The sequence below is a fragment of the Chionomys nivalis genome, chromosome 13 (genome assembly GCF_950005125.1).
Source record: "Chionomys nivalis chromosome 13, mChiNiv1.1, whole genome shotgun sequence".
In the NCBI taxonomy this organism is placed as follows: Eukaryota; Metazoa; Chordata; class Mammalia; order Rodentia; family Cricetidae; genus Chionomys; species Chionomys nivalis.
In genome coordinates, this window is record NC_080098.1 from 29,761,729 (window position 1) to 29,905,907 (window position 144,179).

The 144,179-nt window shown below is 44.3% G+C and overlaps 2 protein-coding genes across 3 annotated transcripts; one reads left to right on the forward strand and one right to left on the reverse strand.

Moving 5' to 3' along the window:
- Nucleotides 1-3,132: 3,132 nt before the first annotated feature.
- Pitrm1 (pitrilysin metallopeptidase 1) lies at nt 3,133-35,957 on the forward strand. Its single transcript, XM_057787916.1, has 27 exons — nt 3,133-3,211; nt 6,790-6,889; nt 8,513-8,619; nt 9,077-9,228; nt 10,198-10,312; nt 10,396-10,492; nt 11,396-11,556; nt 12,665-12,791; nt 13,041-13,129; nt 14,611-14,739; nt 15,320-15,433; nt 15,853-15,949; nt 17,103-17,237; nt 18,513-18,651; nt 19,641-19,757; nt 22,235-22,367; nt 24,025-24,145; nt 24,244-24,320; nt 24,542-24,707; nt 25,998-26,098; nt 28,420-28,540; nt 30,143-30,214; nt 30,849-30,961; nt 33,306-33,431; nt 34,394-34,539; nt 35,347-35,449; nt 35,570-35,957. Exons 1-27 carry the CDS (start codon nt 3,156-3,158, stop codon nt 35,661-35,663), a joined length of 3,108 nt encoding a protein of 1,035 aa, XP_057643899.1. The 5' UTR covers nt 3,133-3,155; the 3' UTR covers nt 35,664-35,957.
- Nucleotides 35,958-37,577: 1,620 nt separating this feature from the next.
- On the reverse strand, nt 37,578-104,104 carry Pfkp (phosphofructokinase, platelet). 2 transcript variants are annotated; one of them, XM_057786946.1, is made up of 23 exons: nt 103,885-104,104; nt 89,477-89,550; nt 77,259-77,336; nt 74,072-74,261; nt 71,838-72,003; nt 70,465-70,509; nt 70,125-70,233; nt 65,891-65,986; nt 64,584-64,676; nt 63,931-64,056; nt 62,337-62,401; nt 60,629-60,698; nt 60,251-60,397; nt 59,392-59,462; nt 57,000-57,087; nt 56,093-56,245; nt 50,769-50,921; nt 45,995-46,159; nt 44,364-44,425; nt 43,855-43,966; nt 41,567-41,666; nt 38,670-38,772; nt 37,578-38,032 (listed from the first exon to the last, which is right to left on the reverse strand). In XM_057786946.1, exons 1-23 carry the CDS (start codon nt 103,997-103,999, stop codon nt 37,876-37,878), a joined length of 2,538 nt encoding a protein of 845 aa, XP_057642929.1. In that variant the 5' UTR covers nt 104,000-104,104; the 3' UTR covers nt 37,578-37,875. The 2 variants fall into 2 exon arrangements, with proteins under 2 accessions (XP_057642929.1, XP_057642928.1); XM_057786945.1 differs by lacking the exon at nt 50,769-50,921 and having other exon boundaries at nt 103,885-104,101.
- Between the last annotated feature and the right edge of the window lie 40,075 nt (nt 104,105-144,179).

Genomic DNA, 144,179 nt, shown 5'->3' on the forward strand with positions numbered 1-144,179 from the left:
ATTTGTTAAACTTTTATCCACTTAAAAGACTGAGGCTCAGCTGGATGGTGGTGGCACATGCCTTTAATCCCAGCACTCAGGAGGCTGAGGCAGGTCTCTGTAAGTTCAAGGCCAGCCTAGTCTAGAGTGAGTTCCAGGAAAGCCAAGGCTACACAGAGGAAACTCTTGTCTCAAAAGAAAAAAAGAAAGAAAGAAGAGAAATAAGAGAAACTGGGTCGTACTAAAATAGGTGTTTATTCAGAAATATGTTGGCTTTTATTTAACCTTTACTTAAATGTTACCCCGAAACGTTAAACTAAAAATCCATTACTCCTCTGTTAAATTCGTTTCTGAGTGTTCACCAATAAAACCTTACAGGCCAAATCCAAAAAAGATGAGAGAGCTAAAACTAAAGTCAATATTTTGGCATTTACTCTCCAAGTTCAGGCCAGACCCAAGGAGTGATGAGACCCCCTCTCCAATGGCCCTCCATCTCCAGTAAGCCACTTGTCCCCTTGACCAGAGAGGCTATGGATACTCCGGATGATGATCTTTAACTACCAAATGCTAAATACCAAAAGATGGGTCTCAGGTCAAAGTGTCTGCAGTTGGTCACTTCTGAGGCTATGCCAGAACTCTTGGGCCTGTGTTAGCTTCTTGTGGCTGGCTGGAAATTCTTGACATTCCTGGCTTATAGAAGCATCATTCTAACTGTCATATTTATCTTCACATTATTTTTCTTTTGAATGTCTGCCTGTGTGTGTGTGTGTGTGTGTGTGTGTGTGTGTGTGTGTGTGTGCAAAACACAGAGACATAACATAAAGGAGTAGATCCTACCCCTAATGCCTCCTTTTGGGGATCGATTGCCTGTCAAAAGCCTTTTCTCCCTGTATTTGGGGTCAGGATTCCCATACCTTCTGGTGGCATCACAAGCAAACCTCTAGAACCCCAATACTCACTTGATTATCCCCCTTGGTTACAATCAATAATGCTAAAAATAACTTACCTGCTAACCTTACTAAAATAATGATTTGCACTGTGATACAGAACCTGTGTTTTATAATATTGAAAATTATAGTTCATGGTTTTCATTTCTACACGGCAATTGTTTTTATTAATAATAATTTAGCTTACACACATCTTAATATTAGGTCAAATGCTACTCGGGATAAGTATTTGTAAATTCTGACTGTGTGTGCATCTAGGTTATCCTCGGTGAGGCTGTGTCCTGTGGGAACAGACTAGCAAGTGGTAATTACTGGATTTATATAGTATCTATTCCATAGAGAGAGGGAAACACTATAATACCCCAGAGCCTCTGATTCCCGAGCCTTCACAACAGGGTTAATAACACCCAGCTGTCTCCCTGGAGATCACAGAGTCGATGTGATGCCTCATTAAGATGCATCACTCCACTCCTCCTTAGAAGAAAGGAATACAGTGTGTTTGTAGGCACCCGAAGCTTCCTAGTCTCACCTTTTGTCAAGGTTCATTTAGGTTCATCAGCAAGAAGTACTTTAGCTGTAGTCTATGGCTGTAGAGCACAGTATATCACCTTCCATGTTTAAGCTGGAGCCTTTACATGTTTAAATAGAGTCTACACATCTGTTAGCAGTTGTCTTTAGATGAGTAGCTTAAGGGAAGGGTCTTCGTGAATGGGCCAAGGGGCACGAAGAAGAGTGAAGGCAAGAATGAAAGCTTAAGAAACTGGTCGAGACCAGCCTGGTCTACAAGAGCTAGTTCCAGGATAGGCTCCAAAACCACAGAGAAACCCTGTCTCGAAAAACCAAAAAAAAAAAAAAAAAAAAAAGAAACTGGTCTGGAAGTCGGGTGGTGGTGGCGCAAGCCTTTAATCCAGGCACTTGGGAGGCGGAGGCAGGCAGATCTCAATGAATTCGAGGCTAGCCTGGTCTACAAAGCGAGTTCCAGGACAGCCAGGTCTTACACAAAGAAATCTTGTCTCGAAAAACTATATATATATATATATATATATATATATATAGAGAGAGAGAGAGAGAGAGAGAGAGAAACTGAGTCATTTTCCTAGTCCCACCCAAAGACTCATAAGTATAGTGAATCCCAAATATCCCTTCCAATTCACAGGACAGCACCTGGCCCACTTAGGTTCAGTTTCTTGGTTCTGAGAAGGGCCTGTGAGGACTTTGTACACCGTAAGGCACACCAGTGTCTTCTTTCTAAACTCAGAAAAGAGCAGAGAAATGAGAAGAGACGCAGTGGACCACGTTCCCCTGCTGGAGCTTTGAGCTGTCTAAGGGTTTACTGAAGAATATCTGAGAGGAGACCATTCCTAATGGTAACATCATGAAGTTAGGGACCTGGCTAAAGTCCTGTGTAGCATCCTTGAAGCCACCACCCCAAGAGGCTGATATACTGTATAAGTACAAATCTGGATCTTTTTTCACCAGTCACTCTAGTACTACCGGTGGGCGAAGCGACATCACAGTTTCATTTGAGTGGGCAAAAAAAGAATTTCAGGGTTCACACCACCTAGCTCCAGACAGTCCGGCACCATGCTCCGCCCCCTCATGTGTTAAATGGCAGTGCTTCGCCCTGACTGCTCACCAGCAAATGACCCACCCCTTATCTGCACCTACTTGGTCCGTAAACTGCAAAATCTAGGTCCTTCATTTGTGACATCCCAACTCTCACCTGCACCTGACCCGCCCCTTATCTTTCTAGGACTTGTTCCTCATTACCAAAATTCCACCCCCTCATCTGCACGTTTTCCCCCCCAGTACCTCCTCTAGCCAGGCGCAAACTTGCCCAAGTACCATTCGCCAGCACACGCTCCACCCCTACTTGCCTACACTGCGTTCCAAACCCACCGAACGCCCTTCATTAGCTAAGGCCCGGCTTTTATTTCTCGGGACTGGTCTTTGCAGCAAAGCTCCCCATCACTTGCCATTCCACGTCCCTTCCCAGCTCTGCTTCCTCCTCGCCCTCCTCCCACCGGTCCTCCTCTGCGGCCCGCCCATCACCCGCCCCTCACCTCGCTCCGAACCACATCAGGAGGAACCGCCTTCCTCCCCTCCAGCCTATTACAGACGGCATTTCCATTCCGCTTGTCCAATGAGAGCCTCGAGGTCGCTCCCCGCCCCGCGCCGTGCGTCAGGTTAAAGGCAGTCCCCACACTGGACCCACGCTGGTCACATGCCATGTGGCGCTTCAGCGGTCGTCGGGGATTGTGCGCGGTACAGCGACTGAGCTGCGGGTGAGACACGGCGGGTGGCAACAACGGATAGGGAGGGGCGGGACCGGTACAAGAGGTTTCTGGGTCTCTGCCATCTCTGGGCACGGGTGACAACCCTCTCTGGAGCTCCTGCATCGCAAAATTTCTTGCAGGTGTCTCAGGTACCCAAAAACCCGCTTCTGAACTCCCCAAACCATGCATCCCTACTTCCTACGTCCATCAGAGCCTCTAAAGTAGTCCTGCCCTTCGGCGCGTGGCGGAGCATAGTCTCCCTAAGAAGCTGCTGTCCTAGCTTGAGTTGGGGTGACACCAGTACTCCAAAGGGGAACCAGGTCCAGGGCACTGTCTTGACCCACTTTCCCTTTTGGACCTTTGGTGTTCCGAGAGCGAGTGGGTGGTCCTGAGTGTAGTTACCAAGGCTGTTTGAAGTAAAGACAGGCTTTGATGTGGATTTTAACTGTGTAATTAATAACAGAGGCAGTTTATGGCTGTCATTAATAGATTTGCACCCATCTCATTTTGGTTACGAGGCAGAGTCCTTTAGGGCTCCACGACAAGCTGCAGTGTTCATAAAGTTGTGCCTCCTGGAGTCAAACATTTTGTAGCGACTCAATTTATAGAAAAGTAAAGATGTATTTAAAAACTGCTTGACTTTTATTCTGATCCTAACCCTTTTTTTTTTTTTTTTTTTTTTTTTGGTTTTTCGAGACACGGTTTCTCTGTAGCTTTGGAGCCTGTCCTGGAACTAGCTCTTGTAGACCAGGCTGGTCTCGAACTCACAGAGATCCGCCTGCCTCTGCCTCCCGAGTGCTGGGATTAAAGGCGTGCGCCACCACTGCCCGGCTGAAACCCTTATTTTATAGTGCTGCCAAACCCCTGTTAGTCTAGATGAGGAAACATAGGGGTGTGGGTTTCTGTGAGGGTGTGGGCGTTAGGAGTGTTTGAACTTGATAGCAGCAGTTTTACTTGTGAATGCAGTTACCAGAATGTAAAAAGAGGGAGCCATCCTACCTAGCCTTGTTGGACTCCAGGGTCCAAACACCGAGGAGGAGTCACCCCCAGAGACCACTTCATACACCACAGCCGATGCAAAAGTATGAGGATTTTATTAATTCTGTCATGACAGGGTCCCCCAGCATTCGGGAAGCTGAGGGACCCCGAATAGATGGCACAGGCTACTTTTAAAGGGGCCACAGAAGCAAGGGGGGGTTGTTCTTTGACTATTTTGATTGGCTTATTCGATAGGGCTATTACCAATAATTGACTGGAGAGCTGTTGCCGGATCAGGTGAGGTAAGAGGTCATTTTGACCCCATTTCCCAGGGGACTGAATCAAAACATACGTATATGGGTAACTGTTCAGGAACTGAGTACGTGCATGTGTAGCTGTTAGGCCCTTGGTTCCCAGGGGAGGAGGGGAAGCACTATGGCACGGAGGCTGAGAGGATTCAGAATTGTCAAAAATGGCTTCAGGATTGTCTTAAAGTCTTACAGCCTTTTGTCTCTCAGTGTTATCTGGCAGATCCTGTTCTGATGACCAACTGTTTCTTAAACTTTCTACCCACAATCTAGAATTTGCTGTCAGATAGGAAAAGCAGTTGATTTTAGCGTGTCTTCCTGATTCTGCCAATGACGGAGTTGGAGGGTTTTTTTTTTTTGTTGTTGTTGTTGTCTTTTCTTTCTGTAATATAACCTTTAAACGGGGATATTTCTGAGATTTTAATACTAAAAACTTAATAAAACGTACAGTTTGATAGAAAAACTATTTTATAATCTTTTTTAAATTTATTTATTTATTTATTTATTTATTTATTTTATTTTTTTTTTTTTTTGGTTTTTCTCCCCGCCACCGCCTCCCATTTCGTTCCCCCTTCCCCTCCCCCAATCAAGTCCCCCTCCCTCGTCAGCCCTAAGAGCAATCAGGGTTCCCTGCCCTGTGGGAAGTCCAAGGACCACCCACCTCCATCCAGGTCTAGTAAGGTGAGCATCCAAACTGCCTAGGCTCCCACAAAGCCAGTACGTGCAGTAGGATCAAAAACCCATTGCCATTGTCCTTGAGTTCTCAGTAGTCCTCATTGTCCGCTATGTTCAGCAAGTCCGGTTTTATCCCATGCTTTTTCAGACCCAGGCCATCTGGCCTAGGTGAGTTCCCGAAAGAACATCCCATTGTCTCAGTGTGTGGGTGCACCCCTCCCGGTCCTGAGTTCCTTGCTCGTGCTCTCTCTCCTTCTGCTCCTGATTTGGACCTTGAGATTTCAGTCCGGTGCTCTAGTGTGGGTCTCTGTCCCTGTCTCCTTTCATCGCCTGATGAAGGTTAATATTCAGGAGGATGCCTATATGTTTTTCTTTGGGTTCACCTTCTTATTTAGCTTCTCTAGTATCACGAATTATAGGCTCAATGTCCTTTATTTATGGCTAGAAACCAAATATGAGTGAGTACATCCCCTGTTCCTCTTTTTGGGTCTGGCTTACCTCACTCAGGATAGTGTTTTCTATTTCTGTCCATATGCATGCAAAATTCAAGAAGTCATTGTTTTTTACTGCTGACCATAAAAGGCTAATCAACCCAATTATAAAATGGGGCACTGAGCTGAACAGAGAATTCTCAACAGAAGAAGTTCAAATAGCCAAAAGACACTTAAGGTCATGCTCAACTTCCTTAGCGATCAGGGAAATGCAAATCAAGACAACTTTAAAATACCATCTTACACCTGTCAGAATGGCTAAAATAAAAAAAAACACCAATGATAGCCTTTGCTGGAGAGGTTGTGGAGAAAGGGGTATACTCATCCATTGCTGGTGGAAATGCAAACTTGTGCAACCACTTTGGAAAGCAGTGTGGCGTTTTCTCAGGAAATTCGGGATCAACCTACCCCTGGACCCAGCAATACCACTCTTGGGAATATACCCAAGAGATGCCCTATCATACAACAAAAGTATATGCTCAGCTATATTCATAGCAGCATTGTTTGTAATAGCCAGAACCTGGAAACAACCTAGATGCCTTTCAATGAAAGAATGGATAAAGAAAAACTATTTTAAATGATGTTATCATTAGTTGTCAAGATTGCCCTGACAGCCGGGCAGTGGTGGCACACGCCTTTAATCCCTGCACAACTGGGCGGTGGAGGCAGAAGCAGGTGGATCTCTGTGAGTTCGAGGCCAGCCTGGTCTACAAGAACTAGTTCCAGGACAGGCATCAAAAGCTACGGAGAAACCCTGTCTCGGGAAAAAAAAAAAAGATTGACAAGACTATAACTCTTGATCTATCTATTTTTGGGTAGTCATTTCTCCCAGACTTAAAATTTATTTGCTTTTTTTCTTTTTATTATCCTTATCCATTCCTACACTAAATGTACCTGCTCACATGATAGCTGTGTACTCTTTTCCAAAGTCCTTGTGCTTGGTTAAAACAGATGGAGCATAGCTAGAAACTAGTCTTTTAGAAATGTCCAAGATCTTGGAAAATTCAGGGTACAAGTTCCCTTTACTTAGTTATCTTTATCCTGAGGGGTTATTTACATATGTCACTGCGGTACTTAACCAAACATCTTTCCAGGACGTTCACTAACTCTGAGACCCTTCCTTTAAACTCTGCAGGGCGCACCACAAAGTGTGGAGGGGGAGGAGTGATCAAGCCTGCAAACGAGCTCTGCAGTATAAAGTGGGGGAAAAGATCCACGGCTTCACCGTCAAGCAGGTACCCACCCACCCGTCCACCTTGCCACATTCTTTATGAATCGAGGTTGGTATGCATTCTGCCGGCCGATGAGAGCTTGCAGAGAAGAGACTGCGGTTTCTGTCCTTGCCTCGCCAGGACCTGGCAAGCTTCCTGACTCATGGCAGGTGCTCCAGGTGACTTCCACATGAAATGATGGCCAGACCTTAATTGTACCCTTTAAAGCCTCAGTCATTTCACATATTAGAAAATGACCCCCACCCCAACTACCAAAGGAGGGCCTTTGTAGTCAGACACACTGACATTTCTGCAGCCAAGCCTGGTCATTCCCTGTGATGACTACAGATGCTGCTTGCCGTTCTCTTCATCTCCTCCTTCACACTCTGCCATCAAGTATACTTGCCTCTAGACTTGCATGGAACCCTTTCTAGCTGTTTTGCCTTGAAGAGATGGTATACCAGTATATACTTGATTTACATTAAAAATCGGTTTCACTGGTTCTTTTTCTTGTCTTTATTTTTTACTTTTAGGTTCAAACCTTCGTATTACTTTTTTATTTATTGTAATTATTGAAAAATTTGGGCTGGGCATGTCGCTTAGTTGGTAGAATGCTTGTCAAGGATCCAGTAAGCCATGGGTTTGATCCCTAACACCATGTGAAAACCTGTTTGGTGGTATATGCCTATAAATGAATGACAGAGGCAGGAGGATGATGAATTCAGGGTCATTTTTTAGATATTTAGCAAGTTCACAGCAAGCCTGGAATACCCTGTCTTGTATATATCCTGTCTTAAACACACACACACATACGAAAGAAAATTCCACATGTCAAGTTTTTGGTCCCAGGCTTTGTACTGTGCTTGTATTTAACAAATACAAGAAGGCAAAACCTTTACACTAGAAAGCCGCTTGTGGCTGCAGCAAAAACTAGAAGAAGAAGTAAGCAAGGCCAGTGAAACTGGCGCACTAGTTCCGGGATAGGTCTTGGCGGATGAGTCACACGTATGGGATAAGAGCATTGTGAGTTCCCTGAAAGGCCACAAGAGGAATCTGGTTTTGTAATATAATATGTTGCTGGTAATGAAGACCTGGTTCAGAAGGCTGTGATCTTTTCCTTAACATTTCAAACAAAAGAGAAGCGTGGAAGAAATGGTAATTCTTATTTGAAAATAGTTCCCCTGAGCTGTGGTTGGGCAGACATCACAGTATCTCCTGGTTTTAAGTACACTGATCATCTATTTGAGTAAATTCAGAAACCTGAAATCAGCTGGAATTACACAAGTATCAAGAGCCGAATTTATTCATGTCATCTGTGTATCTGGGCCCCAAAGTTTGCATTAGGAGACTTGGTTCTAACTATAGTTCTGCCAGGAACTTCCTGTAGAGAAGTGGACAGGTTACCGTCTGAGAAAAGAGGAGGATAATGGTATAGCTATCATAGTATGGATGGATTGTGACTGAATGAAAGAGGACCAGCTGATGTGAGTGTGTGACAGGATGCTGTATGTGTGCATGCACGCTTGTGCGTGTGCATGCGTGTGTGTGTGTGCACTCATGTGCGTGGGCCACACACGAGAACAGAAGCTGGCTCTCCTGACGTGTTGAAGGCAGCTGTGCTTGCTCACACTGCCCTTCTCTCCTCAGGTCACTCCTGTCCCTGAACTGTTCCTGACAGCGGTAAAGCTCAGCCATGACAACACGGGAGCCAGATACCTGCACCTGGCGAGGGAGGACAGAAACAACTTATTCAGGTGTGTGCTCCTTTGAAGAGCGTGTTCTTGAATGTCTCTGTCTAACACATCTGCCATCCATCCTGAAATGTTAGGGAACAGTGTCCCTTTCTGGGCATAGTGGCTCGGCAGTAAACCTAGTACTAGGGAGACAGAAGCAGGAGGATTGCTGTAAGTTCTAGATGGGGCTAAGCTACATAGTGAGTTCCAAGCCAGGTTAGACTGTAGAGCAAGAATTTGTTTCTACCTCTTCCCAAAAAGAAAGAGTATATGAATTCATCTAAAGATTCTGTCATCTAGATACAGTGCAATTTTACAATATGACTCAGTGATTCATACATTATACTCTTTATCAAAAAAATTGAGATAGGAGAATGATTTTTTTTTTAAAGATGCAGGGTGGCCACAGGTTCCGGATTCTGTTAGAGAACCTTAGGCTAACCCCTCATCACCTGTTTGTCGTCTTTCCTTGCCTCAGTGTCCAGTTCCGGACGACCCCGATGGACAGCACTGGAGTCCCCCATGTTCTTGAGCATACAGTCCTCTGTGGTTCTCAGAAGTATCCATGCAGAGATCCTTTCTTCAAAATGCTCAACAGGTCACTGTCCACGTTTATGAATGCCTTCACAGGTAAGACTGATGTCCTGAATCAAATCATGTTTGCTCTATCAGATTTTAGTAGGCGAATTACTTTATTTTCCAAGAGAAAAAGAGGCCTTAATGTAGTAGAGTAATTTTTGTTACTCCCTGGACTAGGTGAACGGTGCTAGAAGCTCATATATTTTAGGAAAGCTACATCTTGGTTTAATTATAAAAATGGGAGTACTAGCTTCTGGGGAGATGGCTCCGTTGATAAAGTGCTTGCCATAAAGCATGAGGACAAGGACCCAAGTTCAAAACTCCAGCACCCACGTGAAAGCCAAGTGCAGTGGTGTGTACCCATAATCCTGTTGTAGGAGAGGTGGAGGCAGGAGGAGCTTTTATCTTTTCTAGTCAGTCAATCTAGCTGAATTGGTGAGTTCAATATTAAGACCCTTTGTTACAATGTAAGGTGCAGAGTGATTGGCAAAAGTACCAGCCTTAACCTCTGGCCTCCTTAGTCAAACAAGCACATGTGTACATATACCTAAGAACACAATAACATACATACACATGTATGTACACACACAATTAACAAGTAAGTAAATGAAAACTGGAGTTTTAGAACAACAGTATTGGAGTTTTTTTGTTTGTTTTTTTTCTTATAAAGTTCAAAACAAATTTGGAGATAGCCCTATAGCATCTGCAAGGCTGTGTAGTTAAATCAGTCACTCAGTCTTATCAATTAACCTATGGAGCATCCCAAGTCAAGCAATCAAATCAAAGCAAAAGGAAGGTCACTGAAGAATTGGTGCTAGTGTCTGTTCAGAGAAGTCATTGGGGTTTGGGAAAGGTTAAGGCTCCAGGTGATGAGCTGGGTAGAAATGCCAAGTGCAGGGTTTTCCTTTCTGTTTCCACGGGAGTTAAATACTGAAGGGTGTTAGGAAATGACACTTCACAGTCATGCATTTCCAGAGGCATTTCATATGTTTTAAAATCTGTCTCTTCTTTTCTCCCCAGCTAGCGATTATACGATGTATCCATTCTCCACACAAAATCCCAAAGATTTTCAGAACCTCCTCTCGGTGTATCTGGATGCAACTTTCTTCCCATGCTTGAGGGAACTGGACTTCTGGTATGCAGGGATTATTGTTTGACTTAGGCTTTAATAGTCTGGTCACCGCCGTTTTTTATTGATGCACTTACTGTTTAATTTAGGCAGGAAGGATGGCGTCTAGAGCATGAGAATCCAAGTGACCCCCAGTCTCCCTTGATCTTTAAAGGAGTCGTCTTTAATGAAATGAAGGGGGCGTTTGTAAGTGTTCTTCCTCACTTCTCCTGTATTATAATTACCTCTGTAAAACAAGGATGGATTTGTATGTAGCATGTTCGTGTGTGAGTTCAGGCTCTAACGTACCACAGTGCGTGTGCAGGGCAGAGGGCAGCATAAGGTGTTGGTGCTCACCTTCCACCTTGTTTAAGGTGGGCTCTCTTGTTTTTCACACCAGGCAGTCTGGCCCATGAACATCTGCTAGTTTCCTTTTTCCACATCCCGTCTTGCAATGGGAGTTCTACGTTTACAGAGGCTTGCTAACACATCCAGCTTTATGTGTGTTCTGGGGATTTGAATTCAAGTCGTCATACTTTTGCACCAAGTTGTTTAACCACTGAACACCCCCCCCCACCCCACCGCCAGCCCACTTTTCTAAAATTTTGAAATGTATACGCACATGAAATATGAGAGACCTGTGTTTATTTAATATTCTCCTAACACCTTCAGTTGTGTGGCATCAGTACTGGGAGCAGAACCCTTTGGTGGTGGGAGGGTCGGGTCTCATTACATGCGACCTGGAATGTGAAGGCCTGCCCTGGCCAGCTTACTCTTTCGGAAGCACATGGGATGTTTGTATAACCAGGACCATCTCTGATTCTTGTGGCCTCTGTATAGCAAATTTGTTTTTATATTCCAGTTGCTATCATTTTGTTCATGATATCCATGGTAGTAACATCCTTGTGTCTGTATAGTTCGTGCACCAACGAGTTCTTGCACATCTATCAGTTGCTCACCATTCCCTTCTCTCTGACTTCACACTGCGCTTCTAAGAGAGCCACAGTTTATGAAGAACTTGGATGCTAAATTAAACTGCACCCCTGCGGATTGTAGGTGTCGTTTTATTTACATTACATTTTCATTAACTTACTTCTTTTCAATTTCAAGACAGACAATGAGAGGATATTCTCCCAGCACCTCCAGAACAAGCTTCTTCCTGACCATACGTATTCTGTGGTCTCGGGCGGGGACCCACTGTGCATCCCAGAGCTCACGTGGGAGCAGCTGAAAGAGTTCCACGCGACTCACTATCACCCAAGCAATGCCAGGTAGTGGAGGGTAGAGATTGGATGGTGGACCAATAGTTGACTTGCTTGCCTTCCTACGGTTCTTGGATTAAGTAATGTGGCTTCTCATTGAAGGAAAATGTGTTCGCTGAACAGATTCATAGCTCTGGGTAAGATCGTGTTGCTTTAGTTCTCCTATGGACCCTACTGGGACATCACTGTCAACATCTACAGCCGTAACTGTCAGTTGGCAGCATTTAGTGGTTACAAACCACCTTTAGAGTCACCTTTGCTGGAGTCCCAACTCCAAGCCCTGGTCCGTGTCACAGTCTTACTACATATAGATTGTGAGTCGTGGTGTCCACTCTGGGACTAATGTTCGCCATACTCAAGAAGCCTTCTGTCTGTTGTCTTTGGCAGACTAAAGTGCTCTGTATGGTGAATAAATGATATAATTAAACTTTATTTTTGTTGTTCTCTTGCTCATTTGGTTAGTTATGTATATATTTGTGCATATTGATTGTTTGGTTTGGTTTGCCTTTTGAGACAGGGTCTCACTGTGTAGCTCTGGCTGGCCTGAGATTTGCTATGTAGATCAGGTAGCCTCAGACTCACGGAGATCCACCTGCTTCTGCCTACTAAGTGCTAGGATTAAAGGCTTGTGCCACCATAACAGGCTAATAATTGAACTTTAAATGGCAGCTTTTAATAGAAAAGAAAGATTGCCACTATCGTTTGTAGCCTTTTCTCATGATGATTATGTAAGTGCATTATATTAAAAACATGCAGTCTGGTAATTGTAGCCTAACGCTGAATTTTATGAATTTCCTATTTTGGACTGCCCGTCTTAGATACATTCTAATACACATTGCATGCCATAGCAGCTTATTTGGTTTTTGCAATGCCTTTATAGCAGGTTCAAAATAAAATTAATTATTGTTGCATTTAACCAAGTCCTCCTTTGTGCTGTGTGGTTAGGCTATCTCAAAGCGAAAATTAATCCCTCTATGTAGTTCCCATTCATGGGGAGATTACCTGTTATTATTACAAGGTATATATACCTTGCATCCTCTGTCTCATGCAAAATCCTTTCATGTTGATTCCTGTTCATTTCAAGCAAATAAGGTGCTATGCTCCCTGGAATTCCCAGGTTCTTCACCTACGGCAACTTTCCGCTGGAACAGCACCTGAAGCAAATTCATGAAGAGGCCCTGAGTAAATTTCAGGAAATGGAGCCGAGTACAGCCGTGCCAGCCCAGCAGCACTGGGACAAGCCTGTGAGTGCCCCATCCACTCTTTGTCAGTGTTCTTATCTTGCCTGTTAAATGTACTGAAACAAAGATGTAGATGATGTCATGCTCATATATTGAGAGTTGTCTTGGGATCTGCTGTGTTTCTAACCTTTCCAAGGCTGAGATTGTGGTTATTTGTTAGAAGCTAACTTGCTGCCAAGGGTTTGACCTGTCCAGATAACCTGTGGCTGGTCCATGCTCAGTGCCTGCCTAAAGCATCATGTCATCTTACAGAGAGAATTCCATATAACATGCGGCCCAGACTCGTTAGCTACGGATGCCTCTAAGCAAACAACTGTCAGCGTTAGCTTCCTCTTACCAGAGTAAGTATGGGTCGTAAAATGTATGCTGGCAGACAGCAAGAATATAGGCAGAGTAGAAGGCTAGATAGTTCACCACTCAGGAGGGATTAATTGGACAGGTAGGAGGATCTGTGAATCCAGCACGTTTTAGCAATAGAGAATAAATGCCAAGTTTTTAATAATATCAGAAATGGGGTTGGGACAATCAATTCTGGCAGTCAATCAAGGGAAAATTATTTTCTTATTGTATATACATACATACACATGTTCACACAGGGTCTCTACAGTTCAGTCTGGTTGGGAACTGGCTATGTAGCTAAGGATGACCTTGAACTTCAGCTCTTCCTGCTTACAATAAGTATGTGTCACCACCACTGGTTTTTAATGTGGTGCAGGGAAATGCATCCAGGGTTTCGGGCGTGCTAGGCAAGTACTCTGCTGACCCACCTTCTCTACTTAGTATATATTAATGTGAATTGATTCATTAAAATTAAATGCTTCCACAAAAGGGACTGCTTTTAGTTGTTTAACTTTTGGGGGTTCACTGGTCGGCTCCAGGGGTAAGTGCCCCTTGAATGTTATCCTCGGGAGAATGTGCCACAAACAAGACTTTGTAACTAGAGATTTGCTGAAGAGCAACATCAGATTCATGCCCTGCAGAGCTCTTCAGAAAGGAAGAAGGGAGCTCTTCTACCCCACTCGAGCTCTGGCCGCTGCTTGTAGCTCCTGTCTCTGACGGTGCTGATATGGTCCTGTTGCCAAACCTGCAGTATGTTGAAATTATATGACACCAAATTAATTTTATAGTTCTGAGCTCCCCCACCTCATATAATTATTAAAGTAAAAATTCAGGAATCTTCAGTAGAAATTATGCAGGTGCTAATTTAAGAGTGGTTTCGGATGACTTTAAAAGCTCTTAGGGCTATAGAGATGGCTCCATCACGAAAATGCTTGCTATGTAGGCATGGGGACCTAAGTTCAGTCCCAGAACTTTAAAACTGGGTGTGGTGACACAAACTTGTAATCTGAGTGCTTGGGGCAGGGAGTGAAGATGGACAGATCCTCAGGTCGCTGTCCAGCCAGCCTAGCAGAAACAGAAATTCCTGGTAAAAATAAAAGAGCCTGTCTGCGAAAGCAAGCTGGATGACACCCAAAGATTGACTCGTGTATACGTGAGCAGCTACAAACACGTGTAAATATGTTTACACACACATCTTAAAAAAGAAAATGTGGGTCAGGTGCTGGTGGTTCATGCCTTTAATTCCAACACTCAGTAAGCAGAGGCTGTTGTTGCATCTCTATGAGTTCAAGGCCACCTTGGTTCATGGAGCAAGTTCCAAGACAGATTCCAAAGCTATAAAAAGAAACCCTGTCTTGAAAAATTAAAAAAAAAAAAGAAAGAAAGAAAGAAAAATAAAGAAAAGAATATGTGTGTAGCCACTAGCAATTTCCTCTTGTGTTCACTTCTTACCCACCTTCACTTATTCTTCCCCCTTATGAAGCATCACTGACACCTTTGAAGCCTTCACGTTGAACCTTCTGTCTTCCCTCCTGATTTCTGGGCCTAATTCCCCCTTTTACAAAGCTTTGATTGAATCTGGACTCGGCACAGACTTTTCTCCTGATGTTGGGTAAGTTGCATTTCTTCGGTTGGATTTGATTGACTTGATTGGGTCATTGGTTTGATTTTTTGTTATGGATAGGATTTGATGTTGTTGAGGGGTGGGTGATTTGGTTGGTTTGGTGGAAATTGACATGATTGATACAGTTAATTTGATTGATTGACCTGATAGTTTGATTGATTGACTGATTTGCCCAGGTTGGCCTTGCATTTTTAGTCCTCCTGCCTCAGTCTCTGGGGTAGCTGGCATTACAGGCTTGTCTGTGTTCCAAGGCCTGGATTTATTGGCATTTTACCCCAATACCTATTACTTTGTGTCTTAAATTCATTATCATTAAGTATTCCTTAAAATTCTAAGTTATTGTAAAACTCAGCAGTTCACTGTTTCTAGGATTATTTTAGCATAACGCAACAGGCTATGGTTGTGCATTTGACTAGCTACCAGAAGTGTCTGAGAGCATTGCTTTGGTACTTTGCTTTAATGCATTCTTCAGTGGGATCCTGAGTCAGATGTCTTTAGGTGATATGTCAGGAAGGTACATCACAAACGAAAGTACTTGACTGATGCATTGTTTGCTTTTGTGTTCTAGATATAATGGCTACACGAGGGAGGCTTACTTCAATGTTGGTCTCCAAGGGATTGCTGAGAAAGATGTCAAGACTGTCAGAGAGATCATAGACAGGACAATCGAAGAAGTTATTGAGTACGTGCGAGGGTCCTGGTGACCTGCTTCTGTCCTTTCTTCATGCATGTCCTGCAGGAAGGAGACTGAGCCATCCCCACTGCAGGCACTGCCAACCTCCTTTCGATATAACGTGTGACATGTTTAGTTATTTGCTAACTAAACATTTGCTTCAGTTTAGTTATTTGTATATTTGATTTTTATTCTGGATATTTTTAGCATACAAAGTAATGGATGGTGTGACGTTTTCATGTGTGTGTATGTGTGCTTATGACTTGTTCTTGCTGTCCCCCATCTTTATGTCCCACCTCTTGCTCCTTCCTTCCCTATTTAGTCTGCCCTTATATGTCACTTGCTTGGTTCGGTATTACTGCTGCCACTGTGTGCTTCTGAGACCCCTTTCTTCACAGCATCTCACTTGTTAATTTGGGTGTTTTTAGGAAAGGATTTGAAGATGATCGGATTGAAGCTTTACTTCATAAAATCGAAATCCAAATGAAGCATCAGTCTACCAGCTTTGGCCTGGCGCTGACATCAGTATGTGATCTTTTTGCTATTGCTACTTTCCCTTTTTGTTTTGATTTTGGTTTTATAACTAATAATTCTTTCTGAGTTTTTTTTTTTTAATTGATGTATTTTATTTTTATTTGAAACAAGTCATGCCATGTACCCCAAGCTCAGTTCTGTTTCAGCATCCTGGATGCCAGGGTTATGGGTGTGCACCATGATGTTCCCCAGAACTGTACTTCTTCACCGTACTGAATATATTGACGAGCATTGATAATTAATTTTTTATTTGAGCTTTGAAACGTCTACTATCCTGAATCAAATGGAAATATGTTTATGATTTAGTTTCAAATCATTTATAAATATACTTATAATTTAGCTTTTCTTTTTTTTTAAAGATGTTTTTAAATGTACGTGTAGAGGTGAATGCCTATGAGAATTTATGTGCACTGTGTGCGTGCAGGAGCCATTGGAGGCCAGGGAGGGCACTGGATCCCCTGGGAACTGAACGTGTGTCTTCTGCAAGAGCAGTAGTTGTCTTTACCACTGAGCTGCCTTGCGGTTCTTTTCATTATTCTTGAATTAGCTTGTTTAATTGGCTGTTAGTCTTGTTCTCTTTTGTTGTGTGTGTGTATGTAAGTGTGCAAGTGTATGTGTGTACGAAGGTGTGTGTATGTGAGTCTAGATGTCTATGTGGGAACCTGGGGGGCAATATCAGATGTTGCTCCTCAGCTACTGTCTACCATTTCTTTCTTAAGACAGGGTCTCTCTCTGGCCTCTCACCAAAGAGGTGAGGTGACTTGGCAACGAGACGTAGGGACCCACCTGTCTCCGCCTTCCCAACATGTAGCACCATGCTTGGCTTCTGTCTTTTTCATATGGGTCCTGGAGCTCAAGTACTTGCACAGCAAGTACTTCGTCATCTATTTCCCCGGCCCCTTGATTGGCTGTTGAATATTGTGTTCTTACATGAAATAGATTTAGGATACTAGGGATTGAACCCAGGGCCTTGAACATACCAGACAAGTACTGCACAAACTGAACGATGTCCCCACTCCTCACCATGGTGTGTCTAAGTAGACACTGGTATCATAATAGACTGTCAACCTTTGGTGCTTACTGGGGTCGCCTAGTTTTTCTGAGGTGCTAACACTGCCTGGATATTTAAATTTCTTTGTTGTAGTATATAGCCTCTTGCTGGAATCATGACGGGGACCCCGTGGAGCTCCTGCAGATGGGAAATCAGTTGACGAAATTTAGGCAGTGCCTTAAGGAAAATCCAAAATTTTTACAAGAAAAAGTAGAGCAGTATTTTAAGGTAAGAAAACTGGAGAAACTTTCGTTTATAACTTGGTAGAGTATAAGATACTGAAAAATATGAAGTTATTGAAAAATATGAAATTAAGATCACAATTTATGTAAGTTTCTGTTGATAAATTATATGTGTATGTATGCATATGTAATAAGAAATAGATGTGATTACATGCCTTAAATTCTGCTTTCTAGATAATAGTGCATGTTCAGCACTTAGTTTGTTACAGTAATATTTAAGTATAGAGTGAATTATCAATGCCTGATTCCTACTTTCTAACAAGTTGTACTTGGCTATGTATTTTCTGTTGTACTCTACTTAATTACTGAGAGTCACACTGTTACCTGTTTTGAAGGATAGCTTTCTCATAAGAATTGCCATTGTTTGGGACAAGGATTGTGATCATTTGACCTATGATTTCTGTGTCCTGTATATACCCCTCATAAACACTTAAAGTCTTGGCATACACACCCAGGCTAGTTTCTCGGCCTCTCTGTCTCTTCCTCCTGAGTGTTGGGATAACAGGCAAGTCCACCGCATCCGACTCTTGGGAGTTCTTACTGTATGCTAATCCACAGGCCTCCCTTTGCTGAACATCATGTACGGATGCTCACTGGTGAGGTAAATAATAGAAGCATGCTAAGAACATCTGCTATTTTTCCTGTATATTTGGTCATCATCTGGTTTGTTCACTTACTTTATAAACTGATGAATTGTTAAGTATTGTGTCAGAGGTGAACATGGTAGCACATGCCTGTCATCCCAGCACTGGGAAACAGAGGCAAGAGGATCAGGAGTCCAGGGTCATCCCTGGCTACTTAAAAAGTTTGAGGCCGGCCCGGGCTACCTGAGACCCTGTCTCAAGGCAAACAAAAGATTATAGCTCTAACCCTTCAGAAATTCATAGTACTAGATAAAAATTAAATTTGAGTTCTCTTATCTCTAAAATACTTCATAATATTAGAAATATTAGAAAGTGCAGGTTTTCTTTACAACCAAGATGTACATTTTGGGAAAGACAGTGGTTACAGTTGACCCAATGGTAGTAATAGCACCCATGGCTCCTGTGCTGACCGTATAGCAGATATGGTTGCAAGTGTTTTAGATGGCCTCTGTGCTCATAGCTGCCCGGCAGCCCCAGTGAAATTCTCGTTATCTGAGAGGTGTATAAACAGAACTGTAGACCCAGGTGCACGCTGCTCTTGGATGTTCTAATTCATTTGGATTTAATTTCACTCAATTGTGTTTTAATCTGGGTTGTTGTTGCCATGGTGCCGGCAGAACAATCAGCACAAGATGACTTTATCCATGAAACCGGATGACAAATATTATGAGAAACAAACGCAAATGGAGACGGAAAAGCTAGCGCAAAAGGTGAATTCTCTCTCCCAGGCGGACAAGCAGCAGATCTATCAGAAAGGTCAGCGGGGTTGGGGTGATGGGGCTTACTTGATTTGATGTGATGCATCTGATTCTCATGATTGGCCCGATATTTCTGGAGCATGAACTCAGGGCGCTGTGTGAGCTGGGCAATGCATTCCCACTAAGCTCTGTCTCTAACCTCTTCACTGTTTATTTTGAGATAAAAACGCAACACTGCCTCTGGGTAGCTGGGATTATAGGCTTGTGCCTGTAGGCCTGGGAATGTGGTTAATTACATCAGTAGTTCTCAAATGAAAGCCACTGTGCCTGTCTTCTCTACACCCCCACCCCCAAAAGGAACCCAGTACTTGACAACAGGACAGTTTTGCTTGTTTTAAGTGCCATACATCTGTCTTAATGCTTGCACATTCTCCACCCTCCATACAACCTAGTTAATTTCCTCCTAATAGTTAGAGGCAAGGTATTTTTAGGACACCTATGGACTTACAGATATGTCGTGATGGGTTCTAACCATGACATTTGGCCATATCAGAAAATTCACATTATGGTTCATTCGTTTTAGTTCCCAGTTCCAGGTAATAGGCTATCCGTCACAGGGAAGTTCAGGGGGCAGGAACGTGAGCAGCTATCACAGCACATCCCAGAGTCCAGATCGGAGTGCAGAGAATATGTGCATGCCCGCTTGCCTATTTGCTTGTGCGCAGCTAGCTTTCTTCATTATTGTGCAAGTCAGAGCCCAGCTCATGAAGTGGTCCCACCTACATTCAGGGCAGGTCTTCCTACCTCCTCAAGGGCAGTTGGGGTGCCGGGGTAGTTGGAGACTGTTGCAGTGACATCAGGTGGCCTAGACACCGTGTGGCAGGCACGTTGTGTGCTTTAATGATCAGATCCTATCTTCCTGTGGCCTTGGTGGCTCACTTTGGATCTTATAGAATGAAGAATAATAGACCAAGAGCATAAAACCCTAAAACTTTTTCAGTCAGTGTTGTTTGGTTTTCATTTTCACTTTTTTTTCTTTTTCTTTAGGTTTAGAATTACGAACGCAACAAAGTAAACCTCAGGACGCCTCCTGTCTCCCAGCACTGAAAGTCTCTGACATTGAACCCATCATGCCTTTCACCAAGTTTGACATCGCCCTCGCAGGTCACCATCAAGTCCTTCTCATGGGTGCCTGGGTTCTTTCACTGCATTAAGAAGCAGTTTGCAAACAGGCTGGGTCACATTTTAGATGTTTTCCAGAAAACATCAGAGTGAACAACTTGTTTATATAGCCCTGCTGTACTACCTTGCAAATTATTATTGCTTGGTTTGTGCGTGCATGTGTGTGTGTGTGTGTGTGTGTATGTGTGCATGTGCCCATGTGCATGGTCGCCCATGTGCATATATGTGCGCGTGTGTACACGTGTGTGCAGGCTTGTGCATGCGTGCGTGTGTGTGTGTGCACACGCACGTGCACAGGGGCCAAAGTTTAATCTTGTGTCTGCTCAGGTACAATCTACCTGTTTTTCAAGACGCTGTCACCACAGTATTGCTCACTCGGACTTGGGATTTAGCAGTTCAGCTAGTCTGGTGAGCTTGATGACCTGTCTCCATCTCCCACCCTGGGGTTCGCCAGTGTGCACCTCCACTCCTGGCTCCTTTTTTTAAAAAAGTGGATTGCGAGGATCAAACTCAGGCCCTTGTTTTCACCAACTGAGCTTTTCTCTAGTCCTTGCAAATTATTTTGACTTGAATGATGATAGAGTTCTCCATTCAGTAAGAAGCTTTGTTTCTTTCTTGAAGTAGAATCAATGGTGTTGAGGAAATTCACTGCTGCTGAAATTGGGAGAGGATATGTGTAGCCCCGAGGTTGAATTTGGATGGGCTTTTGAAGACTGTAGGAATCCTCTGGGCCCTTCCCTCTTTAGCTTGGCTGTCACCCACCGTGGGAGAGGATATGTAGGGAAAAATAAAGTTAGGTACTGAGGAGTTACAGAGAAAGGACAGGGTCTGGGAGTGCTGTTGGCCTCCTGTCTCACTGCTGTGAGATCTCAGAGTTGCTGTTTTCCTCTGCTTGTGGTTGGTAGCATGAAAGACAATTGTCTCTGGAATAGCATTTCCCTGGAAGGTGTTGCCACGTGACTTTGTGAGTGGCCAGGGTAGTTTCTTATTGATTGAGAGGTTGGGTTTTTTTGTGCACTGTGGCTGATGGAATGTGTTTCGTCTGTTTTGATTTTGGAACCGGGAACCTCCATATGCTGGGCAAGCACTGCCTGCCAACCCTGGGGTAAAAGCGCTGTTCCCCGTGAGGCATCTCTGACTTGCCTTGCATATTTTAACAGTGATTATCTCACTTGCCATGTCTGATTTATTGGCTTAGGTTTGTGGAGGGAGAGATTGAGTACTTCTAGAAATCATTTTCATGTGTGGGTATGGGTGTGTGTGTGTGTAAGAGACTCTGGATGTACATGTATGTGGTTGAGTGAACATGTGGGGAGCATGTGGAGCTTGACATTGGAAATCATTCTCCATATACTTTGTAACTTATTTATTGAGGCGGGGTCTCTTAATCAACCCCAGAGCTGACCGATATGACTAGTCTTACTAGACAGCCCCTTCCATGGAGTCCCATCTCTGACTTTCAAAGCTAAAATTATGGGTGGGCTGCCATGCCTGTATGACATTTTACATGGATGTCTGGAGACACACACTTTGGTCCTGACGCCTGGGAGGTAGCCTTTTTAACTGCTAAGTAATCCCTTCAGTCCCTCTTGCATTTTTATTTAGAAGTGAATCTCAAGAAGTAGAGACAATAAATCAATCATCCACAAAAGTTTTTATTCCTCATCAGTGTTATGCACTCTTCTCAGAGAGGGGGGATATAAAACAGAATCCAGAAAACCTACCCCAAGAGATGGGGAGACGCCCTAAGGTCACAGTGTCCTGTAACATAATGAGGGCTTATAGAGGACAGGGCATTGTGCACTGTTCCTGAAGGGTGGGAGGTCTCACTGGGAAGGGGGACCAGCAGCATTTACAGATGCAGCCATGGAGTCAGGTGCTGTGTGAACAACCATCAGCATGGACGTAAGCATGCTGATTAAACAAAGCTCTCTTTATAGGGCTCAGATGCAGGTGAAGCTGACACAGATGCTGCTAAAATCAGCTGTGAATCAGAAAAGCATGATTCTTTTCCATCCCAGTGCTTCAGCAAGCAGGGGCTCCCTTGCTCTGCAGTCTTTCCGTTCCATACTGTAAGGAAGGTGCAGGAAGGAAGCGCGGATCAGCTGTAGGAAACGAACAGTCTGTGTCTGTTCTCTTACAAGCTCTAAGCCTTCATCCTGGAATAGCAGCGGCATGGTTTCTTACAGAATGGTGAGGGGCTGGAGATGTAGCTTGGTTGGTAGGGAGCTCACCTAGCATGCACAGAGTTCTGGGTTCCATCCCAACATTGCTTAAACCAGACGTAAAAGCCCCCTACCTCTAATCCCAGCAGGAGAAATCAAGAACTCCAGGCCATCCTTCTGTAAACATCTAGTTCGAGGACAGCTTTATCTACATGAGACCTTACTTCAACAACAATAGCAAACCCATTCAAGTTTTATTAATTAAACCAAAAGGATTGCTTTTCTCTTTTCCAGCTGGAGACGTCCCTGTGCAGTACTGCCCCCAGCCCACCAATGGCATGGTGTATTTCCGAGCCTTTTCCAGCTTAAACACCCTTCCAGAGGAGTTGAGGCCCTATGTACCTCTCTTCTGCAGTGTGCTGACCAAGTGAGTTTTGGCTCATAATAGATGCACATCCATGTTGTTCAGCATATTTTTTTTTTTTGGTTTTTCAAGACAGGGTTTCTCTGTGGCTTTGGAGCCTGTCCTGGAAATAGCTCTGTAGACCAGGCTGGCCTCGAACTCACAGAGATCCGCCTGCCTCTGCCTCCCGAGTGCTGGGATTAAAGGCGTGCGCCACCATCGCCCGGCCTGTTCAGCATGTTTTGATGATGTTTATCTCTGGGCGTGCGCATGCGTGCACATGTGTGAGTGTCCTTTGAGTATTTGTGTTATTTTCATGCCCTGATGGTGTCACCTCCCAGGGAATTATCTTGTTTTTAAGACTTAGTGTTGTCACAGCACGTACAATGCTATTTGCTCTCTTATGGGCATACTCTCTTATTATAAATATATTGCAATAATTTACAAATCCAGAACACTTAGGTAACACTTAGGAAGGCATCTGTCCAGGTGGATCACCGAAACTCTTCAAGACAGGGCAATGCACTTAGTCAGGAAATAAGAACAGTTCAGTGTAAGGAATCGTATAGCATGAGGGCCGTCTGTTCAGGTGGCCCAGCCTCCTCCTCGTCTCTGTTTCCTTCTGAGCTAACTCTGCAGTGGCTGTTTTCCCCCCACAGACCAGTGTGTGGATAGATTAGGAATGGCACATGGAATTTTTCTTGACAGCTACAGGAAGAGAGTAACAACTGCAGACTTCCTCTCCTGTTATGGGAAAGTAAGGCTGGAGAGATGGCCCAGCAGCACTTGCTGCTCTTCCAGAGGCCCCGGTTCTATTCCCAGCACCCACATGGTGACTCACGGCTATCTGTAAATTCAGTTTCAGGGATTCTGACATCTTCCTCTGGTCTCTCTACACACCAGGACACATATAGTACACAGACATCCATGCAGGCAAATACTTAAACATATAAAGCAATAGGATATCAGAAAAAGTGTAGAAATCCTAGACCACAGGCACAGTGGGTGGTCCTGCTCCTTAGTCCAGTGTGTACTCCATGGAGTTAAATTTGCTTGTGTGTTCCAAATGCTGCCTGACTTTGGAGCCTGTATGCTGGCTGAGGACTGGATTGCATGGAAAATGCATCTTTGACTTTTAGGAAGTTCTGTCCCAATTCTCAACCATGTTAACAGCTCCCAGTGTTTGTCCTTTTAAAGCGGTTTTCAGGAGCACCTCACAGTAGTGCTCTGGGGTCAGACTGGTAGTGTTTCTTCTGAATACATCAGCACACAAAGAATGTCTGCAGATATTTCTCAGCTCCCTCCCACTCCATCACCAAATATTTGAGCAAATGAAGTGTGTTTGAAAATATTTAGGGGGAAGAGAGCACTCATGAAAGCCGTCCAAGCTAAAGGCTGTGAAAGCATATTCATCCTGTTACCTTTAGCAGCGGGCACTAACTGCTGAAGGACCTAGTGTTCTGGATGCTGGGCCTGAGTTTCCAAATGGAGAAGTGGATTTGTACCTCACTGAGTGGGCACATGAGCTGTGTAAAGGTCTATGCTAACACGCATTCAGGAACTGCCGTGTACGGGAGATATATAAAGTTGTGCTTATGGATTAGTACACATAACCTGTATGGTCTTTGAAAATGATGGGTACGGGCATCTCTGGTAACTCAGCTACTTCTTGGCTCATCAGGCTGGGTTGTGGCATCCTTGACTACAGAGAGCAAGCCCAGCAGATTGAGCTGAAGACAGGAGGCATGACGGTTTCACCCCACGTGCTCCCTGATGACTCCCAGCTGGACACCTACGAGCAGGTAGCCTTTCACTCCCCGTCACGGCTATAGTCAAAGGCCCTTGTGTTTGTTGGCACCATAATTAATGTCATCCTTTGCGTTTCTCCTTGCTGACGTAGGGTGTGCTGTTTTCATCTCTCTGCCTCGAGCGGAACCTGCCAGACATGATGCATCTGTGGAGTGAAATATTTAACAAGTAACTTTACTTTGGCCGTGTATTAATACGTGGGAGATTGGCATACCTGATTCTGAAATGCTTTCCCAAGGGATTTTCTTCATTTATCAGATTCTAGTCTGATTTTACTTGTAATTAATTCCCAAGCACGCAGAAAATTTTGAAAGGTTTTCTGAGTTACCCTATAATTGGTATCAAAGTGGAGCTGGGTCGGTCTCCAAGACTTCACTGTGTTTTTGTAGCCCGTGCTTTGAAGAAGAAGAGCACTTCAAAGTGTTGGTGAAGATGACAGCTCAGGAGCTCTCCAATGGCATTCCCGACTCGGGGCATCTCTATGCATCCCTCAGAGCGAGCAAGACACTCACGCCTTCAGGGGACTTAAAGGAGACCTTCGGTGGGATGGATCAGGTGAGCTCTGGCAAGGACAGGTGTGTGTTCTCGATGAGCAAGGCTTCCAGGAATTGGTAGTGTTCTGTGGTAATGAATGACTTTATCTCAGAAAGCTAACTTTCTAAAAGCCGGGTTTGATGGCTTCTGCTTGTCATACCAGTGCCAAAAATCCAGAGGCAGGTGGATCCCTGAGGACTGCTGGCCAGCCAGCCTAGCCTACTTCAGGAATCCCAGGCCAGTGAGAGACCGTGTTTCATAAAAATGGTGGGTGGACCCTAAGGAATGATAGCTGAAGTTGGCCTCTGACCTCCACATAAACATGTTTGCATGCATGGCCATGAAGATACATAGGCGTACACACACGCTGAAACCAGAAGGCTAGCTTTCTAACTTAATTCTGGTTTGTTTTGTTTTTTTTTTTTTGTTTCTGGCTTTGGATACACAAACAGGGTTTCTCTGTGTATCCCTGACTGGCTTGGAAATTAAAGATTTACCTGCCTCTGCCTCTGGAGTGCTGGGATTAAAGACGTTCGCCACCACTGCCTGGCTTAATTCTCATTTCTGATTCCCAGACTTCATGGATGAAAGTGTCTGTTTGAACTCCCTTCCTCTGTATGCCACACACTCCCTCAGCACCACCCAAGTGATGCTGGTAGTGAACACACATGTGCACACAAAACCAGAACACATCCAGTGGTCAGGCAGGACCAGTATTAGGGCTGTTTGCACTTCAGACCTGTCCGGAGAACAAAGAGACAGCTCAAAACTAAAACATTACTACTGACATAGTAATGACAAGGTGCCAAGAAGGTCGCCGTGCTCTGCAACATGCCTTTCTAGGACTCACAGTTCAAGAGAATCACAAATAGTTTTGTGATAGGTATTTTCCAGCTACTGTAATGAAGTACCATAGCCAAAGGCTATTTAAGGAAGAAGAGATCCGTTTTAGCTTGTGGTTCCACAGGGCTAGAGCCATTGATGGTGGGAAAGGCATGCAAACAGGACGCAGAAGCAAAGGCCACATTCTCCTGCACACTCAGGAAGCAGAGAGAACAGGAAGTGGGTGAGGCTATAAACCCTCAAAGCCCACCTCCAGGAACTTACCCCCTCCAGCAAGGCTGTACTTCAAGGGGTTCTATAATCTCCCCAAACAACACCACCATCAGGGCACCAAGCGTTCAAATGCCTGAGTTTACAAAGGACTTTTCTCATCCTAACCACCATGACTGTCACCTAAAATTTGTTTGAATTGTGCAGTGTATTAACTGTCAGTGTGGTCTGACTCAGTGTCTGCCTCCTTTGGGTCAGGTGAGACTGATGAAAAGAATTGCAGAAATGACAGACATCAAGCCCATCCTGAGAAAGCTCCCCCGGATCAAGAAATACCTACTGAACTGTGATAACATGAGGTGGGTGCCCCAGTTGTTCCCAAACAGATCTTAGGATTCACACCATTTCAGGCCGTGTCATTTTTCAATATTTTTTACTTGATGATGTAATTACCTGAATTTTTCTTCAAACCAGAAAGTTTACTGGTGTGGGTGTTAAGTTACAGAATTGCTTCAGACATCAAAATAATGTTTTGTGGAAATCAAAGAATAGCATTTTTAATTTAATAAAAGTTGGGTGAAGCCGGGCGATGGTGGCGCACGCCTTTAATCCCAGCACTTGGGAGGCAGAGGCAGGTGGATCTCTGTGAGTTCGAGACCAGCCTGGTCTACAGAGCTAGTTCCAGGACAGGTTCCAAAGCCACAGAGAAACCCTGTCTCGAAAAACCAAAAAAAAAAAAAAAAAAAAAAAAAAAGTTGGGTGAAGTGGAGAAGAAAGCAACTAATTTAAGTCTAGAACTACAGAGTTGACTTAGGGCATCAACTTAAAAGTTTTTTTCTTCTAAAAGTAAATATTTCATAAGCAAGGAATCGATGAGACCTAGAGAAGGTTATCTTGCCCAAGACTGGTGTCCTGATAGGGTTTCTGTTGCTGTGATGAAACACCATGACCAAAAGCAACTTGGAGAAGAAAGGGTTTATTTGTCTTATATATCCAGAGTCACAGTCCACTGAAGGAAGTCAAGTCAGGAACTCAAGAAGGGCAGGAACCTGGAAGGAGGAGCTGATGTAGAAGCCATGGAGGGGGGCTCCTTACTGGCTTGCTCCTCATAGCTTTCTCAGCCAGCTTTCTTGTAGAACACAGGACCACCTGCCCAGGGATGGCACCACCCACCATGGACTGGACCCTCCCCATAATCACTAAGAAAATGCCTTACAGCTGGATCTCATGGGGGCCTTTTTCTCAACTGAGGTTTTCTCATTTTGGTTGACTCTAGCTTGTGTCAAGTTGACGTAAACTAGCCAGGTCAAGCAGTGTCTTCTGTCAGTTTGTGCACATTAAATTAGCTTTATGCACTCAGGCTTGAGCGTGAATAAAACTAAAGTATCCGTAAATTATGTACAACGTCTATTGCCACCACTAGTGTTGATTTAGTAGTCACTGATGAGTAACAAGAAAACGCATTATTAAAGCTACTGTTTTGCAGAGATTCCTGGTTCCTGTCTTTTTCTCCTCTCCCCGCTCCTGGTACCTTCTCTAATTAAGTTCTTGAAAATCATTAACGGATGCCACAGGGCAGACTACCTGGCAGGAGCGGGTCTCATGTTATCACTGCTCCTCCTGCCTTGATTGGGTGTCTCGTGGGCCAGCTTGCATTTCCTTTCCTTCCACCCCAGGCTTTATTCACCATGATGCCCCAGGCCAGCCTGGCCCAGCATTCACTCTTCCATCCCAGGCTAACCCTCCCCAGGATTCATCTCACCTGTTCCCTAGGCTGGCTCCTCCTCTGTTCACCCTCACACCCTAGGCTAATTTAGTCAGCACTCACTAGAATACCCAAGACCAGCCTGGGGAGCTTAGAATGTCTGCGTCCTTCTCTATAAAACTGTCTTTGCAAATTTCTTCCATGCAATAAAATCAGTACTATATACAGGCAGTGAGTATAGTGCCCATACACAGTGTTTATTCAATAGTGACTGCTGGGAATTTAACACCGGAAGGAGGAAACCTGCATAATCTCTGTGAGTCTCTCAAGTCTGGAGGAGTTTCAACAGGGTGTTTTAAAATGTCTTTGGCATCTTAAATTTCCGACTTATAGAGCCAGAGAGATGACTCAGCAGTTAAGAGCATTTGCTGCTCTTGCAGGGGACTGGAGTTCAGTTCCCAGCACCCACACTGCGCAGATTTAAGTCCAGCTCCAGAGAATCCAACATCTTCTGGCCTCCGTGGGCACCTGCACACGTGTGCCTATACATAGTACATGTAGGGCATGCATACATAAGTTTTGTTTTTAATTCTCTCCTTTCGACAAGTTTGTGGTTTCAAATTGTGGATAGTCACGTTCTTGAAGTTTTCTGCTCTTTGTTATAAACCTGAAGGCATTGGTCGAAGCTGATAGTGTTCCTTCTCTTCACTTTGCTCTTCAGAAACTGTGTTAACAGCCATGAGGCGTGACACGCACGTCACATCGACCATGCTAATACTAAAGCCATCTATAGAATGAGACATGATTTCTACATCTGGATATTGTTTCCTTTGAACATTTGTTTAGTATTTTTATAACAAAAAGAAAGTTAATTCACATTTCTGTGTCATTTATACAAAATGTGATAAGTTAGTAAAATAAAGGTTTTGGGTTTTTTTTGGTGAGATTTTTTTTTACATGTACAATTCTCCGCAGATGCTCAGTCAATGCCACCCCTCAGCAGATGCCTCAGGCAGAGAAAGAGGTGGAAAACTTCCTTAGAAATGTTGGCCGCAGCAAAAAGGAACGGAAGCCTGTTCGCCCACATATTGTCGAGGTAACAGAACCATGTCACTGTTCTCAATAGCATGACATATGTAGGAATTAATATCCTTATGGTTATATTTGGAGAGACAAGTACGTGGGAGGATTAAGTGACTTAATCAGCCTAGCTAACTGAATTCACACCCCATCCCATGTATCTTTGTTCATCCTTGTAGGTAAGCTTTCTCCTGATAGGGAAGAGCAGACTTTGGCCTAGGATGTCATAACATAAAAAAGAGTCCAAAACCTTGATCTGATTAAAGTGTCCCCTGCATTTTGTCAGGCTTGGAATCAGACACAAGTTGGTCAGAGCCTTTCCCCTGTGGCTCATTATTTCACAGATTTTATCCTTGGGCACAATACTTGTCAGTGATAATCTTCAGTGCAATTGGTTTGCAAAGGTTTGTGTTGTTTTTAAGTCTGAGTCCCTAGAAGCCTCACCTGCCACTGCAGAAGGCTGACCCTTTGCAGGTCTTGTAGGAATTATTTTAGTGTCTTCTCTGCTCTGGTTCACATGTTCCTTCTTCCATTTGTTATTTGGTTTCCCTGTCTGTTTGACATCTTCACCACCCTGTAAAGAGAGACTACACGGAAGTGACTCACTGCTCCTTTGGCCCTCTGTCTGTAGCCTGTGATAACCCACCACTCCTTTGGCCCTCTGTCTGTAGCCTGTGATAACCCACCACTTCTTTGGCCCTCTGTCTGTCTGTAGCCTGTGATAGCCCACTGCTCCTTTGGCCCTCTGTTTGTAGCCTGTGATAGCCCACTGCTCCTTTGGCCCTCTGTTTGTAGCCTGTGATTGCCCACTGCTCCTTTGGCCCTCTGTCTATAGCCTGTGATAGCCCACTGCTCCTTTGGCCCTCTGTCTGTCTGTAGCCTGTGATAGCCCACTGCCCCTTTGGCCCCTCTGTTTGTAGCCTGTGATTGCCCACTGCTCCTTAGGCCCTCTGTCTGTAGCCTGTGATAGCCCACTGCTCCTTTGGCCCTCTGTCTATAGCCTGTGATAGCCCACTGCTCCTTTGGCCCTCTGTTTGTAGCCTGTGATAGCCCACTGCTCCTTTGGCCCTCTGTCTATAGCCTGTGATTGCCCACTGCTCCTTTGGCCCTCTGTCTATAGCCTGTGATTGCCCACTGCTCCTTTGGCCCTCTGTCTATAGCCTGTGATAGCCCACTGCTCCTTTGGCCCCGTGTCTCTAGCCTATTCGTGTCACCCTCGTGCTTTTGAAGATACTTAGATACAAGGATATTTTGCTCATTGTTTTTGTTGTTGCTGCTGTTACATTTATTTCTGTGTGTGCATGTGTACATGTGTGGGCATGGGTGTGCCACAGTGTGCATGTGAAGGTCACAGACAACTTGTAAGAATCTGTGGTTTCTTTCCACCTTGCAGGTCCAGGCCCATTGAGTCATCTCACTGGCTCTGAAAGACAGTCTTATGATTAGAAAGTAGCTGTTTTCATTGTCTGTTTAAAATTTCACTGCTTTACATCATGAATTCTGTCTTCCTTAACTAACCCGTGAACCCATGGAAGGAACTCTGAGGGCTTTATAACGGCCATATCTTCATAACTATTTCAAGAAAGTTTCTTTTTACTCTTGGACACTTTCTTTTCAGAAACCTACACACAGTGGCTCCCGTGGCAGTGCGCATGTCAGCGGCTCCCAGATCATCAGAAAGCTGATAACAGTGAGTGACCACGGGCTGTCGGGCTCCTTGCTGCGTGCTTGAGCACACTCTGATTGTCAGCATTCTTCTAGTGGGGCCTTTCCAGGACTGAGCTGCAGCCACAGACTCGGGGAGTCACTGTCTCTTGCCATTGTCACCCTGAGCCTTTTCTGTTGGGACAGCGCAGAATGGATATCGTATTTCTTAGTAAAGCCTCTACTTACTCTACCAAATAGTCTCATCACTCTACGTCTACCCACATCTTAATGTAGTGTATGCTGCTTAAGCTCAGCAGCTGCCTCCAGTTAGGCAGTGGCATCAATCCCTGTGTAATCCCTTTGTACTCATTGCTTTCCGTAATGATGTCACTTGGTCTGGGTCTTTGTAGAGTACGGCGGTTTAATGTATTCCTGGAAAATCAGCCACAGTCTGGAATGCTTTTAATTGAATAATAACTACATTTTAATGCATCTCACCAAATGTGGGGTGTTTCTTGTTAGTCCGTAAGTAAATTGCCATTGTGCCGGCCTTAGCAGAGCCTGTCTCGTGACTCCCTTGGAGATGGAGATGCTGGGGAGGTGCCGACTGGGTTTACTACCTGTGGGCCACATTTGGTTTTGCAGCCCAGTCTGAACCATAGGTCTCTGCCCCTCAGGACCCCACCTTCAAACCCTGCCAGATGAAGACGCATTTCGTGCTGCCCTTCCCTGTGAACTATGTTGGCGAGTGTGTCAGAACCGTCCCCTATGCTGATCCGGATCATGCCAGGTAGGAGGAGGGGTACCAATGCATCCCCTCTCACATCTGGACTTCAATGAAAGTGTTTGGGAGCATGATAGAAGGGAGGGAGGGGACCGGCTGGGGAGATGGCTTTGTTGTTAGAGTGTGAAGAGCTGAGTTGAGATTCCCTGTACCCATGGAAAAACCAGATGTGGTGCCATCAATACCCCAGTGCCACAGAGGCAGAGACAGGCCAACTTCCAAAGCCCATTGACCAATCAGTCTGGCCAGATCAGTGGACTCTAGATTCAGTGAGATATACTGTCTCCAGAAATAAAAACATTCTGTCAGAAGAATGGCCATGATAGCTGAACATTCAGCTACAAATGAATTAGTTTACTAAATAGCACATAGCAACAATAAGTAAAAGAACAAATAGCAAACAAGCAAGCAGTTGGTATCAGAATGTCAAATCCAGCAGAAGTGACTGGATGAGCACCGCCCGAGCTGCCAGCCAGCATCCAGATTCAAAGTCTGGGCAGTGTTGTCCCCTTGGGAGGCTTCCAGCTTCTGGAACTGCTTTGCTTTCTAGCTGTTCTTAGGGTACAATGTTCCTAAAGCCCTCTGGACTGTTCTCTGTTCTCCTTGTCACCAGTCAAGGGCGGCCAGCCTGCCCCAGGACACTAGGTCTTGGAGGACACTTGAGATAAACACTCAAGTCTGAGACGAGGGACCTACTCTGTACCCAGAGTCAGCACTCAGCTAACACAGGCAACACATAACCGTTAAGTGATGTGATTTATAATACAGAGACTGAGTGAAGAAAATACCATTCCGTCCCCCACACATACAGGCATGCACGCATGCGTGCCCACACACGGGTGTACACACACACACACACACACACACACACTCGAGGTCCACATGTGAGTGCAGTAGGAGTGAGGGATGCTTTGTGCTCACAAAGTTTCTGCACTAGCTTCACACTCTGGACCCTGTGTTACATTGTACCTGTCTATCACCTACATGTTCCGACTATACCAGCCAGAACAACACACCCCTGCAAGTAGTCAATAAACTGCAGCTTTATGGATAAAATGCCCAGTCTTGTGTGCATTGTTATTCTTGTGAACTAAGCAGTCCTGTATACAGCAACATACTTATTCCCCTAAATGCAAATGATTGCCTTAATCTCCTATGTATTTAACCACTATTAAGTCTTAAAACTGTCTGATAAATGTAGAATGAACACATGTGCTTACATTTGAGACACACACACTCTCTCTTGCACGTGTGCGCGCACACGCACACACACATACATACACACATACAGACATTCCCATCCACCAGTCAAGAATATTGAAAAGGGCATAAAGCCACCAGGAAGAAGAAGCAAGGTAGTGTATTAGTCACTGCAGAAGGGAGGGTTTATTATGGTTCACGGTTGGAAGCTACATTCTATCAGGATGGGCAAGCCATAGCAGTAGGACCCTGAGACAGCTCGTACTGTGCCCACAGCCGGGAAGCAGAGAGCAGTGGATGCAGGTGCTCAGTTCACACTCTCCTTTTTACACAGTCTGGGACCTCAGCCCAGGGATGATGCCACCCACATTCAGGCCCAGTCTTCTCACTTCAGTAAACTCAGTCTAGAAACTCCTTCACATATGTGCCCCCCTCAAATTTACAGTCAATATCAGCCATTCTGATGGCCTGGTGTGCAGCATGGGAGAGTTACAAGGACATTTTGAAAGTGGCAGATAGAGGTTCATGGATAGTGTACCCTAGGAGTCCTGCAGAGGGACAGATCCACAGGGAGAAAGACAGGCTGGCCTCTGAAGAGCAGCTCCAGATTCCTCTAAGGAATGGTTAGTCTCTGTGCTCTGCCATACCTCAGAAGATCAGAAAGGCGCTCTCTGATAGATGTTGGAGGAGAGAGCCACAAATAATCACACAGAAACCATATTATTTAAATCACTGCTTGGCCCAATAGCTCTAGCTTCTTATTGGCTAACTCCTACATTTTAATTTAACCCATCTCCATTAATCTGTGCATCATCACGAGGTCGTGGCCTACTGACAAAGTTTCAGCATGTCTGACTCTGGTGGTGGCTCCATGGTTTCTCTCTGACTCCGTTTTTCTCCTCCCATGCCATAGACCAAGCCAGTTCTTTATTTATTAACCAGTAAAAGCAACACATAGACAGAAGGACCTCCCACACCAGATAGAGAAAGAAATCAGAGTGCCTTGGAAGAAGGACCGCTGCCTGTGACCTTACAGCCTAACCAGACTTTATTTTCTTTTTCAGTTTCCACCCCGTTTCTTGGCATTGGTTCTAATGTTATACTTTCTGTGAATCATGCTCTAACTTGTTTTTCGCTCCCTTGTTTTCAGTCTTAAGATCCTTGCCCGTTTAATGACGGCGAAATTTCTGCATACAGAAATACGAGAAAAGGGGGGTGCCTATGGTGGAGGTGCTAAACTCAGCCACAGCGGGATTTTCACACTTTACTCTTATAGGTGAGTCCCTGAGTTGTCCTGTTTCATGTGAAAGCACCCACATTCCAGCCACTGGCTCTGTTCACTCAGAGTGTTGCCATTCCATGTGAACATTGATGCAATGAAGGTTACATCTGTTCGTTTGGTCCCCGTCTTGAGCAACTAACCACCAAACTGTGACTTTCTTGCAGCAGGGATGAGACACAGTGGTATAAGGGTTGTGTTGTTGCATCGTTTACATTAGACAAAATTCTCGCTTCCTAATCAGAATGTTTTGTAGAATGCAATCAGTGGCTTCTGAACTTACTTCTGTTGTAGAAACCTAATCAAGATATGACTCTGTTGGGTTTGCACAGATGGGAGACTGTTGTGAGACTAAGATTTTCTGTAAATGATAGTGTCTCAGGCACCGTTTCCGGAAGCCTTGTATGCCAACGTGCTAAAAACAAGGCCTTGCCACTGATGGATGTCATTGTCCTTGTCGACTCGACCCCAGAACTGCAGGCAGGGAGAGTTTCAGTGACAAGTCTTCAGGTCCTTGGTGGTGAGCTTAAAGAGCTAAGAGGAGATTTAGACACAAGAAGGTACTCCAGAAATCCCCCAACTCTCACTCATTTCTGGGCGATTCTGGGTTTGTCCTGGGGAAGCAGGGACTGGTTGAATGTGTACCTTTTCCATGGCTCTTCTATAAAGTCTCGGTATTCCTGACACGCAACCATCCATGTGCCTTCCTCTCTAGATGAAGTCACAGTCGAGCAGTGAGGTAAGCAGGTGGCTGTGGTATTAAGTAAGGTGTGTGCTGTGAGGTGTTATTATATCAGATTTAAATTCCCCAGAGACATTGCTCTGTCAGTGGGCTATGTAGAGTGTAGACTATCAGATTTAAAAAGTAAACTAAAGCTGTTAAGTCCACATGATTATCATAGATCCCCAACCCCCACCCCCAACATAATACTTCAGTATTGGCTCTTTTGGGTTTCCAGGGATCCAAACTCCATAGAAACACTCCAGTCTTTTGGGAAGGCTGTAGACTGGGCTAAGTCTGGAAAGTTCACCCAGCAGGACATTGATGAAGCCAAGCTTTCTGTTTTCTCTGCTGTGGATTCTCCTGTTGCCCCATCAGATAAAGGTATTTCAAGGGCCAGTAACCTGGGTGCATGGTTTCCTGGGGCAGAATTCCAGGCAGTTTTCTTAGTCATGCATCTGACTCACATGAATGAAACACAGTAGCAGCTATGTTCTTTCAGAGTCTCCCATCTCTGTCCTTTGATCTCCTGAACACTGACCTTAAAAACACCTCCACCAGTAAAGTACTTGTTAAGCGGGAGTTCAGACCTGAGTTAAATCCATGTAAAAATTCAGGCATGGTGGTAGGTACTTCTTAATCCCAACACAGGGAAGTTGGGGACAGGTAGATCCTTGAGGCTCGCTGGTCAGACAGCCAGCAAACCCTACTTGGTGAGCTCCAGGCTAGTGAGGGTGACCCTGTCCCAAAAACTAAGGTGGGTGGAGCTGTCTAGATGGCTCAGCAATTAAATGTGGTTGTTGCTCTTGCAGAAGATCTGGGTTTGGGTCTTAGCATCTGACTCTAACAGTTCACACCCGCTTGTAACTTAGCTCCCTGGGGATCTGATAGCTAGTTTGAGTAAAAGAAGGCGTTTTGACACAGCACAAGACTGGCCACATTGTTATTCACTGCTGCTTTTCTTTGTAGTATTGTTACCCCTGTGACCTATACTGACTCTTCATTTGTACTCTGAGAAAGGGAGTCTATAATGGGCTCGGTACCATTTTATAGAGGTGGATGTCAGGTTGAATCTCTCTTGCACCTGTAACCTTTTTGATTGAAGCGACATTAGTGTCCCCACTATATTTTTAGCACAAAGGCCCCTGTGCAAGCAATTTCCCCAGCCATACTTGTGGTTTTAATTTTTAGGAATGGACCACTTTTTGTATGGCCTCTCGGATGAAATGAAGCAGGCATACCGGGAACAGCTCTTTGCTGTCAGCCATGACAAACTGACCTCTGTGAGCCATAAGTGAGTATGTGTGCCCTGGCTTCCTGTGTTAGCTGGGGGAAGGGAAACTCAGAAAGGTGAAGGCTTCCTGTTGACCACTAAAAAACTAGAAAACGGTCCAATGTGCCATCTTCCTTGCAGGTACCTTGGCATCGGGAAGAGCACGCACAGCCTGGCTATACTCGGACCAGAGAACCCAAAAATTGCCAAAGACCCATCATGGATCGTAAGATAATGAGTTTCGCATATTTCCGAGTCTCTTTTAAGAAACCAGAGGCTCATAAAAACTAAGCCTCTGAACCACAAGGGTTGCTGGTTTATTTTTTTGTTGTTCTAAAAATCATAGATATATTAAAAATCGACCAAAGATGTCTATCAACTTACAAGTTGGGCAAAAACTCTTCAGAAAATACTGTGACGAAGAAATTCGTTGACATTATCATGCATTACATGGCAAAAGTGAACAAATTAAAGTTCTGAAATGTTACTAAGCCTAGAACATTTATTTTGAGAATAAAAGTCACCTCTGACCTAACTGGGCTTTAGTCATTACTTTAAACATTTTACTTCTTTAAAATTAGTTTTTGGGCCTTCATTCTTTTACAAAAAGAACGAACGAATGAATATTCATTTGGAGAAATAGCTCAGCAACTAAGAGCACTTGCTGCTCTTTCAGGGGACCAGAGTTAGGTTCCCAGAACCCATGGAGTATCTCATACCATCTGTAACTTGTTTCTGGGCATCTGATGTCCCACTGCATGAATTTGGTGCATGGACATACATTCAGCCAAAGCATTCGTACACATAGAATAAACCATTATTCACAAATGGTTTGACTAGATGAACAAATGTAGAGGCCCGCATGGTGCCTGTACAATCATGCCATAGACCAGAAGCAAAGTACAGATTGGAGTCCCACAGGGCTGTCCAGTGAGCATCCACCTCCAGAACTAGTTACGCTGTTAACTCAAGCTTTTGCCCTGTCTTTACTGAGACAGGAAGAAAGTTTGTTTTATCGTTTTATCCTCAAACACAATTGACTTTTAATCACCCCTTTCCTCTGTACAATTTTCCTCATTGCTGCTGTGTTGATATCTAGAGGATGTCTTTAGGTAGGAGAGGGAACAGCTAGACTAGGGACAAGCAGCAGGGCGCTTTGCCCTGCAGACAGCTCATCCCTTTAGAGCTTGCTGGGGTGGAGTGGAGGAGCGATGGCTTAGGGCCCCGCCATTAACCCTTAACAGTGAGTAGCCTCTTCCAGAGAGTGAGAGCCGGACTTCCACTCAGCCCTACTGCTTTGGAAGAAGCTGGTTATCATATTGCCCTTCTAAACCCCCTTGGTGGCTACAGTGTACAATTATGGCTAAAACTGAGAATGTAAGATATCTTACTCTTAATTGCAGGTACATACTTGTCATTTTAAAACTCTGCACTTGACCTCATTTTAAAAGAACATCTGAGAGTAGTGATGTACATGTAAATAACTAAAATCATAAACCCGGAGTTAAGCATGTTCTCCACCTGTATGACCATCGGTGTCAAAGTCCCAGGCCAATACTGTGTGTGTGTGTGTGGGGGGGGTAATAAAGAGCATGACAGAGAGTGAGAGGGAGGGAGGGGAGGCGAGAGAAGATAATCTGCGCACATATGCATGTGGAGGTCAAGAGAAGACTTCCTGTGGTTTCCTTCACCGAGCATCATCTACCATGTTTTGTTTTGTATTTTGAGACAGGGTCTCTCACTGGCCTGGAGCTCACTAAGCAGGCTAGGACTAGCCAGCACACCAGTCTGTCTCTGCTAGTACATGCTATTACACCTAGTTTTTTTAATTATTATTAATTAAATAATTAAACTCCTGCTCTGATCCATCCCTTTCAGTACAGCCCACAGGAGTGCCCAATGTTCGCTTAATGGCACACAGCTGGTGTCGATCACAGCGTCTTCTTTCCCCTCCTTTCAGGACTCTGTTTGCTTGGTCCCTATCTGTACCTGCCCCGTGGTATCTAAGGAGACTTTTCTAACCTCTGTCCATAAAACTGCTGAGGAAACCCTTGGCCAGGAAAAAGCATCCTGAGGTTTCAGGCTCCTACTTAGAACAATGAACTACTGAAAACAATAAATAAACAAGAAACAATAAAGGACCATGGGAGTTGTAGCCAAATGTTTAATTCCACAAGACACACACATGGTAAAGCACAAGACAGTACCCCGTACAGTAGAAAATAGACACTGGATCAAGCACATGGGGCTGGGTTTCCTTTCGCGCGGGCTCTGATGGGTCGGTGATTATGGCAAGTGGTGCTCTCTGATTATTACTGCTGACAATACCCGGTCAACAATACTTGCATAAAGTGCTGATAAATAACTATGTTACAAAAAGCATGGTCCCTGGGGAACATTACAGGCTTCTCTAGACAAGTGTGTAGGTCAGGTGATAACATGCTTGATCAGATGGCTGCCGGTTCTCCATGGGAGGTGGCGTGGTGGTGTCCCAAGGACTCCAGCTTGCCTGCATCAGACACATCATAGCTCGCCTTGTACTTGGCCAAGATCTTCATGAGAGGCCGCAGTTTCAGCCACCACTGCTCCTTGGGGATCCGGTGTCTGGCAGGAAGACAGGTCAGCCATCAAGCATTACATTTTGTACTGAAGACAACTCCCAACTGCTACAGGCTGCTGGGAGCTTTTTGAAAAGCCTCCCCAAAAAAGATGAGCCTGGCTTTGTAGTACAGTAATCTGAATAAATTTGGGGTGATATGGCAACTGTTTTTAATTTCAAAACAAGGTCCTACTTACTTAAGGGCGGCCTTAAAAAAAGATGAAAAGTATTGCACCATACCCAGTATATGTGTGTTTGTGTGTGTGAGTAGACATTCATGTCTATGTCTTTGCGTGTGTGTCTGTATATGTGTGTGTGTGTGTGTGTGAGTGTATATTACTGGAGATTGAACGTAGTGCCCTACACAGCTAGGTACAATTGCTCTTTATATGTTTAGTGTTTCGAAGTAAGGTCTCACCATGTTGTCTGATCTGACCTTGAATTTAGGATTCCCCTAAAACAGCCTTGCAGTCCTGGGATTGTAGGCCTGTTCTACCACACCAGAAAAGCTCATAGGTGACCTAAAGCAGGTCAGTAAGTGAGCTGCAGACAGCAGCCAGGGTGGCACTGGTGATCTGCCCTCACAGCTCCTAGTTCTCCTTCCTTCTCATGAGATTCAGGGAAGGCACATTTTTGACTTACTCAAAATCAGTTTCTTTCTTCAGTTCCGCCACTGGTTGAAACAGAAGGTCTCTTTTGCTTATTCCCAGGACACAAATGGAGTCATCGCTAACAAATTTTTTCCCTGTGGAAAGATAAAATAAGAAATCTAAGAGATACTCAGCATACTGGGTAAGCATATCTCATAGCCTAGGAGAGACAAGACAGCAAAGGGAGAGAGACCATATCTGGGTATCAAGGAGAGAAGTGCAGCTCTTCAGAGGCTTTCTCAGGAGTGCTCACTCAGTGCCAAGCCAGGGAGAGTGTGGAGTACTCCTAAGAAACAGCTGTCTAGTCTCTCAAGGGGACCTAAATGACCAGGGTCCTTCCCAAACTGCCAACACAGCTCTGGTCTTTGAGCTCTGTCTCCTTAGGTCCCTTCAAGGTTCCTCCGGGATCGGGTACAAAGAGGCCTAGATTGTGCTGGGGTCTTCTTTATGGCACACACCCAAAGAGGAGCCCTTTACCTGTCTCCCACCTACATACAGCACACCTACCAGATACGGGCTACTGGTCAGAGAGATTCCTGGAAAGGAACATTTTATAGAATGCTTGTCTAGTATTCACTAAATAGTGTAATAAGAAAATATGCTCAAATTGCAAGAAGAGGGCTGGAGAGATGGCTCAGAGGTTAAGAGCATTGCCTGCTCTTCCAAAGGTCATGAGTTCAACTCCCAGCAACCACATGGTGGCTCAAATTGCAAGAAGATTTCACTTTAATAATAAATGCTCAAGGACAAACTGGGAAAGGAAATCTAGGTAGAAAGAAAGAATACAAGAGTATGAAGTGATGTAGAAAAATTATCAGGAGAAAAAAAGCCAGAGTCAGGAATTCGAAAATACTACAAGTCGGTTGGATCTATATATATCCATTTTGTAGAGTGCCACTTTTGTAACCCACATGCTTGTCACTGTCTCGGTCTGTTCTGATGAGGACACACGTAGGTGAATGATAGAGAAGCCTGAGGGGAGAGGGTGCCAAAACCCTGGCGCAAACAGCCATTCTGAAAAGGGAATGGGATCTAGGAATGCAGGCCTCAAAAGGGAATGGTGCAAAAAGTTTCATGCAAAGTTTTGATAACGTAAATGATTTTAAACTGTCCTAGAAAATGTAAGTCACAAAAGTTATCAAAGAAAGTGTGTTGTTCCATTGAGCGTGAATGAAATCCATGTCGCACTCAAATCTTCCCACAAAGGAAACTGGAGGTTTTGACAGATGGTCTCACAGGAAGGGTCTACCAAACATCCTGCAAGCTAAACTCCCATGTCACAGACTGTAAAGGAAACCCTCCCCCCCGCCCCTCTTCATTTTTAAACATGACCCCATGGAAAATACCAGTGGGGAAACAGCTGGCAGATGGTTTCTATCACCAAAACAAGTGTCCTAGACCAAAGCATTGCCACATCTGAGAAGTCTGGGTGTCAGTCATGGGCCGGGTGGACGCAAAGGAAAGCAGGGTGCCCATGAGTGAGCAAAGGACTGCTGAGACTTGCTGGCAGCCTGCGCTGAGCATGCATCTGGGGTGGGTGTGGGGGAGGGACAGACCCCCAGACACTACAACATATTGAGTCAAGCGATTTGGAGACACCTGAAGCGTTAGTTGGTCTGAGCAGTTCAGTTCCATTGTGTGTGTTCTATCATTATGTGAACAAGACCATCCCAGAAGTAGAGAAAGAAGCACACCCTTCCTTCATACAACCTAGAAAGCCGAGCCAGATTACACCGTGAAGGTATATTCACTTCATAGTGGCATTCTAGAATTCTTGAAGAAATCATAGGAATTATCTTACAAAATCCCAAGGTTGCCTCTTTAGGAGAAAATAAGATATTGAAGAAAGACAATATTTAGGACCCGCAGCCAGACATTAGGTGGAGAGAGAGCCCAAGTCAGAAATCTCCATCAGGTCCTTCCCCTTAGAGCTCAGGGAACCCTGAAGAAGAGGGGGAGGAAAAATTGTAGGAACCAAAGGGACAGAGGACACCATGAGAATATGGCCCACAGAATCAACTAAGCGGGGCTCATGAGGACTCACAGAGAACTGAAGCAGCAGTTTCTGAGCCTGTGTGAGTCTGCGCTAGGTCCTCTGCATATACGTTATGGTTGTTAGCTTGGCTTTTGTGGGACTCCTAACAGTGGCAGTGGGAGCGTCTCTGACTCTTGCCTACTCTTGAGACTCTTACTGGGCTCCTCACCTAGCCTTGATACGAGGGTTTATGCCTAGTTTGCTGTATCGTGTTATGCCACGTTCAGTTGATATCCCTGGGAGGCCTGCTCTTTTCTGAAGGGAAATGGAAGACGAGTGGATCTGAAGGAGAGGGGAGCCTGAGAGAAGTGGAGGGAGAAGTCATCAGGAAGTACTGTGTGACAGAATAAAAACATCAAAAACTAATATTTAGGGTTTTAAGAAGGAAAATAGGACAGTCTTCCCAGTCAGTGGCTCATATTCCCCACCCCATTACAGTTGCCTGTGAATCAAATCAATGAACAACTGTTAGATAACCTAAGTAAAAAGATCCTGAACGTGCTTCATGACGCCACAGAAATAAATAAAAGTTACATTTTACAGTCTTGCTAATGGTGAGCAGTGTGTGCCCGGCAATCTTTTGAATAACAAGAATGCTACCAAACTACTTGTCACCCATTGCTAACAACAGAAATAAAACATTGATTTTTATTAATTATATTTCACTATAACCTAGGGAAGTTATAAATGGTATTCAGTACGCACACGCAAGGAAAGGTAAGACAGTATGCTGGGCATCTCGATGGCAGACTTAAAGGCGAAGGAAAGACACCATAGCTTCGATAACACAGGGTTCCCAGTGAGGAAGCCGAGGCACCTCACGCTGTGCATCCATTCTCCCGACAGACTCCTACCTGTGCCCTGGGACCCCTTCAGTTTGTCTGTGATCCACTCCATAGCTCTCGCAGAGATTTTGGTTCCAAAGTTTCTATCGAATGGAGAAGGTGATCCCCCCTGTGGTGGGCAAGTTATGTGAAATATAAATCATACAGCAATTTCTCTAGATTTTTAAAAAAATAAATAATACCATAACTTAACAAGATCCATGTGCTGCTCAGAACTACAAATCTGCAAGTGTGGCTTGGGTTTACATATAGAGGACAAGAAGCAAACAGGACTGCAGGTCCTGGAGCCTCACCTCAGCCTGCCATACAGCCTTGCGGTGTTCTCAACTAAATAAGTAAGCTGTCATTCTACCTGCCTCTCTCTCTCTCTGACTGGTACAGGCATGTGCGAATGCAGCTGTGCTCATCTGTATGTCAACATGCAGTAGGCAGACAAGGCACCAGGTGGCTACCTCTGGCTTTCCGACAATTGGCTTGACAGGGTCTCTCACACAATGAGACGCTCCCCATTTAGGCAAGGCTGCCTCGCCGGCTAGTTTTCTCCGTCCATCTACCTCACATCCCAGTGTTGGGGTTACAGGCACGTGCAGCCATGCCTGGCTTATTATGCGGGTGCTGGAGGTTCAAATCCCGGTTCTCATTCTTGCAGAGTCATCTTCCCAGCCCAGTAAGAGCTGGGATGAGTGGAAACTTTCTTTACTGATAAAAATTGGTGGACTCACAGAAATGAGAGGGCACATATTCCTACTCATCTTAACTGCAGGAGTTCACCTTTTGAAGGAAGTTAGTGGCTCCTAGCTTCAAAGTTCCCTCAAGTGGCTCTCTTCACTGACTAGCAAATAGCAATTATCAGTGATCTCTGAATTTGATTGAGACTTCCTGAATGAATAATGTGGAAGAGCCATGATGGCTGACTCCTACTGTCAACCTTAGGCCTCCTCATACAATAGACAAACATGTACACACATACCAGAAAAAGGGAAAGGGTGCGTGTCTTTGTCAATGTTCTACTGCTGTGAAGAGACACCATGACCACAGAAACTCTTATAAATGAAAACATTTAATTGTGGGCTAGCTAACCGTTCAGAGGTTTAGTCCATTATCATCATGGAAAGTAGCATGCAGGCAGATATGGTACGGGAGAAAGGGCTGGGCTGAGAGTTCTACATCTTAATTCATAGGCAACAGGAAGTGAACTGTCTCACTCACTGGGTGTGGCTAGAGCATATATAAGAACTCAAAGGCCACCTTCACAGTGACTCACTTCCTTCATTCAGGCCACACCTCCCAATAGTGCTACTCTATTGAATGACAGGCCAGTCATTCAAACTTCAGTCTGTGGGGGTCATACCCAAACCACCACAGTACATATACATACATGAGTAACACACGCACACATGAATGATGATAAAAAGTTCCCTATATTGCACACAGGTCAGCAAATAAGGAACAATGGGACTACTGAATCCCAGGCTGACCTCCAGTCTTGTCACCTAGGCACACTCATTTTTCATATCGAGAGTATTTTTTAAAAAGACAAAGAAAAAAATTGCGATTATGCTGGAGGTAGAGAAGTACTTCTGTATTACCAAATGATCTTGATTTGGCCAAAGTGTCACGGTCTCATATCCCACCTTATGAAATGCTGATATTTACTTCAACAAAGTAATCAGAGTATTTCTTGTCTACACAGAAGCTGATTGTTTTTCCCTTAAAACTCCTGCTGTGGTTTGAGTATGGAATCTCCCTCAAAGGCTCATGCCTTAGAACATTTGGCCCCCTACTGGGGGTGGAGCTTGAGATAGACTAACTGGAGGAAGTCTGTCACTGAGGAAGCTCAGCCCCACTTCCTGCTTGCTCTCTGCCTCCAGACTGTAGATTCAAAGTGAGCAGCTGCCTCACACTCCTCCCTCCATGCCCTTCCCACAGTGATTGCTCCAGCCCCTTTAACTGTTGGCCCGCATAAATCCTTCCTCCATTAAGCTGCTTTTTCTCAGCTTTTTAATCAGGACCATGAGAGGAGCAACTGAGCATTTCCCATAAACCCCGGATATCACAGAAGACAGAGAATCCTAAAGATGATGGCATTTGATATGACTTAAGATTTTGAGTTTGAGGCCAGCCTGGTCTACAAGAGCTAATTCCAGGACAGACTCCAAACCTACAGAGAAACCCTGTCTTGAAAAATGAATATATATAGTACAATAATCAACAATTTCAGAATTTACTCATGCTCACTTCTCACAGAACAGCACCATCTAAAGGGGAGCCCTGGAGGCGCAGGGATCACAGCCTACCTGCTGCATGTGGCCCAGCACGTTTTTCCTGCAGTCAAACACCCCTTTGCCTTCCTCTGAGTAGAGCTGGTAAATGAAGTCAGTGGTGTAATTTACACTGCAGCTTTCATTTCTGAAATGAAGGTGAAAGATTCAAGTTCACTCCGGGCCGGAGAGAGAGTCTGAGGGCTTTCCGGAGAACAGCTCCAGCCAGCCAGACGACTCAAGGCTCAGGGTGCGCAGTCACGTCCCACACCAGGCCTCTGCATCTCTGCCCCTTCTCTGACTCGGTATATATTTCCCCTTCTTCCTAAAGGCCAGGAGGGCTGAAGTAAATGAATGGTGGTGTCTTGAAAACAACAATTTGTAGATTATAGAGAAAAAACAAACTATAAATAATTGTGCCCGTGTTCCTTCAATATTCATAGAATCAGCAGCAAAGGAAAGCTACTGCTGGGGTTTAGATCACATGACAGCTTCTGCCCAAGAACCCTCACCTAAAACGGAAGAACACAAATCCTTCCCGTTACCTGAGTACCAGGCCCCTCTGGATGGTGGTCTTCATTTTCTCTGTCAAGTGCTCCACATTGGACTAGAAAAGAATGTCATGTTAGTCCATCAGACAGTATGCTTACTGGGCACCTGCTGTAATACCATTTGTGCTAGAATGTAACATCAGTATGAACACGTCAGCTGCTTCTATGGCTTTAATATTTGGGGGGTATTACAGTACACAGAGTATAGTGGGTAGTGGGAAAAAAGATGGTATTGATAGTAAACCAGATAAGCTTGGAATGTGTAAGAGGTGGGGCTATGCTATTGGGTATATTTATTAGGGAATGAATACAGCCCCCATCCCCAGCTAAGTTTCCCTCTTAAAATACTTATTCTATACATTTGCCTAGCACATGCATTTCCTTCTTAATGTTCATGAGTTCGATGGTAAGTTTTCACGGTCAACGTGTCACAATCCACACCCACCTAAGAGTCTCTGGACTATCAGGCTGGGTCTGTGGGTGTGGGTGTGAAGGATTAGCTTGATTATGTCAACAGAGGAGGAAAGACACACTCATTGTGGGTGGCACCACTCCCTAGGAAGGGGATTCTGAACTATGTACAAGAGATGGCTAGCGGACAGCTAACACACAGGCATTTGCTCTCTGTGCTCTTGACTGAGCATGTGACTAGCAGTCTCGAGTTCCAGCTGCTTTGGCCTCCCTGAAATGATAGACCATACCCTGGAACTAGGAGCAAAATAAACCCTTTTTCCCTAAGTTGCTTTGCCCGGGTATTCTATCATAAGAATGGGAAACGAAGCTAAGACAGTGACAAAGTTTCAATAGGCCTAACAGATGTAATTTAAAATACCAGGTCCCATTTAAGCAAGTGATTTATACTAAACATTGGGGAAAGCATTTCATCTTTCTCAAAAGAATGACCATTTAAAAATACACACACAGCCGGGCGATGGTGGTGCACGCCTTTAATCCCAGCACTCGGGAGGCAGAGGCAGGCGGATCTCTGTGAGTTCGAGACCAACCTGGTCTACAGAGCTAGTTCCAGGACAGGCTCCAAAGCCACAGAGAAACCCTGTCTCAAAAAACCAAAAAAAAAAAAAAAAAAATACATACACATACATAAACAGAGAGAGAGAGAGAGAGAGAGAGAGAGAGAGAGAGAGAGAGGAGGTTAAGACCCTTTAAGAGCACTTTCAGGTCTTGAGAGGACCCAGCCTTTGTTCTCAGCTTCAGTGAAGCATATTGTGGCTCACAATCATCCTTAACTCCAGTTCTAGGGGATCCAGCACCCTCTTCTGGCCCATGAGGTGTTCACATACATACATACTGGCTATATATATATATATATATATATATATATATATATATATATGTATATATATGTATATATATATATACACATGCATATACATATATATATAAAATATCAATACACACAATAAGGACCCTCAACCTTTCGTATTTCGTAGTCTTGGCCACCCATCCAAAGAGCTCAAGTCCAAGCTTTGGGATTTGGAGATGACAACAGAAAAGCAAACAGCGTGCCATGTTTTCCAACACTGTCTCCAGCTTTAGGAAATAAGGTCTCTTTACTCGGCACTGTTAAACGAGGTGGTCTCGGAGTCAAGCATGGATTGACGTACCTGTAAATCTCTGATGTCAAATGGCTCTTCAAAGATGTAGGCAGCGTCGGCTCCCGCTGCGAGTCCCCCCATGTTGGCCAGGTAGCCACAGTATCCGCCCATGGTCTCAATGATGAACACCCGGCGCTTGGTCCCACTGGCCGACTGTTTGATTCGGTCACACGTCTGGCCACAGAGAAGGAGATCCGTCATTTGAATCCAGGATCTTGGCTAGTGCCACGTGTGCACTAGCCCAGGGCCTGCTCTCCCCACAAGCTGCATGACCCTCCACCAAACCTGAGCGTGCAGTAGCAAGCATTGGGTACAGAGAGGAGCGGTAGAAAACAGTGCTTAGGTGCAGCCTGGGAGTCAGAATCTCTGTGATCACCTGCGGTGGGAGCCTGGCTGGGCCATTACCCTGGAGACCCAAGTCAGCTTGCTTGCTTTTCTGTCTGAATATGTCCTCGCTGAAAGGATTTTTGCAAGTCAATACTTAGCTGGTAGAATTTATATTCCCAAAGAAATGTTGATTACCTGGTTTCCTGGATGCCATCTTCGCTTTTCTGATCTTGTTTTGTTGTGAAAAGCTCTTTGTGATATTAGGTTTGTTTACCTTAGGTATATGCTTGGGTGTTTTATAAGGGTACCTCTGTCCACAGAGAACAGCTTCTTGGACAAAGGCATCCAGAGACATCCTCCAGGTACTGGCATCAGGTTTCACACTAAAACACGACCCACCCACCGCCTTACACATGCAACACCAGTGTAGATGCTACTCATTTCTGCTCCGTATCTGTTCTGTACCTACAAAACTGACATCCATATATGCAATCCAACCAGAATGTATTCTTGCCCTCTTCAAAACCCTGCAGCACTGAACTTTTTTAAGTATGCATTAAAGCCTTTCTTTCTTTCTTTCTTTCTTTCTTTCTTTCTTTCTTTCTTTCTTTCTTTCTTTCTTTCTTTCTTTCTTTCTTTCTTTTGTGAAACAGGGTTTCTCTGTAGCTTTGGAGCCTGTCCTGGAACTAGCTCTTGTAGACCAGGCTGGTCTCGAACTCACAGAGATCCGCCTGCCTCTGCCTCCCAAGTGCTGGGATTAAAGGCGTGCGCCACCACCGCCTGGCTTGCATTAAAGCCTTTCTATGGAACGCACAGCCCTGCCAATTCCCATCACCATGTCCAACTCCCAGCTCTGGCTGCTGTCCTAACTCAGGCATATGCTGCTCTCTGAACCTCCATGGGACTGTCATACACAGGAACAGTGAAGAACTGTACATAGAAGCTCCCAAAGGTGTTCCATTCAAATGCCCCGGAATGCCTTCTCTTATGCAAGTAAGCAAACAATCTTGAGATGGGATTATTCCAGATTATCTAAGAGAGCCTTGAGTGTCATTGTAAAGTGAGCAAAGGAAGCCAGGATGTGGAAACCGGCTACTAGACAAAGGAGCGAGAAACTTCATGCTGGCTCAGAGGACGCAAGAGAAGTCGGGATTATGGCCTGCCAAGGATGCAGGTCAGAAAATTAGAAGACATAGCAACAGCCTCTCTGTCCTGGAGCTCGCACCTTGACTTCTCTGACCTCTGCCCCAGACAGCCATGAGCAAATGCTACTCTGGCCACACAACACGTGTGCAGCCATTTATTACGACCATAGGAAGCTCACTCAGACTGCATCCTGCTCTTAGCTGTGACCTGTGACCCAGTTAAAAAGTCGTTTCCTCAGGAAGACACTGAGTGACCTCCAGGACTGGACAGTCCCTATGTAGGGATCCTCGTGATTCTCTGTCCTCATTCTTTTCACCCAGTATTCTTCCTGCAATGTATGCATATTAGATTTGGGTATTTCCTCCTCTCTGGATACCATTCCTTTAAGGACAGGAACCCTAGGATGGGATAATGCCACTCCACAGCTGGCTGTGCCTGCAACACAGCAGATGCTCAACACTGAATAAAAGTGCATGAGATACTTGCCCTGCCTGTTAGTAGTCCAGAGCTAAGAGGACAGTGACAGCATGATGGGAGAAGGGACACTGGGACTGTAACAGCCACAGATCTACAGGGGAGCAGAAAGTGAGTCTTCGCACCAAAGTCCAATAACTGTCTGGTCATTTTTACATGATCACTTTGAGTTACATTTAAGAGACCATGCTTAAGAACAAACACGGGTTTTATGAAAAGCATTCGAATCTGCAATTTCTCTTGTAGATCCCCCTGCCCAAGAGTATTTACTATATGCTTTGGTGGGTGGGAAGCTCTCAATTCCCAGGCAACAGAGATGTAACCAAGGAAGAAGGATCAATGTTGTACTGAACCTCTCTCTAGGACATTCAAATACTGAAAGAGCCACTGTGTGGTCTTTGTTACAGAGCCATCCTGCAGGGTGAAGGAAAGCTGCAGATCTGCATGGCTGAGCTAAGGCAGGTGGCCAGTCAGGGAGCAAAGCCACATGGGCTACTTTTTTAATTTTTCCCAATATGTCTATTCTGTTGCCCACTAATCCACAAAACTAGTCACTTGATGTTACAAGACTATTACTAAGAAAGATGCCTTTGGACACAAGGCCCATTTATACAAATGTCTTAGTTCTGATCCAAATGGATTGTTGGCGAAACAAAAAGAAACTGATTGGACTATATCTGACATGGAAGAAAAGTCTAGGCTTTCTGTGTGCCACTGGCTGGAAGAACAAGGAGATGTGTTTGGGATGGTCTGCTCTTCCTATATGCTCTCATTACCCAAATTGCATCTGAGAACTTCAATTACCTTCTTCTAAAAATAGGAAGACATCGTAGCCATGTCTCATCCAATTATTAAAAGTAGTACTGACATGGAAAGGGCCAGCCTTTGTCATCTGCCATGTGTTAAAGGGCCTCCCTGACTTCTGGCTGAGAGCAGGAACCATTTGTGGTTCTCATCTCTTATGCTAGAACAAATGCCTCATAGCCAAGTTCATGGAGTTCCAAGGGCACAGAGTAGCATATTCTCTGGATGAGCCTCTGGGAGTGGTCCTGCTGGAAGAAGGTCAAGTTGCAGTTCAAACATAGTGACCACTCTGCTACACATACTGTCCTTCCAAAATGTAAATAAAAGGTAAGACAGTAAGGCTGTTCATCACAAAGCTCTTTTTTTTTTTTTAAGAAAATCAATAGACTTTCATGTGGGAAGAATCATGTCTTACATGTTAAGAGGTTCCCTCTCCACTTGGCCCTGACCTAAGAGAAGACATTTCTTCTAAATACTCACCGAAGAACTTAGGTAGCCAGATAGGGAAGGAGCTAGGCAATGGGTCAGGGGAAATCCTGTCCTGCTGTGTGCCAGCAGAGAAATGACTGATCCTCATTTCACTGTCAGTGAAGCCAGTGTCCAAGGCAGAAGGTTAATGTATGTTGGATCATCTAGGACTTCTACCTGTGATATCATCTGTCCATGGAGGTGTTTAGAAGGGAAAGTGCAGGGTTGTGCCTGGGCCTAAGGCATTCAATGACTGGGGTTCAATTTATAGGCTTGTTTGTGAGTCTGTTTAACACACAAAGAAATTAAACTCCAAAGAAGTCTGAATACAGGCCAGGGGAGCTTCTCACTGGTCTCAAAAGAAAAGTTTCAAGGGAGATCCTTAGAGTATGGCAATCTGTTAAGTCCCATGCTAAGATCTTAGTGGAGAATTCAGATGCTTGACCCAACTAGGCATCTCCCTCTTTTCCTGCAATTTAACTTAGAAGAAAGAACTTGGGATCTTAGAAATCTCTCCAGCAGCTGTAATTCTCTGCAAACTCTAGAGCAGGGCTTCTCAACCTTCCTTATGCTGCAGCCCTTTAATACAGGTCCTCATGTTGTGGTGATCCTCCCAAGCATAAAACTATTTCCGTTGCTACTTTATAACTGTAATTTTGCTAGTTATGAATCATAATGTAAATGTCTGATATGCAGGATATCTGATATGTGATTCCTGAGAACCACTGCTCTAGCGCCAGCTTGGATGTGAACGTCTTTAGTCAGAGGTCTGCTTGCCACTCTGAAGAGGAGCTGAGCACAATGAGACACTAACTCCACATGCCTGACTACCATCCCTTCTGCTGCTGTATAACCACTACCTGTGGCAAAGGACTTGGGAGCAAGCAGACATCCTCTTGTCTCAACAGCACCTAGTGTGTTCAGTTCTTTACCTGTGTTACAATGCGGACACTAGCACCAGCTGGTCCATCTCCCCACACAGTGTGTGGCAAGTAAAGCCACTTTCCTCTCAGAGAGTGACTTTGTCTCCTGGCGTGCCTCTCCCATCACACCAGGAAGTCTTTCCAAGCTCCTTTGTTTGAGCAGTTATATTGACCAAGCTTAATCTGAGCGCTCTTATACTTACTTGCAGGACATCTAGATCCAGTCTACTGTGCTCTCTCCTGTGACTTGTTCTCTCACCCTCCTCCAACATCTCAACCCTAACAATGGGACTTTGGACAGAAGCAGTTGACCTTACCAGCAGTGATGTCCACAGCTCTCCTATTCAGATGGTACATAAACACTATGGAGAGGCCCGTATAGAGCATTTTATCTTGAGTTAATGAAGAAAAGGCACTCACCATGAAAAACAAGGAAACACTATCGTGTTATCAAAAATGTGGCCAAAAGGTAAACATACATTTTGGTTTATTCCTTCTGAAAAAGTTTCCAATTAAGGTCAGACAGGGAAATGTTAAAGACCTTAAGTTGAAAATTGGAGCTGACAGGCAGGCTTAGGGCAGAAGAAAAACTCATTAAGGCAAAAGAAGCAAAATGTAAGTAGAAGCAGAAGGTCTCTTACCTCGATAATCACATTCAGGCTACTATCAGAACCGATAGATAAATCTGTGCCCGGGACATTGTTACTAATAGTGGCAGGCAAAACGCATATCGGGATGCAAAACTCCTCGTAGCTGTTTCGACCATCAGCCAGCATGATCGCAGCTTGGAAAGCCTGAAGCAGCAGGGCCATGGCAGTTAGAGGGGTGCCAGTAGATCATGTGCCAAGGCACTGGGCAAAAGGCAGTGACTTCAGGGATATGACAGGGAGGAAGGAACCAAGTAACCAGCAGAAAATTGGTCCGCTTGGGTCAGCAGAGCCCACGAGAGGCCTGGATTGACGTCTGAGCAGGTGGAGCGCATGCCACAACTATTCACGGGCTACTAGGTGTATCCCCCCCCCCCCCCGCGCCTTGTCCTTCTTGTCCCGCAGGAAGAAGACACAAGTGGCAGAGTCAAGGTGGTGCAAAGCAGGCAGCAAAGCAGGCATCAGGCCGAGGGGACAGGGGTGCATCGTGGGTTAGTCATTAGATGGAACAGCTGCTCCTTTCTCGGCATTACAGTGGAGGTGGAGAAAGAAAACAAAGTGGGGGGGGGGGGTGGCGCGTCTAAGCACAAAGCCAGTCCCAACACTTCTTTAGGTGAGGGTGTAGTGTGAGGAGCATATGGCTGCAAGGACGACATCAAATGACTGCCATCACCAATGCAGAGCTGGGTCACTGCACCACTGCCAACCGCTGACAGGAAAAGAGACATGCATTTTACATTACCTGCAGGTCCATCACTGAACCCACACTGGCTTCTGTGTGTCCCTCTGCTCCCCACTGGAAATACCTGTTTCCCTCCTAGAGGGGGGCAACCTTTCTGAGCCTTAGACAGTGCTTACATGAAGCGAGCTAGCTCATTTGGAACCTCAGCCACTGCTTCGGAAGGATAACTAGAAGTCTCGGAGTCGGTTGTAAAGAAGTCTCCTAGCTGCTGTACAGAGGTTTCAAATGCCTACCTCAGGTAGTCAAGCCAGGTTAGTGGGAGGATTCAGGTCTACTCACCCACAGTTCCTAAATCCAGGCAGCCCCCAGAGTAAGGCAGAGTATTTTTAGACCACTGTGGGCGGCAAGTCTGACCTGACCCATCAATCTTATTTATCCTTCTTAGTATAATCATCATCACAGGTTGCTGCATAATTATTGCTAGCCTCTAGCATGGGACTCTGTCTCCCCACAAGGCAGCTGTAACGAGTGCTGTATGTTCTTTCTGCAACCAAATCATCCTCAGATTAAAAACCTGTATGCTCCAAGGATTCTGAACAGTGGGTCAAGGACCTGGGGTAAATTAGTCCATAGAGTGTTCAGCTAAAGGTCAGACAGGGTCGCCAGCACAGGCCAGGGACAGGCTTTCCCTTATCCCCAACACAACCAACCCTCCACCTCCACCCCTAGTTGGCTCGGAGTCTCTTCACTGCTCTCCAAGTGCTCAGCCGTTTCTTGCTAAGGCTGTAGTTTTTTGAATGTGGTTTTGCATTCAAAATCATACCTTATGTCAAAGCAATCTGGGTTAGCCTGCTGGTCCGTGCCCCGACACATTTGCTAGACTCCTCAGAATTTTCTAAGAAATAGTTGTCATTTGCTTAGAACTATCTTAGCTAGATATTTATTAGGAGTACATTATACAGAAAGAAGCTGTGTCATTGAAAAGCCTCCCACCGGAAATCAGAGCACCTGGCAGGCCAGTCTTCCCTGTGGGTGGGTTAGGGCCAGGGATATATGAGGAGGGCAGGTGCCAATGGAGAGCGTTAGTGCTTAATTCCATTCTGACATAGTGATAGTTTTATTGCTGCAAGAGCTTTCTTCCCAGCATTCTGTTTCTGTTCCTCTCTAATCAACTGAAAGGAAAATGCCAGGAGGCCAGCCCTACCCAGGAAAAGAGGCAAACTGAGGAAACCATCCAAACATTCTTGCTTCTAGATCCTGCAGGGAGCAACAGCAATTTTTAAAACACCAATAAAGCCGCAGTCGACATTTTGACTGTACACACTTCAAAAGAAGATGATGCTACACAGTTATAAGGACCTAGGGTCAATTTTCTATATCCCAGCGTTCACTATTGGGGATAGGGGCTATCCTCAGGGCTGTGTCATGTCACCTTCGCGCCATTTGGTGGCAGCTCACACTTAACTTGCTTTGGTTGTATTTTTTGACTAGAACAAAGCTTTGGTGTCAATGGTAAGGAATAAAAACAAGTCCCGTTGTAAAGTCTGCAACACCAGACTTCTTTTTTTTTTTTTTTTTTTTCTCGAGACAGGGTTTCTCTGTGGCTTTGGAGCCTGTCCTGGAACTAGCTCTTGTAGACCAGGCTGGTCTCGAACTCACAGAGATTCACCTGCCTCTGCCTCCCAAGCGACTAAAGGCGTGCGCCACCACTGCCCGGCAACACCAAACGAAGTGCCTGCTTTGAGATGTAACCCAGAGGACTTATCTATTACCTTGCAGATACTGAAACCCATTCAAGGGATGCTCCTATACCTGAGTATCATTGCTCGGATATCATTCAAGGGATGCTCCTATACCTGAGTATCATTGCTGGCAAGGGGGGGAGCGATTAGCCAAGGCAAGGATCAGTTCTCAATGGCAATGATGTTGTTTAATCCAACTGGAGAGGCTCGGGTTTGCTCACCTCAAGAAGACAGACATTTTGAGACTGATTTGTCCCTGTGGTGGGGACTGTCCCCAAGGCCGTAAAGCGGTGAACAGCATTCCTGATCTCCACTCACTACATGTTAGGGATTCCTCTCTCCTACCTTTGATGACACAAAATGTCCTTCATCATTGCAGCTGTCTACTAGATATATAATCACCCAAAGCTGAGAAGTGCCTGACTTCCCAAACCTAAAGAAACGGTTCTGAGAGACAGCTATGGATGGTAAGCTCAGATGTTCTCCAGGGCTCCGGAAGAGGCTATTATCCTCTAGAAACAGGCGAGTGTAGAGAAACAGGTAACTTAGTGCATACTTGTTCTTTAGACACCTGCTTTAAGCTACCCAGTGAGGTTAGGCAACTACTCTCAGCTCCCTGCCCGTTCTATACAGGGGCTTCCTAGATGCAGCAGCAGAAGGCATGGGCGCTTTGGGTAGAGTCTCCTCACCTTCTTTTCCTAGACACAGTGTCAACCTCCCCTCATTTTTGCGGTCAGCCTAGCCTAATTCAGGTCTAACTTCCAACTATTAGAATGAACCTTCATTTGCCTTCACACCTCTTCACATTCTAGTCCTTTACCTTTGGGATACACGAACGCACTCTGGCTGGTTTCCTCGTCCTCACTCGGCTGTCAGCTCTCCAGAGAGACGGCAACATTCACTAAGGTTATCTTTCCTGGCCCAGCTTCAGTCACCCACCTTGAGATCACAGAACCAAGATGACCCGGCTCCCTGGAACCTCAGAAGCAATGAGCAACAGAGACCACACATCCACACCCACGCACCACACACCACCAAGCCTGTAGACCTCGGGAATGGCTACTGACCCACAACTCAGTGTTCGTTCTCACGCACTACCACTAGCTTTGAGAAACTCAAATGAATAAAAAAAGAAAGAAAGAAATTAAAGAAAAAAAATCACAAAATCTCTTTTAGGCAAGTAAAAGGAAGAGGGAGCAGATAACTTTTTCCCCCTTCTTCCTGGTTTGAGTTTCAAATTTTCAACAATATGTGTATATTAAATATTCAAGTCTGGGACAAAACAATTAACAGCACAGGAGCTAAGAATCGTAAGTTATAATTATGGGGAAACTATAATAAAAAGAGAGAATCTTTCCTTCATGCCTGACAGTGCACACGGGATATCCACAAGGAGAGAAATACCCACCTTGGATAGCATCTGCAGAGGCTCCCACTAACTGTGACTGACAGTATGCAGGAGGGTCCAACCTTCCACCGTCTTGGCAGGACGCTGCCATCTACAAAGTTCACACTCAAGAACCATGCAATACCATTTCCAAAAATAATTAGCAGAAATAATTCTCATAATATTTCAAATGCCTTCATAATTCTTTTTTGGCTAGGCCACATTCATTGCTGCTCTAGGGCACAGGCCATCCACAGGTGTGTCAGAAGCACCTGCAAGCGGACTTCTAATTAGATGACAAGGAGCTTGTGAAGAAGAAACTCCAATTGCTTCCCCTGCAAATTCCTCCTATGTAAACTGTAGGCTGTAATTCAGCATCTGGAGTGCACAAAGCCCTGGGTCCCAATCCATTTTGCGACAGACACTCTTCTGTCCATTCACAGAGGAAGATCCGTCAAGAGCCGGAATCCATCAACAGCAACAACAAAAGCAATAGCAGCAGTCACCAGACAGCACATGCAACATAGAAGGAGAAGTTAGTGATGGAAAATAGATAAACGGGACATTGCCTCCAAGACACACCAGGCATGAGCCTCATTAAACAGAAAGAGAAACGTTTCCGAAATTCAGAAAAGCAAGAAATCAGCGCTAAGCGTTACTTACCATTCTGTGATATATCGGAAAAGCAATGGGGATTTTTATCTACCAGTGCTAGAAATGAGTTGGGTGTCAAGAGCTTAAAAAAAAATCAAAACCCTACAAAAATATGTATACTTCTCCCAGAAAAAAAAAAAAAAGGCTTAAAAGAGTTAATGAAAACTGTTGGAATTCTGATTTAGCGATCTCCAACTCCCAAAGGAATGAACAAGTCTAATTTACAAATAACGCTGAAATGTGTATATTTTGTTACGTGGTTTTTACAAAGAGAAAAAAACAATAAAAAAGCATCAATGCTTTTGACTTAAGATTGCCAATTTATAAAAGGGGAAAAAGCAACAATAACAAACATAGCCAAAACTCCAGTGAAGTGCCAACAGGTGTTTCAGAAAATAGCATTATGAATTATTTAGTTCTATCTCTACCCTTAAACATAGAGTAGAGAATGTTGGACACAGGATTTAAGTGCAATAAAAGGTTTACAGGCTGAAAGGAAATTATATTCAGCCAAAACTTAGAAAACACTACATTGAGTATCAGATTAGAAAACACAGTGATTTAGCCCTGCTTGAGCTCGAGTGAGCTGTCACTCCACGGGTCTTGGCAACAGAGTGACATTGGGCTAGCAGCTGCTTGGGAGGACCCTTGGAAATAATTGGAGTGGAGTAAATGAGATCAAGGACTTTCAGAGTCCAAAAGAACTTTTAAAATGTGCTTTCCTGAAACAAAAGTATTTAGTGCCCAACTGGTAGCTGGTAAAAGGCTACTTCTAGTGCCCTGGTAGATAAAAGGGTCCAGGCCTTGGGTTAGCATCAGCTGCACCTGCTTTGCTGGCAACACGCGCACTTACGTCTGTGATAGTGTTCAGAGCCGTGTCTGCCCCGATGCTGAAATCGGAACCCGGCACATTGTTGGAGACAGTAGCGGGAACCATAACCATAGGGACACAGAACTCCTCGTGTTTCTCCCGGGCAGCTGCCAGCTCTAGGAGTCCCAGGTAGGCCTGTCGGACGAGTGTGTGTGATTGTGGGGCCAGGGACACAGAGGGGGACATGGACAGTATGTGCCTGAGAGTGAGCAAGCGTGCGAGAGTCTCAGGGAACTACTGCCACCACAGTGCACAGGGTACAGTACGGAGACCAGGGACTACTGAAAAATCAACACAGGTGAGTTAAGGGAACAAACAAGGACAAGCAGTTTCCCAGGCACAAAGAGGAGACGCTGTATTAGCATATAGTAGTAGTAAGACTAAAGGCCTCTCTTAGCTAGACTTAGAATTTGAGTCTAGCTATGTGAAGTTCTCACATGTCTTTAAGTAAATCAAGGTTTCTGTGAGACTCACCCCCATTGAACAGGATGTAATTAAGGACTATAGTCCAATATGACTTCTTAAAAAATTCTGAAAAAAAAAAAACTAACCCTATAACCACCTTCCTTTCTAAATCATCAGTGAGTTTCAAATGCAAAGTATGGAATTATATCTCCAGGTTGATAACAAACCAGAAAGCATCAAACTGAGTCCCAGTAGATTGGTCAAACTTGTGCCAGGGCGGTTAATTTACTTTATCAGAACCAGACCAGGCTTGTGCTACATACATCTCACTGATCTGCCGTTCTGCTCTACAGGGCTACCAGGTTGGGTATTAAAATCCTGGTTCCTGAGGAACAGTCAATAAGACCAGATATATGTGAAACAAACACGGGACTACAACTTAAACCTCCAAAACCAACAGGCGGGGAGACAGACAACAACGTACCTCAAATCCACCAATGATTAGAAGCGCGCTGATACTGTGGGAACGCATCTGTTTGGCAATACTCTCCAAGTGCTTTCCAGGTAGGGTGCTGAGGACAGACAGAACAAGAGGTGAGAGCACACCCACATGCTGGGATTGTCTACCCACTCGTTGGGAGTCTCGTCTCCCAACTCCCACCTATGTCTGAACTCAGTGGCATGAAAGGTAGAGTGGACAGTTGGGCTACTTTCCGATGGTTCCACAGTTGACAGCACCTAGGATAGCGGAGTCCTGGAGAATGATCACTAAAGGCAGGAACAGCAAGCTATTAGGTCCCCAAAGAGCGTTTTTTGCAAAAGCAGGAGAACTGGGGGACTTAGCTCAGTGGTAAAGTATTTGCCTAACATGTGCAAAGCACTAAATTTAATCCAATCCACCAAATATAAGCAGACAGACAGAAATAATGCTACCCCAGAGGACTTATGCTGCCTCCACAAGGTGTGGCGGTGCATACCTAGAACCTCAGCACTCAAGGTGGAAGCAGGATTCATGAGTTCAAGACCAGTCTGAGCTCCAGGAGACATAGTGAAATCCAGAACAGACTGAGCTACACATTAAGACCCTGCCTCAAAAGAGCCAAAACAATTGCGCTGGCTCATGAGGAAAAAGAAAATATACAATAGTTTATGACATCAATAGCAATTGTTGACATAGAAATTTCCATTTTCCAAAATATATGCATGTGCATATGTGTATGTGTGTATATATAGTATAATATATTTTGATATATTTATGTGTATATAAATAATACAATAATATATAACATGTTAACTATTCTGATATATTTATGTGTATATAAATAATACAATAATATATAACATGTTAACTGATATATATTTCCTTTAATGTATGCTATGTATATATATATGCATATACATCAATTTACTTTCTTTCAAAACCACATCCACCTACATTCCTCTTCTATACGGTCACCTATTTCCAAAGACACAGTCAGCAGGGACACCACTAAGCAAAGGAAGGTGACTCACACCTGATTCTAGCATTTCACCTGAAAACCACCCCGATCTACTTTTTATGCTTAAAGAAGAGAATGAAGTACTTATACTGCTGGCAGACAAATGTAAGTTTAAGATGACGCTATTGGAATATGGAAATAGAACAGAGAAAATCGCAACAAACAAATGAATATGTGCAAGGGGCAAACTGGGCCTCTGCAGCAAGTGTCTCTGTCAGCTCATTCCCACACTGCCAAAGAGTGATGCTCAGGTTCCGTAACGAGGAGCACACCTGGCTTGCATAACCTTCAGTCTACTGGGGCTTTGCCATCCAAAGAACCCATTCCGTGGCACCAAGGAAAATGATCCAGATGGTTGGGAGCCACCCTGTGGAATCCCCACCTGTCTAGGTGGCAGCAGAAGCCCTGATTTTAAAGTGAGCAAAAAAAAAAAAAAAAGTTGGCTTGATTCTTCTCAGACTATAATAAGCCACAATGACATAGAGCCCAATACCTAAAAACTACTTTCCTTCCATACAAAAGAAAAAAAAGTTCCAATAACAGCTGGTAATAATACTTGCATCCTGGAAATAACCAAAGATAAATTAGGGTTGGACCTAACAACATAACACACTTTGTTAAAATGCCTTAATCCCATCTATGTAGATAAAAGAAGGATTCTTTTTTTAAGTCAGAAAAACATGATTTTAAATTAGCAATACTCAGGTAATTTCTTCAGCTATGCAACTTAGCTTGGAGTCACTGTGCACTGTGTCACTCAGTTCGGTTAGACCCAGACACAATGCACCTTTCGCAACACTGAAATATGTGCTTGTTCACATGACAGTACAGGTAATGACAGGTAATCATCTCTCATTTTCATGACTAGAGTGGGGCAGAAGCTTTTCACATCCACGTATGTGGAAATATGGAATGAATGGAATTTTAGAGTGCTGGGGATTGAACCTAAGGCCTCATGGATGATACGCACACACTAACCAGTGAGGTACGTATTCAATCCAACCTGCGCCCCTCCCCCCACTCCTGGCACTGAGCTCCCTACAGCATGGCTGAGTTCCTGGAGCAATGGCAGACAGTATCCCTGCTTCATTAGGTGTCACGATTGACACATCTAGCCACTCTCTCTAGCAGGTGCTTCTTCCTTCTTTGTTAACAACTACTGGATGGATCAACAGTTAAGAACACTTGCTGCTCTTGCAGAGGATTGGGTTTTGGTTCCCAGAACCCACACGGCGGCTCACAACCATCTTTACTTCCAGCTCCAGGTGAACCAACGCCTTCACACATGACGCACATACATAGAGACAAAACACTCATACACATAAGCTGAAAACAAAATAAGCAGAACTTCTTTAAGAGTTAAAATTTAGAAATTACCGTTTTGTCCCAAGAATGGACCCTCCTTGTCCAGTCCATCCTCCAACATCTCCCCACCTGATTTCTTTTACCTAAATTTCAAACATAAGAGTGAAACAGCTGAAATAGAGGAAGAAAAAAAGGCAGGAACCAAAGGCTCTGAAAACAGCACAAGGTTCTGAACTCTCTCACAGGCTGAGTTCCCAGAGAGATTGGTTAGGCTGCAACTCTGTCCACCCCTCATACACACACACACTGTGGTGCTAACTCAGTGAAGACATGGCGTGTCCTTTTAAGGTTAAACAAAATGCAAAGCCTCAGTAAAACTATTCTTCCCTGCCTGTGGGGGACGTCCACACCTAACCCTCCTTAAGCATGTGTCCTAGGTAGACACCTGAGATGACCAGAATCTGTCACTAGAAAAGAAACCTGATAGCATGGCTTTTAAATTGGTAAAGGTTAAAAATAATTTAGCACTGAAGGCAAAGAAGAAAACAAAGAGAGAAACATGAACATCGTTTGGCTAAGCAGATGAAGTTTAATTAACTGTGGGCGATTCCCATGTTAGGTGAGGCATGAGTTAGTCACAGAACAGAACACAGTGGGCGAGAATTCCAGGTCTGCCAGCTTCTATTCAAGTGATTTTTGGAGAATGTATTTTGGTAAGGTTTTTAGGGAAGTTACAGACCTCTTCCAACTTGGCATCTCCAACCTACTGCCATAGTACCAATTACAGCAGGTCTGGGTTCAGACATGCCTCACCATCTTGCTTCAAATCCTACATCAGGAGAGGCACCACAAAATCCTGAATGTAGATGCTGTGAGTCTGGCCTACCCATGTGCACATTCTCACTTCTCTAGGAACTCCTGGGAGACTCACTTGGCCTTTGGCGAAGCCATCAAAGCCATCGTAGACTGCGTACATCCTGTGACCATCTGCAATGCCGACTCGAACAGCGGAGCGCACAGCTGCATTCATTCCAGCTGCGGGTGCCCCTACATTGATGACAGCCACATTGCAGTTGCTCTGGAAACAGAACAGGGCAGTGTCAATTCATCAGACAAGAGCAAGCTCCCATTTGCAGACGTATAAGGGGGGGTCACACTGTGTCACGTTTGGCAGGAGGTGAACATGTTATGATTGAGGTCACAATGGGGAGGTGATGATAAGCTTCCAAGGATTCACATTGAGGTATGGGGTTAAAAAGATCCCTGCGTCACTCAGAAGACTGGGCCATTGATGGAAGCTGGCTACTACCTTTGGGATCTTGTCATCGGGCAGCTTCACGGCAAGACGCTTGTAGGTCTTCAGGTTTCCCTCAAAACTCCTTAAGAAAAACAACAATTTATTTTTAATTTAATATGGGTTTGTGAATAGGAGTGCAGTGCCCGTGGAGGCCAGAAGAGGGCATCCGATTCCCCTGGAGCTGGATTTACAGCAGTTTTATGAGCTGAGGTATGCTGGTTCTGAGAACTGATCTCTTACTTACCGTGTTCCCTAAACTGCTGAGTCATCTCTTCAACCCAAACTCTTGTAATTTTTATATTGAGACTAAGTACAGTCTCAAGGACCAAACAAGGACCTAAATCTCTAGCAGAGTTTTATTCTCGATCACTCACCTCCCTCGGAGTTGTACGGCATCCTTAAATCTCCTCTCATCCATTGCCTTCTGTACATCCTGGGTCTTTATTTTTTTTTTATTAATTAATTTATTTAATTATTAAAGATTTCTGCCTCTTCCCTGCCACCACCTCCCATTCCCTCCCCCTCCCCCAATCAAGTCTTCCTTCCTCCTCAGCCCAAAGAGCAAGCAGGTTTCTCTGCCCTGTGGGAGGTCCAAGGACCACCCACCTCCATCCAGGTCTATTAAGGTGAGCATCCAAACTACCTGGGCTCCCACAAAGCCATTACGTGCAATAGGATCAAGAACCCATTGCCATTGTTCTTCAGTTCTCAGTAGTCCTCATTGTCCATTATGTTCAGCGAGACCGGTTTTGTCCCATGCTTTTTCAGACCCCGGCCAGCTGGCCTTGGTGAGTTCCCGATAGAACATCCCCATTGCCTCAGTGTGTGGGTGCACCCCTCGCAGTCCTGAATTCCTTGCTCGTGCTCACTCTCCTTCTGCTCCTCCTTTGGATCGTGAGACTTCAGTCCAGTGCTCCAATGTTGGTCTCTGTCTCTGTCTTCTTTCATCGCCTGATGAAGGTTAATATTCAGGGGGATGCTTATATGTTTTTCTTTGGGTTCACCTTCTTCTTTAGCTTCTCTAGAATCACGAATTATAGTCTCAATGTCCTTTATTTATGGCTAGAAACCAAATATGAGTGAGTACATCCCATGTTCCTCTTTTTGGGTCTGGCTTACCTCACTCAGGATAGTGTTTTCTATTTCCGTCCATTTGTATGCAAAATTCAAGAAGTCATTGTTTTTTACTGCTGAGTAGTACTCTAATATGTATATATTCCATACTTTCTTCATCCATTCTTCCATTGAAGGACATCTAGGTTGTTTCCAGGTTCTGGCTATTACAAACAATGCTGCTATGAACATAGTTGAGCATATACTTTTGTTGTATGTTAGGGCATCTCTTGGGTATATTCCCAATAGTGGTATTGCTGGGTCGAGAGGTAGGTTGAACCCGACTTTCCTGAGAAACCGCCACACTGCTTTCCAAAGTGGTTGCACAAGTTTGCATTCCCACCAGCAATGGATGAGAGTGCCCCTTTCTCCACAACCTCTCCAGCAGAGGCTATCATTGGTGTTTTTGATTTTAGCCATTCTGACCGGTGTAAGATGGTATCTTAATGTTGTCTTGATTTGCATTTCCCTGATTGCTAAGGAAGTTGAGCACGATCTTAAGTGTCTTTTGGCCATTTGAACTTCTTCTGTTGAAAAGTCTCTGTTCAGCTCAGTGCCCCATTTTATAATTGGATTGGTTAGCAGAGTTTTATTCTCGATCACTCACCTCCCTCGGAGTTGTACGGCATCCTTAAATCTCCTCTCATCCATTGCCTTCTGTACATCCTGGGTCTTTAAAAAAAAAACAGTAATAATGAATGAATCAAGTCTGAGATGCTCTAAGGTTGAATCTTCACAGTCTGACCCCATTGTTAACGGTTCCCAAATTGACAGCTGACGAGGCATCTTTGAGGGTAGAGCCCCAAAGAAAAGGAGGGATTCTTTCTGCTCATGGCCACAGAATCAAAAAGATCGATTTGCACAAAGGCAAGATTCAAGGAAATGGGTCTTTTAGGAGGTCTGATTAGTCCTCAATGCAGCTCATTTAAGGAAAAAGGAAGGCAGAGCTAGGTCACTGCCTCACTGAGGACTACAGATCTCCAGTGTGGGTCACAGATGGCTGAGGAGAACAGAAGGATGAAGGCAGCCTCAAGACAGAGAGCCCAGGGCTGAACACCCTGACTGTCTCAGCAAGTGGCTCTCTGTGGGTACTTGCTGAAGCCTCTATGTGATCATTTGATTATCAGGTAAGTTACAAGTAATCCATTGTCTACAGTGAACAAAGACACGGGGGATGAACAATAAGGCCCAAAGAAATGTACCACACATGGTTCAGGGCTTTGACCTTTTAATCCTATCATCTCTCACACAGTTTCAGACACTTCTTTTATCCTCCCATCCCCAAGGATACACAGGAACACACACAGACACAAACACACACATCACCACACGTATGTATATATACTGTCTTTGTCCCTATTGGCTTCTGGGAATTCAGACTACTTTCAACAAATTTCCTGACACACTATCAGTGTGTGTGTGTCTGTATGTATGCTTGTCTCGTGTGTGTGTGTGTGTGTGTGTGTGTTTGTGTGTGTGCGTGTGTGGTGTCTGTATTATATAAGGCATAAATGTCAGGATCATTCAAAAGCCCAAATACTGCAGCATTTCATGAAATTTTTTTTTGGAAAAATAAAAAGTAATAGCAGTTTCTAATGCAGCAAGTCCACTGAAATTGCACTTACTGGAAAACTGCTTTGCAAAGCAGAATCCATTTTTATTTTATCTACCAGTAGAAACACCTGAAGAAACGAGCCTATCTTAAGATTACTGGAATCTGTCCCAAAGTACTATCACAGAACAGAATGTCCTCAGGAACAAAAAGACAGAAAACAAAACTGGAGGAACTTAAGCATGTCACACCTACAGCACCATTTCCTGGCAGGACCATTCACTTCCTGCACTCGTCTTGCTGCTCCTGGTGCCCAGGAGCTACCTGAACCATCTGTGACTGTAGGTGGAAACAGTCACCCACTCTACCAGTTCCTGGTGTAGAACACTCATCGTTAGGACAGGTGACCATGGGAAATGCCTCATGGGTGGCAAAACAAAAGAAGCAGAAGAAGGCAAAGCATTTATACACTAATGACACAGAGAGCCTCCTGCCATCATCTACAGGGTAGATGGATCATTCTGCCCTCCAAAAGGCCACTTGACCGAGTGCTCAACTGAATCTGAAGCAAACCACACAGTTTGAAGCACCCACGTGTTCCCACAGGCAGCCCATCCAGTGTCCATGCCCACCCAATACCTGAGCTCACCATCTGCACACACTCCATCAGAGGCAGGCGCACAGCATGGTTTCCTCTCAGAGATACCACACAGGCCGGGGTCTGAGGTGTAGCCTCCATCAAGGCAACGACAGCTTCCACCCCCATGCGACTGGCCTGACAATGACAAGCACAATCACTAAAGACAATAGTCCTTCCAGAGACCACTGTAGGGTTCACTCTGTGCCTGCTTTCTATGCTGTAAAACAATGACTCAATCAGGGGTTTGCCCTGCTTCTGTCTTGCTTATCTCTATTCATCTCTGGAACAATAAGAATATTAACTCCATGAAGAAATACCAGGTAACACTAAGAACTTAGGGTGTGAACTCAGGATGCTTGCTGTACTCTTGGCTTAGGTTCCAGAAGCTTACACTTGGGATGCCCATTCCTACAACCTGACTTTTACTCTCCTGGCACCCATGACTTCCCTATCAGTAGCATACTGACTTTCCACGTCAGCTGTGACCTCAGTCCAGGAAATTATCCATGTCAGTAAGTCTCAGAGGACCTTTAAATAAGGACATGGGCCACTATCGTCTCGAGGGATGAGACTGCTGGTCAGCCTCCACAATAAACTAGTACATCTAAATTTCTTTTGAGGAGGTCTCATGAAAAATTCTAGTACTTTTCATCCCCACTCACCAAAATCCTGTCAAACGCAGAAGGGGTCCCTCCTCGTTGCACGTGTCCAAGAATGGTCACCCGGGTGTCAAAGCCCAGCTGCTTCACCACAAGCTGTGGAGAAGGGTGTCCATCAGAAAACAGAGAACCAAACAGACCTCACTGGTGTGGTCACAGGGTGCTGGCACTCACGAAAGGGCGATCTACTTGGTCTTAAGATGGAAATACTAAAACTGATCACGCTTCATTTCTCCCTGCAGGAACAGCTATACACAATGCAAATACTTATTTTTCCAAATACTGCTTTCACTGCAAAGTAAAATCTTTTCCATGTTGCTGCTGTCTGTTTGTTTATTTTGATTTGGTTTTGGTTACTGGAAACTATATACTTAGGCCAGGTTGGCCTTGAACTTAACAATCCTCCTACATCAGCATCTTGAGTTTGAGGGTTATGGACAAGAATGGCCACACTCACATTACTAAAATTAAAATCTCTATCTCCTAACAAGCAGATAAAATTAAGTAACACAAAAATGTTGCTTCAAGTAGCTGTGTTTAAAGCCTGATTTACATTACAAGCATTCCCTTGATGGGAAAGAAAGGAAGGAAGGAAGGAAGGAAGGAAGGAAGGAAGGAAGGAAGGAAGGAAGGAAGGAAGGAAGGAAGGAAGGAAAAGAAAGAAAAGAAAAGAAAGAGAAAACTTGTAAAGCCAGATTATTAATGCCTGTGGGCCCTGACTCAGGGCTGGAACAACACTGCCTAGCTTGTGGTTCCTGAGTGATTCTGAGATCCCAGTGAATGTGTCCAAGTTCTGTAGAGACTAGCAAGCACCAGCCTGAAGGAATAGCAGAGTAGCAGCCCGCCAGACCCCACCCTTCCTCAGGGCCATGAGAAACCAGTGACTCATAGCCAACTAGGCAGGTTTATTGGTGGGAACGTGATCAGCTGATGCTGGAAGGAAATTAGATGGAAAACCGGACATCTCCTTGTCTGTTTTTCCGAACAGAGAAGCCCCTAGACTGTGCTGGCTGCCAAGCAGTAAAGACTCCTTACTTCCGGGCAAAGTCTGCTTAACAGCTGGTCCTTTCTAACCCAAGGGCACGCTTATCCTCTCACTGTCTCGCCTCTATTGTTAGAGAAGTTATCTGTGGAGCCATTAGGACCACTGGAGACTTGACCCAAGAACTCCTGGCTATTCAGCTCAAGCTTCATGCTCCCCATGCTATGAAAGTTGACTTAATATTCTAGATCTAAGTCCCATCATCATTATGACAAGTCTTATGTCCAGCCGGGCAGCAGAGCAAAGCTGAGGTATTATACATGCTTACCTCCTTGATTTTCTCAGAGCTGATTGGTTTATTTTGGGTATCAATTGCTCCTTCAGCCACGATGATAATATTCAGCCTCTTTTTTTGGGCGCGGTTCTAAGGAAACAGAAAATTCAAACTCCTAAAATTTATAATCTGCATTTAATGACAACAAGCCTGAGAAATGAGTCATAAATGGAAATGGCTTCTTTCCAGGCAGAAATCATTGCCGAACTTGAAGTCTATCGCAGTAACCCCCAAAGTAGGTAAAAGGTTCCTTGGTGATGGCTGAGTTAGTAGTCTAAGTGACATTACAAATACACATGAGAACGTGGCCACAGTTAGAACTGGGTTACGGTGGGGTATATAGATATGTTGATTGATAGCGATCCCCATAGCAGTTAGCAAACACAGGCTGTCTGCCCCAAACCGTGTTTTCTGTCCCCTTTACGTTTGAGCTTTTTTCCTGAGGTCAACAATTCTCCCCCATTATGTTAGATAATACTGCACACGGACATGAGTAGCTGACAGGCAGGTACAGAAAAGACATCAGGGAAGGATATTGGAATGTCATAAGACCCAAGCACTGAGTGCTTGTCCCCAGCCCATGGAACTATTGGATGAGAATATAAGAGATGGAGCCTAGTGAAAGAAGACTACGTAATTGGCAGAGAGTGTTTGGGGTGTGTGTGGGGAGAGGGAGGAGATATTATGACCCCATCCTCCCTTGTGGTGGTTTAAATGTAACTGGCCCCCATAAGCTCAGAGGAAGTGGCACTATCAGGAGGTATGACCTCATTAAATAAGTGTAGCCTCATTGGAGGAAGTGTGTCAGAGTAGGGGACAGGCTTTGAGGTCCCATATGCTCAAGCTGCATCTAGTTCAGTTCACCTCCTGTTGCCTACAGATCAAGATGAAGAACTCTCAGCTCCTTTTCCAGCACCATCCGTGCCTCCACACAGCCATATCATGTCATGATGATAATGGACTAAACCTCTGAACTGGAAGTCACTCCAATTAAGTATTTTCCTTTTCTATGACTTGCCATGGTCATAGTGTCTTTTCACAGCAATAGAAACCCTAAGACACTATTATTCCTTTTCCTTTCTTTTCTTTCTGATCACCATGAGGTAAAAAAAAAAAAAATCTCTTCTGTCCTGTAACTCTATCATGGTTCATGATATCACCACAGGCTCAACCAACCATGGCATGGGCCAATACCTCTATGATCATGAGACAAAATAAATGTTTTCCTTTACAGTTGATTTAGCTCAGATGTTTGCCACAGGAACAGAAATCTAACAGACACAGAGTCCACATAAAGTGTCTGATACACACAGTTACACTTATTTCATGCTCTGGGACCCTGACTTATGAACACTATGGGACCCTGTCATGTGGACTCACATTCTAGTGCCCTGTTTTATATAAACTCACAAGATCACTCAAGGCTAAAATATACCTAAGAGCACAGGGCAACTAAATCATGGTACGGGTTAGTTCATTATCAATGGATTTGCTTTCTATAAAATCTAAACAAAATATGGTCCCTTAGAAAAGTAGGGCAGGAAGGAGTATACTGATATGGATCAGAAGTATATAGCATCAAAGCCACAAATATTTTTTTCTTTTTTATGGTTGCTATGAAATATGGCATGCTTTGAACAAGGTGCTGACAAGAAATACCTTCTTTAAAATGTAAAGGCATGAATACAGAGTAATCACCTTAGCATTGCTTCAAAGAGGACAGGAAGAACAATTCCTATAAATATGGGGTGGCTAAATAGGTGTGCTTAGTCACAAAACAATATTCTGCAGTGGTTAAAAGACAATGGAATCTGTGGCCTATAGAAACAGCTCTTTTGGTAAAATACTTGCCTTTACAAGCATAATGACCTGTAGTTGATTCCCAGAGCCTGTTTGGAAGAAAAAGGATGGAGAGAAAAATAATGGGGCAAGCTGATAATTCTAGAGCTGGGCAAGGAGACAGAAGGAAGATCCCTGGGATTCACCAATTTGAGATCGTCCCCCAGGGAGAGAGCTTCTGAAGAACAAGAACCAAAGGCATTTTCTTGATTGCTAATTGAGGTCGCAGGGCTATGACCACTGTGGGGAGTGACATCGCTTACATGCCTGAGCAGGTAGGTCTGGCCTGTATAGATGTAGCTGAATATGATCCAGGAGGCAGCCTTTCTCTGTGCTCTCTGCTTCAGTTCTTGCCTCCGGGTTCCTGCCTTGATTTCTGTTCTAGACGATGGATTGTAAGCTAAATCTAACCCTTCTCTCGCCGAGTTCATTTTGGTCCAGTGTTTTATCACGGTAACAGAGAAAACAAACTATAATATTGTCATACATGTGTGTAACTGTACACGCATGAACATACATGCATGGGGAATGCACACACAAACAATGGGATCCTCAGTGTATTTAAATAGGAAGAAAGGCATCATGCCAGTTCAACTTAATGAGTGCCTCCATGTTTGGTATCTGAACTAACTGATCCACTGACTTTTACAAAGTCACTAAGGAATATAATTTTCCCATGTAAGAGAGGAGCACCTTTGGACACGGAAAGGTGAGGTTATTTGATCAAAGTCATCCTATTTGTAGTACAATCTATATCTAGGTCAAGGAATTCTATAGCCTTGCAAAGCCCTTTATACATTTTACACTCAAGTGCATATTGTGGAGACTGTTTCTTAGACTAGGAAATCTTCTAGAATATCGGGTAACTTCTTGCAGTATCATACTGGTGACCCATAAAAACAAATAAGAGGTACAGAGATAGCAAATGTCTGCCCTAACTCAGCCAAAACTTGGGGGGTGGGAAAGCTATGCATCCTGGTCTTGTCCTACTTGAGAGCACACTGTGGGAAGTCTAGAATAAAAGGTTTTTAGATGGGATTACATGAAGAAATAGTCTTTAAATCTAAGAATATCTAGAAACTAAATGACCATTCCAATCACATAGACTGACTGAGTACTTCCTGTCAGCCAAGCCCCAACAGTCTTCCACATCTCTGAATCATTGCCCATAGATCTGTGGCCTGTGACAATTTACTGCACAATCAGGCTTCAGGTAAGTCAGGAAGAAGACATAAGGGGACCAGATATGACTTCTAAGGAGGTAGAGACCACTGAGGTGATGGCCTAGGTGATGGCAATACTCAGTCTTTGGGTCATACAACAGTGGCAGTAAATGGGATAACCTGTCTTAATTAGGCATCTAAGTAATGCCCCCAGATGAGGCAGGACCAAAGCAGAGGAAACTCCCTCCCCGTGGCAACAGCCGCACTCTGGCCATCCACTATAGCTGGCTTATTTCATGTTAAGGATGCTGAACCTCATTTTTCTCACTTTGATGTAACTTTAATCAATAGCATGCCACATAAGTTTTTATTTCAGCAAAACCTATTTGGTTCATGACTTAAATTATTGTCCTCCTTTGAGACTGTTATTCAAAAGCAATGCTTTATTGCCCACACACACACAGCCTTTCCCAGACAGTGCTTCTGTGCTTGCTGGCTATAAATAAAATTGGTCTGTGATATAATGCTTACATAATTTTCTTGTAGAGCAATGATAAGATTGTTTCAAAAATAAGGGAGAGAAAAGTAGCGTCCTTATTAATATCTCTGCCCTGAAAGCTACGCATGCTCTTAAAGGGGCCCTCCCACACTGTATTAGGCCTTCATGGTGGATAACCGCCCTACCCTAATACTTTGAAGAACAACATACAACAAACTCCTGACAGGGGAAGAGAGGAACATGGTTCAAAATAGATAGTTAGGAAACAGAAGAGCCGAAAAGTCCCCACACACTGTGAAAAGAAATGTCCCAACACCTCACCCCATCTGGAGGTGGGCGGGGAGAGGAGCAAGATTTAAAACTAGAGAGTCCAACACATGTCTTGAGTTCAGTGATGAGAAAGTCTTGAACAGCAAACAAGAGTTGTCTCTGTAATCCTGACTTTGTCTAATTACCACGATGGCATCTCAGGGTGCGAGAGTCACCTAGACACAGAACTACTGCTTTGGATGAAAGAGAATCAACAGTTCCAGCTGTTTTTCCATGGCAACATCGGAAAGAGAACCATACAGTCACAGGCTGCGTGGGCAGATCCTCGGCAGCAGGCTTGACCTCGTTTTATGGGCAGCAAGCAAGTTTTCAAGTGTTCAAAAAAGCCATCCAAATAGGCCACCCCAGAAGGCCTTGTGGGTCCTTACCCAAGCAACATATCCAGACTCCCAATTACCTCTGAGAGTTTCAGGCACATGTTTTCCTCCCAGCCTTCCTCGGGTGGAGACTCCGGAAGGAACACCCAGTCGGCACCGCAAGCCAAGGCGCTCACCAAGGCCAAGTAACTGCGTGGGAAGAGAGTGATTAATACCCAGGGAGGAAGGAGCAACCTGCTGGTAAGGCTCGTGGGCCACGGCCACCCATGCTCAAAGACAACCTTGGGCAGCTCTGGCCTTTGAGACCCTGCAGGAGCTTTATGGCCCCTGTAGCGATGCAAGGTGCAGAGCACAATGTGGAGCCCGCACACAGATGCCACGAAGGCTGTACCCACCAGGATGGCGTCTGCAGATACCTACCCACAGTGTCTCCCCATCACCTCCAGGACGAAGGTCCTCTGGTGGCTGGAAGAGCAGCACAGGGCATACGTTACCATTCACAGCAAGCAAGTGTACTTACAGCCATGGCTGACAGACAGCCTGCTTCTCGACTACGGCTGGCACCACGCTCCCAAAAGCTGACTCATTGTCTACAAAAAGCAAGCTCTAATGCAAGTGTTTCAGACCTAAGGAGTAACGAGGCTTCAATAATAACTGCATTTGGAGGTTTTTGTTTTTGAAATATGTTTTGAAACACCCAGACACTGAACTCTCTGAGTAGCCAAGGGTGGGTGACCTTGAGCTTCTGATCCCTTTGTCTCCACTAGGCCTACAGGAAGGCACTACCACCTCCAGCTTATGTTGTACAGAAAATCAAACCTAGGGCTTCCTGCATGCTAGGCAAGCACCATATGGACTAAACTACATCCTCAGTACCTGCTTCTAGTCACATATTTCCACCCATCACTTGTTCCCTAAGACTTCTTTATTCTTTTAAGGTGATTTCCTATGGCCTTTTCTAAAAAGCATCACCATGAAACTAAGTTGGATACTTCTTCTTAAAGTCATGGGTCAGCCAGGCTAATATCTGCCATCTCAGAACTGGAGAGGCAACAAAGTTGGGGGTTTAAGTCCATTCTGGTCTACAGTGGGAATCATAAAGCCATAGGCTGGCTATATCCATGTGAGCACATGAGCATGAATGCTACTACAAACCAACTCCATCAACACATAGTGACCGTCTTTCCTGGCAGTGGAAAAATCCAACTGTTCTGAGCCATTCTTCCAGTCCTAAAGAGGTGATGGGTTTTCCCAGTGCCACAGAGTTCAGTGGACAGAGGGGCAGCTAAGAACCAGACATATATACAAAGGACCCCATGAAGCCATAGCCTCCTTCAGTAATGCTTGCTCCAATGTTCCAAGCTTCACACTACCTACTCAAAATAAAAGGCCTATCTGACTTACTATTTCCCAGGATTGTCACGAAAAGGCTCCCAGGACCTCCATGATGCTCTAGAGAGATGTTAGTGATACCTCCTTGTGTGTCTACATCACCGCAAATTAGTGTGAGTGTTCTACTCACACTCCAGTTCATCCCATCTATAGCTCAGAATCCTAAAAGTGACACTATAGTGTCTCACTCCACTAACAAGTGTGCCAACCTCACCGAATGACTCTCTCTTTGTGCTATTCAATGAGAAGAGCCTGCGGGAGGGGGGCTTTAGATCATTTTCGCTTCCTTCTGTTTTCCAGCTTCTTGCCCATAAGCACACTTAAAAAAATACGAATATACTATCTGCAGAATGTGCAGGAGCCAGCAGTAATAACCTATGAGTTTCTCTAAGTCCTTTTACCTCTGGGCAGTGGTCATGATGGCATCAACAACTTCAATAATTCGGTGCAGAGCCGAATCTGTACCAATAGTCATGTCTGTGCCGCAGAAGTCATTGTCGATGGAGCCCACCATGCCCACCACATTGAGGTAGGAGTGCTTCTCCACTGCATCCTTATCGATCTCACCTGCATTGGGGACAAGAAACACACTTCACATTCGGGAAAAGTTGCCATGTCTCCTTGTGCTCCACCAGATGTGAAAGACAATGGCCGTGGGATAAAAATCAAGTACTCTAAGCTCTGCTTTTTTTTTTATAAATTTCCCCAGAATTATACACACCCTGAATCAGTACACTGAAGGAAAGAGAAGCCAGAGGAAGCCAGAGGGGATTACACAAAATGTAAATTGGCACTGGGCATTAAGCAAGAACACCAAATTATTAAAATAAATAAATAAATAAATAAATAAATAAATAAAAATCCAAAGTTTTCAATTTAAGATAAAAACTTAAAAATTTTTGTTAGCAATGGCTTTGGACAGTAATGACTTTCAATAAGGGTGCTGTGGGACAATGGTTTTATCCTGTAAAGATTTGTTTCTTGTACTTGTTTAATAAAATGCTGATTGGCCAGTAGCCCGTCAGGAAGTATAGGTCAGGCGACCAGGCAGGAAGTAGAGGTGGGGCAATGAGAACAGGAGAATTCTGGGAAGAAGAAAGAGTCAGTCTGCAGTTATCAACCAGACACAAAGGAAGCCAGACACAAAGCAAGCAAAATGTGACTGTCTCGCCAAAAAATGTACCAAGCCACGTGGCTAACACAGACAAGAACTGTGGGCTAATTTAAGTTATAAGAGTTAATAAGAAGCCTGAGCTAATAGACCAATCAGTTTATAATTAATGTAGACCTCTGTATAAATAATGTAGACCAAATGTAGTTTATTTGGGACTAAATGGCTGTGGGACCTGGTGGGACAGAAACCTCGGTCAACATAAGGGCACATCATAATTTCATAATTAAGTACTTTAGAAACTTATGATCACTTTCATATCAATTTCTTAAAGATACCCATAGAACTAGCTGGTACATGTGCAGCTAGAACACCTCTCAGATAAACACATCTGGTCAGGTAGTTCTGCACAGATGAGATTAGAATAGTGTATGTATGTATGTGTATAGAGGATGCCTAGGCCTCTACCGATGGTCACCAATGGGCTGGTGAATGAAAAGATGGGTAAGGACTCTCTGCTCTACTTCCTGAGTAGATTTGACTGTCTGTTTTTCAAGACAGGATTTCTCTGTGTAGTTTTGGCTATCCTAGAACTCGCTCTGTAAACCAAGCTGGCTTCTAACTCACAGAGATAGATTTTTGAAGGTTTTTTTGTTTTTTGATTTTTTTTTAATGAAATTTGAGGACATGTTTTATCTAAAGCTTTCAATTTTCATGACGTTATTATTTGAGCAACACACCCTTGCGGGTTATACTTGATACAGAATTGGAACTATATAATAACAGCTTTAAAGAGACAGAGACAACATTTCATACAGAGTTCTCAGACATCCTTTCTTAAGTAACAGCAAAATTGATTTAAAATTAAAAATAAAAAAATGAGTAAAAGCAGATCAGCATCTTCTAATTAAACTCTTGCAACAACGTAAGTTTGGAAACATCCCAGCATAGAAGGAGAAACGCAATGTGAAGGCTTAGAAGTGTGGACGTTAACATCCAAGGGCTGGTATGCACCCAGACCAAGGTCACAGTTGCTTGGCTTCCCCTGAGACACGGCAAGTGGAAAATGGCAGTGTATATGACTGCTGTCATGAGGGATTCCATAGGCCTAGCACACAGTGGGGCTTATTGTCATTACTGCTTTTATCCTGTGGTGCCAAATCCTGAAATAAGACCACAGCCACACTTCAACTACAAGAGAAAAAAACAAAAAAACAAAACGGGACCATGTGGTGCACACCATTAACCCCCAGCACTTAGGAGGCTGATTCTGTGCATCTGTCTCTATGAGTTCAAGGCAAGTCTGGTCTATATAGTAAGACCACATCTCAAAAACTAAAATGAAATAAAAATTAAAAAGTTGGCTCAAAAGTATGTATGCTCATGCCAATTATCAATGAAGTTACTCCTATTTTTGCTCCCTTTTAAAGAATGTCCGACTTTGCAAGCTCCTGAAAAGCACCGACAGGGAAAACTGTGAAGCAGGTAACTCCGTGGAAGGCGGAAGTAGAAACGGGAACATACCGTTCTTAGCCAGCTCTTCCAGCAGTCCATTCCACTCCTTCCGAAAGAGGTTGGCTCCTGTGAGACTTCCGTCCCCGCCGATCACGCATAGGTTGGTGATGCCCAAACGCACCAAGTTACAGGCAGCTTTCAGGCGCCCTTCCCGGCTGCGAAAGGCCTGGCAACGGGCACTGCCGATGATCGTCCCACCCTGGAGAGGACATAAATCACGCTCACTGACAGGAAGCCCGAGGGATCGGCACAGGAATGGATCGACTATATACGTAGAACGTTCCACATGTTTTCCTCATCTCTGCAATCAGTCTACTGTCAAAGTCCGAGTGCCCCACTGGGAATCCACGAAGAAACACGCTAGCCTGGTGCCCATAAAAGAGAAATGGGGGGACAGAGCAAATGTCTACAGGGTCACCGCAGCCTCCCAGCTTGTTTGAATCAAAGCAGTCCCAACAGGAGATGACCAGCTACACACAGAGGGAAAGATACGTCAGCACTTCACCGGACATCAGTCATTATCTGAAGAGCAAACCTGTCCTGACTCAGTGACCTGGCTCTCCTGTGTGTCAGATCAATGAACCAAAGGATTATGAAAGCTTCCATGGTTACACCTAAAGCTATAGTCCCGGAGAGCTGCCCCCACGAGGGTCAGGACTACATCCAAGAGTGAGAATGAACCTGTGCCTCTCAGTAAACCTGCCATTCATAACCACGAGTGCATTTCCTTGTTTGCTATCTCTATCGCAACAGCAAAGTGAGACTGTTCTGTGTTGGTAAGGAGCTAATGTCTGGGAAGCATTACTCGCCTAATCATGAATGGGTCAAATGTCCTTCACTCTCTTTCCAGGTACGCAGCAAAGCTAAGAACTTCCCAAGTGCAATCTCAGTCTTCGACAGTTGTTGAAGCGCACACCCCCTTAGCACCTTCAGTGTGATTTTGCCAATTTTACTTATACTAAAAAAAAGTGCTCAAACTGGGCATCGTGGCTCTCACCTTTAGTCCTAGCACTCGGGAGAGAGAGGCAGGTGGAGCTCTGTGAGTTCCAAGGCAGCCTAGTCTACAGAGCGAGTTCCTGGACAGCCAGGGCTACACAGAGAAACCCTGTCATGAGAAATAGAAAAAGACTCAAGATGAGTCAGAGATTAATCCTTAGGTTTCAGAAGCTCAAGTCACAAATAAAGAGCTTTTTATAGTCTTTTCTTTCTACATCGTCTCTTTTTCTCAACTAATTTGAACCCTTTCTTAAGTCAAAATGTTTCAGGAGTATATGAGACATCCTGGACAGATTTCTTTTAAATTCAAAGCAAGCAACTGTTTTGCCTGAAGCAGCAATTACTTCTTCCTTGTGCACAACACAGAAATTAGCTGTGTCGGCTTCAAGCTAAAGCAGGGATGAAGTGTCCTTGTTAAATCCACAACTCTAGGGGCGGCCAGGCAGAATCGTTCCCCAGCTTTGTTTCACTCGGTGCCAAGAGATATGTAAAAATCCACTGGGCATAGAGATTTGCCAAAAGCACATAGCACCAGCAAACCGAAGTAACCTCTACATTCCTCTGCTCAAAAAAAAAAAAAAAAGAAAGAAAAAAAGAAAAAGAAAAAAGAAATAAAGAAAAGAAAATTCCAGAAGTAACACAATGAACAGTAGCTGAGGCTTAGACATACAAGTTTGTATATTATAAGGATACTTCCTGAGTTAAGGTCATGCTGATGTTTTTAAGACTTAATAAAAGGGCCTGGAAGATGACTCAGTGGTTAAGACTACTTGCTGTATAATCATGAGGACCAGAGTTCAGATTCCAGCTCCCAAGTAACAAGTCAGGTATTCTGCAAATGGCTGTGATTCCAGCTCCAAGAGATCCAGTATCCTTTTCTGGCATTCCTGTGCACAAGTGCACAGACAAGCGCACACACACACACACTCACACAGGCACACACATACTCACATGAAATAAATAATAATGAAATGATCCATATTGTAGATTGAATGTGAAATAGATCCCACAGGCAGCTGTGTCTGAACCCTCGGTCCTCAAGTAGTGATGCCGCTGTTTGAATTGTGGCTGCTTTGACACTGACTGAAGTCCAAGTGGGTTGCTGCAGTGATCTTCGAAAATGATAACTACCTCAGCTTCTGGCCCCAGCTCTCTGCTTCTTATATGCCAAGGTGTGAGAAGCCATGCAAGAATCTGCCTCTGGCTTTGCTCTGGAGGGGTTCCCAGGAGTCCACGGGGATGTCCCCAGCTAGGACCCTGGACAGTGGGGGAGAGGGCGCCTGAACTGGCCTTTTCCCATAGTCAGACTGATGACTATCTTGCATATCACCATAGAACCTTTGTCCGGCGATGGACAGAGATAGAGATAGAGACCCACATCGGAGCTCTGGCCTGAGCGGAAGGAGGGAGAATATGATCAAGGAAGTCAGGACCATGAGGGGTGGGTCCACCCACTCAAGTGTGCCTGAGCTAATGGGAGTTCACCAACTCCAGCTGGACTGGGAATGAACGAGCATGGGATCAAACTGGACCCTCTGAATGTGGTTGACTGAGGGACCAATGATAATGACACTGGGATTTGTCTCTTCTGCATGTAATGGCTTTTGGGGATCTTACTGTCTTTGGATGTATATCTTCCTAAGCCTGGATGTAGTGGGGAGGGCCTTGGACTTCCCACAGGGCAGGGTGCCTTGCCCTCTCTTAGGACTGGAGGGGGTGGGGGGAAGGTTGTGAGGGAGCGGGAGGGAAGTGGGAAGAAGGGAGGAAGTGGGCATTTTGATTGCTATTATTTATAAAGTAATAAAAAGAGAATCTGCCTCTATTACAAGCTCAGCCATGAGCCACCACCTGCCACCATGGGCTGCACTGCTTAGCCCCTCAACCACCTTGCTCTCCTGGTGTGAAGGACTATGTCCTCTGAATTATGAACCAAGTAAGTCCTCCCTCGGGTCCCTTCAGTCAGAGACAAGAAAAAGAAAGAACACAGTAAGCAATGGGTGTTTTCTGTCCTTATAATTACTTTATTGCTTATAATTGGCTAGCTAATAATAATTACATACTAATATAATAGTTTAGTAGCTTATAATTAGCTAGCTGGAATGGGAACTCATTTTAGAACTTACTGAAGCTTAATCAGAAAATGTTTCAAACTAAAATGGTGACATTAATACAGAGAAATAAAGAGCAACATGGTACCTACCACTTGTAGAATGCTGGAGACACTCTCCCAGTTGGCTTCCACAATATTGGAGCCTCCATCCACCATGCCTTGGTAACCCTGGATGTGAAAAGATAAACGTCTACTTAAAAAGATGCTGGACTTCACATTAATTTACATAGACCCACAACTTACACAAAACAGAAAGACAAGTGGCAATGAGCCTAGCTTTCAAGATGACTGCTAGGAGAACAATGCAATGCAAGTGTTGCCTAAAAGTAACAAACCATGGTTAAAAAACAGATAAAGAAACAAAGAAAACTCTCCCTAGAAAATTCGCTTCTACAAGCCTGGAAGCCGTGCATGATGGGTCCATGTGTTAGATCCTAGTTTGCATTGTGAAGAAATGGAGTCTAGCTAGAGTGCCACGGTTTTCATCCAAATTCACATGCTTTCGAGTCAGAAAGAAAACAGTGAAAGGTGCAGCCAAAATGGCAGCCATAACTCAGGAGCAGTCTCAAAAGGCCAGGACACAGCATTGTCCCCACTGAAGGACTTTGACAATGGAACATGAGGACCCACCAAGTTCCCACGCAAAGGGCCCTTGCTGCAAGGTCTGGCGTTCAATGATAGGGTAAAATAAGAGACCCATGGAAAGCCATGCGGGGGTGGTGCACGCCTTTAATCCCAGCACTCGGGAGGCAGAGGCAGGCGGATCTCTGGGAGTTCGAGACCAGCCTGGTCTACAAGAGCTAGTTCCAGGACAGGCACCAAAGCTACAGAGAAACCCTGTCTCGAAAAACCAAAAAAAAAGAGAGACCCATGGAGAGAAGGTGGCCACAGCTTGCACACCAGAGGACCAGCTAGAGGTCAAAAAAAAAAAAAAAAAAAAAAAATTCCTGAGTGGACAGCTTTGTCTTGTTCCTGATTTTAGTGAGATTGCTTTCTGTTTCTCCATTTAATTTGATGTTGGCTGTAGACTTGCTGTAAATTGCCGTTTTTTGTGTTTAGGTATGTCCCCGGTATCCCTGATCTCTCCAAGAGTTTTAACACGAAGGGATGTTGGATTTTGTCAAAGGCCTTTTCCAGCATCTAATGTGGTGTGGTGGTGGTGTGTATATGTGTGTGTTACAGTTTATTTATGTGGTGGGTTACATTGGCTGATTTTCATATACTGGACCATCTCTGCATCTATGGGATGAAGTCTACTTGATCATGGTGGGTGATCTTTTTAATGTACTCTTGGAATTGGTTAGCAAGAGTTTTTGTGTCTATGTTCATAGGGAAATGGGTCTGTGATTCTCTTTCTTTGTTAAATCTTTGTGTGGTTTGAGTATCAGGGTAACCACGGCCTCATAAATTACATTTGGTAATTTTCTTCTGGAACAGCTGGAGGTCGAAAAGCATCCTGAGATTGTCTCAGAGCTGGCTTCAGGTAAACCTTTTGTAGCATCACTATCTACAGTATTTCTGCAGCATCCACACTGTTCCTCACTCAGTCACTACAGGCCATTTCACTATTTAATCATGCCACAGGGTGAACAGAAATGTTCCCTTTCCTCTTATTCTTTTCATTTAAATGTTGGCTTTTGTTTGTTTGTTTGTTTATTGACACAAAGTCTCACACAGCCCAGACTGGCCTTGAATTTACTGTGCAGCTGAGGATGGTCTTGAACTTCTGATGCTTCTGCCTACAGCTCCGAAGTACTGGGGTTACAGGTATGCACTGCACTGGCACACCCAGTCTTATTTGGTACTGGGAACTGATTTCAGGGCTTCCTATGTGCTAGGCAAGCATTCTACCAACTGTTCTACATACAAGTCCTAAATACTGATTTGATACTTTAAAATGTGTTGGTTTTTTTTTTTACAAAGAATTATGCTAATTAGAAAACAAGGGAAAATGCTCTACAAGCCTTAACACATTTAAAGGTGCTTGCAATAATAATTTAAATATTTTGCATAGTCTAGATATGTATGGTGAAGGAAGCAATCAGAAACCCCAGAGGAGAATGATTCAACTACTCTTGCATTTAAAGCTTCACTCCACTGTACACGTGGTAACTTACTGGGAAATGACTCATCCTTTAGTTTGCAAAGTCATTGTGCTCACATCAGAAAAATCACCGCCACCTGCAGGTTTGAGCTGCTTTTACTCAAAAGAAGCCATTGCCAATTAGGAGGACTGATTTTACCCTAATTTATTATCGTGTAGAAAGTGAGATCATTTTTTTTCCTATTGGGAAAAACACTTATCCTAATGTTGCCAAACCATGTTCTAAAATTCCATTTTGTACTCTGCCTTCAAAGCCAGTTTCATGACTCACCTAAGGAAAGCAAACCATGGAGCCTTTTAAAATCATACTAACTTCTTAACCAAAGAAGCCACTCTATCAGCTTTGTTTACTTCAGAGGATGATTCTAAGGAGACCCATCATCCACCAGAATTTCTCTTATCACATCATTCACTGCCATGACAACATGGGTCACACACAGGCTCTGATTTATACTGAACAGCACTTGACTGGGCATCAGTGGCCCCCAACTGATTCTGAAGAAATGCACTGATTTAGGGGACCTTGTGGCCACTATGCTTAGCCATGTGTTGACTCCACCATAAACAAAGTAAAGTAAGATTCAGCCCACTCACTCTAAGTAATCAAATTATTTTTTCAAAATTAAAGAGCCATATGGAAAATTATCATCTAATATTAAATCAGGCCTTTTCCTTTCTTAGTCTTGTTGGATGGATCTATGGTCAGTTAAAGTGGTATATTATTTGTGTTTTAATAAATAAAGCTTGCCTGAAGACCAGAGGGCAAAGCAGCCACACTAATCAGCCATACAGGCCAGAGAGTAGTGGCGCACACCTTTAATCCCAGCAGACAGGGGTCCAGGGATCTCTGTAAATTCAAAGCTACCCTGAGCTACACAAGATCAATCTAGAAACAGATCCAGGTGGTGGTGGTTCACACCTTTAATCCCAGTGTTTAGGAGTCACACACTTTTAATCCCAGCACTAGAGAGGTGGAGACAGGAGTGATATGGCTGGGCAGAGAGAGGAATATAAAGGGGAAGAGACAGGAATTCACTGGATTATGAAGTCTGAGGAGTTGTGAAGGCAGAATCTCGTCCTTTCAGTTTAAAGATTTGGTAGAAGCAAAAAGTCTCTCTAGTGGTTGGCTGCTTTGCTTTTCTGATCTTCAACTTGAATCCCAATATCTTGTCTCTGGGTTTGGATTATTCATGCAACAGTAGGTTTCTTGTTACTTGACAGATTCACCTGTCTCAATGTGAATTTCTGAAGTTTTCTGCTACAAAAAAATGCTTGAGGGCAGGAATGTTGAGAGTCTCTGAATAGCTATCTGATTTTTATATTCATATATTTATATTAGTAAAAACCATTGGTCAAAACTAGCTGCTCAAAAGAGAGAGGGGGCACAAAAGTTCCCTAAGTCCATGCTTTTCTTTTTCTTTTTATGGTTTGAGACAGGGTCTCTCTGTTGCAGCCTTGGTTGTCCTGAAACTGTAAACGCCCTCGAACTCACAGAGATTCACCTGCCTCTGTCTCCCAAGTGCTGGAATTAAAGGCCGCATCACCACAGCGCAGCATTTTTCTTTATTTTTAAGATTTTGTTCCATTTGTGCGTGTGTGTGTGTGTGTGTGTGTGTGTGTGTGTGTGTGTATGTAGGTACTCTTTAGAAGCCAAAAGAGGGCAGCAGATAATCTGCAGCTGGTGTTAAACACAGTTGTGAACCTACTGAAGTAGGTGCTAGGAACGGAACTGCAGGCCTCTGTAAGAGTAGTAAGCACTGTGTGGGATTTTTAATTTAAATATATATTAAATTATAATTATTTTCCTCTTTCCACTTCCTCCCTCCAATCCACCCCTCCTATTGTTCTCTTTATATATTTGTGTATGTGTGTGTATGTCTATGAATATAAATACATATATATATATATTCCTAAATACATAAATATAACCTGCTCAGCCTCTACATTACTAGTGTGTATATGATTTCAGTAGACATGCTAACACAAAAATTAGAAATCTAATAAGGCCCCAACCTTACACAAAGAACTATGGGCAACTAAGGAATTTTGAGAGTAGCAGTCTTCCCCAGGGAATAGCCTCCAAAGTGGTTATCCAATACCATGTGATCAGTCCTGAAATCACACACTTACAAGCAAGTAATGGGTCATTTCTCTAGTCTCACTCTGGAACCCAGACATTGGGATCCTCCTACTTCAACTTCCTGACTTCAGATTCATGGGAATCCTCCTGTTTCAGAGTCTGATTTGATGGAATTACAGGCATGAGTCACCATTCCAGGGTTACCAGTGATTTTTGAAATTCAGGACCTTGGCTTAATTTTGCACACAGGAAAGGTCCACACAGAATCTGAGACTGTAGAGTCTTTCGTTCCTGGCCTAGAGGGCTATGATCATCTCTCTGCCAAGGCTCTGAACTGAAGTAAAGAACTTGACAGTCAGCCCATTAAAAAATGTTCTCAGTGCCTTAATTACTTCATGGAAAATTCCTACAGAGAAAGAAGCCATAGAACTTGTTCTTGGTAAGGCTGGGTAAGCTCTAAAATAGATTAGAACATGGCAAGCCATTATGTAACCCTGTACTTAGAGCATGAGCAAACAAGCCGCTAATACACTGACTTGATTTATTTGGTCCTTGGGCATCATTGGAGTTCCTTAAGCCAAAGCTAACAGTTCTCAATTTCGGGAATGTTATCAACCTAACAGCCACAGCAGGAAGGAGGCAGGTCATCCTTCCTCCAGGATAACAGTCATATTTACATGGGGTGATTATGACGTCCTCAGTGGGCACTCACTCAGCCTCACTGTGACAACCACGGTGATAGTGGAGATGGCAATACTGGGAGGAGAAGGCCGGGCGGTGGTGGCGCACGCCTTTAATCCCAGCACTTGGGAGGCAGAGGCAGGCGGATCTCTGTGAATTCGAGACCAGCCTGGTCTACAAGAGCTAGTTCCAGGACAGGCTCCAAAACCACAGAGAAACCCTGTCTCGAAAAACCAAAAAAAAAAAAATACTGGGAGGAGAAAGTCCGTCTTCTTTTGCAATTTGACAATGCTGTGTTTGGACTATCTGAAACTGTCACGACAATGAGACGGCTGTAGGGATTATCAGGTCCGAAATGACATATAAATTTAGTGTTAAGACCTAGCATAGTTTCAGCACTTATTAAAAAACAGTACTCACACCTGCAGCTATTATCAATACCAAGAGTTATCCTGGCCCGTGTTCCAGGGAAAAGAGCAGGAACTCATCATGTGGATTGGCCTTCTATAAGTCAGTGCAAGTCAACCAGTGCTCTTAAGAGTCATACATACAGGCACAAAGGCTGGGCCTGGCAGAGTGCACTGGTGAACGGCCTACAGGAGACAGCGTGTGCTGATGCAATACAGTTCCGCCTTCAAATGCCCCCGCTAGGAGTTTTAGGCAGATATAGTGGTTAACTAGTTTGGGTATTAAGGAAGTTTGAATGCACACAAATGATTATCTTAGAAATCCTTGTGAGGTGCTGGAATGAGATGTTGATAGCATTGCTTGAATGTTGAGACCCTGGTGGGGGATGTGGACGCCAGCACCAGAACAGGAGGAGCAGCATTTGATGACAGCGATGAACAACCAAGAGATGGTCAAAGAAGTCAGTGCTGGCCGAGCGGTGGTGGCGCACGCCTTTAATCCCAGCACTTGGGAGGCAGAGGCAGGTGGATCTCTGTGAGTTCGAGACCAGCCTGGTCTACAAGAGCTAGTTCCAGGACAGGCTCCAAAACCACAGAGAAACCCTGTCTCAAAAAACCCCAAAAAAAAAAAAAGAAGTCAGTGCTGATATGGTGACCTGTTTTCTGATTAAGGAATCTTACCAGCTGGCATCGTCCACGCATTTCAAGAGCATAAGCACTACCCAGATTACAGCAGGAGACAAGAACTCACCCTTCGCCGGGCGGTGGTGGCGCACGCCTTTAATCCCAGCACTCGGGAGGCAGAGGCAGGCGGATTTCTGGGAGTTCAAGGCCAGCTTGGTCTACAAGAGCTAGTTCCGGGACGGGCACCAAAGCTACAGAGAAACCCTGTCTCGAAAAACCAAAAAAAAAAAAAAAAAAAAAAAGAACTCACCCTTCAGAACAAAAAGAGCAGAGGCTAGACAAGGCTTTCATGGATTTTTCTGTCATAGCTCAGCATCTCTCGCTTTAAACACCAAAAGTTGGGAGTGCATTCTTTTGGGGTACAAGAGCAATTGCTCTTCTAGCCAAGGGGAGAGTGGGGAGGAATGTCTATCAGGAATCCACTAGTTAGCACAGAACCTTCTTTCCTTTCATTTCTTCAGCTTTTACCTATTTTTTTTTTAATTTGGGGACAGTCTCCTGCAGCCTAAAATGGCCTGGAACTTTGAGGATGCCCTTAGGCTCCTGTTCATCCTGCCTCTATGTCCTGAGTGCTGGAGTCACAGGGACGCTTGTGAGTTTGCTGGGCTGGGGATCAAAGCTCCGTGCACTCAGCCACCTGTGCCACATTCCAACCCCAAACCGCCTTTATGTGGATATTAAGTCAGGCTATAGTACTCAGGGCCTGGAACAAGAGAAGCCAAAGTGACAGGCTAATCATTCACGTTCAAGAAGAAAAGCCACTCTGGTGAAACCAGAAATAGATATGTCAACTGGACGTGACAAGGACAGCAGAGACCCTGCAGGCTCTGGAGCCAGAGAAGATGACAAAGAAACCATTGGGTAGATCTGTGAGGACACGGCAGCATCAGCTCTCCTCTTCCCTATTTCTTCACATCTAACACATTTTCAATTGAAACTGAAATTTAGAATAGCAAGAATAGCTGCTAAAATGGTGTTCGTTCCCATATAGGCTGAGAGGTGAGCTTGGACAGCATGTATAAATGGCTGCCCATGTACTCTTTCAAACGGTTAAATCCTTCATTTAAAGGCAAAAGACATTTAGTTGACATTTTTGCAAGCATCTCTAGGAACCGTTCTTTCAAAATCTGCAGGAAACCTTTGACAATAGGATAGTAAACCTACACAACAAGCTAAAAGCAACGAAACACCTGTCTTCTTCAGCCAGGATGCTCCCAGATTGATTTCACTTTTTCCTATCCTGGGTTGGATCCGCCTAATCCAGGGCAGCCTGCTCGGGATGTGGTCTTTCCTGTAGACTATTTATTAGTCATGTCTTATCACTACTGAGGAGCTATGGCTTTCTGTGGGCTCTTAAAGAAAGAACCCAGCTTAAGAGCAATTAAAACAAACAGGAGAGAAAGAAAGTAATGAATGATCAGCTCATTACATAGGGAAAAAAAAAAACTGGGTTAACCCACCAACCCCTTCCATCTCTCCTGGAATGGAGCCCAAGGGCTCCACATGCATCTCACGTAGGCCTGACCCAGATCTACAGGCCTGCAAGTAGCAGTTAGACAAAACAGCTCAGCCCAGGCAGGCTCCAGGCTTTTGCCGGAAACACCAGAGTTTCCAGGTTCATACGTTTTCAGAAGAAATGGGGGAAGGAGGAAAGAGGCTCAGGAGGATGAGGGTGAAGATGAAGAGCGGAGTAGGAGAAAGGAGGAGAGAGGAAAGGAGGGGGAAGGAGAACCCATTATTTAATGAATACTAATCCGTTTAACTGTTCTAATCTGCTGGCAACATTGAAAGTTCTAGGCAAACTGAGAAACTGGAGTATACATGAACAAACGTGTTGGGATGAATCATTAAATGATGCTTAAAAACACAATACCGGGAACCTTATAAATTCAAATCCAATCGGTTGAGAATAGCAGTCTGTAATGAGAGGGATTGTGCCTCCAGGAGACAGTGCCACCTGGAAACAATCCTAACTGGCATGATTAAGGGGAGGAGGTGCCTCTGGCATCCAGTGGGTAGAGGCAGGATGCTTCTTAAAACTGTAATGCACAAGATTCCCATTCCCCACCCCTGATATCCCATCCCAAACAGCACAGGACTGGTGATAGATAGGCTAATAAATAAAGAAGCCTAACTATTAGGCAACTCATAATTCCCAGAAGGTCACAGAGTGCACCAGTTCAGTCACATGCCTCAGTTCTGTGCCTGGCCACAACCAATGGGGTCAAAGGTGATCATGTCTTCTTGTCTTGCAATCAGCCAGCAAACAGCCCCTTTGGGGTTAGTACTCAAAACTCTTCCACATTTTCTACCAGTGAGGGAGAGACACAGATTTCTGTTTTCTTCCTTCCCTTCCTCTTTTTTCCCCTTGTCCACCTCCATTCTTTTTCTTTTAGGGGTTTTGAGGCAAGATCTTATGTAGCCTAGGCTGGCCTGGAACGCACTAGGTAATCAAGGATGACTCTGAATTCCTAAAGCTTTCCTGCCTCCGTCGTACCCAGCACAAATAATACTCCCTTGGGTCAAATAAGGACACAGGATCAAAGGTTTATTCTTTCCTTTTCAGGCACTGGGCTGCTTGTGAAATTCCACAATCCCTCACCTAACCCCAGAATAGGATTCTAAAGGTTTGCATTTTCAAGGCCATGTGGCTGTGACTATAAATGTGACCTGAGGCAATCAGGAGCTCAGTGGAAGCCATCCTGTAGGCGTCACTTTCTATACAGAAAGGCACAGCCTCTCACATCAGGTAGGTTGAGCCTCCTTTTAGGCCACCAGGGCTTTGCTGTCAAGCAAGTGATGCAATAGCTTACAGATTTTCTGGTCTTTTTGGATTTTAAAATTATAGAAGCAAAAGTTTTACATCTATATAGAGGATGACACTCTCAATTGATTTAACTCCAGTAATACTTACTGCTATTGAAGAAGGACTCTTACACATACGCCAAGCCCTACAGCATCATTGACCCCTCATACTGAGGCTTCCAGCTCCTTAGACTGAACATCTATTCATTTCCTCCAACTCAACAGAGGAAGAGAGCCTATGAGTGGATGAGCCAATCTAATAAATCCTGTCTTATGATTACATATTGTTGGTTCTGTTTCTCTAGAGACCTCTAAAAACAACAGTGTGGACAATAAATCTGGTTAACCTCAAAAGAAAGAGCAAAAGTCTTTCACTGTAGGCCTATAAGAGGATCTCCCTATCAGTTGTTTGATTTTTAAATGTGCAGAGTCTGGTAGACACAGGTCTGAAGCTAGCTAGTATCAGCAGAACTCAGAAAGACAATCACAAGACTGGAAGAATGAGGAAGAACAAAGTACAGACACACAAGACATAGCAACTGCATACACGGAGCATCTGAACAAGCACTAAGGGTTTACCAGTTTCTAGCACAGGTTAAAGCACAGCCAACATGTCTTCCCCAACTAAATTCCAGTCTCTTCCCGAGTGAACAATATCCAAGACAGAGTCGGCTCTTCATGGAACAGCGGGTTTCTCAACATTGTTGGGTCTGACACTTGGGACCAATTGATTCTTCAAGGACTGCCTTATCTGGTTTAAAAGGTGTTAGGCAGGATTCTACCATCTGGATGACAGGAACAAACCTCCCTCTAACAAATCATCAAAAATGTCTTCAAGCAATGGCAAATGTCCTTGGATCTAAGTCACCTCCAACTAGACTTGGGAGTCACAGGGCTGAGCTCTTTCTGGCCCTACAAAGGACACAGAGAACATCAACCGTTTGGGGAAGAGTTCAGTCTGACTGTGAAATAACAGAAACAACTTCCGTCTTAACCTCAAATATCCTCAGAGCTACCAGTCAGATCAAAGAGACTTGTGGGGAACTTTCTCCTTTCTAAGGTGCTTAGGTGCTTAGCTGCATACAGCAAGAGCAGAAGACATAGCCCTGTGGCCTGTATGAAATCACATAAGATCCTTGGGGGACCGTTCTATAGACTTTAAGTTGCTAGCAAATGTGAAACCACTGCTAATTTTAACAGGAAACCTCATCTGGCACTGTTCCAACCCCAAAGAGCTCAAGAAAACCACACTTGCTAATTAGGAACTGCTCTCAGGCCAGCACGCCATTCTATCAAGGCTCTAGACAGGAGAGGGCAAGAGAGAGGTTGAAAGGAAAGAATCCACCTCGTGTTCCCATGCAAGCTCTGAAACAGAAGCAGAAGGAACAACACAAAGGCCCAGGTGAAATATGGCCGTGGCACTTGAAGCCCAGTGGCCGAATGGGTAAGTCGATGGCCTCCCTTCAGAGACCCTGACACACAAATGCAAACTCACAGGGGAGGAGGAAGAGGAGAAAGAGGGCTCATGCTCTGCGTGGCACGGATCGTAATCTGTGCTTACACCTCATGGAGCAGAACAAGGGATGGCGGCAGTCAGGACCAGAGACCGGCCATGGAAATTTCCAAGGAGAATTTGACCTTTATTTACATGCTCCAAACAGTAAACGTTAAAACGGTCTGAATGGACTAAGGGTTAGAACCATTGTTTTCAACCTTCCCAAATGTAATGAACAAATATCACACAGCCACAGACTTCGAAAATCAAATTAAAACCCAAGGGATGAGCAAAGGAATACAAGTGCAACAATTTCACAAAAGGGAAGATGTTTTAGTAGGCACCAGTGTGGTAGTTTGAAAGTACTGGCCCTCATAATCTCTTAGGCAGTTGCCCTTTGAGGAGATATGGGTTTGTTAAAGGACGTGTGTCACCATGCGGATGGCTTTGAGTGCTCAAGATGTTGCCCAGCGTCACTGTCTACTTCCTGTTGCCTGCATATCAAGATATAGGAAGCGCCACGCCCGCCTGCGTGCTGCTATGCTCCCTGCCGTGATAATGTACTGAACCCCTGAATATGGAACCACCCTAATTAGATGTTTGTCCTTTATAAAGAGTAGTCATGGTCATGGTATCTCTTCACAGCGATAGAAACCCTAACTAAGACAACCAGCTTCTCTGCAGAGATAAGAAGTTACCACCTATGGAGCAGGTGAGGTTGAGGGTTAGGGTTGGAGGATTTTCAGAAACTGTTACATCAGCCAGAGGTATCTATCACAGTGACCATGGCTTTTTAGCTGACTGATGCCATTATCTACAGACCAAAGGACTGACCCAAAACACAGAATTTTAAATAGCAATGTAGACATGGAAGTAGTTTTTAAGGGATGGGGAAAAACCTAAATAGGCCAATGACATAGAACTCTTACACACCAGTTTGATGTGAAAGTTATCCCCCGACCCCCAGCCTCTAAGGCAACTCCCCTGTCTCTGCCTCCAACCATGTCATTGAACTAGTGGGATTCCAGGTGCATATGACCACAGTGGCTTCTACAAGGCTTCTTTAGATGCACAGCTGGGTCTCGATGCTTCTAGGGCAAGCTCTACCTGATGGAGCCATCTCCTGAGCCCTGAACTGATTGTTTAGAAAACCATTCTTTTCCACTTTTAGCTACATTTTGTAAATTTAAAAATAAAATGCCTTTCCTTATACTTTTGGAAATTACGCTGGTTCTTCTTCACACACTACATGTTTCTAAGCTGCCAGGACCTCAACACGGGAGACAACAAGCAGTTTCAGTTTAGCTGTTGTTGCTTAGTTTAGTTGCAGGAGATGATGGATTTCGTTATGGCATTTTCAAACACCTTTCTCCCCATTCATTGCCCTCCTATCGCCCGACCCTTGCTATCCCACTCCCAACAGCTCCCCTCTGTCCTCAAGTCACAGGCATTTTATCACCTTTTCTCTCCCTCTTCTACTCCGTTGTATAATTTCTTCCCACCATGGTCTCCTTTCTAGTTTCACATCGCACACGTGCACACACACACAAACATGCACACACACACACGCATTAAAATCTCAGATCTTCAGGGCAGCAAACGTGCTTGTCTTTCTAAGTCTAGTTTATTTTGTTTAACATGGTTTCCATTTCCATTTCCCGGCAAACTCATGACATCATTTTCATTTGTGCACTAATAAAATAGATTCTTCACTGTGAAGCCAAGACATGAGCAGACGCTAGGGAGTGGTGTCAGCTTCACATTAAGGTTGGAAAGCTCAAAGCGGCCGTCTTTCCATCTCTCAGACTGTTCTCTGACGTCGGCTCACACAGTTAACACACTCAGGACCATTAACCCAGCAATCAAGACCAGGAAGTCAATACCCGCATGACTTTTGTGCTGTCTTATCTCGTTTTTCCCAGCACCTCTAGCACTCAGTCAGGGCAGGCAGCAAGAGAGAGAGAGAGAGACCTGTGAGCGTCAGGGCTATGAGCCAGTGGGCGGTCCGAATTCCTGAGTCAGAGAAAGCACAAATGGGAAGCAGGCACTGACCTCATATATAAAGTACACTTTGGCCCCCACGTATATTCCCATGCGCACCACAGCACGGACAGCAGCGTTCATACCTGTGGAAGGAACAGGAGCAGTTGTCAGTAGAGAGCTTGAGGCCAGTTCACCAAGACCTAGGCAAACTGTATAATTGCCTGTGCTGGTTCCTCATGAGACATGACTATGAACCATACCTTTAGGATAAGTATAGTAAATATAAAAAACAGTTAGAAATCAGGGTACTCTGCATACTGGGGTTCATCTAAAGATGAGTTACATTACAATAGAACCTACGGTTTTTTCAGTTCAGAATATCACTCAAAACTTCCTTTTCTGTGTCTAGCTTGAGGCTGAGTAGGGCTTGCAACTCCTTAGCCTCCCGAGTGCTGGGGGGTGGATGTGTGTGTGCCCTGCAGAACAGAATACTAGGCAACTCCAGACAATCACTGAAGAAAACAGAGGGCAGATGTCGCTAGCCAAAGTCAAAGAAGCTAATAGCGAAAGCGGCAATGGGTCTTGCGAAGGTGAATAGTTATTTTATCCCCATCTATCAGTGTGATTTAAAAGTAGGCGATGGTCTTAACCACAAAACAAACCATGGCATTTTTGTTAGAAGAGAAGGTAAAACAAGTCATTGTACTACAAATCTCCATAGGTCCTTAAGATAGACCAGGGACACTTTCCACACTTAAAGTCAGAGTCACAGTGTGCAATAGAATGCAAGGCCAGAAGCTCAGATTTACTCTCAACTGAGATAACATTTCAGGAAGCTGAAAGCTTGCTTTTGTCGTCTACCAGTGGCATAACACTTGAAGAACCTTGTACCATCTTAGCTCAGGATCTAAGACCCAGCAGGAGAGAGGAGACAAGGAGAAAAGACCATGGCCAGAAAGGATGTAGTCCTCAGCCTCAGAATGAAGAGCAACTCGGCTTTCAGCCAGGTTCCTCCCAGGCTACAGTTTTCTCCAAATCTGCCATCTTAGATCTTAAAATTGTGGGAAACAAATAAGAAAAGTAGACATGCTGCAATACAGAAGGATGACAAGTGACATCCTTAAGTACAAAATAAATTGGGAGCTGGGGCAGTGACTCCATCCACAAAGTACTTACTGCACAAGTTTGAAGACCTGAGTTCTGATCCAGGCCCCCCATGTAAAAAGCCAACCACGGCAGTGTGCTTGTATTCCTGAAGCGATGAAGACAGGAAGGAGGACTGCTCAAACTTGGAGGCTAACTATCCTGTCCAAGTCAGTGAGTAGTACCAGATTCAGTAACAGACCCTCTCTCAAAAATAAAGTGAAGAACAATTAGGGAATGCACTAGACCTCTGACCTCCACAGAAATGGGTGCATGCCCACACAAATATGCATACACGTTTTCCTCATTTTCACGTTCACAAATCTCTTAAAAATGTATACGTGGGCTAGAGTGATGGCTCAGAGGTTAAGAGCACTCACTCACTTCTCTTCTGGAGGTCCTGAGTTCAATTCCCAGCAACCACATGGTGGCTCACAACCATCTGTAATGGGATCTGGTGCCCTCTTCTGGCCTGCAGGAATACATGGAGGCTGAACACTCTGTACATAATAAATATTTTTTTTTAAAAAAGAAAAGAAATGTATACATGCCTTTATCATGGAAACTCATAGTCTCAATTTTAACTTTCCACTCAAATCATATTTTAGAAGCTAAAGATTTAATTTGAATAGTCCTCTTAGGCAAAACAGCTAAAGAATCCTGTATTTTAGCTCATAATCACACATAAGGCAACAACCATGTAAGACCTCCACCCCTTAGAATACGTGGTAAAGCTCTTAACCGCTGTGTCCTACAGAGAGCCTCATTGTTCTTGAACTCAACAATGTTTGAAGCGTTTTCTGCCAAGAGAATGACTGTTTTGGCTAAGGCATACATACATACATATGCCATGCTCCTCCTCCGAAATGGTCCATGGGAAGGAAAACCAAACTGGCACGCGGGAGGGGGAGATGCCTAGCCACATCCTGAGGACTGTCCTGCTAGTTGGTGACAGTAAGACATTCCTATAAGATCCTCTGGAACTTCATCATCATCTCCACCCGTACTCACCCCCTGCAGCCCTTCTTTAACTTCCTAGTTCTGCTTCTCCAGTCGTGTGTCGTGTCCCCCCCCCTTCCCTGCCAGACAGAGCTGCCCGCCCCTCTGAATTCACAGCTATGTGCTAATGACGCAGGCATCTCTCCAGGGGAAGGATGAGCTGTGTGTGTTGGCGCTTACATTTTAGCTGCAGATAACAGCAGCACTTCTTGGTTCCCGCAGAATGGCTGTGGTTCTAGGGCTTTGTGCTACGGTTATAATCACTTAATCAACCACTAGGTACCTGAACTGTACAAACCCTGGAAAATGGGTTGATGCAGTACCCCAAGGAATGATGCCCTTTTGTGCCTCTCTTCTCTGAAGATCTCATTTACACATGTTCCCCCCCCTCCCCCCGCCCGACACACACACAGAAACATGACCTCATGAACAAATTTGGGGGTTTGAAAAGAGTGTGTGTAAAAGAAGAGACAGAAGGAATGAGATTGCTGAACGCTGGGAGTGATAAGGAAAAGAGAAAGCTGAGTGTGGTCAGAGAGTGACAGCGATCTGGCTGGGCTGCGGGGATGTAACGTGAAACCACTCCCTGCTGCAGGGAGCAGCAAACTCTAACTCACCAGCAAAGAACTGTGATTACACTCCAGCAGGCGGCCCCAGGCCCGAGGCAGGGTCCTAAAACTGGGGCTGGAGGCTGCCTCAGGAGCTTCTCAGGCACAGCCCTAGAGTCTGTATCTCTCCCAGGCTAACAGCTGACCCCACCCCCACCCCTGCACCCCCCCCCCATCCTACCACGCTTCAGGAGGCACAGCCTGGAGGCTTCCATTCACTTGCAAACTAATCTTAAAAAGTTAATCGCTAGAGATCCACCTTGGCCCTTTAGGTGGGATTGTCTGAACTGCCTCTAAAGTCAGCTCTGTACTCTGAAATCACCTAGGGAAGCCCGTTGAAGTCCAGATCCCTCTAAGGAGCCAGGAGAAAGCTGGGGCTTTGAAGGGTACTGTCCAGGAAGGGGTAACTAAATTAATTAAATGAGAAGCTGGGATTTAAGTCTCCCTTGCGCTTTAACAAGGCCAGTTTCAGAAGACTGCCTACTGGGGCCTGATTCCCATCTAATGGTCACAGAGATTTTAGGCTCTGTCTTTGAAGACATGCTGTCAGACAGAGTAAGATGAGCCCCAGGAAGGTTCTGGGAAGAGGCGAACAGGGATCAAGGAGGAAACAAAGAAACCAATATGTTGACAAGTATCCTTAAGACTTGGTGCTTATAGTCTCCTGGGTAAACATCTGTGTCATTTCACTTGGGGCTGACCTTGTCCTCAGCCACCTGGTCATTTGGGACAAAGAGCAGATTCAAGAGCTTCCCTCACACTCGGCCTACTGTTTTTCCCAGAACAGTTACAGCACAGTGTTCGTTCCCTCATTTGTTTAGGTTTTACGGTCTGACCTAGGACTCAAAGCAACCTCCTTGAGTATTTCGTCACCTTCCTTCTAAGCAACAATCTTAGAGTTTTTTTGAAAGAAATCTAAATCCCAGCCCAGTCCCGGAAGGCTTGGAACAAGAATAAAGATAATCTAAGGAGACATTGGTGTACCTCCCTTTGTCTTTCAGATTGTTGAAACAATGGACCACAAGGAACTGGAATTTCCCCAGGAATCTCATGCTGGGAGAAAAAAAAAACTGGAGTTTGATGCCATCCAGAGTAGAGCTTTCTCTCAAAAGAAGATGCATATAGTTCTGCTAAATTGTCGGAACAGCTTTCAAGTAGCTGGGCTTGGCAGTGCACACCTTTAATCCCAGCACGAAGGAAGCAGAGCAGGTGAATCTCTGTGAGTTCAAGTCCAGCCTGGTCTACAAAAAAAGTTCCAGGACCCCTGGGCTAACAGAAACCATGTCTCAAAAAACTTTATAAAGAAAAATGAAAAACAACAACAACAACAAAAAAAAAAACCACCTTGCCGGACAGACTGCAGCCCAGATAGATAGTGGTAAGTCACTGTTGGGCATGACACACCGGCCCAGGACTGCTTAGTTACACAAACCTCTTCAAGTTAACCTAATCGCAGAAGGTTTCAGACCTGGAAGGTAGAACTGGGGTGAGGTGGGGCGGTCTATGAACGTCTTCATTTCTCTTCTCAGGTGTGGTCACTCTGAACAAATCTCCTTTTTTCTGTTTTTCACTATTACTTTGCATGTTTAATTGACATATTGAGGGCTGGTGGCAGAGCCTAGCTGTCAGGCCTGCCAGACCCAGGCCCTGACCCTAACAACTCCAGGAACAGGTGCAATCTTCTTATAGAACTGAAACTAATTTAACATGGAGATGGTGCTGTTGGGTGGGAAACGTGTGACTGAATGGAAAAGATGGACATGTCGCGAACGGTTCTCACTAAAGGACAGTGGAGAAAAATAATGGCGAATTCACTTTTTCCTTGAGGCCATGCAAGGAAACATTAGGTAAATATTTACTGGCTGCTGTGAGACACAACTCACCTGTTGCAAAGGCTGGCTTTGAAACACTACTCTGGTAACACTTAAACTCTGAGTCCTGTGAAAGTAACTATTTAAGATGAAAGAACAAATCACCCTTATTAGAGTGCTGCACATGATCTATGGGTACCTAGTAACAAACCTATGTACCACACCTCTAGTTCCCACGATCCTACGCCCTCTTCTGGCCTCTGCAGAACCTACACACATGTGGCAGTCATTCACATAGACACACACATATACAGACATAAAGCAGAAAGGCCTTTAAAAAGATCAACATAAACCATGCCCTATATTATTCTTGCTGCTGTAGTTATTCATTAAGCTCTGTCTCTAAATGATGTTGATAGGGAAGGGGTGTGGATGCAGGGACAGAACCCAGGAAAAGCCTGTCTCCCTCACAGTTATCAAGCTACGAGCCATCCTGACCCCAGGTCCAAGAGTCAACATCAGAAGGGCTCAGAGAAATCTATAAGGATGTCCTCATCCGCCTAGCCATCACACATACCGAGCGTATGTGGACTGAGTGTCTGCTCTTTTCCAGGAGCTATTGGGAGACTTTGCTGACATAACAGCAGGGATGTTGACCCTCTGGAGCATAACAGTCAGGAGAGGGTAAAGAACAGTAACATAAGTACCAATAGTGCCCACTGACAGGATCTGGGAATCCAGTTCAGTGGTAGAGGACAGTTTGGAGACCCTGGATTTGGCCTGCCATGGGAGTAAATAGACAAATGAGGAACTGAGAAGATGGCTCTGTGGATGAAGGATGGACACAATAGCATGCATACGCAAACCCAGCGCTGGCTGGAAAGGCCCCAGAAAACAGACAGCTGGATGGTAGCTTAGCCAGTCTAGATGAAACAGTGAGTTCCAGGCGCAAATATGGTTGAGTGTCTGTCTCACCATGGTGGCAAAAGCCTTTAATCCCAGCAAAGGCAGGCAGATCTCTGTGAGTTCAAGGCCAGCCTGGTCTACAAGAGCTAGTTCCAGGACAGGCTCCAAAGCTACAGAGAGTCACTGTCTCAAAAAACAAAACCAAAAAAAGTGTCTCATAGAGTGGGGAAGTGATTGGATAAGATATCTGATGTCGCCGGGTGGTGGCACACGCCTTTAATCCCAGCACTCGGGAGGCAGAGGCAGGCGGATCTCTGGGAGTTCGAGGCCAGCCTGGACTACAAGAGCTAGTTCCAGGACAGGCTCCAAAGCTACGGAGAAATCCTGTCTCGAAAAATCAAAAAAAAAAAAGATATCTGATGTCCATCCCTGTCTTCCACAGGTTTCCACATAAACAAGGGCACCCACACATGAATGCATACACGCGCATGCACGCGTGCACACACACACAGAATAATATAATAAATTAGTAGCAAATAAACACATTAAAACTACTACTAAAAAGGCATAAATGTTAAAAAGAAAAATGTCAAGCAGAGTGGTACAGGAGACGAAGAGCTTGGAGGATTTAGGAAGCACTACGGTGGTTCACCAGGGCTTTGCTGAAGACTAGTGTTTGAAGAAGAAACTGAAGTGGAAGAAGTTAGCCAAACAGACAGCTGAAAATTACTACTGGCCCTGAAACTACAGGGTTCAGAGAGTGTGAGTGTCCCAGTGTCCACAGCAAACACTGAGACCACTGTCACCTGATCCCTGTTTATACTCATAGAGTCCATACAAAATGCAGAGTTCTTTTTAAAAATAAATTCCTTTCCAATTTCATATATATATATATATGTGTGTGTTTATGTATGTACATGTGTATGCGTATATGTATGTACGTGTATATGTATGTATTTGTGTGTACATGTGTGTATGTACATATGTTTATGTATGCATATATTCCTTTGATCCAAGTTCCTCACACATTATACTCTTATCATCTTTCTCTCTCAAATTCCTTCTTCTCAAGTCCCCTTTCCTACTTTTCATGTCTTTGTGTAGAGTGAGGTAAATTTATTTGGCGATCTCGGCATGCACAAGGATGGATCAGTGGGTGGGTACCTGCTTGAGTAAGGTCAAGTGGTTGTATCACCGAGGAAAATGACACCCCCGCCCTGCACTTTCCTTGTCTATAACTCCTCTGAGAGTTGGGGGTCTTGTGAGCCGCACTCCCACCAACGATGGGATGCTGATGGGTCACCCTTGAACAAGTCTTGTGCAATTCCACACTGAGGCTGTGAGCACATGTACAACATCATGACTACCAGGGCAGTTTTCGGCATCCCTCCTATCTCCAGTTTTCACAGTCTCTCCTTTTCCCTGAGGAACAGATACCCTTTTTAGGTAGACCTTTTAAATGAAGGTGTTGACACACTGTTGTGGCTCTATGACCATACCGTCCATCAGGGTACCTTCAGATCACGTGTGTCTTGCCCACACTTAAATGCTATAATGGCAGTACATACAGATTCCAGTCTTAATTCAGAAAAGAAAGTATCAAAAACCAATACAATAGTTATGCTGTAAAATACTGAATTACACACACAATTATTTCACCTCTTTCTGTTACTTTCACTAATATGGTTACTAATCAATAAACCACAGGCTACTAATCCAAGCCTTTTTTTGTTTTGTTTTGTTTTTGTTTGTTTTTAGAGACAAGGTTTCTCTGTGTAACAGTCCTAGCTATTCTGGGAACTAGCTCTTGTAGACCAGGCTGGCCTTGAACTCAGAGATCTGCCTGCTTCAGCCTCCCAAGTGTTGGGATTAAATTCCCCAGTGCTAGAATTTAAGGCATGCAACAGTCCTGGAACTAGCTCTTTCTTAGCCCAGGCTGGCCTCGAACTCACAGAGATCTGCCTGCTTCAGCCTCCCAAGTGCTGGGATTAAAGGTGTGCACCACTGTCGTCAGGCTACAAACCTCATTCTTCATGGACAGAAATGCTCTTGAAATCTACTCACTGATGTGTGAAGTACTGAACACAGCCTGCGACGTAACTAGGTCCTTATTAAACAATGGTGAACACTTCATTCCATAGGACCTACTTCCTATGGACAATTTTTCTGACTTCCTTTTTTCTCCCTATTTATTTGCTGCAGTTACAGGCACCATTGAAAAGAATGTATTCTCACTGGCCTTCGTATACCTACATTTTCGTACACTGTCTTTATGGTCTCAGCAGATGAGTTCTCATCTATCTTGTGCCCCCACCTATTCAAAAGCCCTTCTGCTGCTTCCTGGGCTGTGCGTCCGCAGTAGCATCCTGTCAGTCACATCCCCCATTCTGCCTCCCCAAGCCTCCATCTGTTTCTTCTGAGTCACTGAACCCCAGTTCTCTGCCTCTCCATTCCACAAAGTGACCTTTATCAGAGGCAGACAGTAACCTTGGCATGGTTTCCCAGCTCGGACAAGGTAAATCCAAAGTTTACACACAGCCTGTGACACCAGTACCCACCCAAGACCACTTCCTCCCATCCCCCATAAGGAATCTGGCTCCCTGGCCTTGGGCTACTTCCTGTTGGCTCCTCCCAGGCTTTCCAAGGTTCTGCAGGCCTCAGTAACTCACACCTTTCCCCTCTTTCTGGTACAGGATCCTTCTCAGCCTGCAGCAGCCTCTGAGGTACACAGTCCATAGGTTCATGTCGTAATAGGGATAGAAAGGACTCTATTTAAAGCTTCACATATTCCACAACTTGTTTCTGTGGTAGAGTGGTTATATAAGAGCATAAACAGTCTGAATAAAAAACAATATAAATTTGGAAAACGCCATACAGAATGACTGCTTGGGGCAACTACATGCCCACCCCTTTCGATTATTTCTAATCAGAAAACTTATAAGTGGGTCACATTTTTAGATAATGGACCCTATGATATGAAATCCTCTCAGACAAAATGCCACTGGGTTGATGTATTAGGGAAGTCTCCTGGGAGCCTGGGCTAACAAACAACAGCTGCTTTGATCCCTGAATCTTGGGTAGTCTGTAACCCACCTGGGGATGGAGGGATCAGGGAACTCGGGTACCACTCCCAGCCTTTGGCAGAGCTGCTCTATCAGCATTGTCCTCGCAGCATCTTTCAGGTGGCAGTGAGCACAGTGAGGAGGGACAAGGAAGTGACTGGGGGACAGTGATGTGAGAAGGCCAGAATGGTCCAGCCCTTCTTCCTTGGCTGTCCCCCACTTTTGTCTGATGATGTAAGGAGATAAGGAGCGAGGGGATCCAGGGTAGGGGGTGGGGAAAGGAAACAGAGACTGGTAGAGATGAAACATTCTGACTGCTTCACCTTGCAAATAAGAAATTCCTGTTGCCCTTCTAGTAGGTGGAAGACAGGGCCTATAAATAAGTCTGTGTATAGGGTGACTGTTTCCTATGTTTTAAAGCTGCATCCATCGAGACAGGCACAATTACTGTAATTCCAAACAAAATACAAGAAGGCAAAGCCAGGTTGTGAGGAAGAATCCAGCCTGCATGAAGGGACTTGGTAACAAATAAAAATACAAGAGTGTACTCCAAAAATGACTCAGCTCTCTGTTGACTACAGCCACCTGCTCTTCACCCCGAGTGCTCTACTCAACGTAGTCATTCGCGTGGTGACTGTGTAGTGAATGAATGCAGCTTTGTATTCTGACATCTGTCTCCGACATGTGGTGACCTTATCTTCATATTTCTAATTCTGGTGGCTTTTGACAGTTAGTCAATAGATCAAATCTTAAACAGCCTCAGATTCCCTGGATAAAAGGCTCCTTCACAACCAAAAGCTTTGAGTTCATATGCCTCAGGTTTTCATCTTGTTTACTTACTTATTCTGGAAATCAACAAAATATCTAGCTTCCTTAAAAATCATAGGAATGCATGTCACAGAAAATACCTCATAGAAAATGATGCACTGGGGCTCGGTGGGCAACCAATTGTAGACCACTTGCCTGGCATGAACAAAGCTTTGTCTGATCCCCAGCACCAAGAAAATAAACAAACATTACACTGTCGTACTGTGATGAACTTGCCCTATATTTTTTCTTAAATAATTATCTTACTATCTGAGTGATGCCCTGGAACGATGCACTCAAAGAGCAGGCAAGAGTTTTAGGATAGTAAACACAAGTGCTTGTGTCCTTTGCTCATACACACACACTCGCACGCACACATACACACACACACACACATGTATGTGGAGCTGTGTGAGGTCACATGTCTATTGTTCACAAAATCTTTTCTGCATATACTGCTGTCCCATACAAGCACAGCTATGGGTAAAGAAGGGCAGCCAGGCGGTGGTAGCGCACGCCTTTAATCCCAGCACTTGGGAGGCAGAGGCAGGCGGATCTCTGTGAGTTCGAGACCAGCCTGCTCTACAAGAGCTAGTTCCAGGACAGGCTCCAAAACCACAGAGAAACCCTGTCTCAAAAAACCAAAAAAAAAAAAAAAAAAAAAAAAAAAGAAAAAGAAGGGGACAAACCAGGGCTCTCATCTGGGTGTTCAATGACTGCAGACTTGCTTTGTTATTTTCTTGGAATCGACTCTTGTATCCATCCTTTCAGAAACCAATCCAAGGACTTGGAAGTTCATGTATAAAGTTGATAAAAGTTTTTATGTAATTTAGCACATCCTCCCATAAGCCCTGAAGCATCTCTGCATTTTATCACAGCTAGTACAAGGCAAATGGTTATTGTGCTGTATTGGTTAGAGGGTAATGAGAGCAAAACAAGTCCTTGGATATTTTAGTACATGCTACACTTAGAAATATATGTTCAAGCCATGTTTGATAGCATTTGCAAATGTGAAATCCACAAATATGGAGGGCAGAGTGAATGTACAAGATAGAGGAACCAATTCAGCCCCTGGGCCAAGTCTGTGGGCGCCTCTGGCTTCTAAGTACAATCTTCAAGTTCTTTACAATTACTCGTGGTTGGTATCTATTGCTCAAAGGCTGACAGAGCAATTTTGATAAGTGAGGGTCTAATTCTCCTAATGTTCCTAATTCACCTAAATGCAAATTTGCTCCCTGTCACTTTACTGGTGATTCCAGTCTGGGGGCAGTCAACACTTACTTCAGTGCTTGCTGCCTGCCATGCAGGATGTTGTGAGCTATAGTTGTACTAAGAACTGTCAACAGCACAGTGTATCTGCATCCCATCTACAGCCACAAGATCCGGCCCTGACACTCACTTCTGTGAACCTGAGAAAAACCAAAGCATCTTCAACTTCAGTGGCTCATGCATCAGATTAACTTGGCACCCGGAGTACATCAGCCTACCACATAACGAGCAGTATTTAATGGCTAGTTATTTTCACAGAGCCTGGAGAGATTCATATAAAATCTAAGTAGGTGTTTGGTAAATAATGTATTAATGTTGATGTCTCCATAGACAATAAACAACTGAGCCTACCCTAAACACAGACCATGGATTCTGAGTAATTTGAATGCAACCATACAGTAGACCCACAGAGGTCACAATCTAGCTTTTTAATTATCACATTAATTAGTTTATTTATCTGTATATGTGGGAGGGGGATAGGCCGTGGTGACATGTGTGAGTCAGAGGACAAATTGCATGAGTCAGTTTTCTCCTTCCACCATGAGGGACTCAGGGATTGAACTCGCCAGGTTTAGCAGCGAGCACATTTACCCAGCAGGCACCTCAGCAATCTGCCACAATGTATCTAAAACCATTTATCATTTTTGTGCAGGAAGTAATACTGCCTGAATGTGGGCACTTAGTCATAGTCAACTTGCCTGTCTAGCAATATGGAGTTCATTTTAGGCAAATGTGAAAATAATGGTTGAATTTTCAGTTTCATTTTAGAATGAAACATACAAATTTCTTTGGAAAAAGGAAATTTTCTGCTGCTTTTGTATTGAGTGCTATGCCACATGGTTTAAGCCACCTTGCTGTTACTAATAGTGTAAAAAAAGGCATTTACCTGTGCCACTAACAAAGTGGTCCAAAAAGGCTCTATATACATTTGAGAAAGCTGGGCTCCATTCACTTGTGAGCAGTAACTCAACCAGTCTTATAGAGAGAGATCCCATGAAGACATGGTATAGTAAAGAGAATTTGGAGACAAGATTTCATAAAGAATCATTTAAATCCCGCTACCACCAGGTATGTGCCTTATGGTCTTCCCTAAGTTACTTATCTCTTGTGAGTCTTTCTCCCTACCTCCAAAATGAAGAACTCAGTATCTTGTAGCCTTGTCATTAGGAAGAGAGATGAGAACTACAAGACTTTGGCATATAAGATGTATAGACTATGCACTGTACTAACTACGTCACTCCAGCATTAAATTATACTATCATTCTGCTAGTGTAAGATTTAAATTTGCCTCCGACCTCTGGCTATGAACAAACCCCTCTTTCAGGAAAAATCAGGTACTGATGAAGTCAAAATGGAGTCGTGGAAGAATAAGAGTACAATAAACACCATCCGTCCCAGGAGTAGTGACACTGTTAAGTCCAGGTCCTCTGAGCATCTCAAGAAGCTTTTCCAGGAAAAAAAAAATACATGTACCCAGTCAAACTGGTCCAATATAGTATCATGACAAAGCATGACTGTTTATACAAGTTCTAAGAAAAACCAGGCTGAGTACCCATACAACTTGGCTCTGACTTGCTCAGGTGTGACAGGACATAGTTGGTGCCCGCTACTAAGCCGAGAGCAACCACCTTCCATGAACCTGATACCATACTAACCCAGTGATGTTCAAATGCAATTTTGCTTTTGAAAGTATCCTTTTTGCACCGAAGAGACAGCAAAAGAACTTAAAAATCAGATTCCCCACTTCTCACCTGTGGAAGATCCAAGATAAGCAGAAAAGAAAATGAAGTTTCCGCCAAGTATCCAAGAATCTCAGACCATTGCACAGAGGCTAAATATTTTAGGAAACGTCTTTGGCCCGGGACGTCAAAGGGATAAGCCATCGATACTGGTTTTCTAATCAACCAGGACGTTGATTCTAAAATAAAACCTTTCACCTTGCTGCCCTAGTGGCGGTAAGCCTCTTCCTGTAGTGGCAGTTTCTCCTTCTGACTGCCCAGGATAAGATCCAAAGTACTTCCTATTTTGCCTTAGCACGGTTCTGTGTAAGGACGCAAGTACTTTTGAAACCCTTGCATTTAGATGGGAAACTACTGAGTGCCCTGGTACAGATGACTGCTTGCCCCTGAGATGGGGATCTTAAGGCGTTACATTTTGGGTAACTCTGCTGATGTTATCCCACATTTCACTGAGCTGTTTTTCCAGCCTCCGATGTATCACGGCGTTCTATGTCTCTGGGAAACCTGCCCTCCATGAAGAAATGTTTGTACCGAGGATCTCCTTACTAAAATACTAGTGCTGCTGCAATCCTGCTTTCTGGGGAGGAAGGACGGCCTGGTGCAGTGCCTAGGGAGACTGATGTTGCCATTGGCGCCTTTAAGATAATGGGAAGGAGAGCACTGGGGACCCCTCACTGGGCAGACCTAGCTTCGGGTGTCTGGGAGCCAGATGCTCAGAGCCTCGGATGCTACTTTAAAGTGAACCGAGACGGTGTGGGAGACCAAAACACATCGAAGACTACGGGCCCAGCATCACGTAGGCTCCTGAACCACGCCAGGGCGGGGCGGTGCCCTAAGCCCCAACCTGCAGCACCAGCGCTGGCCCCGCCCCGCTCAAGGGCAAAGTGAAGGTCATCTGTAAGGGTGGGCGGAAAGCAAGGGCACCCGGCTCCAATCCTAAGCCTCCCCTTTTGTGAAAACAAAACGTGTCATTTGGACTCATCTATGGCAGAGGAAAAAACGGAAAAGCAAAAGCAAAACCCAGCTCAGGGAACTGTCTGCAGCCGGCGCTAATCTCAAGACTTGGAGAGCGTGTACACTATGGAAATGTAGGTCTAGCTCCTAGTGAGTGTTCCCATCAAGGAATTAGCATAGAAAAACTCACTGTCTGGGAACCCCAGTGCCCTAACGTGTACCCAGGGAGAGAGACCGGGGGAGTGATGTGGGCACCCCCATCGCTTTTACATTTTAAATATTCTCTTAGTGTATCAAGTCCAAGGATCCTGGAATCGCGTCTCTACAGCTCTGAAATCTCGCCATTGGGAGTAAAGGGAAGACGGGAGTCGGTGCTCTAGAGAGCACCGGTGACGTCTCGGAGTCCCCGCTTCCTGGTCTTTCCCGTCCTGGGGAGGCTGGCGGGAAGGGCCTAGTAACCCATTTTAGTTTTCAGTTTTGTCACGAGCAGGAAGGCGACAGAAAACCTTTTAAAGAATCTCCCTAGTGAAAAACACGAGGCGCCACCGACTGTCAACGCCACACCCGGAGAGACCCCTGCGCGTTCCCATCCGTGCTTCCCGCAATGCAGTAGCGGGGAAACTGCCTGAATCGCGTGGGAGGCGGGACTGAACAGGAGGCGCTGCGGGAACCCCGCTGTTTTTTCTACGAGCCCAGGGTTTGGGGTGGGGCTAGTGCTATGCCATCCAAATAGTCGCCATGGACCTAATTTCCCGAAAATACTCCTGGCTCTATCATATGGTTCAGACACTAGACGACCCCATTGGCTAACTCATTTAATAAACCTGTGGATGAAAAATTTTTTCATCTTGCGAATAAAGGATCTTACAACCATACCCCTCATCCTCTGCACCTCATCTGGCAATGGAGCTCCACCCTCTATGGTCGCCCCTCAAGCACCCTAGTTGTTCCTAGCTTAGGGCTGCCTCTTCCGGCTCTGGGCCACCAGTTCGCCTAGAATCTCACCCGTCATTTTCACCCTTGTCTCATCCTTTCTCCCAGATTCACATCACCCAACGTTTCTCTCTAGCTCTCTCTCTCTCTTCTCACCCCGATTATCCTCTTCTGTAGCCCTCTCCGATAACCCTCCCCTCCCGCCCCTTGCCCGGGAGGCAGGCTAGAGAGCCGGTAAGCGCGCACCTTGGGCATCCCCGCCGCTGGTCAGGACACCGATGGCTTTGCCATCCCCAGAGAGGTGCTCCAGGTACTTGGGAAAGGAGGCGCTGGAGCCCGAAGAGGAGTCCACGTCGCCCATGGCGAGAAGATCGAGAGATGCCGGACAGCTCCCGCTCCGGTGCTCAGCAAGCAGTGAAGACCTGGCCCACGCGCCCGAGCCTCGGAACCGCTGCCCCGCCTGCACTCGCCGGAGCCGCCCACGCCCCGCTCGAGGGCCAATGGGCGGTGACGGGAGGCGGGACTCTGGCAAGGGCGGGGCCTGTCGGGTCTAAGACTCCAAGCCAGCAGCCGGATGGGCAAGAAGGACAGGGTGTACCCCCATAGTCTTAGGGATGCGGCGCTGCAGGCCTCGAAAGGTGGAATCAGATGGTGGCACCATCTCAAAAGAGGATGGAGGGATCCTCGCCCGGTATGGAGCCCATAAGTGGATGGCAGCGCAGATGTGGGTATGCTTCCGCAAGTGGGCGTGGAGATGGCGGGGCCCACCACGTGGGCGCCGAGGCTCGTGGTGGGCCCATCACCCAACCTGCTCTAGCTGTTGAGGTGGCGGCGGTTGAGGAAGCCCAGAGGTCTGTGCAGCAGCAGAGGCACGCGACTTGCTTCCAGTCAGATTCAGCCTTTTTGTGGAGGGTCCAGAATCCACAGGATTCCCCAGGTTTCACCTCCATTCCGAAATCAGGAAGATATGTGAATAGATCAAGTTGTGTCACTGACTGTAGAGAAGAAATTGTTTATAGAAGAATGTCGGGGCCGGGCGGTGGTGGCGCACGCCTTTAATCCCAGCACTTGGGAGGCAGAGACAGGTGAATCTCTGTGAGTTCGAGACCAGCCTGGTCTACAAGAGCTAGTTCCAGGACAGGCTCCAAAGCCACAGAGAAACCCTGTCTCGAAAAACCAAAAAAAAAAAAAAAAAAAAAGAATGTCGGAAGGCCACACCCTCAGCGGGCAGGCCTGGGTTCTGAATAATCCAAAAGAAACCCTAGAGGTGCAACAAGAAAGGTTTAGCAGGTATAACGAGACACAGTTCCCATCCAATGAAAGCCCTCTTCTTGCTTTGTTCACCAGAACCCTGAAGGTTCTACTAGAAACTACAAACGCAAAAAAAAAGGGGGGGGGGGGTGGTATGCAATCTGTGCTTGCTTATTAGCTGTTTTGGAGATCCACTTCCTGCAGGTTCCTTCAGCAGCCACCCCAAGAGTAAAACCGCATAAGCAGCCAAACTGGAAGGCTCCTCAGAAGGGGCGGCAGCCCTGGGCCTCTTTCCTGTGCAAATGCTAAATGGTGACTACATAGAAAAAAGAGAAACAAAATAACAAAACTAAGCAAAGACAATACAAGTAATGTAACTTTTACTTGTCTTTTTACTTGTAGTTCAACCATAGAAAAGAGATGGAGGCACACGACATTTGGGTCTTCCAACTCACTCCCTAAGTATCAAACATTTAGAGGAAAGACAATCCAGTGTAGACAAGGATGGATGAGGTCTGATCTCTGCCTTCCAGAATTGATTGAGCAATTCCTAAACTCCCGTGATCAACAGAAGTTGGCGATCTTCAGGTCGCTCCCTCCACCTTCCAACTTCTGGGAAATCAGCCAGGAAAATACATATTTTAACAGGGCCTCTAGAGTTTTCTGATGAGCTCTAGATTCAGCAGTAGTACTATCAATCTAATGGCCTGCTAATGGATTGTTCCTGAGCATCGTTCTAAAAGGGAGGACGAGATACTACTGGGTGTCTTGAAAGTGGAGTGGAATTCCCTGGACCTTCCAAAGGCAGTGTGTATGTTTTGGAGGCAGGGTATGTCAGGCTCCAAGCACTTCTCCCCACAGAGGTTTCTGCAGCTCAAGGCTCAAGGTGAAGCTCCGGAAATTTTAAAACACGCCCTTCTGGAGTAGACAACACACTAAAACAGTGCTTCTCAACCTTCCTAATGCTGCAACACTTTACTACAGTTCCTCATGTTGTGGTGACCCCATCCATAAAATTACTTCTTTGCTACTTCATAACTGCAGTTTTGCTACTGTTATGAATCATAATGTAAATATCTGATACGCAGGATCTCTGATAGCTGACCCCTGTGAAAGAGAGGCATTTGACTCCCAAAAGGTGCCCATGACTGCTGGCTGCACCTCATGAGACACAGCTTCTCTGTCTTGCTCCAATCCTCTCAGTATGTTTTCGGTATTAACTCCTCCCACCTGTGAGGATCATACCTAAGCTTATATATCTTCATACCCCGTGCATACACCTTTCTTCCGCCTTCTTCATCTCCCTTCTGGTGTCTCTATTATTCCAGATGTACAGGTCAAAGCCTTGGGTGTACTTGTAAAGTCCTGACATCCTTCTGGAGTATTCTGGTCTGCTAATCAATCACCTTAGTACCACCTGGGCTGTAAGAGTGTTAGTGCCCCTGTCTAGGTAAAGCTTCCTTTCTAGTCCCTGTACCCTCTGCCTTCCTGTCGTGTATCTTCAACAGGGATGTCAGCATGCATCTATTGAAAAGTAATTTAGAGATTAAAGTGATAGCTCAGTAAAGTGCTTGCTTGGCAAACATGAGGACTTGAGTTCTAGCCCCAGCACTGTGTAAAAAGGGTGAGCATAGACATAAGCTTGTAATGCCAACTCTGGCAACCTGAAATAGATTGATCCTTGGGGTTCTCTGGCCAGCTAGCCTAGCTAAATGGGTGAACTTTAAGCCAAAGAGACTCTCTGAAAACAAACAAGGTTTGAATGACACAACAGAGGTAGCCTTCCCACACGTGAACTTACACATATGTGAAAATGCGCACACATACACATGCAAAAGTTTGTTTTGTTTTGTTTGTTAACATAAATTAAGGGCCTTGTCCATGCTCCAGTAACACGTGATCCCACAGAGTGAAAGCTGTCCTTCACATTTGGAAGGCATCCAGCTTCCCTATGCACTACGCACTTGGCTGGCCGGGTTACTCGTGTAGGACCCTCAGTCCCTGCTCTTCCCTGAGATCCATCTGGACAAAGGCTTCCCAGCCTCTGGACCTGCTCTAACCAGCTGCAAAGCTCTCCTCTCCCACACCCTGCCTCCTTGCCTTAAGGCCTTAATCAAGGTCACCTTCATCGTGAGGGCTTCCTGGAGAGCCCTTTTGGAAATGGGAGCTTCAACACAGACACCTTTCTGTTTCCTCCAAAGGACCAGTTAGCGAGTTGTGTAAGCCTGGTGCTCACTGCATCTGCTTACCTTGGGCTTTGGCAGGTTTACTGCTCTGGACTCCCAGTGCTTTGAACAGTGAGGACTTTGTTATTCATAGCTGCTTCCCTGAAACCTCCAACACAGTCCAGGCAATCCAGGAGCACAAGTTCAATGAAAGAAGAAACAAATGAACACATTTATCTCTCACAGAAGGAAGAAATGCTATTCTGCCTATAAATGCCACAGCGGTAATGGCTGAAGAAAGAAATTGGCATACACCTGGCAGAGACAGATGTGTTCTTTCACCATGTGGCTCTATGTGTGACTTCTATAACCACATTTCACAGGCAGTTGCTCTTTACGGATTATTAAAGATATTTCACACATTTAGGGATACTTCTGGATTTCTTTTTACATCATTTTCCAGTCCTAGAATCTTCCACTTTTGTTTCCACACCACCATATTCTCTTACTTAGGAATCATTTCAGGGTAAAAGAATCGATGTAGGATGGAATGAAGGCAAGGGCAGGATGGGGTGAAACTCCAATGCCGCCTCCTCTTCACCACCATCCTTTCTTCTCCTCGAGTTACCCTGAGTGCTTTGGTTCAGATACATCAAACATGGGTAAACCACACAAGCATTTTCAAAGTCAATGGTTGCTAAGGAGACTCCCCCTTGGCTTCCTGCTCTGGCCCCCACCAGTAGCCAGACTTCTTAGGAACCAGACTGTGCCTCCACCCTGCTGGCCCAGTTCCTCCTCTTCCAACCATCTGGTGGACTTTAGACTCCTCTGTAGCTGAAGCCATAAAGGAACCGTCCCTCCCTAGCATCACGTCTTCCCTCCTCTTCATGTCCTTGTCCTCGTCCTTCAGATTTGGGGAAGTTTAGGAAGAATGGAAACTGTGTGTTAGTCTAGAATTCTTTTTCAACCCAGACCTTCCCTACTGATTTCCTTTTAGACCCCTGTATCCTATTTAGTTGTTATTCTTTAAGTTATGTGTTTGGATACTTCTCAAGAATCTGAAGCAGACCTATGATGTACTGGAACAATATCTAGAAACTGCAATGAAAGGAAATAAAAAGACCAAATTATTTCTGTAAAGCATTCAATCACTATTAATTTTAGTTTTTCTAGGCCATTGAATCAGTGATGTGCACTAAAGGATTTTTTTTTTTTTTTTTTTTTTTTTGGTTTTTTGAGACAGGGTTTCTCTGTGGTTTTGGAGCCTGTCCTGGAACTAGCTCTTGTAGACCAGGCTGGTCTCGAACTCACAGAGATCCACCTGCCTCTGCCTCCCGAGTGCTGGGATTAAAGGCGTGCGCCACCACCGCCAGGCCTAGAGGATCTTTTGAAGGACACCCTTTTCTTTTTCTTAGTACTTAGGTCGATTAATAGAGACTACCTTTTCTTCCAGCACCCAGTGAAATAAGAAAGCAGCAGTAAGCATTTTGTTAAAGTGAAAAGAATGGATTTGCTCCTTTAAGACTACCTACTGGAAGCCGGGCGGTGGTGGCGCACACCTTTAATCCCAGCACTCAGGAGGCAGAGGCAGGCGGATCTCTGGGAGTTCGAGGCCAGCCTGGTCTACAAGAGCTAGTTCCAGGACAGGCTCCAAAGCTGCAAAGAAACCCAGTCTCGAAAAACTAAAATAAATAAATAAATAGAAATAAATAATAAAAATAAATAAAAAGCTGATGATGTGACATGAATCTGTAATCTGTAATTCTGGTACTCATACAGTAAAAAGGGAGGCAGTCAGGATAAGTCACCTAAAGCTTGAGGGTCAACTAACCTGGAGTATCCAACACAGCAGCAGAAAAAAGAGACACCCTGCTTTAACACGGTGGAATATGAAAATAGACTCCTGAAAGTTGTGCACTGTCCTTGATATGTGTGAGAGTACACACGTACATGCACGCATGTGCACACACACACAATTTAATAAATTATATTCATAAAACAAAAGTACATTGTGTGTGCACAAGAATGTTACAATAAAACTCATTATTTTGTACAATAAACACTTAAAAAGAGAAAAAAAGATGTGATTTTGACAGTGTTGCAGTCCAAATAAATGTGTGTCCCCCCCTCAGCTGTGAAATGCTGCAAATGCATGAGTCTTTGTATGTGTAAACACAGACCTGTGGCACTTGTTGTTGCTTACAAGTGTGAGCTTGTAACTACCAGCTCTTTCAGTTTCCTTGTACAGAGAACTATTATACAGTGTTGATGGGAATGGAAATTAGCACAGTCGTTATGGAAAACAGTCTGGAGGTTCCCTGAATAATAAAATAGAACTTGTATGTGTTCCAGCAATCTCATTATTGAGCTCACTTCAGGAGGAAATGAGATCGCTATGTTAAGAGACATATTTACCTTTTGTTCATTGAGGCAATCATCATTAAAGCCAAAACAAAGGTCAGCCCAGGTCTAGTCCATCAATAGATGAATGGATAGAGAAAATCCAGAAAAATAGACACGTGCTTATATACAAATACATACACTGGGATACCGGTCCACCCTAAAAATAGAAGAAAATTCTGTCATTATGGCAACTTAGTGAAACTGCTAAGTGAAAAAGACAGCACAAGACCAAACATCAGGCGATCTCATTTATACAAACAAGCAAACAGCAGCATCGACAACAAAAATCACCTATACTCCATAAATTAACAGGAGTAGAAAATAGAATGATGATATTGGAGGCTGGAACAGACTGGAGAGATGCAGCTCAAAGGTTTAAAGGATTCATTAAGTAACAGGAATAAGTTTCAGAGACATATCGACTGCCTGCATTGATTGTTGCTGTGGCTGAATCTGAAGTGTCCCCACAGGCTTGTGTTTTGAACATCCAGCCCCCAGTTTGTGGTTCTATGCTGTTGGATAATGCTCTTGAACACTGTAAAGATTTGTCATTCATATTAGTTTAATAAAATTCTGATTGGGCAGTAGCCAGGCAGGGCAACCAAACTAAGAGAATTCTGGGAAGAGGAAAAGCAGAGAGTCAGTCACAAGCCAGACACAGAGGAAACAAGATGAGAATGCCTTACTGAGAAAAGTTACCAAGCCATCTGGCTAAACATAGGCAAGAATTATGGGTTAACTTAAGTTATAAGAGCTAGTTAATAATAAGCCTGAGCTAATAGGTCAAACAGTTTATAATTAATTAAAGCCTCTGTGTGTTCCTTTGGGACTGAACAACTGCAGGACCAGGCAGGACAGAAATATCTGTCTACAGTCCTATTTTGAAGGTTGTAGAGTTGTAGAGCTCTTAGGATATGGAGTTTGGCTGTCAGAAGCAGGCTCCAAGTGGAGACCTTTAAAGATAATGAATACTTCAACTCCATTCTGGTCTAGTTCTCTGCATCCAGTTTCACCCTGTTCACCTGATACTGTGAAGCTGCTCTGACAGAAAGACCCTCCCTGGCATGATGGATTGAACTCTCTGAAACTGAGCGTATCAACCCTTTCCCCCTTAAGCTACAACTGTGAATACTTTGGCACAGCAACACAAAGGTCACTAACCCATCAAAGTATCATCTGCCTGAAGTCATTGGGAGAGGTATTACTGTACTTACAACAGACAGTATTCCAGGGAAATGATGGATATACACATAACTCCATTCAATTGTTTTATAATATCTACACAGAAAACCTTGCATAGTACAGCATAAAACACATCTTGATTTATCAACTAAATTAAACCTTTGCTTTAAACTAGCTTGTGAATTACTTATTTCCTTGAGAAGTTTTCAAACATTGTTTTAGTTGTTTCTTGTAACAAGGAACTACTTGTTCATCCCGGCTGCCCAGTACTGAAATAATCACACAAAACTGTATTAATTAAATCACTGTTTGGTCCATTAGTTCTAGCTTCTTATTGGCTAACTCTTATATCTTAATTTAACCCATTTCTATTAATCTGTATATCACCACGACTTTGTGGTCTACCAGCAAAGTTTCAGCACATCTGTCTCCGGCGGTAGATCCATGGTGTCCCCTCTCTGCCTTCCTTCTCCCAGCTTTCAGTCCAGTTTTCCCTGCCTACCTAAGCTCTGCCCTATCAACAGGCCAAGGCAGTTTCTTTATTCATTAACCAATAAAAGCAACACATAGACAGAAGGACCTCCCATACCAGATTCTTTCCCTTTTTAAATTCTTCTTTAAAAGGAACTTTTATTTCTAGTATTTATTATTAAAAACTTAATAGTGAATAAAAATATCACACAACAAAATTAAGCAGACCCAAAGTCTATACAATTTAGTGAACTCATACATTGAGAATTGGTATTCAAAACAGAAGCTGTAAAACCTCCCATTAAATTTTTCCCTTTAAGTGTCAAATGAATTTTATGTACATATCCACCAGCAAAATTTCCAGTGAAACTTTAGTTGTTGAAAGCATTTTCAAAAACAGGTTAAACCTTTCTTACTTCATTAATAAAACTAGCATTTAGTTGGGTGCTATGAACACTCATTTCCTGTGAAGCCAGTCAAGTTTTAAGGAAGAACAGGTGGGCAGAGAGGGAAAGAGAAAAGTGTCACCTTTCTTCTTTTGTAGTAGATTCCTTTGAATCTACAATTATGACTGTAATCTATGAAGCTTTACTATGGTGTTGGAAAAGGTTGCTGTACTGGTTAGCTGGGTTTTTTTTAATATTAAAGTTTTTTACTATGAAAAAAAATAAAACTAGCATTGCTCATAGCAAACTAATAGGAACTGAACCTATAATAAAAGACCTTTTCAGTCTGCAGGAACATCTATACCTGGAGCCATGTTCCTGTTAGTGGTACATGTCAGTATGCCTGGGTCCAGTTGGAGTTTTTAACATGTTTGAGTCTAAACTCTCAGAGATTCTTTGAGAAGCCATAGACTTCTCCCTCTGCCCCAAAGCTCCTATTCACTTGTCAACTGTTGTTGCAGAGTCTGGCAAATGAAAAAGGAGAGGTCAAGAATGGACAGAGCAAAAGCCCAGCCATGGTTCAGGGCAGAATGGAGGTCATAGGAGGACATTGCAGTTCTCTGTCAGTGGCCAGGATGCCCCTGGAACATCAGAGCTGGTGGACTGTGAGCCAAGTAGTGGTGAGTTTTTGGCCCAAAAACAAAGAAGCCTGTCCAACCAGTTAAGAACCCAGGGTTCTTGGATTTGAGTTTGGGGGCCAAACCTGAAGGCTTGCTCTGATTCATCTCCCTGTCTTCCCTTGAGATGCATTATTTGACAAGGGACCACTTTGTAGTTTTAGTTGTTTCTATGCCTTAAGCAGTTGTCATTTGAACACTTCTCAGGAACACATTATTATCTTGATACACACACACATATCCCTCCTTCCCTTGCTCGCTCTTTCTCTCTCTCTCTCTCTCTCTCTCTCTCTCTCTCTCTCTCTCTCTCTCTCTCTGTCTCTCTCTCTCTCTCTTCCTTTCTCTCCCTTAAGCTTTCTGCCACAGTGAGCCAGTCCTCCTGCGCTACCCACCTGCAATGCTGAACTACTGCTACTATGGATCAAATGCAGACCACTTTTGTCAATTCATGTATTCTAGGGTCCCTCCAATTTGTCCTCCATCTGTCTGCCTGCCATAGAACCCATAACCTCTCTGGACACTGCTTCTCTCACACAGACTAGGGTCACAGTAGGATGGCCTGGCCAGTCTGACCAGTCTGGGAGGTGAATCATCCCCTTTGCCCTGGCCATGGATGGGCACTGCATAAAGCACTGTGTATTGGTTTGGTTGCCAATAACACTAAGAGCTGGTGGGAAAGACAGCTTCTGGGCTTATATGAACATCAGAGGAAATTTGCGCGGTATAGCCAGAGAGAAGAAGGAGGGAGGAAAATGGGGAGTGGGCGGGGGGGGGGGGGAATAGAAAATATAGGGAAGAAGACAGAGTAAGCAAATATACAGAATTCCTAGAATTTGCTTCCCTACTCAAGTTCCCATTCTATTTTTTGTGTTTCTAAAAATAGATATATTTAAAGTCATAAATTCTTCTTCCTTCCATATAGTTTCACTCAGACATCTGAATGTCCACCTTCTCAACTCCAGATTCTCTGAAATATCTCCCTGACAGGGTATCAGTTGATTTTCTAAACAACTAAAAAGAAAAAGCTTGAAAACAATCTACCTGCTTCTACTCTTTTCTCAGGTTTTTGACATTGCATGATGTTTTCTTAATCTTCTCCTAGCTTAAAACTCTCTCTCTCTCTCTCTCTCTCTCTCTCTCTCTCTCTCTCTCTCTCTCTCTCTCTCTCTCTCTCTCTCTCTCCTCTTCTCTCTCTAGTAAATGAAACCAAATTACTTGATACTTTTTTTTATTACTCTGGGTACCAATTCCCGTTTCCCACCTTTAAGAGCTTTCTGGATGGAAACCCATGTGGAAAGGCGCAGGAGCAGCAGCAGCAGCTTCCTGCACTTGAGGAATCAGTGGGCGTCCTAAGCAGGCTCTTTCCCATAGCCTGCCCACTGGAGACTCAGTCTACCTCAAAGCTAAGTCAGTCCTGGGAAACCTTTCAGAATGTGGATGCTCACTGAAGCATTGAGCTGCTCAGCCTCACAATGGGTAAGAGATCGGCTGGAAGGCCGTAGAATGAGAGCTGTGGGAGTAGCTTAGTCTGGGTAGAGAGCCTGACTGGCATGCAGGAAGTTCTGGGTCTGATCTCTGGCACTGAGTAAAAGTGGGAGCTGTGTGCACAACTGTAACCCGACACTCAGAAGGTGTTGAAGATGAAGGCAGCACAGTCAAAAGCTAAGGGTCATTCTTAGTTACATCACAAGTTCAAAACTAGCCCGGGCTACATGAGATCCCATCTCAAAATAAAACACGACAACACACAGTGCTTAAATGCTGTTAGCTTAATTTCTCCGAATCCTGTAGCGTGAGATCCTCAACATTTGTTCTCTCTTCTATTTTACACATGTTTCTTTCCAGGCCTTAATAAGTCGCTCAGTTCTGTAGGATCCCTCAGAAAACAGATTTATCACACAAGATCCCTGTTGTCTTTTGGAATTGTTCATGGAAGGCTAAAACAGAAACCCACCGCTATCTAATCCAAGTGCTTCTAACAGTATCTGGAGAAAGGAAACTGAACAGAAATCACTTTGAGCTATTCTCAAATGAGACTTCTCCCCCTCCCACCAAAGGCTTGTGTCTTTGGTGTCTTCTTGTGTCTCCCTTCTGCAAATCCCTGACACCTGCTCCCTGTTTGTCCCCAACACAGCTGTCACCATAGATTCAGCCCTGCTGAAGCTGCTGCTTAAGGCCCAGTGTCCTTCTAGACTCCGGTATGCTCATCGTACTTCACGTAGCCAACATGAAGGACAAACTGATGAGTGGTTCTTCAGCAGTCAAGCAACAGAATTGGAAGATTCCCTGAGTCCTGATGCTGCTCCACCCCACATTAAGTCAAATGAGAGAATACCAGTGTTATTAATATTATCTTGTGCCAGTTCTTTTTTCAAGAACTTCAGCTTGTTAGGACTAGTACCTGGTTTCAGCAACAATAAAGGTATTCCAGAACATTTTCTTCTACAAAGTTTGTATTTTTTTTTTTTTTGTGTGTGTGTGTGTGTGTTTTTTTTTCTTGTTTTTTTTTGAGACAGGGTTTACTTTGTAGTTTTGGAGCCAGTCCTGGCACTAGCTCTTGTAGACCAGGTTGGCTTTGAACTCACAGAGATCCGCCCACCTCTGCCTCCCGAGTGCTGGGATTAAAGGAGTGCACCACTACCACCCAGATGGATTTTATTAAGTTTTACTTTAGTTCTTCAGCATCACCAGAATCATCACCGCTGCCACACCACCAGCACCACCACCAGCACCACCAGCAGCATCTTGTTGTCAAGTTACACAGATGAGACAAGGTCCTGTTGTCCTGTAGCTACACAGAGAGGGGACATGCTTTTTTCAGACAAAGAATTTTGCATAATGGAGAATAACCTTAAATGCCAGGTCCTTCTGTCATCACCCCTCCCTTCCACCCTGCCAAGTGCAGGGATTATAGGCATGTACCACCACAGCTAGTTTATGTCATGTCAGGAATTGAATCCAGGGCTTCATGCATTCTAGATAAGCACTTTACCAACTGAACTGCATCCTTAATCCCTGTTTTTTTTCTATTATATTTTTCAGTCATGGCATGTAAGTAATGGGTTTCATTATGCCCTGCCATTGTCTTTTATGTTGTATATGTGAAATATTTAATGATATTTATGTATGAGATACATATATAGCATTAAGCTTAAGTTGCTTGGCATTGAACCTAGGGTCTCATATACCTTAGGCAAACTTTCTACCTCTGACCTATAGTCTTCTTTCACTATGGCTTGCTATAAGTCCCTTTCCCTCTGCTGTTTCTCATGTCTCCCCTCTGGCTGTCTCCATTTCCTCTCACAGTTCTGCCTTCTGCTTTGTGAAAGGGCCATCTTAGTAAAAGGACTACACAGTGAGTGACAGACCTGGTAAGTCCCACGTCGAAGTGTTTAGAGCCCTGACCTGTGCAATGAGAAGATATCCCGGAGTCCACTGGTAGATTCTTCCTTCTCTTTAATTCAAACTTCACTTAGAAATGTGTTTTGGACAAATCCTCTTCCAATGTCCTAGGATCCTTTTTTTCTAATAAGTTTCTCTTCACTGCTGTGGAATATGCTTTTGTCTACACAGACTTCAGTGTTCCTAAATATGTCTTCTCCTGTGTCAAGGGGACTTTCTGGATGGTATCCTCATGCAGTACTCTCCCTGTCTGTGCCACTGCCAGCTCCTCTTCCCCATGACTCAGAATTTGCACATCTTCTTGGCAGATGCACTGTGGAATGGAAGCCAGCTCTGCAGAGGTGGGGTCTGCACTGCCTGTTGGCCTGGCTTCCTGTAGGGGGTGGGTGGAGTCATGAAGATGACAAATGACTCTAGGTGTGGAGTGGGCAGAATCGTGCCTTGTTTTAGTATTCTGTTTTGTCTGTTTACAAGGCTTTTCTCTTCCAGGTACTGCTCCTGTATATTCCTTTTTTCTTTATTGCTTTTGTGTGTCCATGTGTGTATACATACTTGTTTACATGTATGTACACACACAAGTGTGAAGACCAGAGGTTGACATTGTCTTTTTTTTTTTTACCACTCTCCACATTGTTCTTTGAGGCAGGGTCTCACTCTCCACTTCAATTGGACAGGATGGTCGGCGAGCCTCAGGGATCCTCTTTGCCTCCTCTGCACTGGAATTGCAAGCATGCAATGACTGTCCCTGCCTGTTTTGTCTCTGCTTTTTTCTTGAGAAAGGGTAATTTTATGCAGCCAGGGATAGCCTAGAGTTTGTTATTCAACTCCTGTTTAGGTGTTGAAATTATAGGTACACCCCCCCACATACACACAGTTTGAAGTCATTTTTTATGGTATGAAAAATATGAGAGAAGAGGAAAGGCCTAGGGCTTTGGTATTAGGATGAGCTTTCAGCCTCATTGTCTGTGGGCTGCCCGGAGCAAGATGCAGAGGTCGGTTTATCTTTTCCTGTGCTTCCTTATATGGGATGTCAAAGCCTGTTCTCCCTACCTCTGGAGAACAGGACTGTGTTAGTCAGCTCAGATTGTTATAACAAAAACACACAGGCTGAGTGTCTTAAACAGCAGATAGCTATTTTTAAAACAATTTAAAGTATTGTTTTAATTGAAATAGAACTATATCACTGTCCCTGTTCCCATTCCTCCCTTCAGTCCCTTCCCAGCTGTCCCATCTCAAACCCCTCCCATGTTCCCTGACTCTCACATCGATTGCTTCTTTTCTTTGATCATTATTGTTATATACATATAGACATGTATGTTTGCTTGTGCATGCACAAGCACATGAAAATACAATCTGCTAAGCCTGTTTTCGTTGATGATGTTTATATGGTTCCAAAGTTGACTATTCTTCGTTGGACAACTGCATTTGACAACCAATAAGGTTTCTTTCCTGGGAGAGGCTAATTCGACACCCATAGTCATAAGTTGCCTGTGGTTCTTTGTCTAGGGGTGGAACTGTGAAATATTTTTCCTTCCACATTGACATATTTGTTGTGGTGACTAGTTTTGACACAAGCTATAGCCATCTGAGAGGAGGGAACCTTGGTTGAGAAAATGTCTCCATGAGTTTGGGCTGTAGGCAAGCCGGTTGGGCATTTTCTTAATTAGTGACTGTGGGTGGTATCACCTCAGGCCCGTGGTCTTGGGTTCTATAAGAAAGCAGGCTGAGCAAGCAATGAGGAGCAAACCAAGAAGCAGCACCCACCCATGGCCTCTGAATCAGCTTCTTCCTCCAGGTTCCTGCCCTGTTTGAGTTCCTGCCTTGGCTTCCTTCAGTAATAGTCTATAGGTGTGGAAGGAAGTCAAATACCCTTTTCTTCCCAACTTGCTTTTGCTCATGGTGTTTTATCACAACAATAGTAACCCTAACTATGATAAATGTCTACGGATGTTGCCATTGTTCCAGACTTGTTCATGCAGCTATTTGTAGAAGAGATTTTTTCACAACAGACTTCCTGGTATTCTGACTCTTAACACCCCCCCCCCCCAATATCCCCTGAGCTGTAGATGCAGGAGTTATGGTGTAAATGTATCCATAGAGGTCAGGCTCCCCAAGATCTGTTGATCTGCATTGTGTGCAGTTGTTTAAACAGCAAATAGTCATTTCTCACAGGCCCCAGGGTTGGCCTGTGAACTCAGGATCTCACACTCTCTCTTCCTAGCTTACAAATTGCTCCTCAGTGTGTGTGTGTGTGGTGTGTGTGGTATGTGTGTGTGTGAGAGAGAGAGAGAGAAAGGGAGAGAGAGAGAGAGAGAGAGAGAGAGAGAGAGAGAGAGAGAGAGAGAGAGAGGAGAGAGGAGAGAGAGAAACAAGTCAGATTAGGATCCATCTGTGACCTCATCTAAGCTTGATTACTCCTTACAGTCTTTACAGTCTTAGCTCCTAAACAGTTACACTAGGGTTTGGGCTTTAGCATGTACTTGAGGAGTGGGGGACACACAACTAATTACACAGCAATGATTCATTGTGTGTGCTGGATGACTTGCAGTGTTTCCAGGAAATCCATGGATCCAGGGACAGGTACTGAGGGACACGAACAATATGAAACTCCATGTGCTAGCAGGTCGCTAGAGCCTAATGTCGCTGGGAAGCCTGGCAGACTGCAGTAGGGCTCCAGTTGTAGAGGGAACTTGGAGAAAGCTGAGTTCAAGTGCAGCCTAAGACTGGGGAAGGAGTGGTTTCTCTAAACAATGCCCTGAGCTGTGGTTTATCTTTGGTGCTGTGATGGTCAGTGTTGTCAATTTGACAGGTGTGTGTGGTATGTGTGTGAATGTGTATATGCGTGTATGGACTTGTGTACTCTGTGAGAGTATGTGCAAATGTGAGTGTGCTTAGGTGTGTGCATGTTTCTTTGTGTGAGCTTATGTGTATGTATTTATTGTGCATGCGTGTACATGTGTGTATACATTCGTGTATGTGATTGTGACAAAGGGTGACAGATTGTGTATATATGCATGCATGCATGGCTTCAAGTTTGGCATGTGCATTAGGTAAATATGTTTATTACATGAATGTGTGTGCACCTACGTGTGTTTGCTTGTGAGATGGAATATGTACAAACAGGCAGGTATGTGTGACTGGTTGCATGTGAGTGTTCACATAATTGTGTGTGCTTATATGTGCAGGTTTGCACATGCATGTGCATAATTGTGTTGGATTTGTGACTAGTGTTTTTATGCATTTATTCTCATGTGACTGTGCACACATGTGCCTTTGAGTGTATGTGTCAATGTATATTTGAGTGAGTCTTTTCAGAGTTCACATATACATGAATGCAATTGTCTCTGTGTGTATATGAATATGTGTGCATTTTGTGTATATTTGCACATGATATTGAATTTTAAAACATTCACATGTATGTGTGCTATCCAGGTGTCAGTGAATTTCTGTCGCACTATTTGAATGTGCTTGTGAGGATGTGCTTGTGTGCATCTATTCATATATGCTTTGTTTTTTATATCAAGTGTGTACATATGGAAGTTTGTATGTGCATGTTTATAAACTCATTTGGTTACATGTATTTGAACATATGTGTGATTGTGGATAAATGAATGTGTATGCATTTTTAAGTGTGTACATGTGTGCTTGTAAGTGTATGTATGTTTTTGCGCAGGTGATTGGATCCATGTGGGCCCATTTGTGAGTATGAATGAGCTTGGGTGTACATTTGAGCTTATTTGTATGTGTGTGTGTTGTGTCCCTATGTGAGTGTGTTCATCAGTGTGTGTATGAGACTATATATGAGTAAGAGTTTGAGCAGAAGGCCGGGTGGTGGTGGCGCACGCCTTTAATCCCAGAACTCAGGAGGCAGAGGCACGCGGATCTTTGTGAGTTCGAGGCCAGCCTGGTCTACAAGAGCTAGTTCCAGGACAGGCTCCAAAAAATCACAGAGAAACCCTGTCTCGAAAAACCAAAAAAAAAAAAAAAAAAAAGAATTTGAGCAGATAATAAAAAAAAGAATTTGAGCAGATAATATGTATATGCTTGTGTGTATATCTCAATGTATATGATGGTGTATATGTTTGTGCTTGTGTGTATATCTCAATGTATATGATGGTGTATATGTATGTGCTCATATGAATTTGTGCAAATATGTGTGAGTTTTAATATTCCCATATGTCTGCACATATGTATGCATAGATGTGTGTATATTATATGTGTGTTTGCATGTGTACTCCTTTGCCCTTGTGTATGTGTGTGTGCATATGATTGTGTGTTTACATGTCCACAAATATGCTTTCATTTGTACTTTGTGCTAGTTTACATGTATGTGTATATGCTTCTGCTTGCATAGCCATGTGTATGCATTTATATGCATATGAGTGCATACACACATATGGGTACACATGATGGAGTTTGTGTGTATGTGTGTGCTTGAGATAATGTGCAAGAAGGTGTGCACCTCCACCTGCATCTTTTCTCATATCCAACATCCACAGAGATCCACTTACACCCAATAAAACGGACAGAAAACAGAATGAAGAAGTACCGATTAACCTGGATAAGAATTCTAGGCACAATTTGATTAGTTTCTTGGAAGCACTAAGATAATTTGAAACACTGCTAAATTAATGAAATCCAGTAAGTGCCAGTATTCAAACTAATCAATAACTTCCATACACCAGCAACAGCCAGACAGATCAAAAACAAGGGGGTTCCATTCACAGTGGTACTGATCTTGACAGAGATGTCCCTGGGTAGCTCTAGCATGGAAGCCCAACTGCTGGCTCCTGGCTTTCACATTCTCCTGTGACAAGAATCACTGAGGTTCAGGCCCTCACTCCTTTCCTGGGCCCTCACACTGGTTCCTGAACCAGGCCAGAACCTCCTTTACTTTTGTATTATTTCCTCACTTGGCCTCTGAATCTGGCTCAGACACATTCATTCTTCAAGTGCTCTGGCTGAAGTGCTGCTCTGGCTATCTGAGAAGGCCTTGTTCTATTTGCCTGTGGTGTCCGGCTTAGGGCTGCCGAGACTCAACTTCCTGGCTGGGGCTGCTTCTGCTTTGGCTTCAACATTTTGACTCAATTGGAAGAATATTCTTTTAAACTTTTTAAAAAAATGTTTTGAAGTCATACACTGCCCCCCCCCATCTGTAAGGGCTACACGCACACACACACACACACACACACACACACACACACATACATATATGTATATGCATATATATTATTGATGAATTGATGAATATATATATTATTGATGAATGAAGTGGAAAGGCAGAGCAAACAGAATATTTATGTTTACTCACAGAAAAGCATCTATAAACATCCTGTGTGTGTTTGAATTTTCAGAAGCCCAGAACTGAGGGAAAGGAAGGAAGAAGGGAAGGAGGGGGGAGGGAAGAAGGGGAGAAAGAAGAAAGAAAGAAAGGAAAGGAGTGTTGGAGAGAGGGAGGGAGGAAAGGGTGAAGGATAGGATCTTGAAACTGTTAACATCCCACTTTTTAGTTAATGGATTTTGTGCCTTTTTTTTTCTTTTGGTTTTTCGAGACAGGGTTTCGCTGTAGTTTTAGAGCCTGTCCTAGAACTAGCTCTTGTAGACCAGGCTGGCCTCAAACTCACAGAGATCCGCCTGCCTCTGCCTCCCAAGTGCTGGGATTAAAGGTGTACGCCACCACCACCCGGCTCTTTTTCTTTTTTCTGAGACTGGGATGTGTGGACTCAGTGCAGTGGCTACTGGATGAAGATAGGAGATTTTTCCTGCCAAAGTGTCTAGGGGTGGGATGGAGACAGAGAGGGAGGAGAAGAAGAAAAAAAGGAGAAAAAGAGAGAAAGAGACAGGCAGAAGAGAGGGAGAATAGGGCAAGAAATAGCAAAGCAAATAGGAGGAGAAGTTGTCAGAGGAACCAGGGACAATTAATTGTCTTAAACTGTTCTTAGAAGCCGGGGAAGCCCTGGCTGGTTTTAGTTAGTTTGTTTTTCCAGACAGGGTTTCTCTGTGTAGTCTTTGCTGTCCTGGATCTTGCTTTGTAGACCAGGCTGTCCTTGAACTCACAGAGCTCCTGCTGCCTCTGCCCTGATTGTTGGGATTAAAGGGTGTGTGTGCCACCACTGCTGGGTTAGGGCTGCTCCTCCTATAGAACCAGATGCTCCCTGCCTGGTCTATTTCTCACTCTCCATTTTGAAAAGCAACATTTACAGGAGCTTGTTTTTGTGCCTTTGAAGCCAAATCCTAGTGTCATTCTGGAAATGATTTCAATTTTCGGAGTGCTGGGCCCTCACCTCTCTGTCTATGAAAACTTCTGGAACTCTTCCTGAGGAACCTAGCTCCAGATAGTGTTCATGAATTTTTGAGATTCTTGATCAAAAGTAATTTGTCTTCACTGGTTTTACTTTCTTATTTCTAGCTATTCATCTTAGCTCTTTAAGATTACCTGTGTCTGGACCCTGTACTGTTCTTTAAATGTCACATGTTTGTTATGAATACCCGGAAGTGTGTGTGTGCATGTGCACGCGCACACGCGCACATTAGGAGCTTGATAAAACTTATCTGTATACCTTGCTTCCAAGAATGGGTCTTCAGCACGGAGTTGGAATTACTTTCCATTATTAGCTTGCACTCCTCATTGGTGACTTCAGCCTCTCAGTCATGCACTAGCCTATATTGCCAAAAAAATGGATGCTTTTAAGATTCCAAACTGTTGCCAAGGTTTTGACTTTCTCTCTTGAAAAGGATTCTTGTATCTTTAATAGCATCTTTATATGCAGCACTTGATAGACTCAGTTCAATCCTAAATGTCCCTAGTGTGAAGAAGCAGTGACAGACAGTAGATGTGATCAGGTTAAATGGAAGTGTATCGGAGGGAACCAACTGAGCCCCAGGAGACTAAGCTAGTTTTCTGGAAATGGTAACCTGAAAGGACGGATAAAAATTCAAAAGATGAACTGGGCAGTATACACCTTTAATCCCAACGCTCAGGAGGCAGAGACAGGTGGGTCTCTGTGAGTGTAAGGCTAGCCTGGTCTACAGAATGAGTTCCAGGACAGCCAGGGCTACAAAATGAAACCCTGTCTTCAAAAACAAAACAAAACACCAACAAGCCATCAACCAACCAACCAAACAAACAAAGAGAAAAAGAGTTCAAAATGAAGATCTTGTTCTTGGAAGCTATAAGAAAGCAGAATATGTATGGGAAGAAGGTCCAGTTGTGTTGTACCAGGAATCAATCTGGGAAGGAACAAGGAGAGAGAAACGGGGAACAGAGGGAGAGGGGGAGGGAGGGATGGAGGGAGGAAAGGAGGAAAGGAGGGAGGGAGGGAGGGAGGGAGGGAGGGAGGGAGGGAGGGAGGGAGGGAGGGAGAGAGAGAGAGAGAGGTCAGCCAGGGCCTCTGTCTTAAGAAGTGAGACTCTGTCTTAAGAAGGAAGGAAAGAAAGAAAGAAAGAAAGAAAGAAAGAAAGAAAGAAAGAAAGAAAGAAAGAAAGGAGGGAGGGAGGGAGCGAGGGAGGGAAGGAGGGAGGGAGGGAGGGAGGGAGGACTACTGCTTAGCAGGTGGAAGGAAGAAGTAGAGACAGTACGGGAGAGGGAGCAGAGCAGACAGAAAGTAGACAGCAAGCACCTGCAAATGTACAGCTAGAACAATGCAGAGGCTTGAGTTCGAAATCAAAGATGGCTAGAGCAGACACCTGCTCTAATTCTTCAGGAAGGAGACTTTAGATGGTGTCATCATGCATGTCGACTTCTGCTCTTCCAACCTCAAAAGCTAACCGCTCTTTTCAGTAAGTTAAAACATTAATGGAGACCTTGGTTTTTAACAGGACACTTTCAAAACCACCTTGGTATGATGCCTGCCAGGAATAGGCCAGTTTCTGCCACTAGACCTCTCTTTGCTTGCATCTGTAGCTTAGTCACCCTCGAGTGGCCTGGACTTCCTTGTATGGTCAGACAAGGAAAGCTAGAGGGTGGTGTTGGATAGACTGCCCCTGGGCCTCCAGCAGTATCTGTCTGGGTTGCTTTGGACAGAATCCAAAGAGTAGACAGGCTGGGGAGGAAGGGAGAAGAGCTCTTAAAATAACCCAGGCTGCTTTCCCTTCCTTACAAAAATGAACTAGAGCTGGAAGTTCCATGAGGCCTTGGAGGAGTTAGTGCTGGCTGGAAGCACACCCTAGTTAGTGGACTGTGCACACACTGTTTCACACCAAAGAATAATGTTTTTGCTTAAGTAAAAAAAATGAAGTAGAAAACCATGTATTTGAATATAGCACAGTTAGCAATTACTGTCAGATGAAACATTTTACTTATGTGTGCATCAAATCAAATTTATTTCTATGTGATTATTATGTTTTATTATCATCATCATCATCATCCACATCATCATGATCATCATCATTACTGAAATTCTGCGGATTGAACCCAGGGCCTCACTCATGTTAGTGATTCATGTATATGTTTGTTCTTCAGGAGCCATTCACGTTTCTTTTTGAGACTGTCTCTCACTGGCTCACAGCTTGCTAACTGAGTGAGGCTCCTGGCCAACCAGCCTCAAGGAGTCACCTGTCCCTGCCTGTCTAGCACTGAGATTATGAGTGCCTGGCTTTTTTCTTTTTTCTGTGTAGCATTTTGTTTTCCTGTATAGAAAGGACCATGATAGAAAGTGGGGAGGGAAAAAGACAAGACAATTTTTTTTTCTTCATTTTATGAGACAGAGTTTCTCTGTGTAGCCCTGGCTATCCTGGAACTCTCTCTCTCTCTCTCTCTCTCTCTCTCTCTCTCTCTCTCTCTCTCTCTCTCTCTGTGTGTGTGTGTGTGTGTGTGTGTGTGTGTGTAGCAGGCTAGCCTTGAACTCAGAGGTCTGCCTGCCTCTGCAGGCCTGCTGGGATTAAAGGTTTGTGTTACCACGCCCAACTACACACCCTAGTGTAGAAAAATAGGAGGGCAAGAGTTTAGTCTCAGAAGGAGGGTTGAGATGTTATTTAGGGCGAAAAACATTCTCTAAAAGTCGGGAGGAGCGTACACAGCTTTGGAAGAAGGCAGAGACACCTTCTCAGCGACGTTCTGTTCTCCCAGGTGACAGGAGGGTGCAAAGTTGCCACTCAGATACTCACCCCACCTCTCCTTCCTCATGGAGATCAGAGCATCACAGGGCTTGGCAAGCAGATTCCCTTCTGTGAGTTAAAAGTCAGCATTTCCAGCTGCTGCTGTGCTCCAGGCTCCTCTGACTCTGTGCTGTTGCGTACCTCTGGGGAGAAAGGCTCCTGGGACAGACACATACCTCATGCCAGTCATCCCCCTGAAGCAGTTCAATCAGATAAAGATCTGCCTAATTGGACAGTTGTAGAGTTTCCAGAGTAGAGGGGTTTCCAGGAAAAAGTCTCTGCAGATGTTATCTCCCATGCAAGATAGTTACCCACAACCGTGCTGATTAAAACCAAAGAACCAGCCTGCTCCCTTCTTAGGCTTTAAAGCCATCTTTTATAAAAGAATAATAATAATTTTTTGCCTATTCTTTGGGAATTTCACATCCTTCACACCAATCCCTCTCATTCCCCAGTCCTTCCATGTTTGCCCTCCATCCTTGTAGCCTCCCTCATAAAAGAAAGAAAAAAAAATCACTCCGCTTTCTTTCGCATCTCTCCATCAGTTATTCGTTCATTGTAGTGGAAAGCAACATTTCTCAACTATTTTTGTTTGTTGTTTCTTGAGAGAGAGTTCCTCTGTGGAACAGTCCTCGCTGTCTTGGAACTCACTCTGTAGACCAGGCTGGCCTCTACCTCCCAAGAGCTGGATCAAAGGCTTATGCCACCACTGCTCAGATGAAAGCCATCTTATAGCAAAGTCTTTTCTGTTTATGATTAAACCTGTTTGGATTTGGCTATGCCCACCTGTAACCTTAACTCCAAATGGTTCTGTACTGTTCCAGGAATGGCAATCATGTCTTTGTTTCAAAAGGTTATATGACCACCTACAACTGACTACCTTGTTATGACTACCTGCTGTGACCACCTTGTTCTGATCACCTATTGTGTCCTGTTCCTGTAACCCTGCCTATTCCGCCCCCCCCCATTTGGGTCCCCTCTACCTCTGACCTCCATAAAACCCATACCTTCTTCATACCTTCTTCACAGCCAATGCTGAACTCTCTAATTCTACCCCCCGGGGGGGGCGGGGTAGCCTGTATACATGAATAAAAAAGTTTATCCAGGGAAAGCTGGAGACATGGCTCTCATATTTCAGAGGTTAAGAGCACTGGTTCCTCTTCCAGAAGTCCTAAGTTCAATTCCCAGCAATCACATGGAGGCTCACAACCATCTATAATGAGATTTGGTGTCCTCCTCTGGCCTTCAGGCATTCATACAGGCAAAACACTGTGTACATAATAAATAGGCCATTAAAAAAACTTTGCTTTAATTAGTTGCTAATTTGGGTATGATGATTTGGGTCAGTGGCCTTTCTCCTCCTGCCTTTGGAATTAACAAGACGAAGCAACAAGTCTCTCCCACCACCACAGGATAACCTCCCTTGGATGAGCAAACTCAGTCTAAGACTTGCTGTGTTTTGGAGGACTCCTTGAGAACCGAAGTGTCTAATATCTACATCTATCTGATGACTTGTCTGTTGTAGGCCCATTTCTCTGATTAGAACTACAGTACTCAGGGCAGCAGCTCCTGCCAACCCCATTCCAACCATCACTGGAATGAGGAGAGGGGAAGCTCTCCTGTACCGCCATTGGGACAACCAGAAGGAGAATAAGAAGTGGACCCCTTCTGGTTCTGAAAAAAATACAGTTGGGGAAATATTTGTACAGTTATACACAACACTGGTGGTATAGGCAAAGCAAGTTTCTGTAGGAGTGAAATAAACTTCTGAGTTCAGAGAAACCATGAGATTAATGTTACAAGAGGCAGAAAACGGTAATTAGCAAGGGGATAATTTGCAGTGACAAGCCAGGAGGCATTTCCAGCCACTATCTCTCAAGGTAATAGTGGTTCCGGGACTGGACAAGCAGACAGGTAGGAGGATGTAGCTGTTGGAAGTTCTGCTCCTAACCTCACATAATTAAGGACATCTGCCTTTTTACCAGGTCCAGCAGTCTTGAGTCAGCTCAAGCTAGGTGTAAGTTGGGAGGAGGTGCATTCCCTGAGGCATAATAAAAAGGTCTGGTGAGGCTGGAACCTTCTTAGAAGTGGAGTCAATTATCATAGCCCCAGGGCTTGGTAAATACCTTCCAGCAGCCTTGGGAGCTTTCGGTTCCCATTTACCAGGACAAGGAGGAGGATGAACAAAGGCAATCAAAGGTTTATTCAACTGGGCTAAATGGCTAATAAGGCAGAGGGGGTCAATTCAGTCGTTTTGGATGATAAACAGACCCTCCTGCCTCCTCCCCCTCACATCACATCTAGTTAAATATAATATTATTCCCCATGTGGGTCCAGCAACTCAAGCAAAATGTAGGGGGCTGTTTACTTGTAGGTGCACGGGATTACTAGTCACAGGGGTAGGGTTGGAACAATCTCTTGTAGTTCCCCTCCATACAGATGGAAAGGTGGTGTCCGTGGGCCCCCTGAATACTTGGCAATGTCTACATATATATCCATTTGGTGCAGCAGTATTTCTCCTCTTTGTGACATTTTATCTGGTACCTTTTTTTTAAAAATCCTCTTCCTGGTTACTGAAATATATAAAAGCTGGTCTCTTTAATGCTCCTATAGTAAGTACTATGGGATGAAGGCATTCCCCACAAACCTACCAGAAATTAGCTTCCATTTGTGATAGTGGGAAGGTTTAAGTTTCATGAGGTCAATTTTAGCATGGGCATATTTTGCCCTTTGGTCCAGTTAGTCTCTGTGAGAAGGAGGTGAAAGTAAGGGAATACACAGACAGTCTAGCCATGTTAAGTGAGGATATCTAACCAGACAAGAGTTCAATTTGCTACAGAGTCTTAGCCTGAGTGGATCTCATCCAGATGAGATGGTTCATTTCCTACCCTGGTCTGGAACAGGCTTGACTTGGGAATGACAGATCCAGTTGGGGATCCTATCAGTCTTAAAGATAGTCTTCATTGTCAGGATGACTGGTAGATCCATTCCAGGCAGGTGTCCCTCTTTCTGAAACTTCTTTCAGATTGAATGAAGAGACACCAAGGAGGGAACTAGATGAGTGTCTTTTTTTTTTTTTTTTTTTTTTGGTTTTTCGAGACAGGGTTTCTCTGTGGTTTTGGAGCCTGTCCTGGAACTAGCTCTTGTAGACTAGGCTGGTCTCGAACTCACAGAGATCCACCTGCCTCTGCCTCCCGAGTGCGGGGATTAAAGGCGTGCGCCACCACCGCCCGGCTAGATGAGTGTCTTTAACTATAGAATGGACTGCAGTCTGGACCTATTAGAGAGACTGAGGTGGAAACTAGAACAACTAGGGTTTCTATTGCTGTAAAGAGACACCATGACCACAGCAACTCTAATAAAGGAAAAACATTTAATTTGGGTGGCTTACATTTTCAGAGGTTTAATCCATAATCATCATGGTGTGACATGGTGGCTTGCAGGCAGACATGGTGCTGAAGAAGTAGCCGAGAGTCTCATATTTTTGACTTGAAGGCAACAGGAAGTAGTCTGAGACACTGGGTATAGCTTGAGCATAGGAGACCTCAAAGCCTGCCTCCCAGTGACACACTTCCTCCAACAAGGCCTTACATACTCCAACAAAGCCAAACCTCCTAATAGTTCCACTCCCTACTAGCTTATGGGGCCAATTACATTCAAACCATCTCACTGGGGATACTTTAAGAGACTGTTATAAGTTAATTCCAATAATAGTGTCTCTCAAATGGGGCAATAAGAGAGATGAATTTATAAACATAATTTCATAGGGGTGAATCCTATTTTGTAAGGGCCAATTTTCAACAGTTTCCAAAATAAATTTTGAGGGTGATTTAATAGCTCGATCTGTCCAGAACTCTGAGAACAGTAGTTGCAGTGGAGTTAACATTTAAGGCCTGACTGACCATTTGAGCTATGGACAACATAAAGGCAGGTCTAATATCTCATCCATCTGGCAGGGGCAACCCAAACTTAGGGACAATTTCATGTAGAAGAGTCTTGACTTCTTAGAGCAGAGCAGTCTCTCTTCAGGTAGCAAGGGAGGGGAGTGTCAGTCATGCTTTCTTATAGCACTCAGTACCACCAGTTCAGGGATGGCACCATTCACCTTGGGTTGGGCCCTCCCCCATTGATCACTAACTGAGAAAATGCCTTACAGTTAGATCTCAAGGAAGCATTTCATTAAGTGAGGCTGCTTCCTCTCTGATGATTCTAGCTTGTGTAAAGTTGATACAAAAAGCCAGCATGTTCAGAAGGCATCCACAAACATTAACATATTCTTATACTCAGTGTAAAGATGCTTAATTTGTATGAAGTCGACTTTCTATTTCTCACCAGAGGCTAGCCCCCCTCCCCCCCGCCATGTGACCAGTGGGGACTTCTTTTGCCCCTTGCCTTGGATTGACCTGTGTGCAGGAGAGACACTGAGAAGCTGCTTGGGTTGCCATCATTCAGAGATGTAAAATATGATATCTGGAAGATAACTCAGTCAGCCTGGTAGTGCCCACTGGGTACAGTTGATGCACCAAAAGGCATTCAAGGGCCACAGGGAGGATAATTTTTGAGTCTGGCCAGATCCACTATCCAGCTGGATCTTGTTTTACATCCTTGGAGCTTGCCTTGTCTTCTTCTTTCTGGGAGTAGGTGATTTTGAGAGGGAGATGCAGATCAGGAAAAGCAATGGGCAAGACAGGAGCAGCTCCACAGGCATCGCTGTTACATGTCAGGCTGGCTGCCTGATCTGCCCTCCAATTTCCTTGGGCTTCAAGTGTGTTAGTTGTTTGGTAACCATTGTAATGAATAGCAGTCATCTCCTTAGTGAGTCAGACCACTTTAAGAAGAGCAAGAATTTCCTTTGTTTTTTTAACAGTTTTTTTTTTTTTTTCTTAAGCAGTCACTAGGTCTCTCTCCTTATAAATCATGGCCTGGACATGAAGGGCAGCCAAAATATACCTGTTTCTGTATAAATGTTCACTCATTTGTTCTTTTCCCGGTGTAGGACTTGAGTGAGAGCCATCAGTTCTGCCTGTGGAGAACCAAAATTGTGAGCCTATTCCACGTTGTCTGAAGGTCGGAGAGTTTGAGTTTATTTTGCTTTCTCAAAGTTATTGACAGTAAGTGTGGCTACAGACCCTGACCTAGGGTGTGGTTACTTGGTGTTTTGGACATTAAGATGGCCCATAGAGGTAGAACCGCTAAAGGTCTAAGAATTCAAGCATACTATTTCTTCCTTTGAAATGGGAAGTTTGAATTAGGGAGTGGCTGCCTACAGGATACTTGTTCTAGGGTGTTTTCGCTGACCCAAACATCAAATACTTTTCTCAAGAATTAATGGCTTGATGCCTCAAGTATTGCAGCAAATGACTGTTCTGGTTGTCCTCTGTATCATGCTAAGACAGTCTTTTGTCTTCTTTCCCTTTTTTTTTTTTTTTTTTTGGTTTTTCGAGACAGGGTTTCTCTGTGGTTTTGGAACCTGTCCTGGAACTAGCTCTTGACCAGGCTGGTCTCGAACTCACAGAGATCCACCTGCCTCTGCCTCCTGAGTGCTGGGATTAAAGGCATGCGCCATTTGTATTTCTTTCTTATCTCTGTTCTTCCTATCTAATATTTCTAATGCTTAAGCCTCTACCTTGGAATGTACAAACCCGCCACGGCTAGGATCAAAGCAGAAGTCACTCCGAAAAAGTGGCTTGGGACATCTGACCTTTGGGCTTCCCTGTGGCAAGGCTTGTGTCTATATGGTGGTTCATTGGGTAGTTACTGCTGCTCTGGCTTTTTTGACTCTATGGATGACCAGGCTATTTGTTATGATTCATAGCAGCAAAACCCTGGCAGGTTCCCCTGCTGGTGTGGATGACCACGGTGGGTAGAAGACAGACAGATACGCCTTGGGTATAGAGTTTATCTAGTGGGTATTGGGAAAGGTATAAGGGTAAAGGTTATGGTGGCGGGGAGAAAAAGGAGGGGACAGAGAAATTGAGGAAAGAGGAAAGGAGGAAGGGACAGGTAGAGACTGCCTCTTCAAAAGGACAGACAGACACACACACGGAGATGCAGCTTGTCTAGGTGGGAAGGGGGGAGATTGGGGAGTTTATTTCTTAAAGGCACAGGGTACCCAGGTAAAGGGCAGGCCAGTAGATTTATAATTACAACATTCTGCCTTTCTCCTATAATAAAATGGTGAGGATTTAGGCATGGCAGGTTAAGGGGATAAAGGTGTCAAGTTCTCAAGACTGCTTCCTGCTGATTTGTGGACATCAGAGTCTTGGGGAACCTGAGAAAGATGGGATGCTGGTCACAGGGTAGCTGGTTGCTTCACTCCTGTTCAGAATTTGTGGTGTGGAACTGTCTGGTGTTTCTTGGACCTGGTGAGGTGTTGGCAAAGCAGAGAACAAGGTTAAGTTTAGGAAGAAAAAAAGTTTCTTTAGGTCGTGTTATTTGTGGAGGAGGGTGTCAGGATCAGGGAATTGAGAGGGGTGCATCTGACCTGTTTAAGGTGAATCACTCAATTTGACTCCCTAGAACTCCCAAGAATTTTTTGAGTTTGTGAAAACCCAAGTCTTAGGCACATACATTGTATGAACAGTAGCATATTTATGTCAGAATAACTGTGACAGATGTTTTTTTTCTTTTTTATTATTTTTATTCTTTTTCTTAACCATCCCAATCCCCCGAGCTCCTCCCATCCTCCCCTTCTCATGTTTCTCATCCCATTTCCCCTTTGCCCCATGCCACCTCACCCGCAAGTTCCCAGTTTTTGCCCTGCAATTTTGTCTACTTCCCCTCTCCATGCGGATGACTATATGATTTTCATTGGGTTCACTTTCTTATTTAACTTCTCTAGGATCACAAATTATATGCTTAATGTCTTTTATTTATGGCTAGAAACCGATTATGAGTGAGTACATCCCATGTTCCTCTTTTTGGGTCTGGGATACCTCACTCAGGATAGTGTTTTCTATTTCCATCCATTTGCACGCAAAATTCGAGAAGTCATTGTTTTTTACTGATGAGTAGTACTCTAATATGTATATATTCCACATTTTCTTCATCCATTCCTCCATTGAAGGGCATCTAGGTTGTTTCCAGGTTTTGGCTATTACAAACAATGCTGCTATGAACATAGTTGAACAGATACTTTTGTCATTTGATGGGGTATCTCTTGGGTATATTCCCAATAGTGGTATTACTGGATCTTGGGGTAGGTTGATCCCAAATTTCCTGAGAAATCGCCACACTGATTTCCAAAGTGGTTGCACAAGTTTGCATTCCCACCAGCAATGAATGAGTGTGCCCCTTTCTCCACAACCTCTCCAGCAAAGGCTATCATTGCTGTTTTTGATTTTAGCCATTCTGACAGGTGTAAGATGGTATCTCAAAGTTGTTTTAATTTGCATTTCCCTTATTGCTAAGGAGGTTGAGCATGACCTTAAGTGTCTTTTGGCCATTTGAATTTCTTCTGTTGAGAATTCTCTGTTCAGATCAGTGCCCCATTTTTTTATTGGGTTCATTAGCATTTTAAAGTCTAGTTTCTTGAGTTCTTTATATATTTTGGAGATCAGACCTTTGTCTGTTGCAGGGTTGGTGAAGATCTTCTCCCAGTCAGTGGGTTGCCTTTTTGTCTTAGTGACAGTGTCCTTTGCTTTACAGAAGCTACTCAGTTTCAGGAGTGACAGATGTTTTTGTACATTGAAAAGTGTCTTTAGGAAATGATCAAAGAGAGTTGAAAATCTTTATCTTGCAGCAGTGGTAGTGATAGTACTCTGTCAGGGTTGGATTAATAGCTCATCAGCATTTTATTAATAATATTAAGACTATGAACGGCAACATGGAAGAGAGAAACTTGATAAGTTTCGTTTGCCCTCAGATCTTTATAACTTATAGGTACATACATAATAACTTGCATTTGTATATCTTAAATATATTTTTATTAGACACGATAAGAGGTTATGCTGAAATCTGTGAGGTTGCCCTTTTTAAACTGACAGAACCTCTCAGCTGTCAAACTGCATCAGAGATCTTTGAGAAGGGTAAAATTTTTCTCGAGTTATTGATTTAGAAAACGACAGAGAACTTACTTGATTGGCTCCCTAGAGCGACTCCTTAGGGTCCTCCATGGTCGTTGAGGACAGAGACTTTCAGGGCTGTATTTGTCTTCTGTTGTTAGCACAGGGCCGGCCAGCCTTCAGAAGATCCTGTGTGTTAAGAATCTGTAGGAAGACAGCTAGGGCATCCATTTCAGTCAATTCTGTCCACTGTCATGAGACCTTCAGGAGTTTAGATGAAAGGCAGTTCTGCCCAATGGTTAGCACTTTCACTTGATGAAGCTAATTGTGGATGGGCGTTGGTCTCCGCCCACTTGCCTTCTGTCTTCTTTGGAGGAAAAGGGGTGCTGCTGCTAGGAGCCAACCTGTCTCTGCTATGAAAAGTCTTTTAGTAATTAAACATAGCCGGGCGGTGGTGGCGCACGCCTTTAATCCCAGCACTTGGGAGGCAGAGGCAGGCCGATCTCTGTGAGTTCGAGACCAGCCTGGTCTACAAGAGCTAGTTCCAGGACAAGCTCCAAAACCACAGAGAAACCCTGTCTCTAAAAAAACCAAAAAAAAAAAATAATAATAATAATTAAACATTTAAATACCATATTCCCCCCAGATCTCTGAGCACTTGAGGACTGTTTATTGGGTAGAGATAAGTTATGACTACAGTGTTGGATCTGCCTGGAGAGTTGGGTCCAAGCTTGACTGTACTGATTTTTAACTAACAGGTGAGATTTATAGTTGTGAAAGACAAAGAAGAAAAAATTGTTTGCAGTAGAAGCTTAACATTAAACCGAGAATAGTGAAGAAATGTACAAATATACACAGTTAAATTTAAGTTTTATACATATATATATACACAGAGTTAAAGCTAACTTATGTTCACACATAAAGTTATATCAAAAGTCACAAGCATGCACACACACACTTATATGTAAGCCCCGGTCTCGGGCCTCCATCTTTGGAGGCCCCGTCCTTGTTCCCGCCAAACCTTGACCTCTCCCCGAATCTATTTAAACTGCTCCCAGGAAAGTCTCCATGCCCCCCTCTCCCCAGCTTCCACCTCCGCACAGTGGTCATGTTTGCAGCTTTCTGGTTTCCCTTGGGGCCTCCCGAGAGTGCAGATATCCCATTAAACCTGGATTTTCTTTAATTTGGCTCATTGTCATTTGGCTTGATTGGGATTTTTGCATCGACAGAGAGCTCGCATTAGAAAAATTCCTAACAATATATATTAAACAGGAGTTGGGTGGAGTGGATGCCCTAGTGGGCCCTACCAAAAGCATGCCATTGCACAAAACACACATGTAACAGAGTCAGTAAGAGGAATTTAGAGACAAAGATGTAAGTAAACAGTAAGACAAGGCAAGGCATACCTCAGTATGCAAGGCATACCTCAGTAAAGATGGTGTCTTGGTTAGCTGACTTGGTCTTAGTCAAGATTGGGGTGGTCACATGGTGCACCTGATTTTAGAGTGGGGGGGAGGTGGATTTTAAACAGATTTTAAACAAATAGCAAGAGAGACATGCAGAACATATAGAACATACATTTAAAATAGAATCTCCTTCATGTGGCCACACTATTTGCACATTTTTTTATATATGAAGTAGACAGGAAAATTACTCAGTGCTGCCAGCCTGGTGGCAGAGCCCACGAGCAGAGAGGGCTGGGACTGGAACAACCGCCTTGTGAATCCGACCAGTTTTGCCAGTTTCTCCAGGACCCACAGCAATGGCCAGTTCCTGTAGGACCTGTAGTCGTAGCTGTGGCAGAGGGAAAAGTGAACAGGAGTGAGATGCCGGCAGGACAGAGTTTAGCGTGGCAGGATAGAAACTTTTTCATCTGCCTGTTCGCTGATAGAAATTAGAAAGCTACTGTATTGGGGTCGGTCTGCCATTAGGTGACCAAATTAGGTTGTTATTTAAGGGCATTTCCCATGCTGAGGAAGGGACAAGAGATGAGATCCAATAGCAAATATATTTTAGGCATCCCTAAAATAATGAGAGGATAAAGCAGATTGGTCAAGCCATCCTAAGGCTCATCAGGACCACTCATGAGGACCAGGACCACTCCAAGTGGCCCACGGGACTACAGAACGAGATGAGAAACGAGATGAGATCCCAGTCCTCAGCTGTGGGGAACTGCCAGAGATGAATGTCAGCGAAAGCTGACTTAGAGATGGTGACCTTATCATTTAGTCGGTGTGTGTGCAGCGATGGAGCGGGAAACAGGAAGCTGGAAAGTGGTCCAGGTCCAGGATCCCCCTGTGCCTCAGCCCACCTGCTGGTGGGCGGTAGGAAACACAAAGAGAACCTAGTCAAGTCTCGAACCAATACTATATAGTCATGGAAGCATGACCCTATCAGGCTCCCCTGTTGATGTGGGGGACCACGGTGGGTGGGAGACAGACAGATAAGCCATTCAGACAGAGCTTGAGTATAGAGTTTATTCAGTGGGTATTGGAAAGGGTTTAAGGGTAAGGGGTTATGGGGGGGGAAGAGAGAGGGAGGGAGAGAGACTGAGAAAGAGAGGAAAGAGGAAGGGGGAAGGGAAAGGCAGAGACTGCTTCTTCAGAAGAAAGGAGAGAGAGGGACAGGTGGGGTGAGAGAGAGAGAGAGAGGGAGAGGGAGAGAGAGAGAGAGAGAGAGAGAGAGAGAGAGAGAGAGAGAGAGAGAGAGAGAGAGGAGAGAGGAAAAGGAGGCATGAGAACAGCTTGCCTGGGCAGTAAGAGGAAGATGGGGGTGGGTAGAGTTTATCTCTTAAAGGGACAGGGTACCCAGGTGAAAGGGCAGACCAGTAGATTTATAATTACAACATGATTTCCATCAGTAAACAGATTAGCTTCTGCCCCAGGCAGAAGACTGTCCTGGAGGTTGGATGACTGGCGTGAGAAATGTCCAATGAGCCCTCACAATCATGAAGAGGGACTTCAGGGTTCTCACCAGGCATCTGTGTCACAGGGTTGAGACACTGTACAAGAGCAAAAGTGAGACAGAACTGACCAGGCAACAGACTCTGATACCGAGTGATACAGGCATTTGACATTTACCAGCCATTTGCCCCTCCCAGGATTTCCACAGCACAAGGAGCTGTTAAAATCAGGTTCTGGCTCACGGTGAGCGTGTCAGCTTTATTCACCAGTATAACAGCTATGGCTATGGAATACAGACAGCAAAGCCAACAGAAAGGAGCCCTTCAGGTCCAGACATCTGGACAGACATGTTACAGGCCTCTTCCAGGTTTCCAGGGTCTGAGTCAAAATGTCCTTTGCGATGCCCCAGGCTCAAGGATGAAAGGTGGAATGCTTTAGTGACATCTGGTAGCTAAAACTGGGGCTTGGGTTAGAGTCTGCTTGAATTTTCAGAAAGCTGGTTTCAGTCCACTTCAAAGCCTAGGCTTGCACTGTGGCAGAATAAAAGGGCTGGGCTATATCGGCAAACCCAGGAAACCAGGGCCTGTAATATCCTGCTGCAATATCCTGAAAATATCCCCAGCAATATCCCTAGCAATAAATGCCTGTTGTTTGGTTTGCGGAGCAGGGATCCGGGGGATGGCTTCCTCCTGGCAGCACTGAAAGTTTTCTTACATCGGACAAGCTTATATCCCAGATAGAAGCCCTCTGTCGAAGCTGAGCCTTATTCCCGGAGCCACACCATCCCAATGTCTGGAGCAGCTGGAGCAAATCATTTGTGTCTCGCAAACAGGTGGTGGCGTTGGCTGCTGCCAATAGAAGATCATCTGCCTGCTGGAGCGGAGCTCAATTAGAGTATGACATGACAAGTCCTGGGAAGTCTTTTTGTGATGCTTCCCCAAAGAGTGTATAGGAACTTTGTGAACCCTTGGGGTAGTCATGTCCAGGTTGGCTGGCTAGCCTCACTGGATTTTAGGTTAGTCCATTAAAAGTCAACTATAGGCTGATTCACTAGCACTAGGGGAATGGAGAAGAAAGTGTCCTTCAGGTGCAGGACTAGACCTGGTGGTCTGCTGTGAGGGGAATGAGCACAGTACACAGATTTGGATCAGCTGGATGGATGATTTGAGTCCATTTATTTACTGTCTAGCAATCCTGGCGTGACTGATAATCTAAGGTCCCTGATTTATACAGGCAGGAAAGGCAGATTCCAAGTTGATTGGTATGGGGTAAGGATGTTAGCTTATAACAGTCTCTTGATACTGAGTTCAATTTTCAGTCTACAATTTGATTCATGTGATCTTGCTGGGCCTTTACCACTCATGAGCAGCAGAATCAAGATACCATATTCTCAACTATTGGTGTCCCAACTTAGTGTGGAACACTGGGAGAGTATTTTCAGTCAGAATTCTTTTTTCTTCCCGCCCTCTTCTTGTTAATCTCAAGAAGACTTTCTTAGGTCTGTCCCTCTTTAACTAGAATCAGAACTGAATTCGGTGTACAGCCTTACTTTTCTTAGGAATATTAGAACAACTCTTTCTTTCTTGTTTGGGAAAATGACCATCTTTCCAGATCTCTCTGGACTCTGAGAAGAATAGAGTCCTGGAACATTTGTCAGGAGGTTCCTCCCCAACCAGGGATACCAGGAGCTAGGCAGAATACCAAGGTTGGTGAGGATCTTGCTGGGGCCTCAAAATGAAATAATCCATGCTAGTTAGTTACTGACAACCAATCTGATTAAGCCAATTAAGACAATTAATCCAAGTGTTGATTCCTTTATTACTGGCCGGGCCAAAAGCAGAATCTCACCTCAGGACACTCTCTTGGCGCCCAACCTCAGGGATACAGCATTTTTTTTTTAAAATAAAACCATAATTACATTAGTGTACGAGATGTATGCATTGGTTACATGAGTCAGAGATTTAGAGTTGTCTAGTGACATCTGCTTTCCTTTGGTATTTTCCAGACACTACATACTAGGTTTGAACTGTGATCTAGGTCATGGACAGTCTCAGAATTGGCATCAATGTGGAAAGCTGAGAAAGGACTAGGCACAAAATTAAGTGAGGACAGGATGACATCACCTTAGTCTTTTTGCAAAGAGATGGCCAACACTGCACATGTCCACAGGAGCTGCACAGAGAAATTTCAGGAGCTTGGTACCATGCTGTGGACCCTCTGGTAGACATAGATTATGGCTAGGTCTAAGAGAGGGGACTTGATTGTCTCACTGCTTGTCATCAGTTACCAGAATGTTCTCTGGCTTTAGGTCTTGGTGGGCAAAGTAATTCATAGAAAGCAAATCCAGGCCTCTTAGAAACTGATGTACCAGATCATTGATGATCTCAACTGGAAAACCTGGTGGGGATGCCTTGTCCGGATATGTTTTCAGTTCCTGGTCTATACGCTCAAGGACTAGGGTCACCTTGATCTCTTGGTCAGTTTAAGAAGGAGCACAAACATCCATCACTAGCCCAACAACTACTTATATGCTCAAAACCCCTCTTGTCTCCTCAGTAAGGGCACCTCACGAACAGTGCTGATGGGGAAGACTCCCCAGTTCTCTTCCTCTGGAGACTTTCATACTCTTCTATTTTTCTTTTCTTTTCTTTTTTTTTAAGATTTATTTATTAATTGTGTATACAGTATTCTCAGTATTCTTTCTGCAAGCCAGAAGAGGGCACCAGATCTTATTACAGATGGTTGTGAGCCACCATGTGGTTGCTGGGAATTGAACTCAGGACCTTTGGAAGAGCAAGCAGTGCTCTTAACCATTGAGCCATCTCTCCAGCCCCCTCTTCTATTTTTCTTAAGATTTGTTTATTTATTATGTATACAAATTCTGCTTCCATGTATGCCTGCATATCAGAAGGGGGCACCAGATCTAATTATAGATGACTGTGAGCCAACATGTGGTTGCTGAGAATTGATCTCAGGACCTCTGGTAGAGGAGGCAGTGATCTTAACCTCTGAGCCATCTCTCCAGCACAAAGACTTCCATACTGTTGAGGGCCACAAGGTGACCACTGTGGAGATCATGGGACTGGTATAGTGTCCCATAGGCACCAACACCAATTTCAGGCACTGGCTTATATCACAAGGTAGACACTTTTGTTTCAGGGGATGCTGGGGATAGATGCCATTATGCCTGGCCAAGAGCTGGAAGTGGGCAGTACCAGAGCCTGGGGAAGTTGGTTCCTGCAGTGCCACACACTGGGGCTTGGATCCAGGGCACTTGGTGTTAAGACAGTTCTGGAGTTCAAACTCAGGTCTTCGTGTTTGTGTGCACTGTCCCAATGGACACCCCCTCATCTTTCTCCATTTTAGTATTATAGTGTTAAGAGCAGTGAGACCCCAGATCCTGAATTTCTTGTAATCCCCTGATCTGGGTTCCTACAGCTGCTCTGAGCACGAGACCTTCAGGAGTTCCTGATGGCAGGAGAGTGGTTTCTGGTGGGTTTGGCTGGGGCATGGCTATTTCTATATAATCTGCTCCTGAACACAATAAAGGGGGCATTCTTGGGCAATTCAAGGATGACCCGTGTCACTGTCTCTCTTTCTGTGTGTGTCTGTATATTTTAACCTCCAGCCCCCTTGCCCAAAGCTCGCCAACTGGGTGCCAGCGCACAGAGTGCAGACACGGGGACGCGGTGCGTGACATTATAGAAGCTACTGGGACCTTTTACTTGCTTTATTCCCTAGTTATTTGACTTGGGATTCGGAAAACGTGAACACGGCAATTTTAAATAAGTGTCTTGCATGAATGTCATTGTGCTTGGTGTATTGAGAAAGTCAAACCCTGACCTAACTGGGGCTTAATGAAGCTTGGCAGTATCTGTCTGGTAAGCTCAAGCCACAAGGGTGTTTAAGTGCTTTTTACAGGTGACATAGCTAGTTTTCTATTGTTATATAACATTAAATTATGGTTTAGATTTAGTTCCAAATATTAAAGCCCACCTTTTCCAATTCATTTCTGTTTCTCTTTACTGCCTTCTAAGTTCTTATAATTCAGATGTTCTGTGATCTGCATCCAGCAGTCTCAGGTTGATGTTAAGTACAACCTAAGTCCCAGCTCCAACTTCTCTCTGTCTTTAAACACAACTCCATGAGCAATTCTTATGTATAGTAACACTTGAGAAGCACTCATTTTTCTACCTGACTGGCCGGTGCCTTGCAATCTTTAGATTTAGTGCACTCACTGAAACCCTCAGCCTGTCTTCTCTGACCGACTAAGCAGCACCGGGCATGTGCATTCTTTGAAACCGCCACACGATGGCACCAGACTCCCGCGAAATGTGTAACAGGCACCGCGCTTTCAGTGGCTCCTTAAAACAGGGCGGGGCTCTGAAGGAAAAAAATTAAAGATAGTGAATAAGGAGCAGCTGTGTGAATAATTCTCCCTTAAACCATCACTTCCCACCCTTGTCTGTGTTTACTCTCTCGTTATGTAGTTTGACTTTTTATTTCTTTCAACACAATGTATTTTTCCACATGTATGTGAACTAAAACACGTTGTAATAATTTATTACCGTAAAAAGTTATTATCTAAGCTGGGGAGGTAGATTAGTGGCAGAGTGTTTGTGTTCAATACCCAATACAGAAAAACAACAAGAAAATCAAAACAAAAACCTTTGTTTTATTTTATTATTTTATTTTTGAGTCAGGGTCTAATGTAGCTCAGGCTTATCCTCAAGCCTGCTGTATAGCTGAGGGTGACTGCATTTCTGAGTCTCCTGCTTCAACTTCCCCAGTGCAGGGATTGCATGCACATGCCACCACAATGGGTATATTTCAATCTGAAGGTTCAATGCTGAACTTTATGCATGCCAAGCAAGTCCTCCAGCAAGTGAGCAACATCCCAGCTTCTGGACTCAGTATTTTAGAGTAAATCTGTCTATTTTAAAAATCTAAAAAATCTTCCTGCATATTTTGAAGTCCAATTTAAGACAAATACTTTTTTATTGCTGTTATAGCTTCATCAAGGCATCACTGATGTGTGATAAAAAAATCACTCAAATTGATAACTAACAAATTGAGCGCTGAAATAAGCACACAAAATGAGATTTAAACTACAATAAGAAACAAACTTATTGGACTAAAATGTTCCCTATGTACCCCCATCTCTTTTTTTTTTGCAGAAAAATTTGCCTCCTGCTTTAATAGATTTTTTTTTTTTTTGCATTTTCTGCAGTCTTGTAATGTAGAATAACACGCGGAGTGTTCATGTGTGCTGTCTCTTGCTGCTGGTGGTTTTTATTACTCATTATCAAAGATCAATTTACCCCTTTAGCAGGTACCTGTAGCCCACGTCTTCTCGTCACTGTGTAGCTTTCCACCAGCAGACAATATCTTAATGAGTTTATTAATTTATTCATAGACACTTAGCTAGTCTTCTGTGTTAGTTGTAAATAAAGCTATATTGAATATCAGCTTGTGAGGCTTGTATAGAGCAATGGGGGTGTCTTTAGGAGAAATACCTATGAGGAGAATTACCATTAGAATGAATATGTTTAATTTTCAAAAGAAAGTAAAAGACTTTGAAAAAAATATTTATACTGCTATACACTTCTGTCAGAAATTTATGAGAATTCCATTCGTGACACAAATTTCCCTAGTGACTCTAAACTGTATCTCCTGGCTGTGATGACTAGTCTTTGTCGGCAATTCCTGGGAAGAGGGAGAGACAATAGAGGAATTGATTCCCTCAGATTGGCCTGTGGGTGTGTTTTCTCAATTGGCAATTGGTGTAGGAGGGCGCAGTCCACTGTGGGCGGCACCACGCCTAGGCAGGTAGTTCCGGACTATGTAAGAAAGGAGGCTGAAAGTGAGCTCGAGAACTAGTCTTCAAGCAAAGCAACATTCGGTGGTGATTTCTCTTGTGGGCTTCTACCGTGAGTTTATGTCTTGGCTCTTCTTGACGATGGACTACAATCTGAAAGTTGATAAATGTTTTCCTCCCCAAATTGTTTTTGGTCCTGGTATTTAATACAGCAATAGAAAGTAAACGAGGACACAGGCTTCTGATATTCAACATCTTTTCATGTACTTATGTGTTATCTCTGAAGCTAGGTATGGTGGCACATATGTGATATGGGTGATGTAGCCCTGAGAGACGGAGGCAGGAGGATCTGGGGTTCAAAACTAATGTGAACTACCTAGAAAGACCCTGTCTCTGAAAACAAAACAAGGAAGCAAACAAAGAAGCAAACACATGTTTATTTGTGTGTGTGTGTGTGTGTGTGTGCGCATGTCTGGATACACACGTACATGCAAGTGAAGGCTAAAGGACACCTTTAAGTGTCATTGGTCAGACAATATCCACCTTGTTATTTTGAAACAGTCCCAGTGTGCTAGAGCTCATCCATTAGACTAGCTGGGCTACCCAGAGAGCCCAGAGATCTGCCCGTCTCCCTCTCTTCCATTGTTGGAATTATATAACCATGTGCCACAATGCCCAGCTTTTTAAAAGTGAGTTCTGGGGAATTAAACGCAGGTGCTCACATTTATGAGGAACACTCTCTACAGACTGAGCCATCTCTCTCATGTGGATTTATTTTCTTTTATGCTTGTTTTAATTTTCTTGTATCCTCGTACCTGACCTTAAGTGTAAAAGTTATTTTATATGTACATACACACACACACACTTATAGTCTAGTATATAGTAAGCCATATGATCTAACTGCATAACTAAAAACCATGATGACATTATAATGAAGAAATCAATTAACAAATCATTTCTGTGAAGGTTTCTTTGTCATTGTCAAATGGTTGAATATCTATACAAAACACTTTTCATCAGGAGGAAGTAACATATACAACCTTGTCTACATTATTACATTAAATGCATTATATCATTATAAAAGGAAACATTTTTCTCCAGAATATCAATATCAAGTTTCTAATTTACTGAAAACTAACGACAGTTCTGAAGTAGACCATTTTCCAGCACAGATGGAGCTGTACCATTAAAGCAAGAGTGGTCATCTGTCATGGTGAAGGCTGACGCTGTCTTCTATAATGCTAGCAATAATGTTATTGAATGGTTCCATTATACATCTGGCCAGCCAGTATGTAAAGACAGTCATAACTCTTAGGTGTTTTATAATTATGATTAACCCACATGGCATTGAGTTTGGGGTGATTAAACAGCGATGTTCCTGAGGACTCTTGGTGTAAATGGATGTGCATGAAGATTGTGTGTGTGTGTGAGAGAGAGAGAGAGAGACAGAGAGAGACAGAGAGAGACAGAGAGAGACAGAGAATAAGAGAAGAGTCTAATGTCATAGAAACATGTATGTCATAGAGCTTCTCAAACCCATATCCATTTTCAGTTCCTCTTTTAGTCAGGAAATGACTTCCTGATAAAGGTGAGCCTTATATCCATCCTACCTTTACCATAGAGATGAAAGTAAACCCTCTGAAGGGAACACAGAGACAGAATTCAGATTAACAGGTCTAAAATTTCCTGGAACATACAGAAGAGGACCACAGTTCACCATAAACATTTAAACACACAGAGTTTACCTGAATGAGTTTAGAGAAACAAGCTCCTTATAGCTGATCTAAATTTATCTGGACCAGGAAAAGTAAGTTGCACAGGTATAGCACATTCTTGGAGTCATACTCGATCCAGGTATCTACTAATTGAGGAGTGAGTACAGTGAATTGTCATTTAGCCAATACTTTCATAGCTGGGAATGTCTTCTGAGTATTTAGTTATCACTCCACTGAATTTTCTACTTCTTTGCATTGTGACACTCTACCTAAGGAATTGTTTTCTGTGTATTAAGTTAGCGTTACCTGACGGTGACTAATCTTACACCAGAGAATAGAGTGCCAGGTTAAAAAGTTTTCTTAAAAATCTAGTTCTTATGGAAGATGTCCTAGTTAGATGGGCCTTCAATTTGTCAGTCTAGAGTCATCCGAAGGAGTACCATCTGAGGGATTATTCAAGTCAAAGTGTCCTGTGGCCTTGTCTATGAGGAATTGTCTTGCTGGGACTGATATGAGAGGCTCTGCCCACTGTGGGCGGCACCATCACTAAGCGGATGGGTCTTGGCTATTTAAGACATCTGAGTGAGCCACTGCAGCTTTCCTCCATGGTTTCTTCTCCACGGTCTGCCTTGGTTTCTGCTCTGTTTACCCTCAGTTGGACTGTGACTTGGAAGAGGAAGATGAAGTGAACCCATTCTTATCATAGTTGCTTTGGTCAGAGCATTTTGTCACAACAAGAAAGTAAACTTGAACAGAAGATGATTTCTGATTAATGGTGTGGTGGTAGGCAAGGACACCAAACTATTTTTTTTTAATATATTTATTTTTTTTCCATTCAAAAATTTACACTTCCTCCCCTCCTCCCATTCCCCTCCCACTCCCCCACTCACCTTAAGAGAGGGCAGGGAATCTTGCCCTGTGGGAAGTCCAAGGCCCCCCCGCCCCCGTACATCTGCTGCTCGCACTGCGTTCTATGATCTAGAACCCAGTTCATGAGCTTCAGGCAAGGGGCTGGAGGTTGAGAATACACACGCAGAGACAGACCGACACACGGACCTCCAATCGCTGG

What these genes read in the sequence shown, in the direction of transcription:
- Pfkp (XM_057786946.1), bottom strand. Translation starts at nt 103,999, where the DNA reads ATGGGCGACGTGGACTCCTCTTCGGGCTCCAGCGCCTCCTTTCCCAAG. An exon ending in TGTGCCTGAAACTCTCAGAG is followed by an intron (nt 65,987 to 70,124) that starts GTAATTGGGAGT and finishes CTGTTTCCTTAG; the next exon opens with AACCGCGCCCAAAAAAAGAG. An exon ending in AAGAAAGAAACTGATTTTGA is followed by an intron (nt 38,033 to 38,669) that starts GTAAGTCAAAAA and finishes TCTTCCTGCCAG; the next exon opens with ACACCGGATCCCCAAGGAGC.
- Pitrm1 (XM_057787916.1), top strand. Translation starts at nt 3,156, where the DNA reads ATGTGGCGCTTCAGCGGTCGTCGGGGATTGTGCGCGGTACAGCGACTG. An exon ending in ACGGCTTCACCGTCAAGCAG is followed by an intron (nt 6,890 to 8,512) that starts GTACCCACCCAC and finishes TTCTCTCCTCAG; the next exon opens with GTCACTCCTGTCCCTGAACT. An exon ending in GCAGCAGATCTATCAGAAAG is followed by an intron (nt 18,652 to 19,640) that starts GTCAGCGGGGTT and finishes CTTTTTCTTTAG; the next exon opens with GTTTAGAATTACGAACGCAA.